General features: G+C 40.0%; 3 protein-coding genes across 13 annotated transcripts; 1 reads left to right on the forward strand and 2 right to left on the reverse strand.

The window, feature by feature from the left end:
* The first annotated feature begins 10,201 nt into the window (after nt 1-10,201).
* Nucleotides 10,202-83,837, forward strand: PPP3CB (protein phosphatase 3 catalytic subunit beta). 10 transcript variants are annotated; one of them, XM_087763935.1, is made up of 19 exons: nt 10,204-10,662; nt 22,486-22,686; nt 24,831-24,955; nt 28,214-28,325; nt 29,200-29,345; nt 34,706-34,845; nt 34,943-35,020; nt 35,110-35,204; nt 36,744-36,869; nt 39,431-39,508; nt 44,061-44,145; nt 45,038-45,135; nt 50,781-50,810; nt 52,492-53,055; nt 54,768-54,827; nt 55,402-55,473; nt 72,699-72,762; nt 78,132-78,274; nt 83,722-83,837. In XM_087763935.1, exons 1-14 carry the CDS (start codon nt 10,593-10,595, stop codon nt 52,668-52,670), a joined length of 1,563 nt encoding a protein of 520 aa, XP_087620061.1. In that variant the 5' UTR covers nt 10,204-10,592; the 3' UTR covers nt 52,671-53,055; nt 54,768-54,827; nt 55,402-55,473; nt 72,699-72,762; nt 78,132-78,274; nt 83,722-83,837. The 10 variants fall into 10 exon arrangements, with proteins under 10 accessions (XP_087620068.1, XP_087620065.1, XP_087620061.1 ...); XM_087763938.1 differs by lacking the exons at nt 72,699-72,762; nt 78,132-78,274; nt 83,722-83,837 and adding exons at nt 59,736-59,887; nt 60,766-61,166; XM_087763936.1 differs by lacking the exons at nt 72,699-72,762; nt 78,132-78,274; nt 83,722-83,837 and adding an exon at nt 60,766-61,164.
* Nucleotides 57,866-72,578, reverse strand: ANXA7 (annexin A7). 2 transcript variants are annotated; one of them, XM_087763946.1, is made up of 13 exons: nt 72,477-72,578; nt 69,022-69,079; nt 66,757-66,973; nt 66,343-66,450; nt 65,176-65,216; nt 64,684-64,786; nt 64,297-64,391; nt 63,480-63,593; nt 62,020-62,190; nt 60,241-60,411; nt 60,057-60,132; nt 58,726-58,838; nt 57,866-58,214 (listed from the first exon to the last, which is right to left on the reverse strand). In XM_087763946.1, exons 2-13 carry the CDS (start codon nt 69,076-69,078, stop codon nt 58,092-58,094), a joined length of 1,389 nt encoding a protein of 462 aa, XP_087620072.1. In that variant the 5' UTR covers nt 69,079; nt 72,477-72,578; the 3' UTR covers nt 57,866-58,091. The 2 variants fall into 2 exon arrangements, with proteins under 2 accessions (XP_087620072.1, XP_087620070.1); XM_087763944.1 differs by having other exon boundaries at nt 65,176-65,219.
* Nucleotides 78,708-84,839, reverse strand: EIF3F (eukaryotic translation initiation factor 3 subunit F). The gene is made up of 8 exons (XM_087763947.1): nt 84,535-84,839; nt 84,364-84,434; nt 84,012-84,091; nt 82,782-82,919; nt 81,575-81,666; nt 81,240-81,376; nt 80,987-81,100; nt 78,708-80,209 (listed from the first exon to the last, which is right to left on the reverse strand). Exons 1-8 carry the CDS (start codon nt 84,821-84,823, stop codon nt 80,132-80,134), a joined length of 999 nt encoding a protein of 332 aa, XP_087620073.1. The 5' UTR covers nt 84,824-84,839; the 3' UTR covers nt 78,708-80,131.
* Between the last annotated feature and the right edge of the window lie 59,340 nt (nt 84,840-144,179).

Raw genomic sequence — 144,179 nt, forward strand, 5'->3', positions numbered from 1 at the left:
CCATGCAAGATGGTAGCATATGCAGATAGGACTCTTAACACAAAAAAAAAAAAAGTCATTAGAAATTATTGGTGTGGCGAGAAGAGTCATTTTAATAAGAGTTGTACTCCTGCTCTCGCAAATGCTTTCAGGCGTGGTGGTGATGAGTTTTTCCAAAATGCGGAGGGCTCTGTTGTACGCCTGTACGGGGAGCGGGACTGCAGCTGCGCTGGCTCTAGCCCAGCCAGCCAGCGGAAGGTCTAGGCTGCCCTCTAGTGCATCGTACTCCTTGGTAACCTGCTCTCCCTCTTGATCTAGCTGAGGGTCTTCGTTTTAATTTCATGGTTTGCACCTTAGTGCTTGATGGAATTTCATCAGTTTTTGCTGTTTAGTCTGAGATTGAGTCTCATTCACTTTAATAAATGTCACTTCTCAGTTTCTTGTTTCTAAATAATTGCTGTTATGTCTGTTATTGTTACAATCTCACGGAACTACATCATGCTAAATTGTGTTTTACACTTGGGATTATGTTGCACACTTCTTTGTACTTAACTGCCCTCACTAGCTGTGGTTACCAGAACAAAGCACACTCTTCTTCCACCCCTCCATTCCAAAAAAGCCCTACCGACTTTCGACTGTTTCACATAATGGTTTTGCCAATTTTAATAACATGAAACTTTCAACAGTACTAGCTTTTTACTAATTTTCTAAATATAAAACAATGGAGTATTACTTAACTGAAACAACTATTTGATTAAGGTTTCCCAACAGATATGGTCTCTCTGGCTGTACACGGGCACACCGTAGCCAGCTGCTAAGTTTCTAGCTGTAGAAATTACGATTTTTAGGAAGTGACTGCAATGCAGAGGTGGATATGTGGACAGAAACATTCCTGTTGCGGTTCTCCCTCTCTCATTGGTAGAATGAGACTATTGGAGCAGAGGGAATCTGGGCAGAAGGAGCCCCTGTTTGTTTTCAGCGTTTTGTTACCTTCAGCAGTTGGAGAAAGTTACAGTAGCCCCAGGATGCAAATGAGGACATGGATAAGTATTTGACACTTCGCTTGACTACAGCTTTAAAAAATTCAGGCTGCAGGGTGAGGCTTCAGTAGTCTTGAACACAATTATCTAAAAAAAATAATCTGCCAAAATAAAGTGCAAAGTCACCTCTTCAAGAATCAATATGGAGTATGAAACATTTTCAAATAAAGAAATTTATTTTATTTTATTTATTTATTTATTTTAATCCTAGCTACTGGGAAGGGGGAAGTATACTTCCATAAAGCTCTGCAGAATAATCTGGAGTTGATGCAACTCATTTTGATCACTGGTGGTATCCAGCTTTTCTTTATAAAGGGAACTGTTGTTTTTATGCCATCATCATAGTTCTATCTACCAGGTTTCAAAACCAATTTGTAAATGTCCTGTGTACATTAATTACTATGAAATTAACTCAACCAGAGGCCTGAAAAGGAAAAGTTGGGACGTAACCTCTGAAATACCTCCATACCAACCAGTATGTTAGTATATCAGAATAGAAACAAACTGAAGTCGATTCAGCAATATATAACATGGGAATGGGAGAAAATGTGAAGCTGGAAAAATACCTTTACTTCATCTGTAGTTTGTACCTGCAAGTCTTAGTGAGGTTAGTAAGTTAATATTTACCTGGTAATTCATTTGACTAGCTGCTAACTTGTAAGTCCCTTCAGTGGTATTTACTGGCTATTTAAACCCTGGAAAAATAAATTTTGTATTAGTTTAATAGCTCATTAAAGTTCACTGTTGCCTGTGAGGAGGGAGCTTCCACAAGGAATTTAGCAGCTATTTTGGAACAGTCTTTCTTCTTAGAGTTTATGAAGTTTGTAAGCTTTGATGCAACATAACCAGGGCTTTCTTCATAGAATATCTGTCACCGGCTGCAGAGTAGGTTGATGGATGGAATTAACTGAAATGAAACCCCCACACACTCAAACTTTAAAATAATTTAATTTCAGTTCTCCTAAAAACAAAATTCTTATTCCCTATACTTGTATGATCTCTCGTTGTGTTTGTAATACACGTTTAGACCCGGCTGTGTAGGGGGCTCAAAAGAGCAATAATAAAACTAAGAGTAACTTGGTGTTCTAGCAGTAGCAAATTTGTGTAAATATAATCCTTCTGTGTATGGAAAAGGAACTACCTAGTACAGTTTCTTCTCTTGAAGGCAATAGAGTTTGTGCACACTGTTTATGGAAATCGTACTCAGACCTGCTGAGCAGCAGATTTGTTCAAATGGGAGTATGTGCTGGAGCGTACAGCACGAGTGAGGTAACCAAAATGCACTCTGCTTTAGAGAAGTAAGCTACAAAAGCGCAAGGTAAGTGCCTGGTCCTTCCTAAACAAAGGCTGCTGCACCCACGTTAAAACGCAGGGAATCTGGAAAGAGGGAACGAAGTGTTTTACTGATACTTTCCATGATTGCTAACATTGCTGAAATTGGCTTACCAGGGATGGCTGGGGTAGGATGTATAAAGTGTAGGCAGGGTTCCAGATAACGGGCAGTCATGCAGGTTTTGCATCTAATGTCATTGGGGAGAGGTCCAGGGTAGGGGTGTGGGAAGAAGAGAAGAAGGAAAGCAAAAGACAAGAGCGAGAGGGTGGGTTGGAATAGGAAGGAACGGACGGATAGGTGAAGAAGGCAAATGGAAAGAAAACGTGTGCGTTACATCTCTCCACTCAAAGAACAGGCAGCAGTTGGTCTGTCTGAATTTTCTTTCTTTTAATGGATAGATTCCTGCACAGAGAGGATCTTCAGCACCAGTCTGCTCCTGAAGCTTTTGAGAAGGGAAGATTGACTGGTGTAGAGAATAGGCAATGTTCTCTATGGGAGTCTTTAATGACATTCACGGCACGGTAAATGAAACTGTGCAGAAACACTTACATACCACTGCTATATGTATAAATAGACAGACATCGGGCAAACAGTGTAGGTTAAATTAGCGCTTATGCCAGCTGGGGCAAGGATAAAAATGTGCTTGGGTTTTACAAATACCTCACTTACGTTAGATGCGTTCTGGAGTCTCCTGCGGCTATGCTGTCTCCCGTTTAGCACTATGGGTGGCAAGAAGCACAAGTATGAGATTTTCATCCATCTGTGCTTGCTGCCTCTAGCATTTTATCATTGCATGGTCCAGAACCTTTTCAAGCCTAGTGAGATATCTGTAATGCTCCTTTTATGCTAGTTCTTCCACCATTGCCAACTATCACTGATGGAGTTACCTTTAAATCTTCAGAAAATGTTTTAGAAAAAGCATGTTAGAGTAATTATTTTTTTATTCTCTTGCACTACTGCTGAAATTATTTTCTATCTGCATCACTCTAGTTCATCGCAGGATTTTTTTATCCTTTAAAACCAAAAATATAACTTGGAAATGTTTTTAAGATTGCTATTTGATTAATGGAAAAATACCAACTAAGACCAGCTATACGGTCACTTCAGAACAGTGAATATGTTTGCTAGCATCTTTATGGAAGCAGATGTAAATGGATGAGTTCAGCTGAAGAAACCTAAACGTCCTTATTGGCATCAACAGAATTGTTTTAGTATTCATTCTTGAGTGAGTAAGCACTGAATATACTCATGAATAAGATCAAGTGTCTATTTGTAAACTAACTTCCATTAGATTTATTGAAGGAGGGTTATCTTGAGTTTGGGATGACCCAGTCCCAGATGATTCACCAGTGAATCATAGGCTTGAGAAGCTTTATGTGTATGTATCACTAATCAAAATAATTTTGAATATGAATACATGAGAAAAGTGAGTACGGTGAAGCTGCACTTTAGTAATAAATCAAATCTAAGAATCATTTCATGTTGTTAAATTTTAGCGTAACTTTTCTACTACTCGGGCAAAGTGATTTTGATGGCAATCTACGATTATCTATCATTCCAGGCTTTTTACTCAAAATTTATACCAGTTAATTGTTGTGTGACTGTCAACTGAGGGAGTTCCAAGCATAGAACTCTTACTAATTAAAAAAAAAAAATCAAACTATTCAAGATTGTCTTATGTAGCTTAAAGCACATTAAAGCATGAGCATGTTAACGTGCAATATCTATGTGAAGAGCAAACAGTAGCTGAACACAAGTAACTAGCTTTGATTTACAAATCTTGACTTACTAACCTTGAATTCCTTGGCTGGAATGCTGCACATAAGGCTAATTTAACTAATGAATGTGTATTTCTACTTCTCTTGTCTGGCAAGGTGTTGGTTTTTTACACACACACACGCGCGCTCGTGCGCGCGCTGCACTCTCTTTCTCTCTCATATATATAATTGTATAACCTACCGTCGTAGCTTATGTGCTATTTGAAAAATCTCTGGGTTCTGTTTGCTATGGAGCTACATGTTTTGTTGCTTGAAAATAATTTGTTTTCAAATTCCTGTAGTTCCAATACAGCATACTAAACTTAAGCTTTTTGTAAAGATTCAGACTGACTTTTTTTTTTATATCAATCAAATGCAAGTTAACATTATACCATTAAGTCAGCTACAAGTTTTTAGAAATCAGGCATGTATTTTTAAGTACATTTAAGAAGAAATAACTGGTTGTTCATGACCCTATGTATTAATTGTTCCTGATCGGATGAAATAATGCATAAATACATTTTCCATTTGCTTTGGTAGTTCAGGTGGTTTCTCCAGATAGATGAAAAAAAAAAACCAAAAACCTCAGTTGACATTAAAGAACCACTTTGGCACTGGTTTTGCCTTACTGCCCTTAGAGGCTTAAAAGAAGCTATTTAATGTAGCACATATAACGGTCAGGTGCTTATGACACCTTACTCATCTGAAGAGGGAGAGGAAGGTATGGGTGTGGGAGTCTCAACTGATTTTTCACAATAAACTACCGATTTGAACACAAGGATGTAATTCATATGAGGAACTGAGATGGTACAGACCAGAAAATAAATTTATAACGTCTCATAGTTTATGGGAGAGAGAAGCTCACATCTCTCCAATGGTTTTATAATTTTCTAGTTGCATATAAAGTTACTGGGACAAAATATGTAGTTGAAAAGCTTTTAAATACTAATGTGGGATTTTTCTTGGATATCCTTTTGTGCATTCATTTAACCATTATCATGACCTCAGGTTTGCCCAGTTATGAGGGTCATTTTTTGTTCAACTCTTTCTTAAGCTATCCAGTCCCAATGGAACAGTTAATTCTTATTAATACTTAATGGTGTTTGGTTTCAGTAGCTTGGGGAAAGGACGCAGAGGGGTAAGTTGAGGGCATAGTTGCACTTTTGCCATCTGGTAATGATGGCCAGATGTGTTTGTGAGGAAAGAGTGCGTGTACTTTTCAGCAACTGAGTCTTGATATCTCTGCCTTTTGTGGGTTTGTTCCCCCTGCCCAGTTTCCTTTAAAATTGCTTAATGGGATTTCTCTGATCTGTAGGACATAGTGTTCATGGATCAACATGCTTCATTGAAGCTTAAAAAAAAAATACCACCACACTGTTTTACATCATAGTTCCTGTTATAGAGCAACAAGATTGTTGTTTTTTTATAAGGTCCTATATGTAGACCTGCTTACCTTGAATACTTTGTCAGTTCAGTCTCTTGCTTGTGGAGGCTCTGAGAAAACTAGAGAGAACACAAAGGAGGGCAGCAAAAAGCAGAGTGAACTCAATTTTTAGAGTGAGTAGAGGTGACTGGATCATAGTCTATTAATATCATCAAGGTAGTAAGATAAATGAAGAGAGGGAATTGCTTGGTCTCAGATGGTAGGAGAAAGAGCAATCGCTTAAGGCTAAGGAAGGAAAAGTTTGAACTAGATAATAAGGGCGGGGGAAGGAATGCTTTAAGCAGAGCAAGTGAGCGATGTTTTGAGGAACCTAAGGAAGAGTTTGAGATACTATCACTCCAGAGGTGTGAGATTTAAATTAGGGATGTGGCTGATACGTTTTAGTATGAAAAAATCACCTAAAATTCTAGAGTCAGGCTTAGCGGCACAGGCTGGTTTGCCTTAGCCTATTTTTTACAGTTGTGATAGGATGCAAGGAATGACTGTGGCATTGACTAGCTTTTTAAATGTAGCCTGTTCGTAGAGGTTATCAGGGAATGAAGGAAATGTGTGCAGGAAGGGAGTGTAACAGGGTAGAACCGTAATAGTCAAGTAACTTGTAATTTATACCAGCAATTATCTGATAATTTGTTTGGGTTGTGGTTTTTTTTTTTTTTTCTTTTTAAGTCAGTGCAGCTTCTCAGTACTGGATGACATTGGCAACTAGACTATTGCAGTGATAATGATATCGTGATGCTGGAGAAAACGGCTTAAGGACTATGCTTTCCACCTTTCTGAACAATGCCCTCGTGTTATGGATAATAAGGTTTGCCAAAAAAACTGGCTTGGGGCAGCAGGGAAATCTTGTGTCCTCTTAAAAGAAAGCTTTCAAGTATTCATACTGAAACTCAGTACAGCAATATGTCAAAATGTATTTAAAAAAAACGTGGCTTGTTTGGAGGCAGTCTCACAGTTTATACCAACCGCAATACCATTTCTGGCAATTCAGAAAGGACAATTTCAAGCAGTCACCAGTCAGAGTCAATGAAATGGAACAACCTCTTAAAAGTTTTGTCTTCCTCATCTTATTCTCCTGCTTATAGCACGTCTTCCCCTCTCAGACCTGGTTTATCTCTGCAAGATTTGCTCTATGCATCTTTCTCTTGGGATCTGGAATATATCTCTCTCTCCTGTGATTCAATTTCCTTCTTAGAGTTTTCTAAAAGTCCTCGTTGGGTAATTAGATGATTCTGGGACATTGCATTGTGCTAGTTTTAAAGGTATGTCGCTGTTGGAGTCAGAAGGGACTGTTCTGATCATATGACCTCCTGCATGAGACGGTTACAGAATTTCACATAGTCTTTTTTACATCTAACTTCTGTCCGAACTTCAATAAATGGCACTTGTTGTCTAAGGCAACAATTTACTAAAATATAGTTGCTACTATGCCTTGCAGTACTCAGGGGAGGCATCAGAAAAGCCTAGGTTTTAACACGTCTTTTTGTTTAAACATCTTTTGCACGCAGCTTCAGCGTGTACCGCTTTGAGATGGAGCAGGAGGAAGATAGGGATCATCTGCATCCCAAATGGCTCCGTTCCCCATGGTACAGAACAAGATGGATTGGCTTGATCATTCCATGTGCTTCTCTTGCTGAATTGTTTCTCTGTTATGAAAGCAGTTGTTCAGAAAACAGTCCAGTGCTAGCTAATGGTTTGGAATATCCAGTCAGAATAGGAATTGGGCACCTTTTTTTTTTTTTTTTTTTTTTTTTTAATTTTAAGTTAGGTATTAAAATGTGTGGAATGGAATGGCCACTTGGTGGCAAAGCTAAACAGGAAGTAAAATGTGACTTTGCTTTTCTGAAATACTTTCATTTGTCTGGTATTTGTGGGAAACTGTCAGGATTATAAAGGTACACTGACTTCTACCTGCAAGGCCACGTTTCTGTTTCTGATTGTGTTCCTAAGTTCCTACAATCATAATGCGACTTGTGGTGGTAGTAGGAATTGCTTGATTCCTTGAACACAAGATGAACGGAATGAATTGGCTTTGCTTTCACCATGAGGTAAGTTGGGGCACTGTGAATGCCCCTTCCAGAGTCTCTAGCAGATTTAGAGACAATACTACATGAAAAAGCTTCACTGACAAGCTAAAGGGCTTAGGTAGAGTTCTGTAGTTCTCTTTCTCCCTAGTATAGGTTTTGGTATTGTCCTAATGATAAAGGCACATGCTGTGTATTTTAATGAGGTAAGACGGAATATGTTAGAAAAATGACAACAATAAAACCCCAAGCTAACTGTGCTAGCTAACTTCTCTTTCTAGCTGTTGTTATCCAAAAAAATGGCCAGTCAAATTATTATTTTTAATGTTTTAAGGAGATGTGATTTGTAGGGAGACACAACACCATTTATCACATCAACTTGATGTATTTTGCGGGGTGGGGGGTGTGTTAGAAACCAGCAAGATTTCATCTGTATGAGCCTTTTCTTCAGGTGATGCCTGGATACGGCTGGAAGTGTTTCAGCATGCAGGGCACTAGGTATGCTGCCTAGAAGCTGATTATGTCTCCTTCTGGCACAGCATCATAACAAAATAAAATCATGCTATGCTTTTTCCTCAACTAGAGTTCTGACTGTGTCAGCCCCTTTTACTTCATACCCCAGGAGACAAGACGCGTGTGGCTGCGGGCTCATGAGAGAAGCGAGCGATTGAAAGAAGAGGCATCTCTCTTGCAACTGCACTTGAGGTGAGGTGAAGAGGCGATTCCTGACAACACTCAGCAAGGTCTCGGGCTCCCTGTGTGTTTGGAAATGTACGGACAAATCAATTTCTTTATAATGTGAGAATGTCTCTGCTGTTTCACGCTGTCAAACATCCAAACTGCATTTATTACTGAGCTTCTCTTGATTCTAAATAAGAGACTGAATTCATTGCCCCTGCTCCTTGTTCCAGCAGATCTACTTTAAGCTAATGCTAAGTCAATAGGAGCAACATTTACTTACTGCCCTTCCTATCCCACGCTCTCAGTGCATATTCTGGATGGATACGTGTGCACACTATTGAAGCAAATGAGCTTTTGTTCTGTTTAAAAAACAGGTTCTTTAAATGGGTTAAAATTTTCAGTTGCATTCTTGAATGTCTTTACAGTGATATTTCATTCAAAGTTTCTTGCTTGGACTGTCTTGGCCACATAATAAAAAAGCAAGGTCAAACCAAGCTCTTGTGTAACCCATCAATTTTAATGTACTTTTCGCTTGAGCCAAAGGGCTTTTCATGCTCAAGATGGCAGGTACTCACCTCAGATGTCATCGTTCTCCCTTGGACCTCAATGAGGCAAGAACCAAGACCTTGCTGGAAACTATTACCTCCAAACAGCTTTTCTTTCTTAAATTCCTGATTTATTGTGTGAAATAGTTTGCACAGCGCAGTACAAATAATGCATAAGAGCTCTATTATTAGCTGAGATGCAAAGCAGGAACTCTTTAGATAGATACACTGCATTTGATTGAATATGGCTATATGTATATCTTTAGATGTTTCCTAGATCCTGACTGGGTTTGTTGGCAGATATTTAAGTGATGCCAAATTCAGAGATTTTGGGTTTGAATTTTTTGGGTGTGTTTTTGTTTGGTTTTTCTTTTTTTAAACCTAGCTAATTTCTGTGATTTCAACTACCTGCACTGGTACAACTGAGGATACACTAAACTGGAGAAGAGAGGATGAAATTAACAGCTGGTACAAAGGAGCGCAAGAACCTACTTAGCTTTTTTCATCAGTACAGTTAATTTAATATGGAATAGTCATAAAGAATGACGAGAATAGCTTAGAGTTAGTACAGCTGTACCAACTTTTTTGCCAAAGCAAAACTCTGTCTTATGCCCTGCAGATGGTTGGACCTATTGCTCTACACAAAATTTGCATGGTTTGTATAGAATGGAAGGGCTGTGGCCCAGTGCGTGTGCGAGGACCAAGCCAGCGCTGCAGTGCCGTTACCTCCCCGTGCAGCTTTGAGGGGTGCGGGGGCAGCTAGGGCTGCGGTGCCCAGGGCCGCCACTGCTCCCGGCTGCCTCCCTTGTCCACCGTTGCTCAGCTCCAAGGGTGGAGCGGAAAAGTTTGGCTGAATTATCTGGCGGTGGGAGCTTGTGGTGAGCCGTGCCCAGGTTCCTCCTTGGGGGGAACTTCTTTTTCCTCCTCCTCCATCTCCTGTCCTAGGCTGGCCCTGCACCTGACACGGCCTGAGAGGCGAGGCTGTGGGGCCCCTTCCGACGGTGTTGCAGGCAAGAGGCGCACCGGTGGGGGGAGGGACGCGGCCCCCCGCCCTGGGGGGGTGCCCGGGGGGGACCGAGGACCCCCGTTCAGCCCGGCCGGGGAAGGCAGCCCCTCCGCGCCCTCGGGCTTCGCCGCCTGACAAAATGGCTCCCCGAGCCGCGCTCGAGGAGCGGGGGGCGGCCCCGCGGAGCTCTCCATGGTGGCCGCCGGCCCTGGCCCGCTGAGGGGCCGCTGGAGGCCGGGCCGGCCGCCCGCCGCGCCGCCCCTCTCCCCGCCGCCGCGCGGCCCCGTTGCCGCCCCCCGGGCTCGGCCCGACGCCCGCCCGTCCCGGGGGGCGGGGGCGCGGCGGGGCGCTGCCGGCTCCTCGCCCGCCTCCCCCGGCCAGGGGGGAGAGCCCGGAGGCGCCGGGCCGCAGCCTCCGCCCCTGCCCGCGCCCCGCGGCGGAGGCGCCGCCCCGGGGAGAGCGGAGTTTCGCCACGCTCCCTAACGGCCGCGCTGGCGGGGCGGCGGAGCCAGGAGTTTCGCCACGCTCCCGTAGTCCCCTCGTGGGGTGGCGGCGCGGTGCATGCCGGGCCCGAGGCGGACTGTCCCTTCGCTGCGCGAGGAGCTGGGAGCCGCGCCTGCCGCCATGTTCCGCTGGGCCGCCGCCGCCCGGGGCCTCTAGCCGCCCCCGCCCCGCCTCGCCGCCGGCCGCCGAGCGCCCCTCTCCTCGCCAGCCCGCCGGCGGAGGAGGCGGACGAAGGCGCCGCCGCGCCCAGCAGCCGCCGCCGGAGCCCGGCAGCGCCCAGCGATGTCTGCCAAGGAGGGAAGCAAGGTGCTGCTGCTGCCGCCCCACGCCACCAGCGAGCGCGCCGTCAAGGGTGAGCGTCCCTCCGACCCGCGGCCTGGCGCCGCCCGGGCCCGGGCCCCGGCCCGGCGGGGGTGCGGGGAACATGGCTGCCCGGCGCGGCGGGGGGCGGGGGCCGCGACCCCCGGCGGGGCGGAGGCTGCCCGAGTGTCCGGGGCCGCCCGTGGGGAGAGGTGCCTTCGCCTGTGCTCGCCGGGCTGCCCGCAGGTGGGGACGGGAGCGGCGTGTCCGCGGGCGGGCTGCCCGGCCCCGAGCGGGGGCGTGGAAGCGCTCGGGGTCGGCTTTGCTTGTAGGCGGGGAGGCCGAGCTGGGCGCGGAGGGTGCCCGGGAAGGCAGCGGGGCTGGCCCTGCCTGCGGTGAAGCCCCGGGGCTGGCCCTGCCCGCGGCGAGCCCCGGCGCGGGCCGTCTCCTGGGGCCGCCCGTGGGGCGAGGGTCTGCGCGCCGCGGGTGGAAGCGGTGGCCGAGGCCTGCGGCCCTGGCGCGTCCCGCCCGGACGCGCTGCTCGGGCGCTGTTGGGACGAGCGTGCGTGTGCTCTGCTGGCCGGGGGCCACCGGCTTCCCCGGCGGGGTCTGGCCCCGTCACGCCTCGTCCGCTGCGGGGGTTCTCCTCTGTCTGCGCAGAGGAGATCCTTGTAATTGCAGGAGCTGACAGCGCCGAGGAAGAGGGAGTGGGAAGGTGCTGCCGCCCTTTCTATTGGCTGCTGGTCTCAGGTTCCCGGTTCTGAGGGAAAAAAAAAAATCACCCTGATCTATTTCTTCGTGGCCTTTCTTGGTAGCACGGTCTCGTGGGAAGGCTTTAAAAGGCGAAGGTTATACTTCTTAGAAGAAAAAATGAACCGTTTTAAAGTAGATACATCTGTGTAAAACTAAGATGGTCTAGCGACCAGAATGCTGTAAAACACCAAGATCCTTGCTCTGGAGCACATCAAGTGTGTCATTTTAGTATTTGTGGGGAGAATAATCCTTCGCAACTAAAGTGTCCTAAAATATATTCATTAGATCTAAATTGTCAGTTAAGAGGATAGCATAGGTAACGCTTCAAAGAATTTCTCGGTTTTGTTTACTCAAATTACAGATCATTTTATTTTGATCTCAAAGGTTTTGATATTGAACTGTATTTGACAACGGCAGTGTGGACATCTGTGGTGGCGGACCTGGGCTATTGGAGTTCATGGTTGTACACAAAGCAGTCTGCTTTTAAGATTGGCATTCCTAGGAACACAGGGTCTGACTGAGTTCAAAGAGGTGGAGATCTGTTCGTTTAACTTTTTATATAACAGGGGGTCTTGAGAAATGAAAAGGATGTCTTTGTCTTCAGCAGGTCTTAATTAAAGCCTTGGAATCCCATAGTATGTTTTGGAAATCAGCATGTTTTCCAGTAAGCTGGAAAGCTTTGCTCGCAGTAAGTTGTTACTCATTTTGGATTGCTTAACCTGTTGATTTGTGGGACAAATTGCAAGAGTAAAAGTAGAAAATGTTAAAACTAGTCTATTGGAAACTTGACCTCATTAGCGCCGCTTTAATGTACAGCATTTAGACTTGATGAATTTTTGTACCTTTACTGCAATTTGTTGTAACAAATTAAGTTCTTCAAACAATGCAAGAGAACTAATGGTAAGTGATTAGGTACTTCAGAGTGTGCTGGAAAACCTGCTGGTTTCCAATCACTTAATAATTCAGCTTGTTAAATGTGACCTATGCATCTGGTTGTTTAAAATCATAGTTAAGACTTGCTTCATTCTAACAGGATTGCAGCCTGGGGTTACAGAACTATTGTAAAGGTAATCAGGCTTTGATAGTTCCATCTGACATAATTACAACCAGTTAAATGTTCATATAGCAGCATTTTTCTGTTCCTTCTGTTGACCTGTCCTGTCCATACCTGTAATGCTGAATCACTGGCTTCTGGAGAAAGCCTGGACAGCTGTGCCAAGCTGTCTGCGTTCTTGATATGAAGGAGAGGGTGGTTTGGTTTTTCCCCCCTCATTAGATGCAGTGCAGTTGGAAATATTTTTTTTTTTAGACAGCAACCTCAGGGGTGCAAGATTGCAGGTTATGTCAGTGTTGAGTGGGAGTATCTATGCAACATAAATACATTTGTTGAAACCATGTTAAAATGTGACAGCTATGTCACATCCCTGTTCACAAACAGATGTCTTGCCACTTGCATACCAAGAAATGTTCACCATACTGTTACCTATTGTATGATGAATAGAGTGCAAATATGGTGATACTCTCCTAAGGTGGGCCCTCTGCTTTTGTCAAGAAAACACTGCATACCAGGGAACCTAAAAGTGTTAATTTTTTATACTGGAAATGTGTGGACCAGGCACGCTGGTGAAACTGTTAAGAAAAAGGTTCAAATAGTTGCATAACATCTTATACTTTTAACTTCTGTCATGCTTATGAATCGTTGCAGAAATTGCCTCTTTTTGCATTTTTCAACTTATTTATTGGTAATTATTAATGAATTTATTTACTGGAATAAGGTTTAGGGATTCTTTTTAAGGCAATAATTTTTCACGTTTATTTTGTTTAATGTGATCCATTATAGGAGGAACAAAAAAGTGTAAAAGTATTCTGAAAATGTTACTTTTTTGTGTGCCAGCTCTGTTCCCAAGTAAAAACATCCTTGGGGCACCCAGGCTTTCTGTCTCTTCTTGCTGAGACATTTCATTTATAATGTCTCAGGTCCTTGAGAACAGCCATAGAGAAAAATGTAGTAATATTGTCTGGCGTGTCTGCATCGGTCCATATTTCAGCTTTCATGCTCTCCATATACTAGGTCTTTATGGGAGGAAATGTGAATTCAGGACTTAATGCTTGCTGGTATTTGCATTGTTTCATCTCTAGCTTTTATTTTAGCTTTATTTTCTTCCTCTGTATTACTGGAAGAGGGGAAAAATAACAGAAACCATTAAATTTCAGAGGCCATGAGAAATTAAATCACTTGCCACTAATAATATATGTTGGCAGAAATGGGCAAGAGAGGCTCACCCAAGAAAAAATAGTTAAATTATTGTATCATCAGTAAATAATCTTTTCTAATGAGGTAGGATAATAATTAGGATGTGTCCCCCTTTATATTTTGACCTGTATATTTAGCAGTTAGTGTGAAGTACTTATATCTAAAAAAATATCTGAAAGGTTATCAGGTGTAATGTTCATATTAGACATATATATGATAAATATAATAATGGCTTTAAATATGCAGTCTGTACAGTGTAGCTGTGTTGGTCTGGCATACCTTCCCAAGTATGAACTGTATCATCAAAGATCACTGGTTGCTTTTAAAGTGTATAAAAAGCTCAAATTTTCTCTTTTCATGGCTTAGTTAAATCGTCCAAGTAATTTGTGCTTACAGAGTTTCCTATAAATTAACGGTTAGCTATGGAATTGAAATGTCTAAAGTCAGTTTTTGGCATTTGGTTCCCAAAAGGTGTCTTGTGGCGAGGCTTTTGTTACTGCTTTTTTTTTAATAGAGATGAGAAAATGTGCCTGTTGTCTTGATTCACTCTTTTCTCAGGCATCCTCTTCATCTTTGAAGAATGATACTTAGTATTTTACAGTCTTGTGGAAGATAGTGGTTTCCTCTATTACGTTCTGTCAAAATCGGGGTGGTGGTGGTGTGGAATCTTGAAACTGCTGTTGATACTTTTGGGTTTGGGTTTGCCTTTCTTTTTGGATGATAATTGACTGGCTTCAGGCCGCGCACTTGACCTTTCAGCGCAAGTGACTTTCATACTTTAAATTTGTCAACGTACTGTATCTTTTCTACTGAAACAACTGTTCCACTACCTTGTAGTAAAGTGTTTTTCACTGGTAGGGAGGAAGAAGTGCTTGTAAGCTCAGTTTGATAGAGTGGTCCTGGGCATGGCAGGGATGAGCCTTCATTGGCTTTCCTTTGAGGGAAAAGCACCAGGGTTTCTCTGACCCACCTGTGAGTAGCTGCACTGCAAAAGCGGTACTTGGAAGTATTCTGTCTTCCCTGGCATTGCGCTTTGCTCGCTACGGGTGTTACTAGGCTTTGGGAAGCAATCCATAGGACCTTGTCGTGCTGAGCTAATGGGTATTTTTTGCTAAATTTGGAGATGATATCTGTTCTTGTGGAAATGGGAGGCTTCAGTATTCCTTTGTTTTGGATAAAAGTCATGATACATTCTGTCTGATTGGTGAACAGTTATTTTGGATTTGAAATGGTAGCTCATGGAAACAACTCTTCAGAGAATCCCAAAGAGAACTAACTCATCGCCTTGAGCAGGGTCCTAAATTAAGACACTAATAGCTACTATTAAACAATGATTTCTATGCAGGACAAAAAGAAATCATTGCAGTATTTAACTTTAAAATTCAGAGTCTGGTAAAAAAAAAAAACAAACAAACAGCTAAAAGGGTAAATGCTTACAGGCAGCATGAAGGTTGTTTTAAAAATATTATAAAGCACTTGGAATGCCTTTATGCTGCTGGTCAGAAAGTATTCTAAAATGATCCAGAAAAGCAGCAGAGTAAAGAGAGTGTTAAAAGATCATACTTCAAAAAAAAAAAAATCACAGTTTTGTTTTGGGAGAGACAATGGAATGGAATTGAATTCTGATAAGTTAGTGTTTGACTGGTGTTATGCTTCTTGAGAGAGAGGATGGTTAGAGTGAATGAATCTTAAAAATTACAAGAACAAAAACCCCCAAAACCCACCCAGAAATGGAAACCTGCCTTAATTTCAGTAAGGCCAATTGGCAGTTGAGGCTTGGGAAGGTAAGGCCAGAGCAGAAAAATCTGGCAACTACTTACATGTGTGTTTATTGCATAAAGAACTAAGAACTCTTTCACACATGAGTCAATTCTTATGGCCGAATGGAGCCAAAGAATTGTCTCATTGAAATGTAAGTGGTTTCAGAACATATCAACAAAACAGATGTTAAAAAAAAAAAAACCCAGGACCAAAAGATATTCGTCTAGTGGATCTAAAGGAATTATTTGGGGTTTTTGGGTGCTAGATCACGGATTTATTTTCTGTAGCCTGTGGCATAACTCATCTTTTAAGTCTGAGAAATGGAGCATAGCAGCATTTTTTTAAAAGCTCTAGATTGAACTGGAGAGCTGTAGATCAGTAACTTTAATTTAAGCAGACTCATAGCACTTGTAGGAAAGAATGGACTAACTGTGTCCCTGGGGAAATACAGTATTAAAGAGGAGTTGGTACAGTTTTCATAGATGGAAGTCAAGAGAAATTGTTAGAATTTTTTGGAGGAGCCAGTGAGCTGGTTGATGCAGGCCAAACTATTCATCAGGTTCCTTCAGAGGAGCCTTTAAAGGAAGCAAAAGAGGAAATGTCCTCTTTTGGATCAAAATTAGTTAGGAAAGGATGTTAGGATGTAGGTAATAAACTTACATGTTGAGGGAGGTTAACATCTGTCATCTGTGTAATTAAAATTGTGGAATTCATAGCAATAAGGTGCAGTGGAGGCAAAAACTATAAAAACTTCTATTCAGGGTCTGGCCAAAACAGTGAAAAATAGTTCTGTCAGTGATCATAAACATGATGGTCTGGATGAAGCTCTAGAGGAAATCCTTAAACCACCCTGTTTGGAAAACAGAGAGTATGAGGAGGGAAAGACCTATGAATCCATCATTGCCAGAAGCCCATTTAAGCACTAAATAATCTTTTGGCATAATACCCAATGGCCATTTTAATGGGAGGAGCATCTTTAAATAAGTTTCAAACAAATAGTTATATTTTTCCTGAGAGAAACTTCCAAAAGCATCAACCAAGTTAACTGAAAATTACACAGACAGTATAAAAGATGAATGCACCGTGGTATACTAGGTATATCAATAGTTCATTTGAGATTTAAAATTCTGTGAAACTTTTAAGACTGCCAGTACATGGTAAGTAAGGATAAAATAAGTAGTGCTTGCAATGCTTTTGTAGGGTTTCAGGGTTTACAGGGTCATTTTTCCTTGTTCCTAGAAAGCTCGTTAATATAGCAGGCGGCATGCATTCAAAGAAGCTTAAGTAAAGGGATGTTTTTTGTGGCATGTAGGAAAAATACCGTAATTCGCAAGAAACTGACTTTGCTGAATCTGTGCTTTCTTGTTTGGGATGAATAGGGTAACTCATATCTTTTGACAACTATTGATTCTAGCTTTCTGATTCAAGTAGACGTTGCTACGTATTTGTGCTTAACTAATATTTTCAAGGTTGCTTGGTTGGTCCATAGACCATCTGTGATTTCTTTATGCTGTTTCTTTTCAAATCTGTTCTGCCAAATGCAGAAGGATAATTGGATATATTCTGTCCTCGTAGCAGTCATGGGTGCTACATCTCTTTCTTCTGTATAGATGTTGGCAGAGGCGTCAAAAAATCCAGGGGCAGAGTGAAAGATGTGCTAGGTGTTAGGCTTTGTGATTCTTCTGAGTGACAATACACAGACAGCAATGCATTTATAAAACCAAAAGCCCACAAAACTTGACCAAATGACAGAAAAACCGCAGACAACTATGCTATCGTGGTAATAAACCTGCTGACAAAATGAAGGATACTGGCCTATCTTTTCACAGAACACCATGGTTGTATTGATATATGATATCACTTAGTGGAGATAAACATTGTTTACTGTTTCATGTACACCTACCACCAAAGCAACAAATGCTTTACAAACACAATGTCTGTGTTTAGTAACCTTAGTAATGTGAGCTGAGACCTTATCTGTGAACTCAAAAACACTCTTAAAACAGAAAATGAAATCTGGGACGTTGAGCACACTTTTACAGCCAAAGCTGAGTTCATGGAACATGTCATGGGCTCCTGATTGTAGAGGAAAAATGGCTAATTTTCTTTCACTGTCAGAGAAAAAAAGAATTATATAAGTTTTAAGGTCTTAAGAGCAGAAATTACTTTGCTTGTAGAAGTAAAGTACCTTGTATGGTTGATCCCTGATACTTTGTCCTATCATTAGTCTAGAGGCTTAGATCTCATCTTGTTTCATGAGCCTGTTCCAACAGGGTGCCTCTGATACAAGCCAGATTAAGGTTATTAAAATGGGCATATATATCAGCGTGGTTTAAATTTACAGTATCTACATGTAAGATTTTATTAGCAGCTACTGTTGTACTCAGTTACTAGGCAATGTGAGATCTGCTTTGGGTCTGGAAGTAGCATGTTTGTGTTAGTTGCCATACTGCACCTCTCAGCAGGGATTATTATATTGGGTAAAGTGCCATGCTAACGTAGTTTTTCTACTTTTGAACCTCTTTACAAGGTACGGTGAATTTATCCATTCGGATTGGTGGTAACTTTTGGATCTCTGTGGCATGCTTTATTGTAAGGTATAAATGTACCCAGAGGCTTGTAGAAAGTCGCTGTAGAACTAGATTTAGAGGTTTTGCTTTGATATTTCTGTTTTAAGTAGTACTGCAGTATAAAGGAAAGGTGATTTTTTTTTCCTCTTTGTAAATGCATATACAAATAGTAATAAAAGCCGTCAAAACCTTTTTGTTAACAACCCCCCAAAACTACTCACTGTTTTTTTTTCCGCAGCATTAGTGTTTAAAATTTTGACTCGATATAGTTAAAATTATATCATCCATACATATTTTAAAAGTGAAATTGATTAATTTTGACTAGTAAGGAACAGTTTGTTTTAGAAAATCCTGTATGTTGTAAATCACAATGTGTTATTTTTGTTACTAAGATCTATACTTTTACTAATAGGATATAGTCTGCTATTTTGTACTGCAGTGTGTATTGCTTTAGAGATTCATCTCTAAATGCTTTTCTATTGCTTAGCTTTGCTGGGAATGGAAGAAGGGAATCCTTTAATGACCAACACCATATTATTTCCTTAGGGTAATTCCTCTTAATTACCACTCTATTACAGCCCTGAGAGCGCAGGTTGTGCACAAAGCCTTTGAAACATGGATTATATTTCTGTCTTGGAACACATCATGCTGCAATTCTTTTTCCTTAGGCTATAACATTCTATTACTACTTCATCAAAGGTTTAATTAAACCCATTAGTTTGCAGAAATTGTTTACATGCTTCAAAATTATCACCCTTAACCTATTAAAAGATGTTACTTGTAATATTTTTCGAAGGTATGAGCTCTAATATAGTGTTAACTATTGTTGAGACAAAAATTAAAGTATAAAATGGAAAGAAACAGTTTTTACAGTAAGTGTTACTGTTTTATTCAGCTGTGTGATGCAGATAAAATCGTTAGCCATGTTTTATTCTGCCTTCTCTGAAGATTATTCTAAAAAAAAATCCTTCTTGAGCAATAGGAAAATACATGTATTTTGTGAAAAGGATTTTGTTGAACTCTGAGGAACTAGTTTTAAGACGTCATTTTTTCATTAGGCAAATATAACTTTACAGATGCTTAACTACTTCTGATACTAACACTTGTGATTTTTGGACATTATGGATAACCCCTGGATATACAGAGTTTGTAATTTGAATCTTCATAGGTGTATTAATTCAAATTATTTGAGACAGTTCTTTCCAGACACTGGACAGAAACATCTGTTTTTATAGCCTCCCAGAAAATGTAACTTGCTAGACAAACTCAAAGCTGTAGTTTCTTAAAAGAGACAGAATTAATTTTTGTGCAAATCTGATCTGAAATGTATTACATGGACATAAGAACTTTATTAAGAGAAGAAAATGTCTTATGCCATACGCTTAGAACCCCTGAAATATTTCCAAACTGTTATAAGGAAGACGTCAACACTATCTCTCCGAATTCTGCAGCCAGTGGCAGTCATAATAAGTCAGTACTGATTTGCACATAAGAGAATGAGGAACAGCTGGTCACCGCAACAGACCATTCTCTACCACACCCTGCATCTACCCCAAAACCTCCAAAAAGAAAAAAGGGTCATCTTTCACTTAAGGAGATCGTTATCTAGGAATAATACTAGAACTAATGACGCACAGTTCCTACAAAACTGTGTCTTGGAGGTGATTGACTTTGGTTCTGGGAAGGTATGATCGCGAATGCTTTTGCAACAGTTAAAGCAGGAGAAATCTACTTCATGAATTGTCTGGTCTCTCATAAAAGGATGAGCTCAACTTTGTATTGCTGAAGGCAGTTGTGGGCCCGCACAAATAATGTGTTGAAAAAAGTGGGGGAAGAAATGGCCTAAAACTAATTCATGTACACGTGTACGGATTAATATAAACTTCTAAATCATGCAAAAATAACATTAAGAGAATATGAAGGTTGGAAAGTCAATTTTTAAAGAAACAGTGAATGATAGAGTTGATGATTGCATGGTCACAATTAAGTGCTTCTAAAAGTGAATTAAATTTGTCTTGTTGGAACAATGGATTTCTCTTTTCAGAGACAGATTTATGTTTTTAAACAATTGTTGTGCATGGAACAGAAGTGGTTGTCTTTTGATTTCTTAAATACGGTAAGTTTATTAACATTTGGACTACATGGAATTTTAACGCTTCCAAATGAAATTTGAATTGTTACTAGAGGAGACTGGAAGGAAAGGCATGCCATTGCTTTTCTGCTAATAAAATACTTTATGTCCAAAAATAAAGTGCCAGATTTGTTCTACACTGTGTAATGTCAAGGCACATTTTTCAGCGTCTTCCTACTTAGAAACTTTTACAAGAGGAAGAATAGACACTTCTCCAGTTTATTTTCTAGTGTAACTTAATTTCGGAGAATATGTGTGTGTGATTTATGCATCAGTTGTTTCATTGATAGATTTTTATTATTGCATAAAACAGAAGGGTAGCAATGTGTTGCTGGTAATTTAGAAGTCAATTTAAATGAAATCAGTGAATGTTTTAGTGTTTAAGTATTGATTTTTGGAATGTAAAGTTTAACTTTGGAGAATAAGAAAATAAAGTATGAATAATCTATCTACAAGTGTATTCATACTACTAGTTGTTCTTATCTTTGAATAGATGTGTTGCTCCAATTTTTCTTTTTTAACACATTGAAATAATGTTTAAATGGAAAGAAACGGAATGATTTTGCTCCTTTTCTCTTTTATTTAATTCTTTCAATAGTGGTATGGTTTTGGTTGTTTTTTTGGTTGTTGTTGTTGTTTGTTTTGGTTTTTTTCCCCCAGATTAGTTTTATTTCCTGTAATCCTGCATGAGTGCGATGATATTCTGATGCACGGCTTAGTGGCAGTTTTGATGTATCCTCTTGTCCCATGTCCCACATCCGTATTTCATTTGTGCAGTAACTGAACTGCCATTGTTTGAATTCATGTAAGCTGCCGGCCATCAAGTGTGCTGTCTGGGCAGTTGCTGGGCCTGGTTTGGTCCCCAGCCTCAGACCTCTCATCTGCTCCACTGCTTTGAGATGTGGATCACATATGGCTGCTTTTGACCCGTGAGCCAGGATCCAAGGACTTCCGATACTTGCAGTAGTTTCTAAAGTTGTGCCTAGTATATGGACAGCCTCTACGCTTAGTTTAATATTTTTAGAGACAGCGCAACAGGAAAATAAAGAAAACAAGCTCAAAGAAGGAATTTCAACCCACAATGGCAATGTTGTAGGCTCCCCAAATTACGTTGTTTTCTGATGGTATGAATGTGTTCTGCTGCTTAGTCAGTGGTTTGACAGAACTTCAAACTGGCAGAGTCCATCCTGCGCCTTTCTGCCCTTCAGGGGCCGAGAGCATGCGAGTGCTGTTCTCCCTTCACCACCTCCATTAATGCTGTTGTAGACCTCTGTTAGAGCCCCCCTTAGTTTTCATGGTTTTAGGCTGAAGAATCCTAGTCTACTTAGTTAATCCTGTAGCAGAAATCATTCTAACTTTTTGATTTCCATTATTGTTCCTTGAATCCTTTTTTAATTATTCTTTCTCCTTTATAAGGTGGGCAAACCAGAGTTGCATACTAGATTTATCAGTGGCGTAATTGCATCTTCTTTTGTTTTCTGTTGCTTTGCTAATAATTCTTAACGTTCAGTTTTCTGGGTTTCTTCGACTTTTCAGCATCGAGTATTTTCCTAGAACTATAGGAAAGACCTTGCTTCTGAATAGTAATAGTAATTTTATAATCTGTGATTTTTATATGTAAAGTTAGGATTTATTTCCTTCATTAATTTGCATTTATTAATATTTAATGTGTCATATTTTGCTGAGCCAGTCAGTAGCATGGATGGCTTCTGTAGCTCTTCATAGCCTGCCCTGTTCTTCATTGTCTGGAATACTTACTGTCACCTGAAGGCTGCATCACTCCATGAGTTACCTTCTTTTCAGAGTAATTTATGAATTTGTTAAATAGCACAGATTCTGGTGGGGCTCTTCTGGTGACTTTCTTCCTTTCCAGGTGCTGGCTATTACCTCCTTTTATTTATAGTCATTTAAACAGTACTGTATCCTTTTCTTGCTAACTTTGGGTTTGTTTGGGGGGAGGGGTGTTTGGGGGTTTTTTGTTTGATTAGTTTTTTAAGGCCTTGATGATGGGCTTATTTTAAAATGCCTTTTGCAAATCTGAGTGGATATTAAATGGATCTCCTGCATCCCCAATACTTGTTGAGTCCTTCAGAGAATGGCAGTATATTGGAGGGAGATGATGTCCCTTTGCAAAGGCAGTTTTGACTCTTCCAAATGTTGTAGGTATTATTATGCCTTCTAACGCTCTTTTGTAGTTTCTACAAACTTGCACATTATAGATGTTAATTTTTTAAATACATATACAGAAGCACTATTCCATCCAGTTTTTACTTATGTCATCAAGTTGATTGAAAGACAAATTTGCTACTTTGGTTAGCAGCTATTCCATGATAGATCCAATCGTAGATGGAGTATATTTTGAAAATAGCATTGTTGTGACTACTGTTTCTTCTTTTTAAATTTTAGCTGTCCCTTTTCCACCAACACATCGCTTGACATCTGAAGAAGTGTTTGACACAGATGGAAGGCCAAGGGTTGACATTTTGAAGAACCACTTGATAAAAGAAGGCCGAGTGGATGAAGAAATTGCACTTAGAATCATCAATGAGGGTGCTACAATATTACGAAGGGAAAAAACTATGATAGAAGTTGAAGCGCCAATTACAGGTAATTCTTCTACATAATTTCACTCATAATTAAATTTGAAAAAAAGCCAAATTTTTTCAGTAATAGAGTTTGTCTTAAAAAATGCTAAAATAAAATTTCTGTATAATCTTATTGAATTATCCCTCACAACTGTTTGCTTAACAGTACTCAAATGGTCTGAAAAAATACGCTGCACATTCTTTTACAAAAGGAAGGCATTAAACCTACTGGAAAAAAAATAGTATGATTGGTATGAAAATGACAAAATAGAAAGTAGTTAAATGCTGATGCCTGCAATGTTCTAAGTGAAAATAAAGACGTCTACCTGGAATAGAAAAATGAATTCAGAATTATCCTGAAATCTAAATATGTGAAGAGAAGCTAATTGCTGTGGTTTGAAGCAAATACTGTGAACTGGAATTCTGAGTGAGAAATATACCTTTCATAGTTCCTTTGTAGGTGAGACTGACGATTGCATATAAAACCGTGTTTTTGTGAGGGTAATAGTACTGGAAAGTGTTGAAAAATTGTTTTGGCATCTTTAATGCAGTAGGACCAGATCCACTGTGATGCAAAACTGACTCTTAGGGGTTTTTGGAGTATTTTCATGGTTTGACTAGTTCTATTTCTGTTTGACCTGGTGAAAAGTGGAATTGATGTCCTTTGGTACTTTTATTTATAAACAATCCAGAGTCATAAAAAATAGTTTACATTGCATATCTGTTATTTATGATAATGAAAGTAGATTTTATTTTTGTGTTCGGACCAGATTTTCTTTCATTTGAATGTGTTTTCTTCTGAATGGACCTATCTAAAATTAGTGTCTGAAAAGCTTCTTTTAGAGCATCAGCTTGCTTTAATTTGTTAGTATGGGGTAAATGAAAGCATTTAATCAGTACATCATTGTTATTGACTTTTTTTTAAAAAAGGATTGAAATGGTGGAAACCACTAAGTGACTGTTTGAACTCAGAGTCTTTTGAAGCTCCAGATACAGCTCAAAACTACAGTGTTATCCATATATTTAGAGTTTTTATATTTCCGTTTATTCAGGTAGTTACCCAGCACTTCTGGTATATTGGCAGCTGAGAAAGAAGGAAAGTTCTTGCAGTGTTTGAGTAGAAATCTTAAGAAAAGTGACATAAAAGAGGACACATTCTATTTAGTCTAATATTTTGTAGGTCACAATGACAAATGGTCTGCTCCAAGGGAATAACAACCTCTAAAGTGTGGTGTGCCATATCCAATATTTCTTTCCAAAATTAGAACTTTTTTTCCCCAAAAATATTTACTGATAAACTCTGAGAAGTTGGAAGATGCTATTCTTCAGTTGATCAGTGACATTTTGCATCAACGGAAGGCATAGTCTCTCAAATTCCTGTTAACTGTTACCAGCAATACCTCATGCAGAAGCGAGAAGGCAGCTAGCTCCTGACTCACGAGCTGGGAACTCCTGTGGGAATGAGGAGTTAGGAGCAGTTGTCTCTTCCATACTTTACTTTCTTTTTTTTTTTTATAAATTGTGAGATGACCTGGCTTTGCTGTATGCTCTTCAAAATCTTCCCATCTGCTATCTTTGGCACTTCTGCCTTAGGTTGCTGACCACTGGTCTTGTCCTGTCTCATATTATAAAAACACAAGAAAAATCCACTGTTGAAATAGTGAACATGGTTATTTGAAGGAGAAAAGTAACTGAGCAAAGAGAAGATAAGATGATATTAAAAGGTATGTTAGTCTGACTCAGAAACAAAAGCATACTCCCTGCTTTTTGCAATCCCACATGGACACAGCAAATTCTTGCAAAGCAGCAGGCATTTTCAAATATGCATACCAAGGAGAATTTGCAAAGATGCCTAAGGGGTTGGGGAGGACAGTAAAGAGCTGCTGACAACTTTCAAGACCTCAATGCTCAGTGCATTAACTGTGTTTGAAAAATATTCCACAATCTGCTAGACTCATAGGGCTATCATCAGTGTTGTCACAGGTAGCGAGGACAGCATCTTAATGAAAAGCAAAGGGGGAAGCTTCAAAAATTTCTGATATTCCTGCTTTATACCTGCCTTTCCTCTTAATTAGAAGTACTTTGTGGCTGTTTACTTAACTATAACTTAGGAACTTTCCTGTTAGATTTTTTTTTAATTAATTTGAACAAAATTTTTGCTTGCAGTGTGTGGTGATATTCATGGCCAGTTCTTTGATCTAATGAAGCTGTTTGAAGTGGGAGGATCACCTGCTAACACAAGATACCTCTTCCTCGGTGACTATGTAGACAGAGGTTATTTTAGTATAGAGGTAACTGAATATATTAATCTGTTTTGTCCTAAATTTTTCTATAAGCACACTTTCACGGAGGTTTTCAAATGAAATTTTAGGTCTGCTTTAACATGTGAATGTGTTCTTCCTTGCTGTGCTTTCTCCTATGACAAAGGCCTGTTTACAGGAGGATATTCACCAGCTGTTTGGACTGTCCTGTTGAAATCACCAGACTTACTCATTTTTCCTCTTCTTTCTTTAGTTAGTTTTTAAAAATTTGAATTCTATAGCAATATTTTACATAATCCTGCTTCTCTGGTAATATGCAGGAAGGTGTGTTGGTATGTTTTTGGAGAACAGGTAAGTCATGACTGCAACGTCTTTTAATTTATTATAACTGTTTATCTGTATAAAGTAGATTCATTTTACCTATGTAATCAAATGGTTTTTAATGATTATTAATATTTTTCTTCACTAAAATTCTGAGGGCTATTACAGACATTCCCTAAGGATGACCTGTGTTTCTGCCATTAATTTTTCAGGTATTTTGAATACAAATAATTTTTTTTTATTTTCAGCATGTTTATTAAGTATGCTACACTCCAGAAATACTCACTTATTCATATCTGTTAGTTTCAGAGCGATGATTTTTAAGTTAACTGTTCTTCTGGAGCCAGCTTGGGAAGTGCCTGAGCTTAGAATCTCTTCATAGATAGCAAATCTAAGAGAGTGGTGTACCATTTCAAATAGTAGTTTGCAAGTCATGGTGTATGATACTTCATTTCTGTATAACAATTATGCTGTTCTAGTAACATGTGTGGATATATACTAGAGCGGGCATGCAGAGTGCCTTTTGGGGTTGTTAGGGATGGTGGACAAACCGGAGATGCAGCAAGAGTGATTGCCTCAGTCATTTATAAGGAAAAATTCCAACAGACATTCCCTGTTTATTAATTTGATCTTCTTGGCCTGTTCTTGATGATAACAAATAATGTAATTGTTCTTGAAAAGGACATTTACATAGCAACAATATATGTTAATATATCAAAACATGGTGTGAAGGCTTTTCAACCGTTACACTTACCAAAACTTTTGAAGAATGGATGTTCTTGAATATATTAATAAGAACAGGCTTAATTTTTTCCTCATGTGATTTTAATTTAATTTTTAATACAATGTTTGGCATGTTAAATATACTTGCGGAATATGTAAAGAGATGCTAAACATACTCTTGAAAACCACTCCAGGGTTCTTAAAAGGCTTGTCTTTCTTCATTGAGATAATCTGCTCTCTTCTGCTCTGAGTGGCTGTTGGAACATCAGTGAAGTACATGGCAGATTATCTGAATGAAGTTGAATTGCTGCACGTGCATGAAGGTGGGGCTGTGCTTTGTAGTGCTGTTGAGAAAGAAATAAGTGGTACATGAAAATCAGCCGTTTGTTCTCCACTTTAATGTTAAAAACAATTTTCCTACTTAAGTTTTTGCCTTAATTAACATTTAGGAAGTCTAAGTTGACCTCCAGTAGTTTTCATATATGGTTACTCTAAAATCTTAGTGATTGGAAATGTAATATACTTTTGGTAAAATATTTGGCTTTTCACAGAAAAGTGAAGGTGAAATTTTCTAAAAATGTATGAACAGTGAAATTTGATTTTTCACTAATAAATTCTTAATCAGTCTGTCCTGAAACATCTTTAATTGCATTGATATTTTAGTAGTAACCCATTTCGAACTAAAAAATGTCGTCACTTCTAATAGGAAAGATAATTACATGGTACCGTGGTTGTATATAACAAACTGCTGGGCTCAAGATGGAGTCCTTCACATAAGTGTGTGCAAATTCTTCTTTCTGTACTGGAAGTAACAGGACATAGAGAACTCTGACATTAATCTGTCTGTATTTAATAATAAAAAATAAATATGCCAGTACAGGAAAGGTTAAAAAAAAAATCTTTTTGTACTTAATAGGTAACATGCTTGAAAACGTGTAAATCTCAGCAATTCAATCAAATGTAGTATCCATTCACTGAAAGGAAGGCACTATTTTGCCACTTTTCTATTAAATGTTTTCAAGGTTACCAGCTTGTATAAATTTTTCATAGAAACTGACTAAACTAAAACAGTTCACAATTGTAGAATTTGCCATATTAATTCATGTATTCATTTGATGATAAGCAGTTGTTTTGTAAGAAACTGATTATGCTATCTGCAGTTTTAAAGAGTCTGGGGACTTTGCAATATATCAGGATATTTTAGAGTTACTAAAAACATTGGAAAGCAAGTGGTATCATTAGAAAAATTACTATTTTGCATATTTTTACTAAGAAGATAAGAAAAATTCAGGAATTAGTTTAGCTAAACTTCACAATAGAAGACTGATGTATTTCTCCATGTTTGCTGTGTTTTTTAGAGTGTTCTTTTGTTTTCTTCCTTCATGTACTTACTATTCTATGCAAAATAACTTTGAAGAATGGTAGCTTCAGGGTACTCCTATTGATTAAGAACAATAATAATGACAACTTGCAGGTGACTTCAATGTAGTCCAAAACTTCTGGGGTTTTGAGATTTCTGTGCTCAGTTAAAAATACAAGAATCAGATTTGAAATTTAAGAAATACATTTCGGACATCCAAGACTGCTGGGTGGTAACAGACTCTAAACTGAAAAAAATGTGCATGTTTTGTAGCTCTGTCCTCAACTCTGTTCACTGCTGATATTGTAATAATAATGATATATGGGAACTTATTATAATTCTTTGAATTTGCTGCTTGAACACTGAATAAACAACCAGCTTTCCCAGTCTTGGGGGGAAAAAAGGTTTACTCTGTCCATTCTTAGCTTAAACATGATCTCCAAATGATATACCTGACTGTAATGTAAACAGTTCTGTGCATTTTTTAAATTTTAATTTCTATTAATAAATGTCTGCTTTCCTTCTTATGCCAGTGTTTAGAATCATATTATAAAATCAGATTTTAGGCATAAACACATACATTATTTGTCTAGATGAAAGTGTTCTGCAGTATAATTCTGCTGAGTTTATTTTATCATTGAGTGTCCAGTAAATATAAGTATTTTTCAGCATTCTGTGCGGCTGTTTTTAAGAAAAGTAATAAGCAATTTGCGTAACTCATGTCCAGAACTGGACTCGGGAAAGTAGTGCTGTATTTTAAAATGGCACATTAAGCTCTACTTGCTTTTGAAGCTGTTAACATTCTTACTCAATGTTTCTCAGTAATGATTTTTAAAGTTCTTATAAACTAGTGTATTTTACTGGATATCTTTGTTTTTCAACAGTGTGTGCTGTACTTATGGGTCCTGAAAATTCTCTACCCAAGCACGTTATTTCTTTTGAGAGGCAACCATGAATGCAGACATCTAACAGAGTATTTTACCTTTAAGCAAGAATGTAAGTACTGTCTAAGAATATAAAATTAGCTTACTTCCAACCTGCTGATCTACGGTCTGTCATTTTGCTTGAGAGGTGTTTGTCTCTTAGTTTAATTAAGGTCTTGCAAACATTTGGAAGCCCCATTGACTTCTGTAGAATTGCTTGCAGTGGAGTGCAAGTTATGTAGAAAACTGCTGTCTGTAAAGATATATTATGGAGTAAATTTTGATGTAGCAATCCTGATTTTAAAATCCTGGAGAGAGGAAGGTTATTTTGCTGTCTTGGCTATAATCGGGAGTAAAAAGTCGCTTGCTGAGCAGCATTGTGAAGCTAACAAGAAAACCCTACTGCCGAGTAGTTTTTCCTTCCAGGGAATTGATTTCAGCTATACTAGTAAGATAACTCTTCTGGTGATGTAAGCTGCTCCTCCATTTGAAGGCTCGTGTAAGTATTGATCCAGTGATAAATGGATCATTTGCCCTGGTAAAACCCTCTCTGATGTAGGTAAAAGTAATGTTAATCTATAAGCAGTTCTTAGCTTTTCACTGTAAATGAGATATCACAAACTTCTCAGTAGTATTTTACACTGAAGTATGCTGTATAATTGTATAATGCAGAATAATTCTGTGATTTTTTTGAAAACAAAAATAGTTTCTCCACACTTGAGATAACAGAAGAAATGAAAAAAGTTTATAGTTCTGGAAGAGAATATGTCTTAGAAATGTGCTTGCTGTTGTAGTGTTTGGAAATGCTCATATAAACCCAAAAATATTCATTGCTTTTTTTTTTTTTACATATTCACTTTGAGATTTGCTCTTAGAATTATGATCCACTAAATTACTTCATCTGTCTAATATGGATTTCTTAATGTTTTATATTTTCTTTCCTGCAGGTAAAATAAAGTACTCGGAGAGAGTCTACGATGCTTGTATGGAAGCTTTTGATTGTCTCCCTCTTGCTGCTCTTTTAAATCAACAGTTTCTTTGTGTTCATGGTGGACTTTCACCAGAAATTAATACACTAGATGACATTAGGAGAGTGAGTATTTTGTGTATTTGAAAATAAGTGGAAATACAGATATTTATATGATACTATACAAAGTCATGTTTGTGAAATTGTCAGTATATTGTTTTCTGTTCTTGGCTCTTTTGGAAGTGTAAATCAGGAACTGAAATGCAGGCAAAGCAGTATCATAATTAAAAACTCTTGGATTATCTAGTGCATTTTCCATTAGTAGATCTCATTGGGACAGCTGGGACTGTTACAAAATACACACAAAAAAACCCCTCAAAAACTCCGCGTAGTTTCCTGAGACAGGTAGTACATGTAAAGAGCTTCATATCCAATTAAAACAGTGCTTTGTAATTCTTTCTAGATAAGAGCTAGTGTTCTCATGGCTTTCAGGACAAAACTCGTAAAAGTTAATTGTAGTCTTAGAATTGTTTGGTATATCAAACATCATATTTCAGTTATTCTTACATTTCTTTGAAAACTTTTTTTTTTCACTCTCTTGATCATGTGGATTTTGGTTTTGAAAGAGTGTGTAATTGCAGTAGTTAATAGAAATTCAGATTGCTATTTAAAATGGCAAATTTGGTAGGCGTTTGAGTAACAGCTGTGGAGTGCTTCTCACTGTGGTAAATATGCTGAGTATATCGGTAAGAAGAATGAAAGCAAGTTTTAAAAATTATGCAATGGAAACACTAAATAGTGGTGTGCAATTTAAAGCAAAGAAGATTGTGATGACATGAGGTATCTCTTTCTAATAACTGGGTTTCAACTTGCATGGACTGCTGATGTCAGGTGAAGATTGTGTCAGATGGGAATTTTCAAACTCAATTGCTTTCCTGTTTGCATACTCTTTTTTGACTTATTGTAGTTAACTTTGCCGACATCTTGACTGCTGCATTTGGATATTCAAAACCATTCCTGTTATGATTAGTAACAGCTAAAGTGTAGTTGATTTTATCTTAAAATATAAATAGGTGGTTCTAAGAAAGCTTTGGGATTATCATAGAATCATAGAACACTTTGGGATGTAAGGGACCTTTAAAGGTCATCTAGTCCATCCCCCCTGCAATTGGCAGGTAAGGATGGAAGAAAAAAGGTGGTTTATCCACATATGGAAGAAGGTATGTGGGGGCCTATTTCAAAAAAGATCTAAATATCCGAGAGAAGGAAAAAGTATGTTCCTAATTTGGTTTTATAGTATATAAATATTGATGGCCCATTTTGTCTTTTATCTTCATTTATTATATTTCTCATTTTCTTAGCATTTTCTCCTTTACTTGTGCGCCTTTTTTTTACCTCTCCCTCTCCTCAGTTTTATAGGCTGCTGTCCAGCTGAACCTCATTTCTGAATTCAACAGATTTTTTTTTTTTGTACTGACTGGCCCATTTCAGAGGCTGGAGTGTCAGCTTATTTCACTTACAGATAATACACTGCCAAGCAGCATGATGTGAGAGGAGAAGAAAATGGTAGAAACAGAAAGGAAGCATATTTAAAAGCTCAGTGGTGTAAGGGGGAAAATGTACTGAGGCACATTCCATTTTCAGAGCAAATACTAATGCATACAGAAATCTGTATGCATTGTGCAGAGAAAGAGAAGTAAGAAAACAGAGCAAGTAAACGGTGCTATTCTGACAAGACCTTAACACTTCTCACATTACAGATGAAAAGAAACATGGTCAAAGCTTTTTGGAAAGTAGTATAACGGAAACATAGTCTGGAAAAACGCTTTGGAAAGCCACTGTCATAATAGGATTGTGATTCATTTTTAGTCTCAGTCTTGCAGCTAATCAGGTTTCCAAGTGTCAAGTAAATTTAATTAAAAGGTAATTCTGTCATCTTGGCCTGTACTTTCATATGTGCTTGTATAACACTCAAGGCTACATTAGGATGAAATATAAACTTGTATGTTTTTATATATGTGAAAATCTACATTGTGTGTTGCTTCTGATGAAAACCACATTTATAAATGTAAGGCAGTGTTATTACAGCTGTTCTTTGGGCCTTTTTTGTTTTTTAAAGAATCATCTGGTAACTTGGAAAAGGCACTATTCATGGGTTGGCAGCAGCTTCAATAGCTGCATTAGAGCTTGGCATGCACTGATATTGTAAATGTATTTAAATTAAATGGGTAATGTGAAATGCTCTTTTTATATCTAGGAAAATATCCTATACTTGTGGTACAAGTGTGGTGTGTGAAATGACTTTTGTAAACAGTCGAGACAATTGTATAATATTACAAGCCTTCTGGTTTATTAGCAAAACTTCTTATTAAGGAGAGGTCTTCTCTGCAAACATGTGTAGGCATAATCATCTGGCATAAGAAGGGAAATCACAGCTCTCTAAACAGTATTGGAATCACCTAAGAAAAAAAGGAAGATTCTGTGCAGATGCAATTTCTTCTGGGTGAAGTCTTTTATCAGTATTATTGACATTCAGGAAGGGGATTAAACGACACAAATTCAATTATTATTTTTGCTGGCATAAACTTATTTCCAGTAGAGGACAGCTATCATAGTAGCTATGACAGTAAAGCCTAACCAGAAAGATTGCTGTAAGTGCTTCTTATTTCTGGGAAAATGGAAGTTTGTGAAACTTGCAGTAATCTAATTTTTATTTTCTGAACTTCGTTTACACAAATGTTCTGATTGTGTTGGTAAAGAGTGTCTCTTTCAGACACGTGTCCATCAATTTAGAGATGCTATTTAGTTGATTTCATTTACACTGCCAAGACTTCTGCTGAAACAAAATTCCAGGAATTTTAAGCCTAGTGATTTGTAAGGAGGGAAGTGTCCAGATAAGGTTATGGGGACTCTTAATTTAAAAAAGAGAGACAGAGAATTTTCTTCCTCATTTACAACAGATGGTCATTCTTTTGTTTAGTTCTTGGTGATACTAAGGCTTGATCAGCAAAGCGCCTTGAAATATATGAGGGCACTGCTGGAAATCTGTCTTTATAATACCTTGCTTCCTTTCTGTGGTCTGCTGAAATTTCCTTTTCTTTAGTAAAATATAAGATGACTGCCACTCTTCACTGGCCTTCACATTGTTTTTAGGGCTTTACTATGTGATAGTTCTTAGGAAAATTAGGACAGATTAATTAAAACTGGTGTCTGTATCTTCAAGTATGTGAAACTTCTGTGAAGGTCTTTTGCCTCAGAAGTAAAGTGGTTTTAATGTGCTGTACCTTAATCTACCTCCAAGGTTTTGCTACTCCTGAATTTGAACATCCATGTGGAGGTATGATGCACTTAAGTTTAGTAGCCCTGACTGCATAATACCTAGAAATTAATTTAGATTTAAATATCTTATGGTATGTATTAAAAAAATACACTACCTATTTCCATTTTAACACCAGATGCAGTGATTCTTATTCTTGAATGAAATTGTCTTTCTCAGTTACCTTAGTCATATTTAGAAATATGTTAAGCTAATTTGTATTGAGATTCTGTTTTGTCATAGTTGCAACATACTCAGAAATAGTTAATCAGTAACAAGTGTTTTGAATTGAGTCATGTCCTTTGTTAACTTTCTTGCTGTGCTGATGTGTAGAGAAACCCTTAAGTTGATTGTTCTGATTTGATATATGCAATCTGGGTTGAGTAGCTTGCAGTGACATTTCCTTAAATTTTGAGATGTCTTGAGAACCATGCCAGGTGGTAGACTGTCTAGTGAAGGAGACACTGATTTGGTGTGTAAGTAAGTATATTTATTTTTTATGAACTGACCTCCTTACTTCAAGAAATGGCTAACTTATTGTTCCAGTGCTATGAGGAAGTAGTTTGGGAGAGAGGTGCATTGCTTGCAGCAACAAAACTTTTTATTTATAGTGTCTCTATCCATTTGGCCAAAGTCATAAGGAAAATCCTTGAAGAATAACTCAAGAAAATTTCTTAGAAATGCTTTCTAGACTTTCAGCCTTCTGTATTGCAGGAAACATCAATCGGCAAACAGTCGAATCTTCCTTGCGTGAATGCTTCTGTTAGCTTCTGGACCCAAATTTATTGCTGGAGGTTTAGAAACTTGATGGTTTAATCTACAGAAATTCAGGTACTTGCAGAAGTTGATGGACTGACTTCTTCAATCTGGAAGAACTATTCCATACCGGGTTTATCATCCAGTGTGGGAAATGTTAAACCACTGGATTTTTAATATTGAATAAATTCCAACAACAACTTCAGTTAATACCTGCCTTGCCATTATCTGGCAGGAATTTGTAAAGATCTGGACCTCTCCACTTATGTTACAGGTGGCAGCCTCGGGAGCTCTGATTTTCCAGGGCATGAGAGAGCTTGGCACTACTGCTGGTTCCATATTTGAATGGATTCCTATGGACCGTTAGACTCAAATTCACCAGGTGCTCACCAAACCTCCCTTCGAACCTGTCATGAAGAGTTAAGTGTTCTCTAGTACCATCAAAGTCATCTTCTTTGGTATGGGAGGTAAAGTGAGATAAATGCACTGTCCATCAAAGAACTGTTCCTACATTTCTTGGATAAAATCATCTTGTGAACAAACTCCAGCTACATAAAGATCAAAGAAACTTTACATTGAATCTGGGATATCTAATTTCATTTCTGGGACATCAGAGATTGATTGACTCTTACTTACTTAAGCAGGGTATTTTCCTTTTATGTTAACAAATGCACTGTCCTCCTTACCTTTGCCCCTTTTAACTGTGGTTACTAGGAAAGTTGCAGGCTGCTAAAGCAGGTGTTTCCAAGTGGAAATCTGTAAAGAAGCAGCTAGAAAAAAGAGAACAAGCAAGCAAAGGCATCTCCAAAATGCTTATGGCCCGTTACGCCAGGGCTATAGCTGAGAAATAAAGCCTGTATGAAAGAAGTCTAAGATGGCTAAGCTAGTCACCTCTTCATTGCATTGTTAAACGATTCGTTATGGAGACAGGTGTTTCAGGGGTTTTTTTGGTTGGGATTTTTTTGGTTTTGGATGATATATTTAATCTCTTCTAGTCAGTGCTAATTATTCATGCTTTTCTTTTATCATTCCTGTTTTCTGTACTGTTTCTCTTTGCTAATTCCTGGTAGTGTCTCCAGATTGGTAGATATGGCATGTGCATGAAAAAGGACCATTTTGTTCCTTGTCTGTAACTTGACCTTGTATCACACATATCCATCAGTCTGGAATTTATCTCCCTTCTTTTTACAACTAATAAATCTTATTGCTCTTAACAGGTTTGGTTCTTTTGGCATGCCTCTGCCTTATTTCATGAGGAGGAGAGGAAAAAATATGCAGAAACTACTTCTCTTTGATATGGTTGGGATTTATTCTAAAAACACTTAGTATTGATGGATATGTAGCTTAACAAATGTGTAAAACTTACTGGTGTAATATTCAAAGAGTCTTTGTGCTGTTGCCTTTTCTCAAACAGTTAGATAGATTCAAAGAGCCTCCAGCATTTGGACCAATGTGTGACTTATTGTGGTCAGATCCTTCAGAAGATTTTGGAAATGAAAATTCACAAGAGCATTTCAGTCACAATACAGTCAGAGGATGCTCATACTTTTATAGGTGAGAGCATGCTATGATCTATTTGATGTTTTAATGCTGACTCTTGCTGCATATTTTAAGATAATTTCTTTTACTCATAGTTGTTTTCCTTTCACAGCTATCCAGCAGTTTGTGAATTTTTGCAAAATAATAATTTATTGTCAATCATTAGAGCACATGAAGCACAAGATGCAGGGTAAGTCCTTCAAGAAATTATTCACAGTGTAAAATAAAAATTAATTGCTTGTTGCTGTAAGATGTAAAATAATCTGTTTGGTTTTGCAGTTATAGAATGTACAGGAAAAGTCAAACTACAGGGTTCCCATCATTAATAACAATTTTTTCAGCACCTAATTACCTGGATGTCTACAATAATAAAGGTAAGAACTTGTTATTAATAACTGTATGTAATACTAAAATAAAAATGTCTTACTAGGTAAGTCATCTAATATCAACAATTTTTTGCCAGGTAAGAAATCAAAGGACAAAAAAAATCCGTTAATAAAAGTTATATTATGAAGAAGAGCACATGACATAAATGGTGATCTCCTATAAGGGTACCTTGAAGCACAAGTGTTGGCGAATGTTTCCTTTGTAAAAACTGTTGCTATGTAGTACTTCTGAATGCATCACCTGGTGTTTTCCAGTCAGGCAAGGCTTTCCTGTGCTGTGAGTTTTCACTCCTTGGGTTGTCTTTAGTTTGTGAACTAAGTAAGGAAGGGAGGAAGCACTGATCAGCAGCCTATGCATAAGGTAGTTTGTGTTATCATGGCATCTGAGAGTCTAATTGTGATGGTGCAGGGCCATAATGGCCATGTATGGGAAACAAAGAAAGAGCACGTACAGATCTAAATACTGATCACCATTGGAAATGTTATTAGGGAGGTGTAAAATAGAAGGAATTAATTTTTGTCCCTCCTCTGCTTAAGATAAAGTTGCACAGGAAAAACATGCTTAATAGTGTGGAGGAAGATTTACAAGTCAGAATTACAGAGAAGAGCTTAGCTGTGAATTCATATTATTCATAGATGAGAACAAAGTTCAACAACAGAAATAATTAAAAATAAAGCCTGCTGAAATTCAAGTATGATGTTAAAGTATGGCATTTCAAGTATGTGATGAATGAACAACCTCCAGATGTTCAAATAGTGTTCCTTTGAAAGCAAGACCTCTTTTTTATGAAATACATTGCATTTTCTCCCACCCACCTCCAAAGAACCATGCCCCCAACCCATAACACTTATGTAAGGTGATTAACTGTGTAGAGGAAAAGACGAGCTGTTGTTACTTGCACTGATTGTAGAGTAAAGGAGAAACAAAAATAGCTTCAACTGGCTTTTTACATTTTTTCAACATCTCTGTGGATACTGTGTTTTAAGAATCCTTTTTCACATCACCTATTCCCAGTGTAATGCAAGCGTAAGTATGGAGAAATGCAGTCAATGCTTATTTAGCTTTAGAATGCTTCTGTTTTTCTGTTTTATTTCTCTGCTTCCCCTTCTCCCTGCTCTTCTAGATTTCGATGGTTTTACTCCAGGCTTACAATGTGGGAAGACACATATGAAGAATAAAACCTGAATCTGGATATACTGCTGTTCTGAGTTAGGATTTTGTTAAAGTTGCTGAAATTATACCTTTTCAGGACCTTTTAAAATCTTTGCTTGTTATAGACCTATAATAGGATGGTAAAGAACTATATTGACATGTAAGAGTGCCTTAAACTGCAACATGTGCAATAAAAATCCAAAGTTCTCCATTAGAAATCTGTCCTGTAAATCCTGTGAAAGAAAGAGAATGGAGTATCTCTGGGATTATTTTGTCTATAGTATAAAATAGAGCTAAAACAAACCTGTGACTTTACATTTGTGGTACTCGCAAGTTTTAAACATTTTTTTCAAAATGTCTGAATTTTATTTTAGCTGCTGTATTAAAGTATGAAAACAATGTGATGAATATTCGTCAGTTCAATTGTTCTCCTCATCCTTACTGGCTACCAAATTTTATGGATGTTTTCACATGGTCTTTGCCATTTGTTGGAGAAAAAGGTAGGCAAAAGTTACACATCGATGAATATCTTTCCTATTTCTCCCAGATTGGTGTTGGGAAGATTTTTTTTTTTTTTTTAAATATATTTACCAATTAAGATAATTGCATATTTTTTTTTAAAATGGGTATCTGTATTTGTCTTTATCAGGTAGAAGATTTGGTGAAGTTGTTAAACTGATTTGGAGGGGTTTTTTGGCATGTGAAAATGCCGTTTCTGAGAAAGGATAGACTGAAATACAACTTGTTCTACAGGTTTTGGTTGTTTTCTTCACCTGTTTCAGTCAAGATAGTTGAAACTGCATGTAGTAAAGCAGAGGTGTTAACAAAAATGATAATTTCCCTTGAAGATGTATACCTGCATTGTTGAGTAGTACCTTTGAACTGCATTTGAAGTCAATATGAAAATTGTTCATATTCTACAAAATGCTAGGTTACATACATTATTAATCTTGTATAGTTATAGGTATAAACTATGTTGAGATGTTCACGTAAAATTTTAACTTTTCTATATAGTTAGATTGACCTTCATTAAAGATAACTTCTTCAGTTATAATTTTTCTTGTAAAAAAGATAATTTAGCACAGATCCTCTTCCCCCCCCCCCCCCCCCCTTCCCCCTCTAGAGTTGATAACTCTGAATCTAGGACACTGGGGGCTCCAAGTAGTCTTCAGTTAAAAAGCAATGAGGTTAGATGCTATTTGGGTCTGTTTAAAATCCTTCCATGACAGGAACTGCTCTTTTTATAAGAGAGATCTGGGAAGCTCTTTAAATTTCTTTGAAAAGTATTCTTGAGATGATATATTTATGGTCATATAAACCTAGGATTCTAGATTTGTTTATATTGTCTTTAGTGAGCCGTTAAACATAAATAATTTGGACGCTTTTTAGTGTGTCTAACCCACTCAACAATTTTTTTTATTTTTAAATGGAGGGACCTGACATTTTAAAGGAGATTTTTTGTTTCTCTCTCTCTTACCTGATGATGCGGCAGATAACGTTTTCAACACCAAAGGGTTAATACTGTTTATTTTGCTTTTGTTATGATGCTGGTAATGAGACACTCAAGTACTGTTAAATAAGTTGCTCATTGACCCACTGTATGCTTAAGACTGCTGGAACCATGGCCCTTGTAGTTTGTCTTGCCTTTGGACAAATACATGCTTCCACTTTTGGTGAAGGATACAGTGTCAATATTGTCTAGTCTGTGTTGAACAGATTGAAATCAGAATAATTTCCCCAAAATTACCCCAAAACCTCTCTTTATTCCCCAAAGCCCCCCAGCTCTTCGTGAACCCCCAAACCAGGCACCGAACCCCAAATCCTGAGCCCTTTGTGAACCCCAAAACCAAGGGCTGAACCCCCAAACCCCCCCAGCCCCTCAGACACCCCAAAACCAGGCACTGAACCCCCAAAACCAGGCACTGAACCCCAAATCCTGAGCTCTGAGCACACCCCAAAACCAGGGGTTGAACCCCCAACCCCCCCCCAGCCCCTCAGATACCCCAAAACCAGGCACTGAACCCCCAAAACCAGGCACTGAACCCCAAAACCCTTCAGGAACCCCAAAACCTCTCTTTATTCCCCAAAGCCCCCCAGCTCTTCGTGAACCCCCAAACCAGGCACCGAACCCCAAATCCTGAGCCCTTTGTGAACCCCAAAACCAGGGGCTGAACCCCCAAGCCCCCCCCAGCCCCTCAGACACCCCAAAAACAGGGAATGAACCCCCAAAACCCTTCAGGAACCCCAAAACCTCTTTATTTTTTTTTTCATTAGAGAGTAACTCTTTCCCAAGAATGGAGAAGAATACCATAGCAGATAACACAGGGATTGTATGAATTAGTCATGAATAAATGTAGACAGGAATTTACAGGGTTTTTAACCATCTGACTGAACCTTCTGGAATAGGTTTCTGAACACTCTAGGGGGAGGAGAAGTTCGACTGTTTTAAGAAAGAGTCTGATATATGTGCGAAAGATTGAGTGGCAGAATAGGGAGATTCCTGGAGAAAGACAATACAAGCTTTTTGAGACAAGTTTGTGTATCCGCTATGTTGATATTTTTAAGAGGAGTTTGAAAAGACATGTAATTTGCACCATGTTTATATCATATTTTTCTGCTTCAGTTCTTCTGCTACATGCCTGCAGGTGCCAGAAATGGAATAGCTTTCTCATTTTAAACCTAAATTTGAGCAGTCAAAATGCTTTCATATTTAAGTAAATTTTGCATAAAATCTAGTTCAAATACTTATCCCAATGTAAAAATAGTAATACACGAGATTGTTATCTAAAAGAACTCCTTGTAAGATAGGAGAGAAAGCTCTGCTGTGTTCTTTGATTGTTAGGTGGTATAATTTTTAACTGCTTATTTTTCTGAGCTTTTTAAATTCTGTGACAGTGCACATCAAGAAAAACGCGTATTTTTGAAACCAGATTACTAAGCAATGGCTATGATGTGGGAAGTTCATTCACTATAGTTGCGGGTGACTAGTTACGTCTTGTGTGCACGGAAATATTTTAAATTCTACAAGGAATGAATTAAGATTTATTTTTTTCCTATACAGTAACAGAAATGTTGGTGAATGTTTTGAGCATTTGCTCTGATGATGAACTGATGACAGAGGGAGAAGATCAATTTGACGGTAGGGGTTACTTTAAGATACATAAATCTTTTTAATGGTAATACCTTGTGAAACACTAGTTAGCTTAAACTGGTGTAATATTACCTGGAATTTGAACAAAATTGCTTTCAAATTTTTCTTTAGATAATGACACTTTGGGGGGGCAGAGAAGAGAATTGTGGTTTTGTGTTTGTGATCAAGAAGCAGTAGTGGTATCCTTTGCAAATACTCATATCTGATTTCTGTTTAAAACTGCAACTTTTCATGGAAAATCCTGAGCGTTTCTTGGCACTTTAAATTTGAAACATACTAAACTTACTTTGCTAATATTTAGAATAAATTTATGATAAGATCTTAAATTTCTTAATGATTGCTCTTCAATAAAGAGTTGATATAAGTGAAAGTCAGATATAGTATTTCTTATGGCAAAGTACTATACAGAAAGTATGAAATACAAGTTTAAGTCTTGGTGTTTAAGTTTAAAGCATAAAAGTTAGGAGAACTTTTATATGTACGTTGCCTAATATGTATTTATGTAATGAATTATAACATCTTTCTATCTTGTAAACTATGATACAGTAGATTGTTAAGGAGATGTTTGTAGCATGATGATTAAGAAGCAACATTAACATGAAGACCTAGCATATTGCACTTTGTTGTTTTTTTACAGTAGTGCTTAATGTCACACCTAAAAGTTTCTCAGACTTGCTTCATTTTATCCATTAACAGAACTGATTTGGTGGATTGTTTGATGATGGGGGAGGAGGAAGGAAAGTTTCAGCAGCCTTTGAGGAACACTGAAGATCATTTATAAAGATATTAGAGACATGACCCCATTCTTAGTGTTTGAGAACTAGTGTGTTCAAATTCAGTAGCAGAGTAGTGTTGTATCAAGCAGCTGTGTGTTTTAGGTTGGAATGCACTGGTTATGAGCCACTTGAACTTTGCTGCCTTTTAGATTGTTGCCAGAAACGTGAAAACTTAGAAGTAGTCTCAAATGTGATCCTGCAAACAGTTGATTTATGTTTTTCATTCAAGTAATCCACTAAATTGAGCATAAAGCAATTACACCAAGCATTTGCAGGGGAGGGTTTGGTGGTATTCTGAGATGTTAGGATTTAGGTTGTCCAGCATAAGTGCAGTCATCAGTAGATTGCATATGCCCTGTCTTCAGTACGATAGTTGCAGTTCCTAATTTGAATTATTTTATTCTTATGTCTCCTTTAACAATTTCTTTGCTTGATGCATCTCTTAATGCCACCTAGGTACTGTCTACGCTTGATCTTTCTATGTGAATGGATTTTTTTTTTTAACTGTTGACTTTCAAGCTTTCACTTGTTTATCATCAAATTTTAAAATACGCTCGACAATTCCACTTCTTGTTCGATGAATGCATTTTTAAGTGTTGCAATTTTCCATTTTATTTTTTCACATTTCTTCTCCATTCCTTCTTTATTACCACTGCCAAGTTAAATATCTTTATTTTATTTGTCTCACTCACCTTTTTCTCCATCGTTCATTTCCTTTTTTTCTGGACTCTCCATCTGAAGAGCGACTCATATATGGCAATAAAAAAGGTACAGACCAGACAGAGTAGGAATGTTTTGAAATATGACTTCATAGAACCTGGCAGTACAAGTATTAATGCAGAAAATACCTTTCTTTTGAGAGACATATGTAGCATTTTATTATTATTGCCCGTTTTAATGGGATGTTTATAAAGGCTTAGGTATTTTGTTATCAGAAGTCATATTCCAAGACATCTGTCTTTCTGTGCATGAATTTTTTTCCTCCTTTCCTCCATTCCTTTTTTTTTTGTAGAATTTCATTCTTTTACCTATTTCTAAAATTTTATCTTTGGTCCTGCATGTGTAGGGAGCGTTCAGTTGTCTGTCTTGCTCTTTAATGATTTTATTGTGAGCTTTTTTTTAAGATTGTGCATGGAATGTGTTTATACAATGTTCCAAAACCTGGTTTGTATAGTACTTTTAGTTCCCTTCAACTGAGATGTCAAAAAGGTACTTTTTGATTGTATGTGCAATTTTGAAGATGGCTGGATACCAAAATGTACAAAGAAGTCTATGAACTTAAATTCATGGTCTATCACCTGTTTTTTGGAAATTCCAGGGTAGATAATTCTGTGCAGAAAAATTCTTCTGACCGTTACTTACCTAATAATCAGTTTGCTCTCTGTATAAATTTGTCACTTCCAGAGAATATTTCTAATACTTGATAATGCATTAGATTATATAGATGTTTCCAAAGGTTATGTGAATTCTTTGGAACATAATAGCATGAGCATTTCAGAATTTGTTTCTTGTGCAGGCATTGGGAATGGAGAATGGGAGAGTTCTTTGTCATATGTCCTCTAATTTAGGGTGTAATCAAGACACTCTTCTGCAAGCAGCTGCCACCTTACTGTCTCTTCTCTGAACTAACCAGGATTCACTGGCCACGTTAGCGCAGTGCTGCAGCCTGGAGTAATATGTTTGGCCTTTTGGCTTGGCTGTGTTGCTTCTGGAGGGCTGGGACAATGAAAGATCATGTTAAAACAAAAAACAAACAAACACCAAAACTACCCAAAACCAGTCTTTCTCCTTTTAAGGCACAGGGAGCTTCCAGAGTTGAGATATGGGCACTAGCACTGCCTGAAATCTTTTCAGCCTGCATGTTACAGTTCTGCAGCAGTGTAGCCCTCAAATAGGTGTAGGTAGGAGGAGAATTGAGGGAGTTGTAGGGAAAGATTGATGGTCCCTCATTTAGCCCTAGCCTTTTCAAAAACTCTGAGAGAGTCCCCTTCTCATTCTAGATCCTCAAGCTGTTATTTAAGAGTGTTCAAAGAGAGAAAGTAAAAACTTCCAGAACTTTAAAAATTAAAACTTAAAATTTTAAATAAATTATTTTCAGTAAAAATTGCATGTTTCAGCCTATCCTATTAAAAGTTTTTCCTGAGCTTTCTGGTTTTTTTTTGTTTTGTTTTGTTTTGTTTTTAAATTTGGAATCTGCAGTTCATTAAGGTTGTTCCTTTATCTAAAAAAGCTTTACTTAGTAGTTCCTTGCTTTTTCATTTCGTTTAAATGGATTGGCAGGTATTTGTCATACCCTGAGATTCTTTCATTGTGTTCATACAAAAGTTGTCTCTTGCTCCCTTTTTTCTTTGTCACTACTGTACATTTTCCTTCTTGTGTGATTTTGTTGTTGTTGTTTTCCCCTATATGCCTTATCTTATGTATTTTATTCGGTTTGGTGTTCAGGGTGGGAAGTCTACCCAGTCTTGTGCAACAGAAGGCCTTGCGTTCTTGCGGCTGTGATCTGAAAAGGGTGACTGTTGCGCGAGAGTGTATGTACTCTCATGTGGAAGCTAAATACGAGTGAGCAGGGATGAAAAAAAGCTTCTTCCACAGCTGCCTTTTTTGAATGCAAGTAGACAAATTTGTGGATATGCAGCTTTCCTCTGCCCACTTCTGTGATCATCTCTTCTGCATTCTTGCAAATGAGTTTGGCAACTTTTTAATGAGTACCTTTCTCCCAGGGTTGAAGAACAATGATATATGGAAGATCTGGAATACCAAACAGAGCTGAGTTTGTTCACTTTTGGTCCCCTGTGGTTGAATTCAAAGTATGACTCAGTTACTCTTATCTTGGTGTGATTAATACTCTCCTTCCCCAATGGCTGAGGAGAAGTAAGGATTTTAGTTTTGGTATCTCCTCATCTACCCGTACTGTTTTAGTGGAATTGAGGAGTCAGCAAAAGGAAAGGAGGAGGGGAAGGATGACTTTTATGTGTTGAAAAAAACCGGCAATACCTAGTGTTGGAGAAAGGAGCTTCCATTTTTATAATGTCAAGGCAGGCAAAGGTGGCTCTCCTTCCCAATCACAAGCCTCCTTTGAGTTTTGTCTTCACTTTTGTCTGTCACAAATGGTATCTCTGCTCTGTAGAATACGCAGTATTTACTCCAGATCGTTGGTATTTGTAATTTCTGCATATGATGCAAACCTAAGATGATATGGAGCATAGACTTAAGTCGTCAGGGAGGTAACACTGCAATTCTTTGGCTTTTTATTTTGTGGGGTTTTGTGTGGGGCTCTGTTTTGGGGAGATGACATAAAACCAAGCAAACAAACTACTGTTTTCTCTCCGACAGCTGTGTAAGAATTAGCAACAAATCTTTATTTTTTGTGGCTTTAACATGTCTTTGGCTTCTATATTGGGCTGCATGCCTACATCTTGATACACACAGATGTCAGTGAAGAATTTCAAGTGTAAAATTTAGGCAAATGAGTTATGATAGTTACTACACTGTAGTGGCGGCAATTTAGATGCTTGCTAGCTTTAGGAAATCACTGTGAGCATCCTAAACTTGTTTGTGTGTGTTTTGTGGACACAGAGGTGATGGTGGTTTTGATGGCATTCTGAAGCCATAATTTTATAACTTTGTGCCCTTAAGTGTTTGGGTACTGGCCTCCTGTGAAGAGTACTGAACTTAAACAGTTGTGTTGAATTTGATGCGCTTTGTGATAGTGACCCTGTAAATACTCATGAGCTTGAGACTCTCTCTTATTCCATTGAAAGTAGGTACAGCTGCCGCACGGAAAGAAATAATCAGAAACAAAATTCGTGCAATTGGCAAGATGGCAAGAGTCTTCTCTGTTCTCAGGTACTTGCATGACTTCTGCATTCCTAAAACCCCTCTTATTATGTATATTAGGAAAACATCTCTGTTCCAGGATAAGGAATGGCAGACATTTTTCAGGGAGATAATTATGCATCAGAATCTTATTTGGCATATTGATGCACCCCATTGGGGTTGGTATGTTCGGTTAAAAAATATTTTTAAGTTATTTTTGAGGCATATTTCAAGAAATTAGAGAACACGATCTTTAGTTTACAAGTTATTTGCCCAGCCATTAATTATGAGTGTTGGAAAGACAATACCAAAATAGAGAGATTGAAATCAAGGATGTAATGGAGGAGGTCAGGACTGGCTCAGAAAATTTCTGGCATACCAGAAAGTTGAGGACTAGGGGGTTTTGTTTCAGATTTTTGTTTGTTTGTTTTCAGCCTTTAAAAAATACTATTTTCTTGTACCTGTCTAGATCTAGAGATTCCATGATCACATTTACCCAAAATTTATAGTTTTCCTCAGACCGTAATTGTTCAAATAGGGATAATATTTTAAACTTGTTATTTCCTGAAGCATAGACACTTTGAACAAAGTTGTGGATTGTTTCATGGCACTGAGATATGTTCAGTACCTCATGAGGCATTCAGTGCTAATTTCAAAGCTAATGAGCCTGCATGTGAGTAATTGCTCAGAATTTCGTTTGGAAGTAATCAGTATTTCTAACTCCTTAGGCAGAGAAAAGACTGGTATGGAATAGAAATATTTTCCCATTTCTAGTTGCTTGAATTTGAATTTACATTCAGTCTTGACATACATAAAGCACAGCAAAACTAGGCTCTCCCTCTCCCCATCCCTTATTTTACTTTAATGCAAGTTTTCATGAGTGGATATTTAAGGTTTTGTTACTGGTTTTTTCTCACGCCAGGGAGGAGAGTGAAAGTGTGCTGACACTCAAGGGTTTGACTCCCACTGGAATGTTACCTAGTGGAGTGTTGGCTGGAGGACGACAGACCCTGCAAAGTGGTAATGATGTTATGCAACTTGCTGTGCCTCAGATGGACTGGGGCACATCTCACTCTTTTGCTAACACTACACATAATGCATGCAGGGAATTTCTTATGCTTTTCAGTTCTTGTCTTAGCGGCTGATACAAGCATAGTGTTATGTGTTAATCAGGCAATGTGAAATGGATACTTAACCAGGGTATAAAACTAAAAGCAAATGAGTTCAGCGGTGTCAGGCCACATTTTTCAGACTTTGAGCTTCCTTAGTTTACAATTTTTCAGGTGGCACAGATGCCTGAAGTGGGGTCACCTTATAGATCTGGTATTGAGGCGTTTGATCATTACAGATACAAAAATGGCAATGTAATTTTGCATCATTACTTGTCTGCTTTCCATTAAAATGGTTTTATTATAGATGTGTTAGTATTTTCATTGACAACGTCAAGTACTTGTTGATATTAACAAACAGCTACAGGCTGCAGAGTTCCATATTACACTCCACTGATAGATTGCAACGTGCTACGTTTTGTACCCTGGTAATTAATGCCAAAGTTTGTTCTCTATGTTGTTTGTCAAATGTTCTATGTATAATTGATCTCCCTGAATTGTCCTTGTAACATGCTGTTTCCTTCCTCTGCAGATGTAGCTGCTTTCTTAGATCTGTCTGTCTCTCTCTAGGTATAGATGTATGTCTGTATAAGTGTTAAAATTAAACCACTATCCCAGACACTTGTCTGTCTCTTGATGTAGAAGCAATGTTGTAGCACCTTGTTTTTGAGGTTTGCTGCATTTGCTGCTGCACATTGTCTGTGCATTTTGAACAATAATGTACTTGAAAAATATTCAGTAATTGTTATAAAACCAGTTGAGAATAAAGGGATTGAATTTAAAACTTGTAAATAAATCAAAATAAAAGGGTGTTATTAAGTGTGCATATATTTTTTTTTTTTTGCATGAAAATAAAAAGAACTCTATACAAAATATACCTGTAATCTGGCTCATTGAATATTTTGTAAAAGGTTTTTCTTCTTTTTTTTTAGTTTGCTGAATCATTGGATCATATTTTTCTCAAGGCCCATAAATGATTAACTAGGCTTAGGGAGAATGCTACGAGATTGTACCAAATGTATTAAAAGAATGAAGTCCAGGTTTCTGTTCACAGTGGTGGATAACTAAAATATACCAGTCTGGAACTGGACTTCCTATCAGCAGCACTCTTAACGTAAATTATTCAAAGACTTTTTATTGGCCATCTTCAGGCTTTAACAGAAAGTATAAAACTGTTGTGTGGGACCACTGAATTTTATAACTATTGAAAGATTGTGATATATGAATACCACTTTTTACACAGTCTGTTTTCCAAGAGTAGCTGCTTTTCTAATTTTGTGATTTAGGCTGCTTATTTGAATTTTTTAAATTTTCTATGTAGTTTTTTTTTTAAAAGCCTTTCAGTACATTTTCTATTAAACTATCAAAGCTGTTTTTTAATAGCTTTGAAACATGAATGTCACATTTTAAGTAATTTTTCAGTGGACATATAATGTCTACAAGTAAGTTTATATGTCCAGTGTATGTATGTGATTGTTTTGTGAATGTCTATAACAAGAAATGGTGTATGTTTCCTAATCCATCCAATTATTCCAAAAGCATATGTTCTAGTTTTAATTTTCATTGTTTAATAAGATACTTTATTATGCTTAAAAAAATGAGTCTGCATTCCTCTCGCTCATTTAACAGATTTTTATCCATGTTGCATTACAAATACCAGAGAGGATCAAACTGACTAGAAAATTTTTTTAACATAAAACATATGACTTCCTACCATTACTGAAAATGTGGGACATTTGGAAAGTATGCAAAATGCATTTTGGATTTTTGTGGGTGTGTTTTTTCCTTCACTAGAACTTCTGATGGCAATATTCCTTGATGGACTACATTAGTATACCTCATTTGTTTTAGTCATGTTGATTGTTCAAAATAACTCATGCCAACTGTTAGTTCTCCTGAAATTGCAGTAACTTCTTCTTACTGATAAGAATTTTGTTGATTCAGTCTTGAAAAACTAGAGGTTTTCAAATTATTGTGCTTAATTGCAAAGCTAGAAGTAAACCAAAAATAAAATAAAACTTCACTAATTGACACTTTTCTAAACCATCATAATATGAGTGAATTCATATTCTTGGCAAAAATATGGTCACTGGTAGTATAGTAGGATTTCTTACTACAAATATTTAATTACTTGTTGAAGTATATTGCACTATGTTGATCAATATACTATCAATAATTTAAACTAGTCTAGATTTGAGAAAAGAAAAGAACATAATATTAATTGTAGGGGGTTTTTTTTATTCTATTCTTTTGTTTGCTTGAAAGTTCACAAAATTGTCCAGTATGTCATGGGTTTTCCAGGTTTTCGTCGTACGAGTGCTCGTTTTTCAATGGCACATTGAGAAAAGGTCTAGTTGTGCTGGTTGCTATTAAATCTATAAGAAGCTTTGAGAGCTATAAGAAATTGCAGTGTATATCTACATTTCTCTAGAGAGCTGGGCTGAAATTTTTTTATCAGGGCAAGTATATATATAGAGACATATATGTAAGTCACTATTAATGCAATGCATATGCGATTTTTGCATATATGCCAATTATAATTCTTAATGTCAGTAACATATTCAGTACTAGATCTTAGCAAATACCACTACTGTTTGGGGAATTTGTTCAGCTACACATGCTGTCTTTTGTGAGATACTGGCCATTCTCAGGGGAGAGAAGCTTGTTGGCATTGACATAATGCGGAGCAGGGGACCGAACACGTTAGTCAGTCTAATACAACTGCTTTATGGGCAACGCTTGAACAGGTTCTTACTGCAAAAAAGCAGTCTGAGGGTGAAATACAAATTCTAACTGTACTGAAAGGGTTAAACAAAGACAAGTCAGTTAAAAAAGATAATTTTGGAAACAGGTGCAAAACTACATCCTATGGAAGAAGTCAATATATTTTTTTTTTCCCAGAAATATATGGGTATCTTTTTGAAAAACAAATTATAGGTTATTTTTTAGGTAGCTTCAATGTACTAGGATATAAACAGGCTTTGGGAAATCATGGCCTTTGTGTGTTTCTACATTTTTTTTTTAATGTAGATTTATGGTTTTTATTATTTACGTTGCTTGCATTATAGTGGCTGAAATATTAAAGACCCTATTAAGTACTGTTCTTTAAAGCAGCATGTCCTAATGACTTCTGTGAACTGAATATTCTGTGAACTGAATCCAACAAATTTATTTTCCAAATTGAGTCAACATCTGTTAAAAAAAACCCTAAACGCCTAAAAGCTTATTCAGCAATATACTAAACACAAGCCTAAATTAAAAATTGTAAGTACTTCCATGGAAATCAGTTGAACTAGCCAAATACTTCTTATCTGTCATTGCTGCCCTTGCTATTAGTCAGAGGGGCAGTAAGATAGTTTTTTGGTTTTGTGTTGAAAGTTGGCAAGGATTCTGTATCAGATCTGTCCCCTAAGGGAGGGACAGAGAGGGGGAGAGCTGGAACTGAGGATGGAAATGCCATTGAACCCTGTTGCTTAAAATTTGCTCTCAAGTTGAGAATTTTCTGAGCAAAGACTTCAGGATTACCTGTTACGTTAGTATAATACAGTATTTATTTGAGGTTTATCAGGGTTTACAAAGCATATAGTTTTAATTTAGATGTACCTGCAAAAGAGAATCCAACAAAATTATTTTCCAAATTGAGTCTTTACGGTGTGTTTTTTTAAGTGCTTATATTTTCCAGTCAGTTTGTTCTTTTATGTCAAGTTGAAAATTATCTTTTTCTTAACTGTGATGTATATTCCAAGATCTTTTTGGAATAATAGTACTACAAGTAGAATGAACTAGGAGTAAATTTTGAAATTTGTGTTTATGACCAAGCTACATAATTTACAGAGATAAATCAGTATTCGTGATCTTTTCAGGAAAAGATTGAAAACAAAGACTTCACAGGTAACAGGAAATGGTGGAAAGAGGTGGTTTTTTTACATAGTTTTGTATTTGTATGGCAAATTGATTATAGTATGAAAGTATGTATTTGGTGGCTTTCTAAAATAATTCTTAAACTAGTTTATTTTTACAATTTGAGAAAGTTTCTTTCCCTTAACATAAACGTAAATAACCATCCATTCAGGTGGCTTTTTGATTTAATTCTGGGACTGCCCTTGTCTCTGTAGATTTAAGTGCAGGAAATTTTTTTTGTTTTTGGTACCGTGGAATGTGCAGTATGTAAAAGTTGAAATGCTGCATTACGCTTAAGTATTCCACATTATTTTAGTAGCAATTAATGCAAGTATCTAATTTTTTTTTTTTAATTACCTCAGTGGAAATTAGAATTTTATGCAACCGTGAGGTTAAGGCATAGTGTAGGCAATTGATACTTAACAACATAGTGTAGGCATAGTGTAGGCAATTGAAATGTTGTGTCTTGTTTTTGTTGGATAGGAAATGAGAAGCATTAAACTTAATTGGCTTTAAAGAATTCTATTCTGATCTAATGCCATATTTTCTTATATAGCTAGTTTCCCCAGCATTCGCTTGAATACTCATATGATTTTTGTTGTTAACAATATGTATCAAGCACTACACAAGTAGGTTTACCACTATGTGTGCTATTTGTCGTTAATATTTCTGAAATTATGGTGTTACAAGCGTGGCACATAGTAGGAGAGGTAAAAAGTTGTTACCGTTATTGACACTTAGCTACAGATTAGGTCGTAGTTACAAAGTGGTTTCTTTAGCAAGTCTGCCCTTTTGATACCCTTTTTGATTTTGATATCCTAATAACCTTATGTTAAAGCTTTGACTTCTAGAGCTAAAACAACTGGGAAAGATCTTACACCTAAGAAGTTACAGCAGATGTCATGGTTATTTAGGTCAAAAAGCAGCTAGTAAGCTAGATTTTTTTCATATGCACATTAATTTACCCACCAAGACTATGTTAAATCCAGAACTCTTCCTGCTGTAGGCTTTGTTGTTGATTCAACTAAACAATTTACGAGACTTTCTAAATATAACTTGCTAGATTTGTCTTTTATGATTTAAATTTTACAGTTCAGTTCTCAGAGATACCCATCTTAGCTTAAAATACGGTGAGAAATTGAAGTACTAGTTAAACTTCAGGGAGCTAAACATAAAGAGAAAAAAAATTTCTTATTAGAACGCTGCTAGTGTTATTTTTATAGTGTCCTTCCTGGTAATTTAATGAAGCTCACTAATGCCTTTTAATTTTCAGAAATAGTAGTTTCAAATAGATTCTTAGTATTTTTTTTGAAACCATACCACAACTTTAACATCAGTTGAAATTTTCTGTTGCTGTCTTAAAAAAAAAAAAAACCCAAACCCAAAAAACTTATAGAAATGTGCCGTTAATAACATCAGTTAATTAGTGTTGCTTTGATATACTTTTAGTTGATAAATTGTATTAGGTAAAATTTAGGAGAAGTTTCACTTAAACTTAAAAACAACCCCTCAGAACCTTAATTATCATTTTAACTAATTGTAATCTAATCTGGCGTAGCATACTATATTAAATTGATCATTGCCTTTTCTGCTATGCGATATTACACTCTTCATCTTTCTCATTCATTTTGCATGCATCTGCTCACTTCTGTACAGCCACTGTAGAGGCAATTGAGGCTGAAAAAGGTATGATCAGAGTCTTTGCCATTGGCAGAGATCTGTGGTGTCTGGGAGGGAATTCAAAAGTACTCTGTGTGGGTGTGTTTTACTTTCGACTTGCACAAGCAGAGATGAATCAACCGCATTGATTCATCCCTTTTACATGTAACATTCATTTCTGGCTTTAGGATGATGATTATCTTTAATATTTTAGGGAAATTCTTGGGGTTTTTTGGTCTTTTTTTCTTTGTTTTTACAAAATATGCAGTAGGTTTTTGTATAATAGCATGTTGTGATAACGTGGTGTTGTCTTGAAGTCCTTAAAAATGGTAGTGTTCAGTGGTTTTTTTTCTGCATTCAACTGCAGGGTTTTGTTTGATTGCGGGGGGGTTATATGTGGAAGGAGGGTTGTTTATGCATGCCTTTTCTCATAAGATCTATTTTAATGGCTTTGAACATATTTTTTTAAATTTCCCATAACACATCTGGTAGTGCAAGACATATAAATGTAATGTTTCTTTTTATAGATTTTGAACGTAATTCGTTGACCAAATTTATTTCCAGTATATACACCGTCCTGCCAGTATCAGGCATATTAAATTCCATGGATTATCAGTGCTTCTGTGCTAAATAAGTTGTATATACGTCTTTTGCTAGTGGTATTGAGCAAAATGCCATCAAATTATTTGGTGTTCAGAGTATTCAACGTCAGATTGTTGTCTTTTCAGAGATACTTTAATTTCCTCTTGCTCAATATTCAATGAAGTGGATGATAAACAGCATAGCAGCTGAGAGCGCTACCTTCGGGGGTTTTCAGAGTTGGTCGCAAAGCACCATTTAATGACTGTATTCTTTGTTTTTTAATTAAGGAAGTCAGATCTCCAAAAATATAAACAAGTGCCATATTCTGTTCTCACACACACGTGCAAGAGGTCCCGTTGTTGTGAGTGGAAAGCTGTACTTAAATCTCCAAAGAATTATTTCATCCCAAAGACTTCAGTCTTATTATGTGGTCAACCATTTTCAGGTCTAAATTCAACTGCAGACCTCATTCATTAAAATAATCAGTAGCAAAATAATACCTGTTTTCTATACTTACCGTAAATACATTTGTAGTTAAACGATACCATTATTTAACCACAGCGCTAACTCGGTGGTTGTGGTTGCGTCCATTTCCATCATCCACATGGTTAGCGCAGAGCGTGAACCACATCCCGCAGTTTTGCCTGCATGAAAACTGCAGGATCGGGCCATCGATGCGTGCGCAGGATGTAAATCTACTGTTGCTTTTGTAACCCTTTGCTGCTTTGCCTCCACTGCACTTGCTGTGCTGCTTAGATCTTACTGGCATTCCACCGAAGAGAAGGGGGATGTTAAGATAAGCCTGACGCACCGGGCAGCAAAAGCAGTTGGTGTTGATAGCTGGCCATGCCAGGGACACGCAGAAGCAATCAAGTGGGCTTAAACCCCTTGATTCCTACTTGCAGAATATTTGCCATACTTTGTTCTTTTCGTTACAAACTGAAATCATGATTGCCATTGAACATTTCAGGGAAGTAGGTTAGAGAAGCTTTTACTAATACAGATGCAGAGCCATAAGTTTCTTTGGCTGATTTCTTACCTGTTTTTAAACATCATTTGTTAGAAAAAGTATATGCTTTCAACTTATTTTTCCATTACTGACATATCAAATTTGCATTTTGTTAAGCAATACGAGGATTCTCTCCGCAACATAAAATCTGCAGTTTTGAAGAAGCAAAAGGTTTGGATAGGATCAATGAGAGAATGCCACCAAGAAAAGATGCTCTTCAGCAAGATGGTATTAATACTATAAACACAACAAATGCCAATGGAAACAATGGGACTGGCAACAACAATGCACAGTGACCACGTCAGCTTCTGGTTTACTCACTCGTGTCTTGCCTGAGAATTCCTAGATTACTGCTTTTTGATGTGACGACAGATGAAATAGCCAGGGGGATCGCTTGAAGTGACTACTTAACATGAGGTGGAAAACCATCTGACTTGATCCTGCTGAAGACAGACCATCATGCTTTTGAGACAACAGCCCCTCTCTTCACGTGGGGACCCGACCTCCTGGGAGCGTGCCTCGCCTACCTACACAGCATCCCTCACCGGCTGCTGAAGCTTCAGAAGAGCTCTGGGGAAAGAATCGGGCTGTTATCACTAAAGCACATCTAGACTGGCATCTTATGCTTATCGTTGTCAACACTTTTAAGTTTACAAATGGGATTTTTTTCTTTCAGTAGAGGTAGTTTGTTTGTTTGTTTGTTTTTTAAATCAGACTTTCAAATACAACCCGAAGAGCTAACTATTTATTAATGGACATCGGTTTCATGAAATGTCTTTAAAACGATAGATTAGAATGGTCTTAAAATATCTGAGGCTGCAAAAACTGTGTTTTAAATAGACAGAAAAAATGCCAAAAAAAAAAAAATCTCAGTTGGTCATTCTGTAAAATGCTGACCTCAGGTTTACTCCTTAGACGTTGCTAATTCTATATTGTATTCACTGTATTTTTTAGTTACAGCTTATCAGAAGATTTCTATGTAGGAATGTTTATTACTTGAACACAGATTTAAAAAAAAAATATTTAATTTAGAAACTTTTTTGCCCAGCTTTTTCAAGACTCTTCCCCACCTTGAATTTTAAAAAGATTATTATATATACTAATTTTAAAGTAAGAAAAATATGGAAGTGTTAATTTTAAGGTACTTTTAATTGAACTTTGTACATTGTTTAAGTAAATTTTGATTCATATCAAGTCTGTAAAGCTTGGCATTGTATTTTGTGTATGCATGTTTTCATTTGGCAAATATTTAATATATAGACCTATGATGTACATCTATAGGTTACCTAGATGTTATGGGTACTTTTAGTTTATTGTGAGTATTACGGTTGCATAAATAGCTAATAATCACTGGGCTGAATAGCTGCAAGCTTTTTATTGTTTTTAAATCTGTAAAGGAAACTGAAACTGTATCGGCCATACTTTTTGTTTAGGCAAAGCAGCGCGTAAGCAATTGCTCTGTTCAACTGCTAAGGCATTAGTGAAAGTGTAAACTCGAGACTGCATGTATTTTGGTATCTACAGGACTGCTTGGTTAAAATAAAAATTGAAGCCCTGTGCTAATTTGTTCACAAATAATGGACTGTACTGATTGCCACTGTACTTTGTTATATATTTTGACATTTGCTACATGTCCTTCTCATCCCCTGGAACACAACTTGAAACTTATGTCACTAGAGTTCATCTCCCCTTTTTTTTTGTTTGCCATAAAGTACAATCTGTACATACCCCTAAGTTGGAAATTTTATGCATGTTCTGAACTATTCAAGTATTTTATAAACAGTAGCACACAATAAATTTTGTGCATGGGCTGCGGCTCCTATCATTGTGTATTGGTTTTATTTGGCATACACAGGTCTAATCTGACCTTGAAAATTCTTTAGAGATAACTCTCTGAAATTTAAGCTATTGAAAAAAATAGCCTAAAAGGTCAGATTTCACTTGCAGAGAACTAGCTTAACATAAATGCTATTTCATTTAACTGTTATTGCTGCTTCTTTTTTTGCTTTTGCGTTCTCTCTCATAAATAAAATACCTAGATATTTTCTGTCCGCTAAGCTGGACATCCATTGCTGGCTTGTACAAGCTTGTCAGAGCAGCGTTAGTTGATTCTAGAAAGGCTGTTCAGTATAGCTGCGTTTTGTGTGATGGTTTGAACTAAACGTTCGAGACACGAGTGTGTATTGGGGCTGCTTTTTGGGCCGAGGGGGAGGACTGACTGGTTTGCCAGTCAATACAGATACCTGATTTAGTCCTTCTGGTATATTCTTTTTAAAGTAAGGACAAGCTGCTGAACAGGATGAGAATTAAGATAAAAGATAAGAAGCACACTAAAAATAACAAACATGCTATTGCTAATGGAGTTTTAATGTTTGATTTTTACTTTATTGCAGATGCGTTCTAATTGGAAACTCTTCCCAAAGTTTGAGTGCAGAAGATCCAGTTAAAAAATGGTAAGTTTGGTTTGTTGTTTTTCGGTTTTTTAAATCAAGCACCCCCATACTAGCGAGCTGTACAGTCTATGTATGATGTCGTATTAGAACAGAACAAACACGTGATGAACCTTGTGGTGGTCCCTTCCTCCTTGTAAGTGCTAGTGGAAAATTTCTCAGCCTCGCAAGACAGCATTTGTCATGATTTGATACTCCGGTGGTAGTTGTGATTAGCATCGTGACTAGCTGGAGTTGTGTATGTGGAGAAAATACAGATTCAGTCTTTGTCTGGGAAGACCTCGCTGTCCTTGGAGAGACCTGGTTCTGACACTTGTAAGTGCCCAGCTGCAGTCGGGCTTGCGTCCCTGAGGCTTCCCTTGCAGTAGCCGTTATTTGTAGTAGTTTTTGCCAGCTATGAAGGCAGATCTGCAATAAAGGAGAATTCCTTGGGCAGTTGTTGTTGGCCTGATTTCTGTTCTCATGCTGTGTGTCTCCTGTCCCCCTTGAAGCAAGTGGTCGGGTGACAGGATTATGTCTGTGGGTTTTCTTTGTTTGGAAAGCAGGTACTCATTTTATGCTGCTGTGTTTCTGACAGGTGGAGTCTGGAGCTGTCTCTCATTCTTGCATTGTTGGGGAGAAGAAATTACGTCCTCCCTCCCAGAAAACTGTAAGTAGCATTGCTCGTTTTCCACGTTCAGTGTTTTAAGGAGGAAAAAACCCAAAAGTCTGTGTGTCCTTAGTTTGTTCTTGGGTAGGGAGGGGAGAAGGCTTGGAAACAGCTCTGTCAGCCAAAGGACACGGGTGGCGAAAGCCGTGAGAGGCGTGGTTGGTTCCTGGTCCGAGCTGGAGCTTTCCTGCCCTGCCCTGGGCTCAGGGGACACGGCGTGGCGCGCAGGGCAGAGGCCGCTGCTCCCCTCAGCTGCTGGGTCAGACCATCACCTGCGGTGCTCCAGTCTGCAGGGCGCCGCAGGGAGGAGCAGCATTTGCGGGTGGGCTGGGGCCTCGGACTGTGCTGAGAAGCGCAAACGCGTTTGAGTCAAACCGAGGAGCAGACGTCCGGAACGCGCCCCAGCGAGGCGCTGGGGGCTTGTTTCAAAGCAGGGGCTTGCGCTGTTGGAGAGGCTTGGTGCCGCCGGGTGAGCAGGCCCGGGCAGCCCAGCCTGGGTCCCGCAGCCTCCCTCTGTTTAGTTTAGCGGCACACGCACAACTCCACCACCCGAAATTACTTCTAGTGTTAAAGAACAGCTTTGCTTTCAAAGCTTATTAAATTCCAATTGTGAAATGGAAAATTGCCCCAGTCACATCTATTGAGTTGTGAAGACCGGCCTCTCTAGCAAAAAGACAGATGGTTGTGATTGGGGCTCTTTTTCTTTTAGAAAGAGGCAGGTCCCGTCTGGTTTGAGGCTGAAAACTTTTTGAGAGGAATGGTCTCATAAAGAGCTTTTTTTTTTCCCTAACATTTAATCTTGCAACGCCATGTTGTTAGTTACATAGAAAAATAAGGCTTCTTCAGGGGCAGGACAGACAGTATCTGTTCATTCTTTCCTTGCCTTTTTTTTTTGCTACAATTTTGTTATCCATCCTTCAGTTCTTGTTACCCATTGAACAATTCTTTGTTGCTAGCATGTAATGAAAATAACTTTTTGCCATAAAATGGGTGAATGTCATTAGGACGTAGAACCCCACTCATCTGTTCCTTTTCTTGTAGCAGCAGTGGTATGCATGAGCCAGACTTAATCGATGCTCTGCTTGGAATGACAACTGAAATGGTGGGGATTTTTTTAGGCACATAAAAAGATACAGATGCACGAATAGGCTTTAATTATTAAATGCTAAGCTTCACTTGTAAGGAAGTTTGCTCAAGAGCAAAGAAACAAGAACCAAAGGTTATGAGAATCTTGGCCAAGCTTGGAGAGCGGCTGAGCGGTGTAGATACAGATCTCCCGGGGGATACTCGCACCAAGGATGACCAAAGTACTGCAGAGTGCAATGTCTTTCAGCCTCCCCAAATCAACTTCCATCTGTTGTTCGTATTGGAAATAATTCATTTTAATCTGACCCAGGAATTTTAAACTGAACTGTATTTCTGTTTAATGTCAGAAGTTTATAGTCTAAAGACTTTATAGTCTAAAGTCAGGTTTAGGTTGCAGAACATTGATGTAAGTAAGTGAAACACTTAAGCTTTTCTGGTATGGTAAACTTGCTGTCTATTATTGTTTTGCAAAACCCTTTAGGTACGTGCTCTGTACGGGTGAAAGGTTTGCCGTGTTAGAATCGCCTCTACCAGCCCTAGCTCTTTTTGTTTGCGGGATAACAGCAATAGGGTTTGCTCTTTGTGCGAGGGTGTCCTGTAAGACGACGGTTATTTGTGGAAGCGTTGCTTAGAAGTGTTAGGAAGCACACTGCTAGCTGCTGGACTTGGAGCTTCTGTTAAGTTCAGGGCTGGGGACGGATTGACTGTGGCGTTCTAAAAAAACCGAAGGTGCTATTCAAAGCTGTTCTTTTCAAATCCTTTGAAAACATCCAGAGTCATCTGTATTGCCCAGGTCAGAGTCGCTTTCAGTTTGGATTTACACGTGTTCTGTAGTGTTCGCACTGAGGTGCTGCCTTTTGTCACTGCTCAGTCACTTGCTCCTTGACCCACTCCTTTACAAGGAGATCATTCAAAATCAGATCCAAGATGATTTCTCCTTTGCCTTGCTGCCTTACGCATAATGGCAACGGACCACTGATGGTAACTCGTTTAAGAAATTAAATGGGGGAGGTACAGTCAGATTCTGCCCAGGCTCCTAAACTGTCAGGGTAATGTGACTTAAACTGAGCACTTGCATGTTTTTCAACATTACTTTGGATGGAAGGATGTTAAAGGAGGGGGGTGTAAAATGCTTTACATCACAGCCTCAAGCTTTTTTTGTCATCCACAGTTAGCTCAGCAGTTAAGTTTAGGTATTTCAAGAAACTTGTTGAGTGCTGGAGATTTGGCTGAGACAAAGAGTTTAATCTTGCAGGAGTCTGACAGAGGGGAGGTGGTTTTGTCTGGGTCAAAAGGACTTAGGGGCTAATAGACAAGATATATCTTTTATTATACAATAAAGAATATTACGTGCTGTAAATTAAGGCAATTTTAAGTGCAACAAGCTTATTGAATCATCAAGAAGGCATATTTGATTATACAAAGTTTAAAATTATTCTTTTACACACAAGGATAGTTAGTGTCTGCATAAGGATGTTACATGTCCTTCAGTTTGTTTTAAAAAAGAAAACAAAAAAGCAGGTAATCCTCTTCTATTGACCAACAATTGCCAGCAGCAAACGCCTGTAATCGCCGCTTGTATCGCTTGCTATCATCGTAGCCAAAGTCTTCTGATACATTTGTGTGAACATCTGTTTAATTTCCACAAGGTCAATCTATGCAAAGAAGGGAAAAAAAAAAAAAAAGGCACAAAACTTAAACACAGCGTATGATTTTAACTCCTAGACAGTCACCCTGCACCTCCTCCCTCGCGGACCGCAGAACCCACGCCAAGGGGGAAAGGTGCGCTTGATGACCTCTGCATGTCCCGCAAGCCCGCTGGTCCCTCCCAGAGCAGAGAGCCCGGCCGTCGTTCCTCGCTTGGTTGGGCTGCGGTACCCTAACTCAGCTGAGCCTTTGAACTTGACGTGCTTACCTGCTACATGGGCAGGCACCCACAGTTCAGACAGAAGACAAGCAGTGTTACTATCTAGCCAGATATAATTAAATTACTATATAAAAGCTGGCTTTAAAACAAATGAACACGTTCATCTAAATCTGAACCCCATAAAAGCTTCATTGCAATACGTGATTTCTACAGCTGTGAAAGAAGGACGAAGTGAAAAGCTGGTTAGGGTAGATAGCTTCCCGCTACCTGCCACACTTACAGAGGAAAAAGTTTCTTACCTCACTGCGAGTGACTATAATTCTGATGAGGGTGGAATCATCTGTGCCAGCTCCTTTCATGGAATAATAAAGTCTTTCTGCAAAAAAGGCTGGGCGATTTAAAGCACATTGCACTGCAATAAAGTATATTTTTAGGATTAGTTCCAGTATTCTACGCTGTATAGCAATACCTGACAGGGTCAGTTCAGGATTTTTGCTGTAGACAGCTACAGGTAGCTGTTGATGAAGACCCGGTTACTGTGGATTAACTGTTTTATAGAGCTAAGCTTATTTTCGAGCTGACCAAATGAGTTATTCCTTCACACAAAAGCTTACGGTTATGAGCAGTTAACTTCTCTGGAAGTGGTTTTCAAACCTGGCTGAAACCTTAATTCTCTAATAGGTAATTTAAAAACAGGTCTTCCCCTTGGATAGCTGGTATTAGGACACAAGGTATTTTACTCATGTTCCAGCGCTAGAATCTCACTAAGAAAAGAACAGCTGTAAAAAGTTCTCACTCTAGTAGTTACAGAATGGATCTTGTTTCAGTTAGATTGTCCACTCTCAGAGACGAGCCTTTATTCTTCTGTGTGATTCTCAGAGCTGAATTTTTCCCATAAAACTCTTGAGCAGAATATAATCTGGGAAGTTTTTGCTTATCCGTTATGGCTACAGAAATGCTGTCGTTTTGGTACGCGTTGGTAGGACTGGTGCCTGCAGGTTTACTAGTAAACCGCACAGATTCTCACTGTCGGCAAATTGTGCTGAATTTGAACTGCTTTCCTGTAACAAGTCAGCAGGAAAAAATGAATTCAAAACAGGTCTTGTATTTTGCTGAAGTGTTCCTTAGCAAATGCTGAGCTTTTTGGGGGTAGGTGGTGGTGGGGAAGAGGGGTGGAAGGGGAACTGTGCCTGAAGTAGGTTCATGTTGGTTCTGAGCTCCTGTGTGCGGGTGGTTCAGCTGTCTCTGCTGAGGGGCCACACAAGCAGAGTCACGGCTCGGTTACCCTGCTACTCGCATCATTTTGCAGAGCTCTGAAAAATGCAACTACAAGCACCAGCCAGTGACCCTTGTTTCTGTGTGGTTGCCTGCCTTCCCAGAGAAGTGACAAGTAGTTCCTATGTAGCCTTTTCTTGTTTCAAACCGACTTCTTCATGGTGGATGCGTATTTTCTCCAATTAAGTAAGTGTAAAGTGAACAATTTGAATAATTGAGGATACTTTTGGGCTAGGAGAGTCTCAGATTGTGTGTTCATTTGCCATATGGCCAGTGTCGAACTGGATTCTTCTTCAATTACGTTTAAAAGGTTTAATTCCTAAGGGATAGGGGGAGGGAAGAACATGTCACTTACAAATAGTCTTCAAACCACGTTCCACGTTTCCAGAAAATTCTCGGTCAATGCTGCTTAATAAATCACGATTAGCAATCTACAAATAAATGAGATCAATATGTGGATAATGAAATGCAGTAACAAATGCAACCTTAATTTAAAATAGACTGACCAAGCTCATTTGAAATCAGTGAAGAACTCCTACCCTGGAGTATGCCTCAACTGTTGCTTTCAGTTGGGGAAAACTTCTGCTTGCCAGAACCATATTAAAGCAAGATTCATCAGTCCCGAGTTTTCCTTCACCTGCTTGGTACAGACGCTGAGCATCTTCTTGAGCTTTTCGATAATCCACGGTTGGATTCTCATCCCGATTACCCTAAAAGCAAAGACAACAGACGTCAAATGAAATTACAGAGAGAAAGCTATGCTTCAGCTGCTTGCAGTGTAGACCCCATGCATGCATCTTCAAAGCTTGAAGCAGAAAGAGTAACACCACTTTGAAATACATGACATCATTGCTTTAAAACTACTCTTTGGTTTAATATTTCTTATAGGCAACAAATACAAAAGTGGCCCAGCACCCTACCTGTGGGGCATGCTTTAAAGTGTAGCTATACTGACTCAGATAATTTCATCCCTACATCCCATCGCATAGTTCTAACTAAGTACCGTACTTAATTCTCTCTTTTACTTAATAACGTAAGCTTTCTCTTGGTTTGTTTGTTTCTAGGCTTCAAGTTGCAGAGAATCTTCCCAAATGAACTAATGAATTATCTTACTGAATATGCACACCTGAAATATCTCAGGTCTTCAGTTTTATTTAGAATTTGCTAATTTCAAGTAAGAATGTCTCCAGAAAGCACTTACTATAGTTGTAATATGTCAGTAGGGCTTACATGACATTTTATGTGCTTTGGTGGTTTTTGTGGGTTTTTTTTTGTTTTGTTTTGGTTTGGTTTGGTTTTTTGCCCAGCGCATGGATGGATACTGCTAAATATATTGGCTGAGTAGGCTGAATACATGCTCTCAAATACTGTTGTATCTGTAGTGGTTAATATAATATTTAAACGATGTGGTTGTCAGTTTACTGTGAACTACTGGATTGATCAAAATAAAAATTAGCAGCATAAGCTTCTCAAGGTTTGCTTTCTTGTGGATTTTGACTTTTTAATCCAAATACCTAGTGCATAGCTGAACTCTCCCAGAAGGTAGAGGGAAACGAGATAGAGAAGTGTCGTAGAAATTCTAACAGCAAATATAGGCAGATTGATCAGAGAAATGTGGGCAGTTGCGTTAGTACATATTTCTTCCTAAACACGGATAACTGCAAGTTACTATTCTCCAACACAAAAAGATAGTAATGTAGTAATTGTAGTAAGATAGTAATGTAGTAAAAAGATAGTAAATGATATGGGATAAGCAAGCTCCAGTGTTCACCTGAGTTCAGCAGCAGCACCTCCCTAATTCTGGTGATGGGAAGGGAAGGGAAGGAAGGCTATGGTGTAACTTGGGAGGTAGGTTTTGCCCTATGGTACCTCTTAGCTTGTTCACAGGGACTCCCACAGGTATTCCACATACTGTAAAGGTTATCCTGTCAGATTCACCCAAACTATTTTGTTAACGTTTGCAAAAAATAAAAAGCATCTTGCTTTAACAGCAGTGTGGAGCACTGCTTTATAGTGCCACTTGATTGCATCTGCACAATAAAGTATTTACACATATGTTCTCTGAGATGAATATAGGGTGCTAAATTAGGTCACACAATTCATCATAGATTTGTAGATAGGAAGTATCTCTTCCTTGAGGAGAGACTGAAGTGTCATATCTTGTCATCAGGGAATAAATTAATGGCCCAGGGCTAATTTCTTAAAAACTTGGCTCTTGCTAAGCAGACACAGGCTATTTATGGAGCCATTATGATTACATACATCGAAGTCAGACTGTACACCGTTATCTTACCAAAAAAAATAAAATTAAAGCTCACTTGGCACATAGATATAAGTAATCGTTCAAAGTGTCCTGAAGTGTCTGCTCTGATGTCATCTTCGATGTCTCTTCCAAATTCTGATTTATAGCAGTTCACTATTTCTCGTATTTCCTGGTTTGTCCTTGTGCAAAGGATCTCAATCAGCACTTTCTCCTGAGTGCCTGCTCCCTGTAGGCAGAGGAAAAGAGGGCATAACTACAAAGCACTACCTATTCAGTTTTCTTCAACTGTGAAATTAAGCAGTCATCGGTTATTTCAAAACTTAATACAATCTGCACTGTAAGGACAGTATGCTTGCAGTGTGAAAGCACCAAGTCTTCTGTGTACTGAAAATGGAACGAAGATTCCGCAAACATTCAATTCTGCACCAGTTCAAAAAAATACCCCAAAACTATACATCCGCAACAGTGACATCAGCCAAAGTTAACTGGAAAATGGTTTAGGAAGGAAATTCTCTGGCAGCCTTAATCTGGAAACATACTGGAAGAAGGCAGAGCCTTATGATAATCATTAAAGCCTAAGATACACACGTAAATTCTGTTTTGGTCAGCATACAAGTGTGTTCCTTATTCCAAATGTGGCTGCTTCCTCGACACCGGCAGGAACTTTTCATAGGTGCTTCCCTCTCCCCAGCATAAAAATTAACTGTGAGTTTGGTGTGTAATGAGATCTTACTGGCACGGTCAGCTCTATTCAGGCAAGGATTAGATAGGAGTGGATCTATGTGAGGCTTCTAGGTAATGTTCTATTACCAGTTTTTTAAAATGGTCAAGAGTAGCTATTGCCTCCACTAAAGCCAGGCCTTCATTTAAGCTCCACGCTCTTTAGAAGGCCTGCATTCATACATGGGTTAAGTTACTTATTTCCAGTACCAGACACCTGCTCGCTGCTGCAGCTCAGACAAGAAGGAAATTCTGGTAAACTGGAAGTACCAGTCTACCTTTGTTAAAAGTTTAAACCAACTAGCTCACATCATAATCTCTAATGCAGTCTTAATACTTGAACAGATACATGCATCATCTGACCTTGAGAAAATAGTTTTTCATTGTTGTCCTTTTGGAAAAAAACTGGGATAATCCAAAAGTATCTTTCAGTAACAATGGTTTGTTCCTAGTAAGGAGAGGTACATGCCTTCAGTGTAAACAGTGGTTACAATTTTAACGGCACCCTCGCCCCTTCTACGTTCTAGCAAAAAATTATGACCAAGTGGCAAGAGAATAAAGTTCTGTCCTGCAGCGTTTCATCCTCTGCTGGATGGAGAGCTGCTCTGAATTGGCTAATCCTGCAGAAATTGGCTGGAAGCGGGGGACGCAGCAGAAAAGAATTTTAGGCCCCACAGTCCCAAAATTTGTTTGTGACTACAGGATTTTTCAACAACGCAGGGATCGGGTATTCTCTTTTCTTAGATGAGCATTTTAAGACGGTTTTAAACTACTTAATTCACAGGAAAACCATACCTTCATTGCATGACGTAAACTCCAGGCATCATAGTAGGTGCTAGGCATGAAGAGCGCTAGAATCAATTCTTCCACATTGCCACTCAACTCAGACTTCAGATCTTTAATTAAATCCTGTTCAATTATAAACACAAAAAGGGCTTTGGAGAGTGTTAGCCATGTAGATTATATACTGAAAAAAGATCAAACTAGAACTTACTTTAGTGACTGATTTCTACCTTTGTGCTGTTTTTCCTGTCAAGCTTTGTTTTATTTCTTATAAAGAACTTCCCTCTGTCCAAAACTTTGACAGCTCAGCTCTTCTCCATTATCTCCTAATTAGGGCCTAGTCAGGTCCTGAAAAATGCCACAACTATACAATTTCACTCTAAGTTGCAAAAATGACAGAGGGAAGAAATTAAATTATCTTGGCCTTCTATTGACTAACCAATCCTCAACCAGTTTCTCACTTTGTTTCTTATGAAAAAAAAGGTTTCAGTGCTGGTTTGTGTGCATAAAAAACTCCATAGTTTCAGACACTAACATAAGGACAGTTTAAGATGATTTCTATCTATCAAGCATTACAAAAGCAGAGAAGCTTCTTGTTTGGTCAGGGACAGAGCCAGCCCCCAACCTTCCCCCACCCCTGCTTCTGCCAGGTATCAGGACAACACCGTGGCAAGCACCAGATGTCCCCTGCTACACAAGGAATATAATCAAAAGAAATGCATTTAAAAAATGCCCAAGCCACTCCCCAGGACTAAAATGCAATCAGGCAGTTAGAGCAGCAGCTAAAAGTTTGGTTTTGTGTACTGAGTCAAAGAACTAGTGAACATACCTTGCCATACATAGTCTTGAAAGCTGCCTTGATTTTTTGCCTTTGATCATTGGAGCGGTTAGCAACAACATTGATGATAGCCTGCTCATCAGTTCCTTGGAAACAGAAGGGCAATTTCATGTAAGAGCTCATAATAATCCCTCCGAGACTATGTGTTTTATAATCTTTCGTTTGGGCATAGTTACATAATAAATGACTACCATTTAAGTCTACCAAATTTTCTATGTAGCTTCCTCTACTAAATTGCCCAACTCATTTTGAAAGTGTGACTTTTGAAAAGCTTGGGGAGGGAGAAAAAATGTATGGTTAAATAAAAATCGAAGAAAAGGACAAAATGGCATTAAGAAGTTAGCTCAATAGAAATTTAAGCTTCTGTTGCTTACTTACCAAGCCCCTTCATAGCTTTGCGTAGAATTTCTGCGTCCCTTCCAGCATCAAAGTTTGGAGCAGCTTGAATTGTGCCCTGGGTATACTGAACCATTGCTGCAGGCTGAAAATAGAGAGTCACGTATAACTAGCTATCCTGCACAATATAAATTCAAATTAAAATCCTAACTTTGGAATCAGTACTTCAGAAGGAGTTGTCCACTAGTTCCCCATTTTTTCCCTGACGCAGAATCAGGGCGACATTTAGTTGTGTTGAACAGCTTTGGCCCACCAATACCAAAGCAATGCTTTTACCCAATTGTACGCATGAAGATCTACTTGATGAGTGAGTATACACAGATACAGGGTTATGAATTTGTTCAGGTTGTGCTCTGAGGGTAGCTGGGAACTCTCGATGCAGAACACGTTGTAAATTGTTAGAAACCAGTTGTAAAAACATTACAACTACAGAAGCCACATAAGATGGATTATAGAAGGGGATGCAGCACATACCGGACCAGGCATTGGTGATGGTGCTTGTCCACCAGGATATCCTACTGAAAATAAATTAAAGAACAAGATAAAAGGAATTAATTAGGTCTCCTCTTTATTATGTAAATGCTATTAATCTGGAAATAAAGCCATTTACAGACCTACAACTGCACAAAACCTGTTTCCTAAGTAATGATCCCTATCGTGATCAGTAACTGAACTTCTTCCCTTGGGAATGATGGGAAGAAGCAATCACAGACACATTCTGGTACATACATGAGCAACGCAATTCTAAAAATACTAAATTTACTGATGCTGCGGGAACTGAAGGCTCTCTCCTTATTAAATATTGCTATCTTTGACAAAAGCCAAGATAGCCTATGCAAATGAAGAATGCGTGTCCCATGGTCTTTTTTAAAGTCGTATTATACACTTTAAAATGTCTAGTATATAAATGATAAAACATTAAGAATTCATCAGTGCAAAAAGAATTGAAGGAATCTCATTTTGTGATCAAAAGCACTATGAATACAAAAGCTACAACTGCATTTTTTCGTACCGGAATTTTATTTTTATCCGTAATACATAGGTACAATTGTTATCATTTTAACAGCAGCTTAGTTATTACTAGAGTTAACAAAGCAATCATTAAAAAAAAAAAGGGTCTGCTGCTCTAAATTTCTTGCAAACACAACTGACACTTTCCAGGACAAAAATCGTCTTGATGGTAACTGACCACTCAAAGCATTAAAAACGCTGCACCGTTTTTAAGCAATGGTGTGCATTCTCCTTTCCACTTCCCCCACTATCCCAGGGATCACCATGAACACACAGATCTGAAAAATGCATCCATTTCTTTGAGATTAACAGAACAGCTAGATACTCATGGAACGTGGACTCTGGATTTCACAGTTCTCATCAGATACTTGCCATTTGAAGAAGGGTAAGCAGCTAACTGACTACATCATGACCATTAATCAGTCACAGCCATCCCTTTTGGATCTAACACCTATAGAGATGGTTCTCATCAGCCCTCCAGTGGTCTTGTCAAGAAAGGTGGTAGGAGGTGTACAGCATACAAACCTCAACAGCTAAAAGTAACAAAGGTAAGGGCCTAACTTGTTACTACCTATTCTGGGATCTCTTGGTTTAACCTTGGATGCTTGAAGTTTCTTATAGATGACATACCTGGAATTTGTGCTGGTCCACCTCCAGCATAGCTTTGGGCAGGAGGCTGCGGATAGCCACCAAAGCCAGGGCCGGCGGGAGGCACACCAAACCCAGGGCCTGTAGGAGCTAGAAGAAAGATATTGGCACGCTTAATGTTTTGTACTTGACTTCTGACACAACATGAGCCAGGTTATTGAGCAGAGCTATGCAAGAGACTAATTTCTCTGTGTCTGTGCAGTGGCCCAAAACCATCAAGGCCCTGCCATCAGCATGCAGGTATTTACTGCTAGATAGCAATCTGGCTGGCTGCCTACACGCTGCTGCCCAAATTGATTGCTGAACAAAGCTGCTTTTCTTTACTACTTCTACCAAGCACAGGGAATGGTTGCACCAGAAATCACTCCCGAGGGGTACTCTATCAAAGTATCTTACCTCCAGGATAAGGTGGCATTCCTCCAGCCTGGGGAGCGCCTGGGTAGCCCCCAGGGGCAGGGTAGCCCCCTGGGGCAGGGTATCCTGCTGCCCCTGGATACCCAGCACTCGGTGGTGCTGCAGGATAGGTCCCTCCTCCTGCCGGAGGGTATCCTCCAGGAACAGTGGGATAGGAGTACTGACCGGCTGGCGGATAGACAGACTCTTGTCCTGTCGGCTGAAACACAAAAATGGGATGTCTCTACACCTGCTAACAGGACATTAGTGTAAAAACTCTCAAGCTACCAAAATGTCTATGTGTATAATAATGTGAATTATTATATAATTAGATTCAGCACTTGAAGCAGCAGCAGCAGAATTCCTGAAGCCTGGATGGGGGCCTCCTGGTTGGGTTTTCTGATGGGTCTCCCATGTTGGCACAGAACCAGAGAGTGCTGCAGGTGGAAGGCACCTCTGGACGGCTTCTGATCCCATCCACCTTCAAAGCAGGGCCAGCTTCGGAGTTAGATGAGGTCACACAAGGCCTTGTCAAGTTTCCAGCATCTCCAAGGAACAGCGAATCCACAGTCTCTCTGGGCTGCTGTTCCAGAGTTTGACTACTCTCATGGGGAAAAACGTTTTCCTCAAATCAAACTACAATTACAACCTGTGGTTGTTGCCAGCTGCCCTTTCACTGTGTACCTCTGAGAAGAGTCTGGCTCCAATGTCTCTATCGCTCCTTCTTATGTACTCCTCCTTCTTTACTGACTAGCTTTAGAAATACGGGTCACACATTGCATACAGTACACACTCATTCTTGAGCCCAGAAAACAGAAATAAACTACAAAGCAGTAAGTCTAGCTCAAGCATTGTCCTCGGGTTTGGTTGTCCCACGATTTCTACCCCCAGATTACTGTGCCCAGACTATGTAATATTCTCTTCCCCAGCAGTACAGTCTAACCTTTCTCTGCCAGACTCAACAAAAAGATTTTAATGGAATTCAGATTCACAAATCCAAAATTAGGATCCTCAAAAGCCCTGTTCAGATAACTATCACTACTGCAGAAGGAAGTAATTTCACATTTTTTTTTCACTGGTTATCGCTCTGGGCGTCATCAATGAGACTAGGAAACCTAGAATCATTGATATCGAATCTAAAGGGTCTTTTATATTAATCCATTGAAGTTGGCTATATTTTAGATGCTAGCTAAGAAAAAAAGTATTTTCAGATGTACTTAAAAATAAATTACAGCTACAATCATGAGGGTTCAGCAGAACCTTGAGGGGGGGGAAAAGAAATCCTGGAGTTAAGAAAGTCTGGTTTCTAACATGTTTGTCTTTAGTTTGACTGAATTCAGTGTTTCAGATGGAGTGAGGGTAAATTGTAAAGCAAAATAATTGGAGAATTTATTGCACGTATTTATAGCTTTTCAGTATCTTAGTGGGATCCAGGCTGAGCTCCATGCTTAAGTCTAGTTCTGTACTACATAAAACACAGACCATATAAAACTCCCACAATTACAGTATGATCAGTGCCATACTAATAAAAGCACACAGTTGCACCTAGCTTTGAAAAATGATGCAGGCATATCAAAGAGACTGCAGTTTAGCCACACCTGATACATTCCAGCCTTCCATTAAGTTTCATTGGAATTTTTAGTCCATTCAGTCATGAGCTGAAGGTGGAACAAAGTCCTGTGGCTGAAGAAGAGGGGGTCAAAGTCAAGATACGGTGTCCTTTATCCTCAGAAAAATATTTACTTGGTGTCATATGAAAGCTAGGCTGCTTGAGTAAAGCATTTCAAGCTCTTCCTGAGGGTAATGGCCACTGAAGTTTGTTCAGCATCTCTGTAAATCCTGTGATATGGGTACATGGAATATTTGGTAGAGACTGTCACAGAGATTGGTTCAGAGATTACCTCTGACCCTGTATGTAAAGACCCTCATATTTATGTAAGAACTACGGATACTTTAAAAAAATTATTTGCCGAGATAGCTATATTAACAAAAAACAAACAAGACTAAAACAAGACCAAACAAAAATCTTTCTGGAACAACAGGCAACGTTTAAAAAAAAAATAATCTTAGACTTCCTTCTTGGAATTCTTATAAGACAACTCTAAAGTCATCCTCAGGGATATACAGACAAAACTAAAGACCATAATCTCTAGAGAATACTGTATGTGAACTGACAGCTACTATTTACACACACACAGAGCATGGTAAGAAGGGGTATTCACAGAATGTAAACACGAGGAATGCAACACATTCAAGAGCCATACTTACAGGATAACCAGGGAAAGCAGGGTAGCCGCCAGAAGGGGGATAACCTGGGTATGACATTCTGGGAAAAAAAAAAAGATATTTTCACTGTCAAGGCACTACATACGAGTTTGTAGTAGTTATTTGCTTGCTAATTACCTGTTAAATCACTTGAACAATATGTTTAGTAGGTTTAGAATTGCTCAGGAGTCCTTGTCAGCTATTAAACCCACAAAACTTTTCCCTTTTCAAACATGACCATAGCAAGCAAGATTCAGAAGGAAAGCATCTTCAACCTTGTAATTAACTACCACTCTTACTTAGGGTCAGACAGACATTGAAGCATGGCAAGAGGCTTGAACCTCCAAAAAGAACTTTGAAATACAGGAATACGCTTTGAGGTGCCAGCAGGAGGGGGCTGAGCCGTTTGCTAGAACAGAAACGGAAGGGTCAGGCTAGAGCAGGGCCCCAGTCCTGCACCGCACCAAGCACCTGCCTCCCATCACCCCGCACTCCTCCGCTCACAGGGGTAGTTCCTGTGAGAAGAGCAGTACCCTATCTATCCCATGTAAAATGATAATTTGATAGAAACATGTGTAATCCCCCAGCATTACTTCTTTTGCGTAGAAGATTTCTGTTTCCTGCCAGTAACTGTTTATTTTAGTCCCATTTTTAATAGAGAGGCTTGGGGACTAGGAACAGAATGGGACAGATATCATCCCCCATGCTGCCAACCAGTTGGGCAGGGAGTTTCGAGGCCATTAGCCAGGTTACAAAACATTTAATGGCAGGAAAAAAAATCATGTTAATACTAACCAGCCAGATTCCCTGATCAGGGCCTGAGAGTTACTGACAGCGTGTTTCTAAGACAGCATGCACCTTAGCTGCACAAATCAAAGGACACAGGAAATACATGCAACACCACGAATGGCTATTCACATTTCTAGCTATTCACTGGCCAAACCAAGTGGATTTGAAAGCAGAATTCTTACTGCGTTGGACCATTAAGGCAATAGATGGTCATAGGATGAAACACCTGAGGCTTAATGTGGAAAACATTAAAACTTTACATAGGTTAGTTCAAATAAGAGCCAAAAACAACTTGCAAAGGAGCACAGCTATGCAGTCTCACACTGATAAACTCATATCATCACTTCCAAATAAATAAAGGGGGGAGAAGAACATGAGGTGTATTTGTAAATCTATGCTTTAATCATAAACACTGCTAATGGCTATTTATTTCCCTAAGAAGAAACACCTTAAACCAGTACCTGTACAGTATTTCTTACTGACAGCTGCTTGAATGGACTTTAAATTTGGCTTTCAACAGCACATTTATTTTAGTATTTCTGACTCTAACACTTATTGTAACTCCTTTCAGGAACGAGATGACGGGCAACACTTCCTTCTGATTTCAGTTTCACTCTTTCCACTTACAGGAAAATATTGTGTCAGCAAAACTGAATATTAAAAAACAAACAAACAAAATTTTCCTGAACTTTTCAGCTTCATGTAATTCAACTAAAGTTACACCATTAAGAAGATGGGATTGTAAAGCCTGCAAAACTTGTTGAGGTGCACTGCATCGTTTCCACTGTACAACTTACTGTGTTTTTCATGATGCAAAATAAACAGCTGGTGATGGCAACTCAGCTGTTTCAACAGCTGTAGAAAGTTTAATTTGTACAATAAATGGAACCCAACAATCTTTTAACCATATTAAAATATACCAGATTTTAGACTTATTAGTAAGATACTTAATTTAGAATGAATTTAAGTTTTCAGCTATGCCTCTGATTTACTAGAAAACACATTCTGGCAAAAAGCTTTTTAAGGCATGAGTTTCCAATGTATCATTTTCAAGCAAACAAGCTATGAAGGCTATGTCATATTTTTGATTAGCAAAATAACCACCCGTGTAAACCTGTGCACTGGTAAATTGTTTAGCACTTTCCTTACTTTTGTTGTATTGTTTCCTTTTCTAGGATTCAATTTGTGATGCGAGTTCTTTTGGGCCAGGTACTGGGAATCGCGGTATTTCACTTAATCATCACCCTCTTAACAAGACCTTGATTTCTATTTGTCATTCTTCTGAATTACAAACACAAAATGTTTTCTTTGCATTTGCTTTATCTAGCTGAATTTTTTTAATCATTTGAAAAAAAAAAAAAAATAGAGTAATGAAAGGGTCAAATAAGGACCGCTGCTTCAATTACTTCAGGCCTTTTATAACTAGATGGACACGATGCTGAAGTCGGATTTCAGACTTGCCTCTGACACCAGTTACAAGAGTCCCTTCAAAACTTACTATGACCACACAGCACTATTTACTGAAACAGCCTTCCGTACGTTGTTTTCCAGGAAATAAATTGTCACTTACTTACACAACATTAAGTACTTAGTAAACACTGGCCTGCCACTGCCGTAGCGCGTGGCCTCATTTATCTCAAGCACAAGCATCCTCAAGCAGAAGAGAGGCTCTGATATTACTACTTTTACAACCAGAATAACAACAGATCTGCCCATCAAGTTTTAATTTCCACCCCGTTCTCCCCGGCCGGGGCACAAGGCGAGGCCCGGCCGCTGCCGGGTTAAGCCGCGGGCCGGGCGCTGTCACCGCCCGCCCGGGGGTGAGTCAGCGGCGGCGGCACCACCCGCCAGCACCCGCCGCTTCTCCTCTGCGGGCTGACCTCGAGATCTGGGGGGGTTCTCTGTTTTTGAGGGGGCAGATGTAGCATCAGGGGACGCGCAGAGCTCGGCGTGTCGGGCAGCAGCTCAGCAGGTACAAGCGGAGCAGCCTCCCCGCTGCCGCAGCCCGGCCGCCGCGGGGACGCCCCAGCTCGGAGGAGGCCCCGCCCGGGCCCGGCCCGGCCCCGCCCCGCGCACACCTGCGCCCGCAGCCGAGGACGCCCCCGCCAGCACCGCACCCGCCCCCGCAGCCTTTAAAGGACCCCGGTGGAGCCGCCACCGTCCCCCGCCCCGCACGGGGCCGGCCCTGCCCGCCGGGCGAGCCACCGCCCCCCTCTGTTTCGGGGCGGGAAGGGCGGTCACGTACCGCCCGGGTCTCTCCCCGCTCCGCCAGCCCCGGGCCGACGCGGCGAGCCGTCCGGCGAAGCGCGGCTGCGGGCGGAGGTAGGTGTTGCTTCTCCTGAGGCGACCGGAATCTCGTCCCCGCTCCGCACCGGGAGGGCAGGCCCCCGGCCAGAGGGGTGCGGCGCTCTGGGGCGGGCCGGCGCCTCCCTCGGCCCGACACCTGCCGAGCCCCGACCCGGCGGGCGGCCGCGGCTCCGGGAACCCTGCCCCGGGCTACCGCTCGGGTCGCCCCGGGCCCCAGCACGCCCGTGCCGCAGGGCGCAGCGGGGCTGGGGCCGAGCCCGCCCGCAGGCGGTGTGAGGAGAGCCGCCGGGGCCGGGGCCTGAGGCGAGGGGCGCGCGAGTCGCGGCCGGCCGACTCCTCCCTCCCCCCGCCAGCCGCCTCACCTGAGGGAAGCCCGCGGAGCCGCCGGCCTCTCTCCCGCAGCTGCACCGCAAAATGGAGGCTGTGGGGCCGGGCGGCACCCGCCCCGCCCCCGGCACCGAGCCCGCCCCGGCCCGGCCCACGGGCCCCGCTCCCCGCGGGCAGGGGCGCCGCGCCCGAGTCCCGGCAGCGGCTCCCGGTGGTGATCGCCCTGCTAACCCCGGACCTCTCTCCTGTCTGTGCAGGTTTGCCCCATCTTGGTGAAGGAAGGCTGCAGTACGCCCAGTTCTCCTTCAAAGCGGCTGAGAGGTAAGTTGAACGGCGCAAGTGCCACGGAACCGCCGAGCGCCTTGCCAGTGGAGCCGTGTCGGGGGAAGCATCCGACGCGGGAAGCGCCAGGCGGTGCCATCCCGCGGGAGTCCTCAGCCACCCGCCGAGACAAGGACGGGAGAAGCCCACACCGCAGTTTCCCTACAGCACCGCTGCAGTGGAGTTCAGCCCTAATGCACGTAGCTCTAAATCGAGTCTGTTATCCAGTAACACATGAGTCTTTAGGTCGTGATCCAGTAGCTGGCAGGTAGTTAGCCAAGTCACCTAGGCCACCAGAACAGTGTGTAACAGGCAAAGCGTATAAAAGACGTAAGTAGAGCTGGAGGAGTTGCTCCTTTTTATGTAGTTACTCAGCATCAGGATCTAGGTCCCAAGAGGGCACAAAGGTAAGATTGTCCTGACTGCTACATACCTTTCTCTGAAAGAAATGTTAATTATAGTTATTTGTATGCAATTGTGGGAAGTGCACTTAGTGTTTTGTTTCTATTGTAATGTTTATTCATATTATAATTAGAACAGACGCTACATACTCATGGTCCTTCCTTTACCTGGTGGTTAATTATTTGTAAGAGATTCTGACCAGCAAGATACAATTTATGAAGGATCCACCTATGATATTATGCACCAGTTACTTGAGATTATTCAAAATAACTTTCTACTTTTTTTATGATAAACATGTTAGCAATGCAGAGACTATTAAAATGCAAACAATGTTTTTCCTGTAACCTGGTGCACCGCTTGAGCTCTAGATGAAACAACAGCCACTGTTTGTCTGTCAAACAGCATTAAGTGCAGGCAGCAGAAAATAGGTGGGTAATAATTTACCACGCTTGCCCGCTTCAAATGAAAAGCACCTAAAGCCACATAAAGAATCTAGTAAATGACCTGTCTTCAGCAAAACTGGGCTTGTTCTCTCTTGTTTGTCCAGAACACATCAGGAGCAGCTTTAAGAATTTAATCCTCACAGCATTCTTCAGCTGATACTCCCAGTGTATGTCTACTTTATTTCACCTGTGTTAAGCACATTTCTTTCAGGACAGGTATATATTTAAATCCCTGTTTCCATGGGAACCAAGTACATTTATAAAATACACAATTCTTTACCTCTTCCATTTAGTGGACTGTTTGGATTTGAGCTATTCAGGAAAGGAACAATCTGTTTTCACAAACAAGTGGGAAAAGAACGAGAGAAAACATTTTAACAAAACGGCATATGTCTGAAGAATTTATTAAATGCGTTGCATGTTTATATGTTAACAAGAATATCTGGAATGACTTTTAAAGCATGGAATGGAACCATTGTGGTCATCTAATTTCACTCCCTATTTCTAAGGAAATCCCTTGGCTTGTTACTATAGCTAGAGTCAGCACATTTAGAAAAGCTTCTAAAACCCCACTCAGGGTCAAGGCAACTTCTGACTATTAGAAAATGAAACTTCAGTGAAGTTGGGAGACAAACTCTTGTTCCTCTCTTTTGTAATATCCTTACATCTTCTTCTAAGACATGGTACGGGACAGAATTCTGGTCTGGAGGGACTTGGCTCTCAACTACGTAGTCATGTTGAGTGCTATCAGTAGAGCTGAAACCATCCCCCCGCCCCCCCCCAGTAATTTATCGTTGGTGACATAGGTCACTAAAGCATTGCTGCTTCTCTGTGCTGTGTATCCTGGTTGGAACGTTATTCTCCACTTTAATATGAAGCATTACTTTTGATGTTCTATTTCAGCCAAGACAGTTAAATTAAAAAAAAAAACAACACAACTTTCCCACAGTTTGTTGTAAGCAACAAGATCTGGTCAGCTTTGAACCACAGGGCAAAGTATAACAAACCAACAGGATACTGCAGTGATCCAAGTCTAAATTATGTACTAAAAATACTTTTCCTGTTACACTACCTTGTGACTGCAGTAATTAAAATGCAGATAGTCAAAGTTAGCTGTTGAGTTAACCTTCCCTGTGCACAGAGAGCAGAGCAAGTTCGGCTCACTTTAGGAAGAGCCATGTGTTTGGTTAGCTGCTCAAGGAGAGTCGCTACCCAGTGAGTCATGCTAGGGCTCCGCCCGCTGTAGTCCAAACATCAAGATTTCACACAAACCTTACACCCGAGTTAGCACCAGGGTCTCTAGTTCTGCTGTGTGGAACTGCACTAAAAATAGAAGCTTCACCCTTCCTCAAAGCACAGAAGGAGAACAGCAGGTGGTTCTGCTAGACTGCTTAAAAGAGCAGCATGTCCGATGTTTTTCACCATCAATTTTTTAATCCTTAAAATCCTTAGGATTAAAACCATGCCTTAGGATTAAACCCTAGGATAAAACTATGCTTTAGGATTAAAACCATGCCTTTTAGATATAGATGGCATATGTCCACAGGTTCACAAAATCACACACCAAAACACTACTTCCTCTTTGTAGCAGACTTAAGTATTCTGCTGAGAAACTTAAATGACTCAGCTAACAAGGCAAACTTAGTGACCTTCATCCCAGTATAGGGAAATAATCACTGAGTGAAATTGTTATTCTGGCAGCAAGGATTTTTCTTTTAAGTATCAAATTGCAGATAGCAAAATAAAAAAATTGTTATTCTCAACAATGTAGAACAATTAGTCTTATCTCCACTTTCCAAGGCTCACGACCAAACACATGGTTTATCAAAGGTCAATCACTGGACATACTGGGTCAGTTTGACACAATGTACATTCCAAATGAGGAATCCAGTATAAACAACTTGGATGTCCACAGAAGACTTGACAAGAACCCATAATTAGTTAAACTACAGAAGAGGAGAATTAGCGTGAGCAAGGATAAAGAACTTGTAAGAAAGAACAAAGGCTGTGTTGAAAAGGGAATTTGTAGAATTCTGTTAAGTTGGTCTGGGATCAATTCCAAGTCTTTTCTTAACTGAGTAGAGCACAAAAGTTAGGAGTAAGCTAATGATACCTGCTGACAAAACTCTGAGGTGCCACCAATACTGAGAATAATCCAAACCAGGAGAAATATGTGAATCTAGAATTTTTTCATTAAAAACTGTCATAATGCATTTAAATTAATAATATTCTTGGCAAATTGGAGTTCAGCTGCAAATAACAGCAGGGGCAAGAGATTAGGGTGCTCCATCACACTGCATGACAGACACCAAGAGGCAAACAAGGACTTTATAACAGGGAAGTATTAATGTATTTTTATATTCATTGATTTATATGCTGATATGGGTATGCTCTTTACCAACTCAAGTTCAAGAAAGGCTAAAATTAAGTTTTAAGTGGGCATCTAAGTGATCAGAGCATAGACAGTGCATCAGAAGAAAGGAGATAAAGCTTAATGCTAAGTAAAATGAAGGCTACAGTATGATGGCTACCTATAACAGATTATGTATAAATACTGGAAAGAGCATGAAATAAGAACTTTAGTAAGGAGAAAGGAGTTTATATTTAAAATAGAATTTAAGATATGGTTGGTCAAGATGGGAAAGAACTGAATTTGCAATTGAGGAAGCCCCTTCTAAAGTAAAATTGGTGGACACAGAGAACCAGAGAAGATGGCAACAATGAAGTGTCTGTTAAAAACACCAAATGAGCAGCACAAACTTCTTTCCCTACCGAGCAAAACACATAGTATTAACCCTTTTCTTCAGTCACATGAATTTAGAATGTCACATTTCAATTGCTTTTTAACTGAACCAGCAAACTAACAGTAACACAATACAGTCTGTGAGGACTTGCTCCCTTTAGATCTTACTCTAATCCTAGTCCCCATCACCACCAGAACTGTTCTGTGCAACATTGATCCTAAGTACCTGATAGCAGTCACAGAAAACCTGACTGTTGTGTACTGCCTCTCCACTGATACCTCTTGAAGGATCATCTAAATGTCACCTGCAAGCCTTGCAGCACAACAGAGCACAGGGAAGCTCATTATCATCAGGTACCTGCAATTTCCATTGTGGTACACCACCACCTTTCTACTGCTGAGACTGATCAGTTAAGAAATACTGGAGCATTACCAGCAATTTTAAGAAGGCATTTCTGTTAAAGATAATTCATCCTGCAAGTATTGATTTTGATAAGTAGCACAGAGTATTTTCATGTGCTTGTGGTTTTCACGGGCACTTCCTCAAAGATACGAACAAGCAGTGTCTTACTACGCTAGGAAGATGTCAGAACAAAACATAATGTTTAAATGCTAGTTAAACTGCAGGTTGTCAGAGGTCACCATGCTCACTGAAAAAACACAAGGTTTCATTGCCTCTCTGTGCTGCCAAGAGATGCTTTGCCGAAACTCCATTCCTTTGTTGAGGCTGACTGAGATTACATGTCTGAGAAGGGCTCAAGGCAGCAAGGTGGACTGATTTTATACATTCCTCCAACTTTTCTAAGTCCACAATATACCCAAAGGGAACAATAGAATTGGTTGTAACGGTAAACTCTGTTCTGAATATTGTTGTGTATATTGAGGAAAAGATGTTTTCAAGGAGAACTTCATGCTGAGGTAAAAACCCAAGATCATCTCAACTGAGCCAGGATACAAAAAAAAGATCTTACCATTTGAGCAATTAAATACTCGCGTGCTAGGAGCTGGTAACAGAGCCATTTAAGCAAGGTATTTTAAAGCCTAATACTTACCAGGAAAACATGCACATATTGTCAGAAATAAACATGTAACACAGTAATGTCCAGTGAAGTTGTACTCATTCAGAGAAGCCATCTAAGAAAAGAAAAAGGCTGAATATGTCACAAAGGATAGAAAAGTTCTTTATTATATTAGTGAGGGAACTAATATGACTAAATATAATATATAGTGTATATAGAAGCATACCCAGAGAACTATTTATCTTGACTATTTAAAGCTAGACTTTGTCAAAGTTATTTGGAGCAATGCATCCTAAACAAACAAACAAACAAAAAGAAAAAAGTCCCCTAATAAATCCAAGAAGTCTGTGGTTTACAAATCAATAGCAAGTTAAAGCTTGAAGTCCTTGATGATGTTTTTTGACTCCTAAGCTTTTCCCACCAGATTTTCTATTGAACTTCATGTTTTTAGATTTCCATAAAGTGGAACAATTCAAATAAAATACCTTTAGGAATTCCTGCCTAGATTTTCAAACTCCAGGGAAGGAATGCCTCGAATGTAATAATACAGCCCAGGCTTTACAATTAAGCAAAATGATGCATTACATTTGTGTTTGCAGTATTGTCCTGCATAAGAGTGGCCACTGAAATTTGAAATCAGGCATTCAAATTCCAGAGTCAAAGTAAGGTTCACAATGTGCTGTTCACTCAGTAAAAAGGGACAGAATGGATGGCATCAGATACAGAGTTCTCAAAAGGGCAACTGCTTTTTTCCTACTCCAGTTCCAAGCATTTGTCACTGTGCTGTCTGGCATACAATGGAATCTATGGATCGTGGGCTCTTCTGACACCTCTACTCTGCAGTGAATTTCTGCCTAGGAAGATGTAACCTCAGTCCCTTACGACATATCCTCATTAGTCTTCAGGTACTTCTAAGAACTGGCAAATTCCACAATACCTTTTCTATATCAATGATCACAAATTTATCTTTCTTCTCAGAACTTTGCGTTTTGTGCATAGCAGCTTATTAAATAGCATAGCTATTCAACTTGTAGAGCATTTCAAATCTTTCCTCTTACATTTCATCAGTTTTACTAACAGGGAATGGCAAGAGTTTACTGTAGAGGAGAGATCAGAGAGAGAATATTATGCTTTTCCCCCCTGCAACTTTTTTGCAGCAATTGAGACTTATCCAGCTTTGCTGCTTGCTCTTTTCCTCCACCTATTTCAAGGCTTACTTTAAAAAACACCTTGACCTGAAAATTTCTGAAATAGTTAAATGGCCAGTTATGAGTATCAAGTTTAAAGAAGAGAAGGGAAAACAAAACATTTTTATTCAGACTAATAAAAAACAAGAGCCAAGTTTTAACACTTATTTAATGCTCACAAATAATATTTTCAAAGAGACTAGAATCTTTGCTATACCTTCAGTTTTCATGTACCTTGTCCTTGCAATTAGAACTTATTTAGCATTGAGTCCCTGTGGGAATTCTCTAGATTGGAACAACCAGTACAGGATCTACAGATTTGTAACCCAAATCCCATTCTTGGATTTATCTGGCAAATTAGCACAAAAATTATTTTGGGGAACACTGGCTTTCCAGGCTTCTCTAAGATTTCAGATTCATTTACCAAAACAGATGTGAGGCATCAGAAATAGTCATTAGTAATTAGCTGGGAACAGTTACGTTGTAGAAGAGGGACACTTTTACTCTATTAGGCAAAACCTCCTCAGTACAGCCTAACAGATTTCTAAAGGTAATGCTACTAGCTGAGACTGTAAAAAGTTACAGCTCAGATTGGTATTGGCTTTCTTTCAGCTAGAACTCATTTAACGTGAAATAGGTTTGGGAGAGAAAAGGGGAAGTCTCTGTTCACATATTTTTAGCAGCAGTACAGGGTCACAAACCAGAAAATTGCTGTTTGATGACACCCGAATTTTAACCTCAGAACTTCATGAAGTGTACTTTTGCTGTGCTTTTCTTGTTTTGCACAGATGGCAACTCCAGTAGCCACACTTGTTCAGCCACAAATGTTTTTCAAGCCTTTTTAACCATGAACTCAGTTGCTAGTTTAATTCTCTGAAGCCTCACCTGGAGGGCCTAATGCTGTTGACCGCATTGTCCTTTCCCAAAGGATCAGATATGCATAGAAATACCATAATGTAAACTGAATTCAGTCTCATACTCTGTCAGTACCCTGCTGAAGAAGGGCATATACACCGCTAATAAACCAGTGACCATTCTGTAGTCCTCCATGGAAAAGCATATTATGTGCAATACAAAAAGCCACGCTTTCAGTGTGCTTTAACAGTTGGCAAAAAAACCCCGCAAAGAAGCCTGCAGAATTGGAGTTGACTTGCATCCACTCTAGTTTTCTTTTCCTGATGTGATGTTATCCCCCCTTTCTTTCAAACGGGGATTCGTTATACAATAAATAAGAACAGTTTTTTTCTGGACAGAAGCCATTCTTGCCATTGCAATGAAATTTTTATTTCAAATACATTCTTACAATAAAGCTGCATTTTGTTATACAAGTAGGTAAACCCAGGGGACAAAAGATTCACCTATTCCATTTTAAAATACTGGGCTCAACTAAACTGCAGCTGTTCCCATTCATTTCCTAAACCACGTTAGGGATTTTTCAGGGCAATGGAAATAAAGATGTAAACCAAGCCATCTAGGTAATTAAATTACGGTCCAAGGAAATTTGTAACACCACCATAGAAAAGTGTATCTGCTCATTCTTCAGACTCTTTGAAGTGTAGGGTGGCAGGAGTTTCTTTATAAACTCAGAAGTTTTTCGTTGAGAGCAATCTGTGACTGTGTGAGGTTTGCCAAGTAGGTTACCATCAGTAGGTCCTGAGAGGGGAAAAAAAAAAACCAGTGATCAGAAATATTAACAAAGATGGTAGCCCATTAGGGAGTTGAATTTTTAACACCTATAAAGCAGTTTACAATCAGCTATCAGAAATATTGTTAGTCCTGAAAGTCCTACCCTGAGGAATGCTTCCCTCACAGGAAGAAGGTTTTGGTATTCCCAGAATATGAAACACTGCTTGTGAAATTTTAACTCTGAGTTCACCCATGTTAACCAGGCAAGTCAAAGGGTATAAGCAAAATTAAAAATTAGTGCTGGTCTTGCAGACTGTGGGTGAACAACACATCCAGAAACGTAGCTTTCGCTTTCTAAAAATCTGTTACAGAAATAAGGTAGCACACTAAAACCTTGTTCATGTCCTAAGTGTTACGCAAGGAGACAGAACTTCAGCTCAGGCAAAGGAAGCTGGCAAGTCACCAGTTATCCTTGAAATCCCTACTGCTTTAAGCTTGGTAATTCATATTGTCCAATCATTCTAAAAGAAGAATTGGTGCTGGCTTTCAGATTGCTTGCATAATTCCTAAGTACTTTAAAACTTACTCTCTCATTTGCAGTTGCTTGCAAGATTATTATGGTGAGCTCCTTTATCCACCTTTAGCTCTTAAAACATCAAATTACCGACAAGAAAGGGCTGTATTTTCTATTAACGTGTTTGTATGAAAAGATAGATTGTTTTGATCACAGACAAATTTGCGTCTGTATAACAAATTTTCAAAATTGCTGGCAATACACTGAAAAAAATCAGATGATGAACTTACATTGATATTGCTGTTCAACATTGTCTCAAAGTCCTCTGGTGAAATCTTTGGCACCTGGTTAATAAGATCCATCAGGAATCGCCCGACAGTGTTGTCAGCAGCCACTTTGCCAGACTAAGCATAAGAAACATACACGTTGATGTGAGTAAAACTCAGTAAGTTTATGGCCCAGAAAGAGAATATATAAAAAGAAGAACAAGATGCACAAGCCTACATCAGACTTATCTGCTGACTCAGAAAAAGCTGGCCTTACCAATACATCCTCTGCATACTGGAGCACCATGGTCAGGGTATCCTGAATCCTGGCTGATGCTGACCCCACCTGCTGTAAGTCACTGGATAAGCCAATCACTCGATTAGGGCTAAAACAAGTCTTCATGATAAGGTCCACTGAAAGCAAAAGCAGGATTAGTGAAAAAACTGACTGCCACAGAAAACAGCTTAAATCCTTAACTTTTTTAAGACTTTTATGACAGCTTCAGCAAGACAGTCTAATTCCCAGTAGAATGGCCATTTTACCAGGGTAAAACAAGCATTTAAACAGTGTCACAACAATGGTTATAACCAAAATAGGAAGAAAACATTCACCTCCTATCCGCTCTGTATCATAATAAACATATTTCACTGTTAGAGGTGTGAACATCACGCCCATAGTTTTACCAGGGACTCCCATTGGGGCACTAGAAAAAAACAAAAACAAAACAACAAACCATTTTCAGCATGGACGTATTTAAGGGAGGAAGTAATAGATTTCCATCTCAATGAACTCTGTTAGCACTGAAGTGTGAACACGAGTAGGTTACTCATTCTCACCAAAATCAGCAATATTAAGACCATGGATAACTGAGGACAGGAAATGAGTGCTGGCATACTATTAATTGCTCATTTTCATCCAAGAATATTCCTAGCTGGTCTGAAGTTTGTCAGCATGAAAGCGTGAAGGGCTAAGTACTATCTTCTTAGCCACAGTTCCTTCTTGCTTATAGACCAGGTATTCTTCTATCCTAAAATACTCCATGCTCTTTGAGAAATCACTTCAGGAACAAACATAAGTATGACAAAAATTGAAGTACAAAGCACTCTCAACACCTTTATTATTCCTATTATTCAAAGTATTTGAACTTCATTTTATGCTTTAAGTAAGTAAGGTGTCACGGAACAGCTTCCTTTTTGAAGAGGCACAGTCAAGAAGCAGTAGACTTCCGCTACAAAGAAAGGCTGGGGTTTTATCCTTAAAAAGGAGAGCTCTTCAGCCAGTACTGGGAAGAACAGTGAGGTGGAATAGTTTCATTTCTCCATATTTAATCTCCATTATCAATTGATAAAAATGGAAGGGGCTTAGGGGAAGAAAGACTGATCAAGAAGATGCTGTTTCAATTATGTTTTAACTGCACTAATCCTCCAACTTGTATAAATAAAAACTGCCAAGTAACAAAGGCCAGTGACTACAGGCTAGCATTCAGACAGCGTGATGGAAGTTAGTGACATTAATGCTAGCTACATGAATCCTGTGAAATGCCACGAAGATGTTCAGAACGCTGTTAATTAAAGTCACGATTCCCCAGCCCAACAAGCTACCAGCTTATGAAAGGTTAGGTCTTTCAACTTACATATGATGGTCAAGACATTCTGATGGGAGGTAAGCCATGATCCCTGGCTCACTGCTGTGTTTTAGCTACTGCACAATATTTCCAAAATGAGACACTGCAGCCCACTACATTCCTTGTTACCCTGACATGGTCTCTCTCAGTAATTCGGATCGCTCCCCTCCCAGAAATGCAGCCTCCCAGAGTACCTGACATAGGCTTTAATGCTCATGCGTGAATTCTGGAGACTTGTGTCCACAGTGAGGTGGACTGGATTGTGCGCTTCCCGGCTGTAATATTCGTGGATCAGGACAGAGTGTTCCGTGATGTCATGACCTGTTGCATACCTTCAAAAGAGCACATGTTGAGGAGGCATTCTTCCAACATTCAAGTGCCCAATGTTTGGTATTGTTGGTATTTAGCAGGTTTGTATCCCAAAACACTGATTTCCAAACATTGGGCTGCAGAAGCATACTAAATACAAGTGGTTTAACTAGGGAATTTGTAGTTTTATGACCAGCTGTCCTAGAATTGTAGGAATCACAGGCTGAGCACACACATGCCCGAAACATGCACAGGGCCAGTGCTGCAGTACCAGCCTTAAAGAGTTGATACAGCTGACATCAGATGCCCAAGATTCAGTTATCTGTCACTATGCTCTGGACCAACTCTTTATTTCTGTGTAAGCCAAAGCATGCCAACTAAATCTGGACCAACCAAGCAGATCTTCCACAAATCAATCCTCTCTGCAGGAGGTAGAGCTTGTTAATCTAGCTCCTTTAGCTGCTCTGCAATTAGCTTCTCGCATATACAGGAAAACTCCTGTCATTAGAACTGCAGTTTGCTGGGCCATTAAAAGGTTGTTGAGGAAGTTTGCTCCACAAGAACAGAACTAAGCTATTTCATAGAATGAGAGAAGCATGAAAAGACTAATAAAGCTGCCTATCCACACACTCAGACACAGCCTCTCTTCCCATAACACCCTACTGATCTTGCTTGGCATCCCCACACAAGTGCTTCCACCTTCGCTCAGCAGAGAACTTCTGGACGCTCAAGCTGATATCACTGATTCCTCCCGAGGCCTTCGGTACTTTGAACTACTCTTTTGTGTTCTCCCTTCTTTCTAACCAGTTATCTTCTGTGGTGCAGGTTGTATTACAGGTGGATACGTTCTTCTAACAAATCCGTGCAAGTATTCTCTAACTCATCACTCCTCTGCGATACCTTGTCTAGATATAAATAAAAATAAACCCTGTAAGTCTCCAGTACCGTCTCCTCCTATTATGAATTGCAGCAGCTTTACAACTGACTCTATAACAAGAGTTGCAACGTTACTGTCACAAGCACTAGTGCTTCTGCTTCCCAACCTGTGACAAGGTTTCAAGTAGTTGACGGGACCGACACAGCTACTTGCATGTTCTTGCAGAAGGAGGACTTACCAGCCCAAGATGATCTCGCTAGGAGACACCTTCTTGTGCAACTCATACATGTTTTTGGCAAACTCCATATCGACTGCCACCTGAGAAACGGGACAGGACCAAGTCAGCTGGGTGCAGGGATGCTTAGCCCTTGGCAGAGGACAACACGGGCCCGAGCCCGAACGCCGCCATCAGAGGGAGCGCAGGGAAGCACCCGGGCCGCACCCCTCGGCAGTCACCGCCCCGCCGACCGCTCTGCGGCACGGCCCGGGCGGCCTGGGCCGGGGCCGGTGCGGAGCCCCCGGCGAGGCGGGCCCGCCACGCCGGCCCCGGGCCGCCTCCGGAGGGCGGCGGGCGGTCCCGCGCTCCGTACCTCATCCTCGGACTCGTTGTGAGGGACGGAGAAGCAGTTGGTGACTTCCACCGAGTGCTTGTCCACGGTCCCTGCGGGGGGGCAGCGCGGTTAGGGGGGCGCCGCGGGGGCGGGGGGCTGCTCGCCCCCAGGCCGGCGGCGGGCGGGGCGGGGCGGGGCGGCGGCTCTTACCCAGCAGCGTCCCGATGACCCGCGCCGCGCCCTCGTTGCGCCGCTCGAAGCTGTCCACGATGGAGGCCAGCACGACCGGGTGCAGCCGCACCACGCGGCCGCCGGGGAAGGGGCCCGAGAGCGCGGCCGACAGCGGCGCGGCCGGCGGCGGGGGCGCCGGGGCGGCGGGCGGGGCCGGCGCGGCGGCGGGGGGAGCGTTTCCCGCCGGGGCGGCGGGCGCCGCCGCCGGGCTCTGCGCCGGAGCGGCCGCGGGAGCAGCTGGAGCCGGAGCGGGAGCTGTCGCCGCCATTTTGCAAGAGAGGGGTAGGGGGCGTCCGCGCTGGCAATAATTGGCTGATCTGAACGCCTGTCACGCAGCGCTACCTTCCTATTGGGGAAAGGCGTGTGCTAAGGCCCTCCTGCCATGTGTTAGCCAATCTGGGGAGAGCGATGAGGGAAGACGCTCTGATTGGAGGAAGAGCACACCGTCTGTGACTGAAGCTTACTCTTGTTCCCACCCTCTCGGGGCCGAAGAGTTTTTCGATTGGGTTCTCGCGTCTCCCGCCTGCGTGCCTATCTGCTCTCTCATTGGCTGCCACCGCCCTTACCGTCTGTCTGTCAGGGTGGGAAGGCCTATTTATTGGCTGTGGCGGGACGGCTTCCCTTACTGGTTGTTAGGGGAAGACAGAGTGTGCGCTTGCCTGCGCAGCGCCGAGCGCTCGCCCGGCCGGTCTGGCAGCGGGGAGCCCTGGCGGTGCCTGGGTCCCAGGGCCCTGCTGGAGGTAGGCTGAGCAGGGCAGCGTGTCCCAGACCTCCCCGTGGCCTTCCGGGCCCCGCCACCTCAGTGGCCTCAGGGGTGTTGCCGGACCCCTGGGCTGCCTCCGCTGGCTGCGTTTCCCTGGTGCGTTCCCGGTCGCGCTTCAGGCCCGTGCTGCCGTTAGCTGCGGGCGGCCGCTGAGGCGTTGGGGCGGTGGCAGTAGCAGTGCGGGCCTGGTCATGGTGGCAGGGCCGCTGCTGCTGCCTCGTCCTGCCTGCAGTGAGGGTAGAAGCAGTAGCGCTTCTGCTGCTGCCTTACAGCTGTATGGGGATGTGGAAAACACAGCAGCCTGCAGGCACAGCACCAAGCTGCCCCCACAGTGAAGAAGGTTATCCGGTAGTGCTGTATTTGAGGGCTATATAGCCCTTAGGAGATTGGCCCTGTTTTCCAGGTATTTGTTGCCAATGAGGCACAGAAGAGTAAGTGGTTGGCAAGTATCAGGTAGAGAGCAAATGCTGGTTACCTCTGTCCAAGGTTTAATAGTTACCCAACAAATTGACTTACTGCATATAATTAGCCTGTTCCTTGTGGTGCCTCACATGTTTGCTCTCAAGCAACAAACCTGTATGGTTGGGGCAGGTATGGTTGTAAAATGAAGCAGGTATGCTGTTGGTAACTGGTGAGGAAAATGGATTCTTTCACAGCTTCCTTTTCCCTTTCTTGGCCATACGCTTGCAGCTGTTACGTTAACAGTTGTAGCAACATAGTAACAGATTTACCTCTAAGTCTCTTAGTTCAAAACCTTTTATCATAGTTTTTAATATTAGTTTGACAAACTTTAAGGGATAACTTCAAGTATCATTGAAATGTTTGGGTTTTTTGGTCTCAAGCTGTCTTTTCCACAAGTAAACTGTATGTCTGTGTATACACATATATAAACACTGAAAGATCAGAAGTCTTGCCTCCTGATAAAATGCTTAGTCCAGTGGAACTATGCCTGTCAAAAACTGCATCAGTTCTCTGGCACCACTTTGTCTATCGGGTGGCTGTTTGAATAATTGAGAACATTTCCAGGTAGCTGTTTCCCAGGTGTAGCAGAGAGAAAAGTGCAGTGGTGGTTACTACCTCAGGTGCAATCATCTTTACTCTTTTATAGATCTGCTTTGGGCTCCTGACACTCTTTTCCATATTTGGGTTACCAGTAATTTTAACATAAAAATAATTTTATCATGACTGGTGGCTGTTGGAGTTTTCTCTCCTTCATTAGCTGAGGGTGAGCATCATCAGTTGATGAGCAGTTTCAACTCTGTCATTGAAGGCAGGCTCCTGAGTATAAAAGGAGCAGCTCAATAAAAAGGTAACACATTCTGCCCATGTGCTAGCAATTTGGTTCTCTTACATAAATGGGGAACACCTGTCAAAGCTACAAAGGAGAGCTAATGCATGGGAACATGAACAGATTTTCTCTCTTCATAAAAGCACTTCCTCGTCCGTGTACCAGTAAAAACTGGATCTCCTATTCTTAGGAGCAGCCTTCATTTCTTATAGGTGTGCCTGGGTCAAATTGCATAAAGCTTTAAAATGTTTCTGTTCCTGGAGCTTTGATGTGTCATTGACAACTCTAATGTGTGAAGCGTTCTTGTTAGAGAGCAGCTGTTTGATCTCATTCTTGTTTGCATCAAACTACCCTTGGTGCTTAATTTCACTTAGCTGCAGATTCAGGTGAAGCAAGCAAGGCTCTTTAAGATGTGCCCATTATACTTCTATGTTGCCACCTTAAAAATCAGGCAGCTTAATATGGAGCTGCAGTTGTGTAAAAAACTGGGAACTGTGATAACCTTCTTTTAATATGTTGACGTCAAGCTGCTGGACAGAATGCCAGAGAGTGTATGTAGCGAGTAAAGATGGACAGCCTATATCTCAAAAGTCAAAGATCAGTGGTTGGCTCACACAAAGCCCACTTAATACAAAGACTGTATAAATCTAATGATAAGAAAAATCAATCATGTGATAGTGCTTGGAGCAGATGTGTCCAAGCTACAAAACTGTTGTTCATTGCTGAATGACTACTGAAAAGCAGAGACCTTCACAATTAATATTGTTTCACAAAGTATCAGTTTACTTTTAGAGGAGGGTAGTTACCAGTGACATATATTAATGGCGCCTGTTGTTGAAAACTTAGCGTCCATCTAGTGAGATGATTACAGTAAAATTTTTCTGCCTAGAGGAGAAACAGAAGACGCATTTGCACATGAATGTGGATCAGCGTGGTAACTCAGGGCCTTCTGATTTTACATTTTTCCTTGCTAGGTTTCCCTGCATCTGACTTTGGTGGTGAATATAATGAACCTCCTAGCTCTGCTCTTGTATGAGTTCTCTTTATAGTCCTTATGTGTGACTGAGCCATTATTATTGCATTTGCTGTCATGTCAGCTGCATTTTCACAGATGATGTATAATTTCTTTATCAGTAGCTATCTTCTCATTTTGCTTGTATTACTGGAAGTAACATGATCTCTTGCTCTAAGGAAAAATATTTCTTACGTTGCATTACAGGTAAAATAAAATATTTACAATTTATTTGATTCATCATCTCAGGATGTAGTTTTATCTGGTTGGTTTCATGGGACTGAATACGACATTTTTATTCCACTATTATAAGAATAATTTTCTATTGTGCATTCTGCTTAAGAAGTTAGTAGAGTCTTTCAGTGATTTCTGCCAAGAGAAAAATCCGTTACTGAACTTAACTTTTACATAATCATGCTTATTTAGGAAAAAATTAGTATCAGGTCTCATTTTCCAAATAACTTTGAGATCAAAGGACAGAAGTCCATTTCCCTGCCTGGAATTTCACGTGTGTGTCTCCAGCCTTCATTGTGCTCACAGAGCTCCCTCTTCACCTTCTCTCACAGTTGAGTTACCAGCACTTTTGTTGCCTACTGGTTATCTGTGTTTTTCAGGATCCATGTGTTCTGCCTTCTCTCCAGGACTTTTATATGATGTAGTCATCGGCAATGATTTCAGGTTTTGGTTTGTTTTTTGTTTCTTTTTTTTTTCCTATTAAAAAAAGTAATAGTTCCTTTATTTAGTCTTAATGGGGTGTCTTGGATACTCATCCGATTCGTATGCATTTGGGAATGCCAGCAGATGACGGAGTTGTTGGTAGCAGCCATTTCCCAGTGTAATGTGTCAGCTGATTCAGCTTCATATTAGCAAGAGGGATTCAAGCCCTTCCCTGCTTTTGTGTAATGTTTTATGGGGTTACCTTAATTATCAGAGAAATAACACTGACGCATGGGACTACTGAGGTAATGCCTAGAGTGAAAATCCAAATACTACCTACAAATAATGAGGCGTAGTGTTAATTGCATACCACACTGATACAAGAATATACCTTCTCTAAAGTTAGAGTGGCCAGGGAAGTTATCATCAGGTGTTCAAAAACCAGCACATTGGGGACTGCCATGTGCTTTTTAGTCACTATGTGGAAATATAGGAATCCAAGCTAAAGTAAAAGTAATTTCACAGAATTGCTTGTAGTGAGAAGTAGCAGAAAGAAATGTACACAGGCTGGCATACTTAGGGCAACAGATCTTTTCATGGTCAGAGTATTACACTCATTGAAGAAGGGAAAATAGAGACACATACTGAACAAAGGATGGCTGTGGAAATAAAAAAATACCCCCAAACCTTAGCCAACCCCAAACGGTACAAACTAATTGGCTCAGACAAGTGTTGAAAATTTCAAATTGTCAAAATATGTCCCAAGACAATTTATTTAGCTGTTCATGATTCTTGTATGTACCAGTTCCGTTGCTTCTGATGACCAGTGAGAGATCTGTCAAAGAAGAGAGAAGGTGAACTACATTTAAAAGCCACGGTAAAAGGCATTTTGATCTAAAAGGCAGATTTCTGTTATTGCAGTACTGTAGTCCCTCAGCCTTCAGTGGGAATGTATCAGTAATAACTTGGAACAGGCTTCTCCTGAAGAGACGGTGGGTTTTGGTGCCTTTTTTTTTAATTTAGTCCATACTGTTGGGATCAATGGCTAACTGCTTTTATTCCAAATGCTGATAGGATGTTCCGAAAGTGTCTTCTGTTGTCTCATACCGTGCCTCTCCCCAGGTGTGTACAATCATCTGTTCACCCTGTTTTCCCAGATGAGTTTGACTGGAAATGCTAGCCCTAATATTTTATATAAAAGCATTTTATCATGAAGATGCGTATGACATTTGTATATAGAAAACAGTGAGTAAACTTATAAAAGCCCTTATGAAATTTATCCTGTGAGCATACACCCTTGGCTGGATTATTTTTGGAAAAGTTTGTTTCAGCTGTTCTCAGGGCCAGGTCAAGATCATATAATTCTTTGATTATTAAATGAAGGTGTGTATAAAGGTAGTCCTGCATCCACTGTTACCCCTTTCTCTGTACTAGCCACAGGATATTCAAACACCCACGGGAGGACTAAGGCTGTTCAAACGATAATGGAAAAGCTTACGAGGCGTAATCCCTGTGCAGGCATTGCTGCATCGTACAACTGCCATGCCGCAATTTGGTGGGGAAAATCAGAAATATGGAATAGTGACGCTCCAGCTTACGTGTGCATATTGCAAACATTTGTATAAAGAGAGATGTTGCTAGATGTTACTAGAGCAGGCCAATTTTTTTGGCAGATCATCAGGAATGCTTCAGATGCACGGATAGAGACATGAGAAAAAGAATCTTACCTGAAGCGTACTATTGCCTCGGTTTTGGTTTTGAAAATCTAAGAAAAACGCAAGGAAATAAAAGGATGAAATGAGAATAATGTATGATGTGGGACATGGAGAAAAAGAAACCGGCTAACTAGAAATAGGCACGTTTGGGCAATGTGAAACTCCTTGACATGTGAGATTTATGGGCAATGAATGATCGGAGATCTTGTGGCGGCTCCCAGAAGGCAGACCTGCAGTAAGTGCCTGAGAGACGGTCTGCTTTTCTTTCCAGCAAGACCGATTGATCTAATAAAAGCGGCCCTGCCTCTCCTGCCGGACGGCAGAAAGGTAATTCGTCCAGGCGTTTTGCGAAAGGCCCTGTGCTGGCCCTGGATGCGGCAGTCTCTGGCTGGCTCCGCGTTTGCAGCCCGAGAACCCGCCGTGCTGGGGTTTCCAGGCCTCCCTGACATAAGGCCGCGGCCCTCGGGCTGCCGGGGCCCGGGCTGCCGCCGTGCGGCCGGGCCGGGCCGGGCCGCGGGGCCTCCCCGGCAGATGGCGGCAGGCGCACGCGGTCCGGCGCGCGCAGCGGCGCTGCCTCGTGCCGGGCCGTTGCGGCCCGCCCCCTCCCCGTGGCCGGGAACCGTTGCCCTGAGACGAGTCCCGTCCCTCATTGGATTTACTGATTATTGCCGAGAGATGCAGTTTTCTTTTCCTCTGATACTAAAGCAATTAGATAGTCATGAATGCCAACCACATCCTTTGTAATCACTTGGTGCTAATTAATTAGTGACTTAACTCTGCCTGGTTTGAAGTGGGAATTTGTGCATAGTACTTTTTCCACCAATATTTATTGTACGTATTTGATTTGCCAGTTCCTTTCTTCAGTTAATAGAATTACGGTAGACTCAATGAGGTGGAATTCATTAATTTTACCTTAATTCTACCTTAATTCTTCTGTGCCATTTCACATAAGAATGTCACAGAGAGATTTACTTATGGACATTTTGGTGGTGCAATCAACCCCATATGATGTGCTGTACAACCCCAAATTTTACTGAAATATATGGTAATGAAAGGTATTTTGGGTATTTGATGAAAGGACAAACTCTCTAACCTCTCAGGACATTCCTGCTTCTTGATGATCTATGACTGTGATTATTTTCTGCTTTTGACTCAAATCATGTTCAAGAGTCAGCTTTCAAGTGAGAGGCATTTATATCTACTACTCGTACTTAAAACTAAGGTAGAATGTGCTTGCCCTGACCTAGCAAAGCAGTTAGGTGCACTACCTTGCCAGATCAAACCCTGTGTCATTGTATTACATTACATTCTGCCTGCCTACCCCATGCAGTGAGAACTGAAGAAAACCTAGCTGTGACTCCTGGCTTTTCTTTTTTTTTTTTCCCGGAGAGTATGGGGCAGAAGTGTGGCAGCGCTGCTGTCCTTTCCATGTAATCAACTTGAATAAGTAATCTCTGGCAGGCAGCCTTTAACACATTGTCCCTTTGTCTGGTAACTTGCTGCTACTATGCTTGACTTAAAAGCATTTGTAACGCAGCAGTGCTGTGTCCTTGAATAGCTACTGACATCCAAATAAAATGAAGTGTAATGTCACTGATAGCAGATAAGTATGAAAGTTCTTGTTCAGGCAGATCTCAAATATTAAAAATTTCTAACACTTGTTACAGCTAATGTATCAGTGTGCTATTTGTTGGGAAAATAATCTCTTCTCCCAGTCCTTTGTTCTTATAAAATCACCTTACTGCTTTACTTCTCTTAGGAGTAAGCATGTCCTTTCCTTGGTGTCCTTTACAGCATGGGTCAAAGTCACTATTTTGCATACATTTGAGCCCAGACCAAAATTGCGTAGGTCCCCAGGAGCACTGAGCTAGACCTTCGGGACTGGCACTGTTCACTGTGCCACTCAGCACAAACATTTGCTTTGGTGTCTTGAGGTGGAATCTGCAGGCAGAGGTGAATTAACTGGACTGGAAAATACATATTTCATTTGTTGGTGTAGGAAAGCCTGCTGAGAGATAAAATGGCAAATGTTATTTTGTGAACTCCAAGGATTATATGATTTTTACATCACCAGAGTCTGACAGTGTTGTCTGTCCTTCACAGCTCTGTGCTTTTTTTTCCAGTATGAGGCAGCTGCATCATGATGTGTTGGATGAATAAGGGGGTAATGAGGGAGAAGTTAAGAAGATAATAATTACATACAGAAATGGGAGCTGAAAAGGAACAGCGGTAATAAAATCTAGGGGACAGTTTCTGTGTAGGAGCCTGGGAGACCGGAGGGCCCATTGCATTTCTGTTACTGGCATCTTGGGCGATGTTAAGGCAAGTCATCCATGTAACTGAAGTAATGACAGAGGCATACTTTGGGTAGTGTTTTAGCTCTTCCAATGTGAAGTGTTTGATAACAACTAGATAGTATTATTCTCCTCCTATCTCTGCCACTGACTTCGGGGAAGTCATTTAACATTTAGATTTCAGTTTTCTACTTCTGCAAAATATGACTAATGATATTGTAGTGGCTAGGTTTGTATACAGGACATGCACAGACAGCCGACTCAGGAAAGGCAGGAAAGACCTTACCCTTTGAGGAAACAGCTTTGAGAGGAAGCTGAAGAGTGCATTTCCTGACCCAGAGGCTGTGCACTTTGGAGAGGGAGGAAGTGTTCAAGTAGCCTAAGCAGGAGGAGAACAGTAACTGTCTCTGTACTGTTTTCCAATAATAAATGGAAATAATTCTTTAGCTGAGGTGAGTTCATGCTGCTGAGACCTCAGGTGTAGCAGGAAAATTTGATTGCATTTTATATCAAACCTGTTCATCATGAAAGTTTGGACTATACTATAGTGTTTGCAAGGGCTGCTTCTGCTAAATGCTGTCCTAACCAATCTGTCTGTAGATTTGAAATACCCCAAGTGCTGACATAGAAATTCACCTTCAATATTCTGTTTGCCAGTTTGTTTTTCTGCATGAGAAAGCATGCTACAGCATTGGCTGAGTGAACTGGATAGGGCTGGTTGGACTGGTCCAGACAAATAGGGAATTGATTCCAAGCTGCCCAGTACTCCAGCTGAATCACAAGCCTTTACAGCTCTGCTCAACTTGAGTTATTGTGGCAGATAGGGGAGTACACAAACACAATTAACTAGGCTGTTCAGGTGAGATTTTCAGCCCCCTTCTGAAAAGTCAAATTTCTGTTTGCAGCTACAACTTCACAGCGAATTTCTTTCACCCAGTATTATTTGATCGGAAAAGTTCAGAATTTCCAAAGTTGTTTTTAGATGTGCTAGGGATTTTCTCTTGTAATTCTCTCAAACGTTTGGGATTTGTCACTTACTATTCTGAGTGACATCCCTTTGCATCTCTTTTTTTGCACTGGAATAAATAACAAGAGCTGATCCATCACTGAAATATCACCTCAGTCGTTTGTTTCCATGGCTGCCAGCAAGGCTGCTTTCTGCCAATGGCAAAATTTATGGGAGTTATCCGTCACCATGCCCAGTCATCTTCCCTTAGCTAGCTCTGTCTAGAAATCTTTCGTTTTTGTTCTCTGCCCTCTGAAGTCTACAGTGGATTCTGTCTCTCTCCGAAAATACTGTAAAACTTCTCTCCCGGATCCTTTTGTTGTTAGGCATTTTCCTCACCAAATATTAATAAATTGCCTCATTTTTAAATGTGCCAGTATCTTACATTTCATCTGTATACACCTTGGGATATTCTGTAGAGTCCATTAACAGAACGGTCAGGTTCAGTAAGTACATCTTATTTTAAAGACAGTGGAAGTAGCAACCTTTTGCATTTTTATGTCTTGTCCCAGTTTAGCAAATATGAGAAGCAAATCCATTCCTCATTTCTGAAAGAAAAAGATTTTTGAATGGTAAGAGAAACCTAACCAGAAAAAGACATTGCTTTGACTTCCTAGTAAGAAGTCTCCCAATGGCTTTAAAGATAAGAACGCGTAGGTGTTGCAGCCTGACTATTTAGTTATAATTTCTCTTATACCTCATTTGATGTTTTAAAAACTAGGTAGCCAAAAAGTTACTGGGTGATACTTTTCGAATAACTCCTGGCCAAGGGACAGAAGCATGGGTAGTATTTCCATAGTCAATCTTCTGTCTTAGATGATTGCTCATGTTTGGAGCCTGGACTCTGTATGTTCTCTCTGTGGTCAATGGTAAGAGAAGTACCTTCAGAAGGCAATTCGGTCACCTTGCTAAAGTCTAGTATAGATGCTCGTAGTTGCCCTCTTAAGGCAATTGTCACTCTGAGTATTGATTTTATGGAGAGTCTACAGAGTCTAGATGTCTAACATAAGCATCTAATTTACCCGCTTAATGCAAACCATCTGAACACAGCCCTAACCTGTGAAAACAGGATGACAACATGAAACAAAGAACTGAGGTGGCATCAGCTTGTGATAGTGCTAGCCAGCAGTGGGGCAGCTGAATTCTGAGTATTTGGGAATGAAAGGGAGGCTGGGCTAGCAGCTTGCTTTTCTGTTCTTGCTTCTGCACTCTAATCACTGTACTCTAGTTCATTAATGCCTTCTATCTCATTCTGAGCGTGCCTGCCCCTATGGCTTCAAATATCTCTTGTCTGTAGAGCTCAAAAAAAAAAAAAAAGTTTTATCTCTATCACGGACCTAATTTTTGGGGAAGGGCTTTGTTTGTTTCTGTATTTTTTTACTTTAAAAAAATATTTTTTTATTTTTAGGAATTGAAGAAGTGATTAGAAACAGAAGAACAGAAGCTAAAGACTCATTTTGGGGGTAGCACAGCATCTCTCCAGCAAAATGAAAGTCTAGAGCATTGGACTCAGAAACACATGCTCTCAGACTGGTAGAGGTTAGACATACAGTGATGCCCAGTGGAACTGAGATTTTACCTCAGTCCCTGCACTGGGTCCTGTATTGACTGATGTGGCCTTGAAAGAAATCTAGCCTGTAGGAAACAATAAACTTAGGGGCATGGATGAAATATTGGTCATCTGAATATAGCCTAGAGTCTTTCTGCATCAGAGTAAGATATGGATAATAACACCACCTTGTGTTACAGGAGAATTATGGAGAATTAGTTTGTTAGAAGCTTGGATATTCTGTCCTGGGAGAGGTATGAGTACTGTAGATAGAGGGAGTGAAAAAAGCTTCTCCATATTTCTTCTGTAAAACGTTTCTGAGACTGGCAGTCTGCAACCTTTCAGCAGTGTTTAAATTCACTCTCTTGAAAAGAGAAACATCTCACTCTCTGTGGTACTGTTTGCTGTTTCTCAGTTTGAAATCACCTACTAGAACCCCAGAGGGTTTCTCAAACAGCTGACCATTAAACACAGTCAGGAACAAAGATCAATTGAAAACACATTTAGATTTCAGCTTCCAGGCCTGCTTTTAATTTCTTCGAATCAGCATTGGGAGTTATTACTGTGGTCAGACTGGCCTTTTATTTGTTCTATGGCTGATTCATATAAACAATCAACTTCAGGGATGCCCAACTGCTTTCTGCGTTTTTTGAATTATTTTTTTTTTAATATCTTCCAAATATTCCCAAAGTTATCAAAAGATTATGGTTTTAAATGCAGAAAACATATTAAATAGAAACATATTATTGGAAACAGAACTATATTTATGAGTCTAGAGGGAGTTCACAAGAAGCTCACTTTGCAAGCAGAATTTGGGTCATGGCACCTTAAAGCTTCAGTAGCTTTTTTGAGTCTGGGATCTGGATTTGTAGCAGCCTGGATTATTATTTCTGTTCAGATGGAGCTATACAGGCACAAAAGGATATATAGCTCCAAAGAGTTTGCAGTTCAGGTAGAAATCAGGAATAGTCAGTGGTTTGGCTGAGCTTACTTATGCCTTTAGGGGACAGGAGGGGAATCCTAAGTGTAGTTTGTAGCAACCTCTGGGCATTAAAATGACTGAAGCACCTGCAGTTCTGTCCATGGCTGTTCTGAGCTCTGACCTCTTTCTCTTGTGTAAGGTGCCATGCTACTGTATTGCCACCAGAAGTGTGATGCCAAACACATAATTCTGTTGCAAGTCTTGCAATAATTGCTGGGTTTGCCTTTTAGTTTTTTTTTTTTCCTTTTTTTTAAGACAAGCTACTGTCATCCTAAAGTAAGTGATAATACCAGCTTTTAGAGTTTTGTATTATGTTTTTAATTCTCAATGTTACAAAAGAAAATTATGACTATAGGAATGCTGTATCAAGCAAATATTGTTTTGTCAATATGCAAAAACTTTCACCCACTTTCACAATTTTGGGGATCGTCAGATAGGATATTTGAATGTTGAAAGCTGATGGCAATATAGCATCACTGTCAAAGAAGAAAATAAAAGTTAAAACACAAGCATACATATGTTTGTGTTATATATGTTAGACCAATACATGGCAAATACATTGCAATGCAGACACACTCAAAATAGTTTAGGTACGAGAAGCCCTAAGGCCATGTTAGTACAGCAGCCTCCCTGGACTAATACACCCTTCACAGCGGGGCCACTTAATTTCTGTGCTCAGTCAGCTATATTATTTCCCATAACCAAGCTAACTTGCTCAGGTACCACAGCTATCACTGTATGGTGATACTTGTAATGCAGACATATAACTTCACAGAAGGACAAGCACACGGGAACAAACAACATTCCCAGCAGAGATCCCAGGCTCTGAGTCAGTATTATAAATCTTAAGGGAAAAGCATTAGTGATAGCTTCAATATACAACAGGGTATTCATTATGAATAATGGTAGCCTAGAGCCAGCTAATTATATTTGCAGGGTGGTTTCTCTAAAAAGCATTTGTTGGACAGATGGTAGTCAAATGATCAGTCACGCCACCATCTACAGCAAGTCCGAGGGCTGTGGGGAAAAATGTAGTGTGTGGAGCATAGTTCTCATTTCTGTGGGAGCCTTGTACTTTTTTACAGGTATACAAAGGCTCACAGAAATATGTAAGTTGTTGGTTAAGAATTGTAGAGCTCCTGATGGTTGGCTACAGCAAGTTAGACAAAGCTTCACCTTGATGTGCTTGTTACTCTTGGGTGACTGTGAATCCTATAATAGAACTTTCCAAAGGTGGTGAGACTGCATGCTAGCCAGAGCTTTGCAGAAGCCTTTTTTAGGCTGGAACACTTCTTGCTTCTCTTTTTATTCCTTTCCCTTGAAAACTTTTATTTTTGTGTGCTTTTTTTTTCAGTCTGCTTTCTCATGGAAGCTCTCTAAGCTGTTACGTTTCATGTCAATAGCATTGGAAGAGTACCCCTTCAACTGAAAACTGTTGTTCAATATTCTGTTGCAACTGAGGTACTCAAAGCAAATACAACTGCCTGCGTAGACAGTGACTTGTAGCATAGTCCAGTATTTAACAGGGCTTACATAAGGTAGTGTTCAGTCTTCATCATCTTTGTTCAGCATGGGAACAAGAATTGTATTTCCTGTGTGATAGCAAGCCTTTCCTAAGACATAATTCTGACCATGGGTTCATAACAGTACTGATTTTAGTGTATCTTAATTGTTGCTAAATGCATTTGTTTTGTCAGCTGAAGTCAATTACAGGACACATGCTAGGCAAATAGAACATGGTACTTAATTGTTTCAAGTGGTGTGTCCAGTTTGTGTCACCACAGGAGAAGTTCTGCTGGGTTTTGGGTAGAACTTTTGCAAAGGCTCAAGACTGCTCCATTAAAATGAAATCTTTGGTTTCCATTGCCTTTTAATCAAATGCAAACCAGAGCTTCCAGGGATTATAAGGGATTGCAATAATGTCTCAAGTCGAATTTGGCTCTTTTGCAGCCCATCAAAAGAAGTTGTCCTTGACAAAACCAATATTTTAAATATCTGCTCACAAGCACTGGAGCCAAAAGGTTGCTATTTCATTTGGCAAAATACCTTCCCAAGAACAAGACTGAGATGTGAAGCTGAGCCAAAATAAGCTCTAACAGATGCTTAGCCTAGAAAGCACTAGACTGAACGGCTAAAATTGTTGAAAGAGTATATAGGAAAAGGAAAGGGCAGCTAGCTAGTTCTGCTTCTGACTTGCTGGGTAGGCAAGCTGCATCCCTTCTGTCCTAGTGCTCTGCCAACTAGAGGACCTATCTTGTCTGTCTGCCACCTCACTTCAGCTTCTGGGGATTAATCCATTTCTTGCTGTGAGTACTGTGGTAGTCAACAATAGACCTTCTTCTGTTCATAATAGCTGAGGAGTCTAATCTTGTCCTTTCCTAATGGACTCTGTTTAGCTTGAATAGCGAATACTTTTTGGATCAAGAGGCTCTGCTGTGGCCTTCCATTCACACTTTCCATAATGCCAGTCCTTGAGCTTGCAAAAGAAAAAAAAAAAAAAGTTTCAGATGCAAGTGAGATTTGAGAATTGCAAAAGCTGTGCTCCTGTGATGACTGAGGTTGATCTAACTGGCCACACAGTCCTCCTTTCCTTCCAGGCTTGTTCTGGCCTTTATCTGTCCTCATATAATGCTGTCTTTGCTCTCAGATCTGGTGAGAAAGTTAATAACTTTCTTTGTGTCTTTTCTGTTAATGTGAAGAAGGGGCATGGGACTCTGAGGCATGGACAGAGCAGGGCTCTGGTGGGCAGCAGTTGGATTGGTTCAGGTTGTTGTAAAAGTACAGCCTGATGATGCTGTTCTATGACAGTTTCTGTGAAACTGCAGCTTAAGTAAGTACTTGGTCGTTCTCCAGATCCTGGCAGTGAGAGGAGATGAGGACAAACAAGCTAAACAGCTTTCCTGGGGTACAGAGATGCCTAGTCCATAACCAGAACTGAAGTCCTGGGTTCTTAAGTCAGACTGTAATCACAGATATCACCAGGATATAAGCAGCTAATTGCTGCTCTTCTGGAAACAGTCAGTCAGTCTAGACAGCTTTCTTCAAGTTAAGAAATACCAAGCATCCGTGGTCAAGAAAAAAGCTAAATAAATGCTGGTTGTGTTGCAGTAGAGGTTGGGACAGATTCTTATCTCATGGGCTTTGATGCATGCCTGGAGTAGGCCTTCTATCTGGTGTAATTGAAACCAGCATGTCTTGTGAAATCAAAATTTTCTAGAGCTTGAGGCGGAGAGGAGAGCAAGTGGCAAGGATACCAACCCTGTTCATAAATCCCTAAATTCAAAGAAGCAGGTGTGTGTTTGTGTATGTGTCTTTATATATTTAGGCTGGCTTTGACACTGGGTTTCTTCCCTAGGCAAAATTCAGAAGGAGCTTTGTCTTAACTGCTCCTGTGAAGCCTGTGCCCATGGAAATAACACAATATGACTGATGCTCCTTTGCATAAACTCCAGCACGGCTGAATCCAAGGAACTGGTAATCTCATTCTATAACTGTAACTCCTAACATTTGAAATCCAGGATCACAGTTAGAATAGTGGTGGGAGAAAGATAGATTGCTTAAAAGAAAAAAAAAAAAAGAGTAATTTGCACTTAAAAATAGCCAGCATATGCTTTCTCGGAAGCATGCTGTGCTGTGCTATATAACAAACTAAGATAACATTAGTGGCCAAAAAGTACTCATAATGAACAGGAGAAATCCTTTGGAAGGTGTTGGCTCACATTGATTTCAATATCTTTTATTGGACAAAAGGGGTTCCCAAAGCACAGACTTGGGCTTGTCACAATCCTGGTAAATTATTATCCTGATATTACTCTAATGAGATGGTATGAGCATGGTGATAGCAGGCAAAGGTCTTGGGAAGTTAGGATTCAGGGGAATCCATTGAAAATCTCAACTTGACTAAGAGCATCTGACTCTCCCTAGAAGTCTGACTTTGTATTAAATATGTGGCAGCACTGTTACCGAGAGTGCACCTTGGGAAAGAACACTCCCAGAAAAATCTCTTTCCCAGTATTTCCTAGGAGTCAGTTTGGGCATTCTTGAACAAGGTCACTGCACTGCAAACTGCTTGGTTTGTATGGCTTGGCTAGAGCAGCTTTTGGGGGACATTTGAGCTTTGATTTGCTTACTGGTCCAGACCTTGTGAGGTCTGGTAGAAGAGGCTTTCTCCATCCTATATTTAAAGAAGCCTTAGTGGGTTGCTCTAAAGAACTGGGGTATTGGCTTCAGCTTCAAGTTAATGAAACCATAGCAACCTGCTGTGGGATGCAGCAGTTGACAGGCTATATATCAAGAATTGTTCAGTCTCTGTGAAAGTGGGAATAAGCCTCCAATACCTGATGTTAAAGAACTCCTACAAGTTTGGCTAAGACTCTGCATTTAACAGTGAGGGGTCTAGGACATAAATAAGCCATTCAGGTTCCATCTAGCAGAAGCTAGATGTGTCTGCTTTAATGTAAGTGTAAGAAACTATCTTCACGGAGGGACTGAGCATAATCTGAAACCAGCTGTCTCTCTATAAGCATAGACAAAGTCACACAAGAAAGCCATGCTGATCATTGGGCAGAGAATGCCCTGAAAAAATTTGCTGGCTCAAGGAGCAGGCATGTTATTCTCTGTAATGGGAGAATTTTTTTTTTTTTTCAGTCTGGTTTGACCTCAGATTGTATTGCTCATTCTGTTATCAGAATTGGTGATCTGTAAGCCCAGGACACTGTCTTTTAAATGATGCCTGTATCATTTATCACAGTGTTTTCTCTCCAGTTCATCTCTGACATTGTGAAACACTTCAATTCAACAAAACCTAAATTCCTGAGGTTAACTTGTTTAGTGTGTTTGTGGAGTTTTTGAGTGCTACCCTTAAGAAGGCATTTGCAATGCTCCAAATGCTTACTGATGCTCTACAAAACCAAATTACAAGCAGTGTTTATTCTTGAGCATTATTAACTTGCAGTATTTCTGGCTCACAGGAAATCTTAGCTCAAGTTTATCCCAATTCAGAATAAAAACAATGGTTGCAGTAATCTGCAAATCAGAAATTTTTACATACACCCTTGGAAATGGCAGCTGCCAATTGAAATCACCTGTTTGCTTATTACACAATGAAGTGTTGAGCAAGGCATAACAGCTGATTAGAATCTTGAAGCTTTGAGGTTTCCAGCCCAGAGCTTCTGCTTTGGGAGAAGGAGTGCTGGAAGCCCAGAAAGCCTGTGCTTTGCCTTGAGTTCTTTAGGTTCTAGGTTACCTTGGAAAAGAAGCCTAAAAGCCCTTACTGTCTGTAGTCCTGGTTAGTGTACTAGATTGCTAGACTAGTCAGACTAGACTAGAAATCAGAGGAGACAGGGCCTGAGCGAATTTGATTTCTTTTTAATTTTTGACCAGATCTACCAGTGAGGTCCTACCTGCTGTGTGGTCCTCTAGCAACTGGCAAAACAGAAGTACTGTGTGTACATAGAACTATAACAGGGTGTGTTGTGCTGTCCAAAAAGGTAACAAAAATCTGCTGGTTTTTTTTTTCCCTGCCAAATTCAGAGATTTCAGCCATTTGAAGCTCCTTTTTAAAATCAGATCTGTACTCCAGCTCTACTGGTGCTTTCTATGTCCTGTATGTGTTTTTACTTGAAGAGGTGCTTGGGTTTCTCAGTCCTGAGATTGGGTTGAAATTTAGCACAGACAAGCACACTGGCAACTAGAGAAGAATTAAATACAGCAATGCCCCTGACTTGGGATGCATGCTTGCACTGGGGGTCTGCGATCCTGTTCTACTCTCTGTTTTTGGTGTGTGGGTCAGGAGTGGAGAGGATGAGGACATTGATGCATAAGCAAATATAAGGGTTGCTTTGCTATTGCAGCTCACAGCAAGGTAGTGTGTGCTTGTAAAGTCCAGTACGATACAAATTAAACCAATTTGTTTCTCAGTTAGAGAGAAGCTAATAACAAATGTGCCTATAAGCATTTTTTCTGATTATCTTCATGCAATTTATGCCTGTAAGTGGAAGATACCTACATAAGGTTAGCTATTGTGTTGTGAATAGGACAATGTGTTTTAGGGTAGTGAAGTCCTTGGTTGCACTTGGTCCAACCAATAACAGAGTGTCAACTGCTTTTTGTTGATCTAAGACTTGCCCATTGTATGAAAACTAGTTGTGCTTGGAAGTCTCCAGAACGTTACTTCTGAAGTATCCTGTTCCAATATAAGCATTTTTGAAGGCCTGGGCTTACTCATCTGAATCTTCTAAACCATTGGTCAGACACTTCAGCATGTTCCTGGAGCACTAACTTAGTCAAAAGTGTACAATTGCAAGTGTGTTTCCATGAAAAGCTATCATACCTCCACCTGGCTATGTGAATACAGGGTAAGGGTAAGTCAGCTGGTGGCACTATGTTGAATAAAAAAGCTGTTTCTTACTTAGGAGGAACTTATGTTGAGGTTTTTGTCACTTTTTTTTTTTTTTAATGGCATTGTTTGTGTTGCATCCTCTGTTTTAGCTGACATTTCCTGTTTTCAGTTTTGCTGATGGACTTCAGTGGTATTTCTGTCCTACAGGGATCAATTAAGGAGTTCACCTTCCTTTATGTAGTAAGGAAATAGCCTCATGTGGTGGGACTTGAAGTCACTATTAGTTGTAGCAAGAAAATAATGAGGGTTATATATCAGCTCTCTAGCTGTCTGTCCATATGACTGAATTAGATGAAAGTTGATGACTTTGTATTATAGTAATTTTGAGAACTTTATTTGGGCAAGTGACCTTCTTTGCTGGGATTCTTTGCATCTGACAACTGTATGAAGAGCAAGTAAGTGAATAGGAACTACCATGTTTGGTTGGTTTGGGTTTACAGGCCAGCGCTCTTGTCTCCAGTAATACATACTTGCAATTCCTTCTTGGCCATTGCAAGGGATGGGAAGATACTCCGCACCATGAAGGTGTCTTCCCAAAGGAATAAAAAAAATGTTTTCTAAAGCACCAAAACTAACAAGTTCCTCTGTATGTCATCTGTTGCCTTTTCAAACTAAGGGATGCAGCTTGAGGACTGGCTCCATGAACATCTGAATAATTGATAGATCCACCCTCAATCCAAACATCTCTGGGTGGTTCTCCTGTGCTCAGAGGGAGGGAACCAATTCCAGGAGCACATTCCCCAGTCTGTTATGCAACCCGAGCATGCAGGCATTCAAAGCATTTCCCATAGGTGATCTTGATGTTTTCAACTCCCTAGACTAAACTTTTTGCCTCCACTTTGATGAACTCTGGCTGCCTTCTCTACATGTCAGGGAGGGCAATGGGAGTGGCTTTTAATCTCTTCTGCAAAGCACTGTGGAGCACCATACTGTGTGGCACTACTGAGGTCCCACAAAAAGGGATACTTGCAGCAGACAGTGGCAAGGCAGAGCTGGCAGATGTAATAATGTGCCAGAGGCGCTGAGAGGTTCGATCTGCAGCATATGAAGAACCTTATAAGCTGTGCTTTATGCGTGTAAGGCTAAGCTGTTTATCCACATTTTGTGGGGCTTTTTAGCTATAGCAGGCACTGTTAGAAATATTTAGACAGATCTTCAAAGCATCACCAGATGTTTGAGACCAACAGTCAGCTCAGTGGGCCTCAGTTTTGTTGAGATGGTATTTGATACTAATAAAAATCAATGCATGAGAGCATTTACAGCACAGGACACAGCTATGACAGTAGAAAGGCAGGATGTTGCAGTCTGTCAACTTTGTATGTACAATGCCATTGGTTTGAAGATGTATACTGTAATTTTGCTTCTTAGTAGGCCATTTCTCTTCTTAGGATGGAGAAGGGACAAAAGGGTTTCCTGGAGAGCTGGGGGCTAGGAGAAAGCTGGGAATTGGAGGAAGTGTGGATAATGGATAACTGAGGTAGCAGTGGTGGTGCTAGTGTTAAGACATCAAAACGAAGCATTCTGGGGATTTGTCTGTGAAAGGTCTGTATATCTGGTGAGAAAGCTTTCTTCTTGGTTTCAGTGGAGACCCAGGTGCTGAGGAAAAAGCAAATGAGTAAGAAAAGAGATGAGAAAACTTGCAAGCAAGACTGCTTGTATGAGATTCTGGATGAACAGCAAGATCCAGTTTCCGTTGCTGTTGGAAATCTTTTAACAGCAAGAAGATGGATCTGTGAAGAAGGAAACATATGAAGCTACAGGATGGAGGTATGCAAGAATCTTTGACATAGCTAAGGAATGTGAAGTTGGTCTTAGTGTATCTATTTGCTAAATCCTCTATTAAAAGTCTTGCTGCTTCTCAGAAAATTCTGCCTCTGTCAAACTGGTTCTGTATGCAGGAAAGCATTGTGTTCACAGCTCTGTGAAGAATTATCTTGGGTTTCCTGCAGGCTTGTAAACCAGCTGTTTATTTCTTTCAGTCTTAATCTTATGCTTATAAGAAAAAGTGTTTGGAAGCTTGAAGCTAGGCTGAATTGTCTTTCCATTCCTTCAAATCATGGTCACAGAAGCTGGTTCTGATGCTTATTACTAGTTAACCATGGTATCCTATCTGCTGAGTTTGTCTTGTTATCTCTATAGACAGGCTGCTCTGCTAGCAGGTACTGTTAGACTGGAGAAGGGAAGGGTCTGGCAAAATAATTTGAACAATTGTGTTGGTTTAAATATTCAGATCTAACCACCAACTTCTTGCGATTGTGTTGTAACCGTGTGGTTTTATTTCCTGTCTATAAAATGTGACAAATACTTTCTTCTTCCCATTGTATATAAAATTCGAAGCTCTCTAGGATAGTGACTTTTCAGTTCATAAGGCTCAGAGGACCCCCTCATGACCCTTAAGCACACCACTGCTGTCACCAGTAAAATTATCTTAAGTCTTCGGCCACTGGCTCATTATCCAAGCCAAGCAGCAGGGTCAGAGTTGACACTTGCAGGGACCATATCCTAAATGAGCTCTTGGTGTAAAGCAAAGCACTACTTCACGCTGTTCTTTACATCAGGTAAATACTATTGTGGTGTTTCGGGGCGAGGGGGGGTTGCAGCCAATTTTATTTTGAAGGGTGGGAAGAAGGATGTTTTCTCTATTGTGTGCTTCTTCGTTGAGTACTCTGTTGCGTTAGCAAAAAAAAATAAAAAAAAGAAGAGCCTGTCTGATCTGGCTCAAGTGTACTGTTCTGGAAATGCAATTTCTACTGGCATGACTTAATAGACTTCCAAAAAATAACTGAGTATTACATGGAATATACAGTTCTGTTTGACATTGCATATATCTAGCATTATATATTTATCTAAAAGATAACTGATGAAATTAAAGTAGCTCAATACCATCTCCAGCTGAAAAAACACAGCTTTTATACAGCGTAGCCCTTGGGAAGCTTGGATTTGTGTCTTTTGGATCAAATTACTTTTCAAAGTTGGAGACCACTTTGGAATTTTGGATCTTCTTTGTTGAGTTTAACATATGGTCAAAAGGGCAAATTCGGCATGTAGGTTCCCCGTGTCTACTGGTTCAGAATTTATTGGTAGGAGTTCTAAGAATCAGTTCAGTATAATTTTTGGAAAATAATCTGATGTTAATAGAATATTACACAATGAGAATATACATAGGTGATTCTGTACTAGACCCCCATGTATCCCCAGAGATGAATTAATTTCCAGGCAATTGTCTGTGTGATAAAGCAACTGCCTGGAGAGGAAATTGGGCAAGTGTTTTCTGTCACGATACCTGTCTGAAGGAAATCCCAGTCAGTTTTGGTGGGATCTGGAATATGTTCAGTATAAATACCAGTAATCATTGCAAAGCTGGTTGGGCATGCTGACAGGAGCTGCACAGTTAGGTGTGTACTGCTGAGCACAAAATTCTTCAGAAAATCAAAGCAACAGCCATAGAATGGAAAACTACTAAATAAGCGCACTGTAGAAGACACAAGGGTATAAACTTAGTATCTAGTCCTTCCCTTCATTCCTCATTTAATCTTCCTGTAGGGTGAATACCAGTAAAGTTCAGTTTAAGTCATGAGTCCTAAATTTGTCAAAACTACTTGAAAATTTGATCAATAAATATAGGTCACCTGGAAGATAGAGAAGATGGTTTGTGATGGGCAAGTGAGAGATCATCTTGTGGAATACTGTAATGCAGTTTGTGGTATTTGAGGTTGACCTTTCTCTTTTGGCAGTGCAGAATATTTTCCAAAATAGGCACAAGCCAGTAAGTTCCAACTCGAGAGCTCTCTGAGCAGTGAATCCATTTCTAGCAAGGGTTCAGATTTAAAGCATCCAGCTTTAAGTTGTCTTGAGATGCCACTCCTTGTTCTTTCCACATAAGGAGTAGTGTTATTCTCTTGTAGTGAATTAAAATAACGTGGAAAGAATGCTTTTAAAAATACTTTTATTTTTTAGAGTTCTGAAGTTTATTGTGAAGTTGATAAATTGTCTTTTTCATTCCTCCCCAATCACCATCTCATTTCTCCCCTCTCCCCCCAGATGTTTAGGTTTTGTTTTAATCACTATTTGCCTAAAACCTATCTAGCTATGACCCTGGAAATACCAAACATAACTGATTACTTTAGACTGCCAAACTCTGTAGTAATTCTTTCTCCCGCCCCAGTTAACATTAAAACATGCAATGCAGTGGCAATGGGGAACATCTTGCATGTTTGAGAATTACAGAATGGCATTTTGGTACAGTGGCTTACAGCAGGACCCGGAGTGAATTTTGTTGGAATAACTGACAACCAGTGAGGCCAGAGATCCACTTGGTGGCAATCTTTCTGTTTCTGATGAAGGTTATAAGGTTTTGCATGCTGCATTTACAGAAGAGGTAACAATGTGCCCAGATAGGCAGTAGTTTGGTGCTTCCTACCACATGGAAGACCTGTGCACAGACTACTTCCGTGAGATAACATACAAGCAGAACAAAGATGGTTTTCATTTTTTATTCACCTTTTAAAAGCATCCGCTACTTTTTAGCTCAAGGGAGTTGTATGTGATGACTTTCAGAAAACAAGGAAAGCTTTGTTGTCAGTAGAAGAAATCAGAGGACAAAAAAGAACTCTCCTCTGTTAGCTGAGTTCAGTCTATTTCTGACTATTCCCTGCATGTATTTAGTCCTTGTCCCTGTCTTTTTTGCTCCACAGTTGCAGGGGACAGCATGACATAAATGCCAGTCTGAATACATAGGTCACAGCCTAATGTTCTTGTAAATCTGGTGTCCATTAACCACTGCATAATGGGAGTTTTGATCCAGGGCTGGAGACTGGCTGATAAAAAAAAAAATCCCATCTCTTGATGGCTGGTAGTATTAAATGATGGCAAGGGTACTCGCCTGCTTTTCAAAAAAATTTAATCTGTGCTGTGGACTCCTACCAGGTGTAAATGAAGAATGTCTAGCTTGGTTCATATGATCCATGTTTGCTGTATAATCTTTGAAGACTTCTTACTGTTAGAGCAGTGATGGGTGTAGCAATTACCCTCAAACAGGCTCTGTTAATTAAACAACAGAGTTTTCTCCTAAAAAGGCACTTAATGAGCAAATAAAAATGAGCAAGTTTGAAGTTACAGGACTGCTTTACCATTTACAGCAAATATTTCTTAGTACCAGAAGGAAGCTTCTACAGTGGTATCAAATTTTGTTGCCGCTGTCAGGAATGATGTGAGTAAACTGGCCGTAACAAGCAAAACTCAGTAGGCAACATGCTCTGTGAGCTTGTGCTTGTATCGGTATCACTCTGTCATTCATGTCATGCAATGAACAGTGTAGAAAACTGCCCAGGGGCAGCAGAACCTGAAGACTTGGGTTCCTCATGTGGTCCCATCTCTGCTATTTGCTTCTCTTTGTTGCTAACTGGTTTGTTCTGGTAGCACAGTGCATTACAGGGCACAAAACCAGAAGGTTCTCTGCTGCTTCCTGGAAACCTGATAGCCTATACTATTAACTTTTTAGTGTTTGATTCCTTCTTTTCTACACAGGCTTTTCTAAACTGTTAGTTCCTTTGCATTCTGCCAGAAGAAGATATGTTCTTCCTGGCAGCTGAGAGAATGATCTGGAAGTATTGTGGTTTTGGCTAGTGTACCAGGAATGCTGGCTCATGCCAGGCTGTTCATATGGGCATTCTTGGGACTGCAGAGCAGTCCCAAGGGCATATTAAGAGCAGTTGTTATAACAAAAGGCAAAGGGCAGTAGCTAGAGATCTAGAAATGTCTCCCCTCCATGGATTTTTAAGGTAGGGTCAATGTAGATAACAGAATCCGGTTTCTCGTGAGCTGATTTTTGTTTTGGAGAAGTAGTGTGTGTATGTTGGAGGGAACTTTCTTTATGGAAATGGATAGAGAAAGGCTTTTACAGAAGACTTCAGGATGCATCACAGCAAACCCTGAGTAGCACGTTGAGTAAGTCATCACCAAATTTTTTTTAAGGTCTTCCTGGAAGACTGCTTCAGTGATCTGCACGTACGGCCCAAAAGGAGCTGGAAACCAGTCTGGCAGCAGTACATATCTGCACTGCCCTTCTGCAGGCCCAATGTGAAGCAGAAGGTTATCTAGGGTATCATGGTAGCGGCATGAGTTAAGAAGGATCTTGAGTTGCCCAAATTCAAAGTGTGAGTGAAAGACGTATTACAGAAGTAGCTTAAGTGGTAATTTGTTCTTGCTTTTCCTTCTGATTTCTTTTACCTTTAAGCTTCCCCTCATCAACCTTATCCCAAGAGGACAGCTGGAAAGGAATGAGAAGGAGACATAGAAATAAAGGCTAAGCATTGAATGCTGAATAGCATTGCCTTAGTGATATTTATGCTTGCTTAGCATAGTCTGGAATTTGGGAGGGTGCTGTGTTCTTGTAGGTTGTTTTTTTTTTTTTAATATCACACCTTACATAACACTGTACATAATACATAATATTATTCATGTACTGCAGATTAAGGAAACTCTGGTAGAGTGATGACTCTACTTATGAGCTACAGGGATCCTACAAGTTTGTTTTGTTCCTATTTAATGTTTTCCAGAAATCTGTTGAATTCTATTAGAAAAACTCATACCACTTGTGGATTTTTTATCCCCCCCTTTCCCTTTTCAGAGGGAAAAAGTAGCTGGGACTATTGAGAACACTTACTATAGCTAGTTACTGATATTCAAAATCTCCTTCCATTCTCAGAAATGATACTTCCAAACTCATCATGCAGCATGAATTCCAACTTGCTGGTGAGCATAAAATTGCCTGGTTCCCCTATAACAGAGAAGACCACCTGTTTAGTGATTTCTACTGGTACTAGGCTCTCATGTATTTTTCACAGTTTAAGGAGCCTTAAACCGCCAGTTTTCTATTTCATTCAAGGATCAAACACTTGTCCTCAATGGGTAGTTGTTTGTGGAGAAGGAAATTGAGGGGGAGAAGAGGAGGAATATCAGCTGAAGATATTTGCTGTGAATTAAATGTCCAAAATTATACCAAGACGAAGTAATCTACTGTCCATTTTAAATTATAAATGCCATTATTTTTCTAATGCTGTTGATCAGGTGGTGAAGCATTGTCTTGCTAAGTTTGCTGGCAACTGCAGAATAATATCACAGTATAAAAGCACAGATTAGTGGTTGGCACAACAAAATTGATTTGCAAATTGTACAGCTCTATTGAAAAGCTGTATGAGGAATCTTCCCCCCCCCCCCCCCCAGTTCTGCAGAACATTTTTTTCCATTTTTGCAGTGTGACTGAAATTCTTAGGTTTTGGTATTTAAAGAACTGATGCTGCGTGCAAAAATCTGAGCACAGAAATGTTGCTTTTGGAAGGATATCGTAGTTGAAATTGGAGAGGCGCTAAACTAAAAGAGCTATGGCAGACTAGGAAGGAACAAAAGTACTGAACCTTGGATTTGTTAATGTAGTTTCCACTCCCTGAAAATAGAGCTGTCCCAGAAACTTAACTACTGTTCTGAACAGACTTCACAATGGATCCCCACAGCTTTAAGCTGGACTGCTTGAAAAGCCTTGTATTTTAAGGGATATCTCTTATTCATATGCTAAATGAATGACTTAGCTGTTCAGTAGCTTGAACTCTGCAGAAAACCACTAAGAAATATAGCTACTGAACACACTCTCTTCTAGTGTGGATTTCCACCTGAAAAAGCCTTATGTTTGATCTTAACAAAACTAACTATACTAGGTTCAAGTATTCCTCTTATGTTGTCTGAACACTACACTTAAAATAGTAGAAATTCTGTGGGGGTAATAAATCATGGATTTATTTGAGTCTTTGCCATTGAAATTACAGGTCAGGGTAATATTGTGTTTTGTACTTTTGACCCAGACAAAGAAATGGCATACCGTGTACAAACTTCTGCAAAAGCTCTTTAATGAGTATGTAAACAGCAGGTAGACACTGATATGTCTTAAATCTTTCAGCTGATAGTATGTCCAGGATAGGGCTTGTTGGAGGCATGGTTTTGCAATAACTCATCTGACTGGGCCAGAGTTTCTAGGTAGAGGTCTTCTGGAAATCCTTGTCTGGGTCCAGAGGCTATGACAGTGGAAAACTTTGCTTCTGGGGGACTTACTGGTACAATGCTGATAATAAGTGGCCTGAGGAAAAGGTTCAGGGTTAAGTGATAGAATTGGAAAATGAAATTGCTTCCTCCAAAGTTGGGCTGAGCTGAGAGTCAGACTTGGAGGACATTCAGAGAAGCAGGCTGTATAGAAGTTTTGGAAAGATGGAAGTACCGAATGCTTAATATCCCAAATAACTTCTGAATGACGGAGCCTCTCTGAAGGCACTTGGCTGTGATCTCAAATTATACTTCATTTTGCAGGCTTTGAATATCTGGCAATGATGTGTGCGTGTTGTCTTCATCCCCTCATTTCCCCCCTCACCCATGGGGATCTCTTAAAGTCTGTAGCTGAAGGGATTTTGAGTGTTTTCCACTGGTTAGAGATATTCTTGTACATTGGATAAGGACTCTATTTGCAGCTAAGCTCTTTAAGGATTACTAAAATGATAGGCAAACTATAATTATGCTACAAATACTAATTATTGGAAAAATGTGACAAGTTCTAATTTTAAGACTGCTAAATATTCAACTGTTAAATATTGTTTTTTCAAGACAGCTTCAAATTAACTTCACTTTTAATTTAAGCAGTCTTATGAAATTGATTACTATATTTTGGGATGTTATAACTGGTGAGCTTTAATATTTTAAAATAATTCATAGTTGGAAGCCGGTAAACGCATTTGAATGGGGAGAAATAACCATAATTCCTTAAAGGGAGTACACTTGCTATAAAATATCCCTTAAAAGAGATGTGGCACCTTTTATTTTTAAACACGCTCATACTAGAACAGCTGCTAGTGACTGACCTTGATATCGAGCAAGGCCTTGTGAGCTCTGTGCATCCTTTGCTGTTCCATTCTCTGTCCCACGCTACCGTAACCCGTGCCATTGCTAGCAGTTAGCTGGGGCTTCAGAAGGTTGTTGTGAGGTGCAGACAAGTCCTGCCCACTGATGCTTATGCAATACGAAATGAGTGGGGAAAGTAACAACAGGGACACTCTAGGCACTCAATATCACAAATATTGAACCTGTTTGCATCTTCTAAATTATAGTGTAATGCATTACTCAAATTCTGTTTAAAATATTCGGGTTTTCATCTTTGTAATTAAAAGCAGCAGTGTGTGAGAATACAAAAACCATGTAATCCCTGCAACCCAGCAAATGGCACTTTATATCCCTAAACAAGGAACCAATTAGACATGAATTGATAGCTTATGAGGTTTGTCAAACGTGATCTGTAGCATGAATTGGAATATAAACCACGTGGATTAACAATTCAGTTGCCATAGAAACTTCTTCTGAAATTGGAACTGAAACTTGCTGAAGAATGTAGCCCATGACATTGTTAGCTGTAAGCCTTTATATGTAATATTAGCTGTAACAATAGCTATGTGATGTTATTTCTTTTTTTTTGTCCTCCTGACTTCTATTAACACTGGAAATGGGTTGTTTATGGTTAACTCTGCAGTTGCTCTGGTTGTTCTAGTTGCCAGGGATCACTCCACACAAATGATCACTCCAAGTCCTGATGTTGCAGGTATTATGTAGGGAATAATAGGCTGCAATTATATATTTAGTATTTGCATCTAAATGGCTTTGGCACTCACAGGCCATCTTCAAGAATGTGCATGTACCTAGCAGTTATACTCCTATATATACTCTTCACTCTTTAAAAGCTATATATAGCTGACCCAACTCAACTCCTAAACTGGATCTAGAGTGACCCTCTATGCAATAACAATTAGCTGGTTCAAATGGTGGATGGCAGCATGTGGACCTTCCATTTCTAGGACAGTTTTAAATCTTGGTGTCTTCTCATTGCTCTCACCCCTGGGTTTGTTCAGCTCAGTGCATCTGCAAATTAGACATCTATAGCTTTTGAGAGAGACTACCGTTATAGTATGCAGAGAGACATGTTGCTGAACTTGAAGTCAACATTTATATCAAGTCCACATTTATATCCACCAGCTGGATCATGGTTAGGGGGATGAAAGGCTGCTCTGCTACTTTCCTGTGGTGTGTGCTGTCTGTAGCCAGGTCTTTTGTCTTCAGAGCTGTTAGCCCAATACTTCTTGTGCTTAAGTCACTTGAAATAGAGATCTCATTGAGCTGCTAGGATATAAAACTAAAATAACTTTGAAGTGACTTACTGCAAGAGAGAATGTCAAATCCTTGTTCAACTGAAAGTGAAGCAATATAAGACAGGAGTTTTGATCCAGGCTTTAAGTGGGCTTGAAGTCAAGCAACAAACATCCTTATCCATAACTTTGTTCAAAGTTGCTATTTTCAGCAGTTTTGTCCTGAAGAAATCTGAGACTTGGCATGAAAAGAGACAGCAAAATCTTTAAATGATGGCTAGACAGCCAGGCCTGGCTTATCCAGATAGCTTTTAAAGCCCCTATTAGATTAATAGAAAAGCAAACCAATAGGTCAACAATGTTGCCTTACACTTTAAGCCTTTGGATAGCTAGACATCTGGATGAGGCATCCATGGATTAACAAGGTCTCTGTGTAGTAATAGCTAACTGAATCCCTCTTTAACCTTTAGCCTGCTGTTTAACACATATTTACAAGTGCTCAGTGCTTTATCCTTGACCAAAATATAATACATAGCTGAACTCATTGCTATTAATCAATGCAGAACCATATTTGAAACTGTCCTGTCTTGTGCACCCTGATTCCTCAGTCAAACTAAGTTTGATTCTTTCATTTTCAGCATTTTTACAAGTTGTAAGATCTAGCCTCTTGCTGCCATATTCAATCTGTTCTCCTTTTAGGACTGTTGTTTCGATTTTAACTATTTATAAGGGCCCTGTGGTGTGCATTTTGGCTGTTCTTACCTCTTACTGGAAACTAAGACTGGAGTATTATAAAAACATAACTGGTGCATGCAGTCTTGAGCTGTGTGCCAAAATAAAGAAGGGACTGGGGGGCAGGAGGAGGTAGGAATAACTGGAATGAAAAAGGTCATGTTCTCAGAATAAGTAGCTGCAACTTGGCATAAGTTTGGAAATTGCATCTGTTTATGCTAGTGATGAATTTGGCATAAAGCAGTTGCCAGTTCTCTTCAGTCTAGAATTTAGTTCTGTAGCCCTTCTGAATATCACATGGAATTCTAATCTTGACCCTGTGAGTCTTGTTTCCTTTATTTCTCTGTAAGTTGATGGATTAAAAAGGTTGGCTGGCTAGGTCAGAAGATTTGGAAAATTATTTGCGCATTTAAAGGGGCTGAAATCCTAAAGACTCCTGAAGTGAATGCAGTTATAGCAAGAGCCTTTAATAAAGACTTTGTAAAATAATAATAATAATTTTTAAAAAATCACTAAAGCTGTAGTCAATGGATATGATGGACAGAGATAACAGTCTCTTTTGAGGCCAGAGTTCCACCTAGGACATGAATCCAGAAAAAAAATGGGCTCTGCTATATAAACACTTGATGCAGTTGAGTCTTTGATTCCTTATGGAGCCTTGCAGAAGACGTGCAGTTTGCAGGAGTGGGACATTGACTTCTTAGTGTATGAAACTGTTGTGGTAAATATCCTTTTAGCATATCGCACCTTACTGTTTTCATGGATCTGATAATCTGCATAGCAATAACAGTGAGCACTTATGCTACTGTAGTTCGCAAGTCTGGACTAGTTTCTGTTGTGGCATAGTGCTGCTGTATCAACAGGAGAAGTTTAAAAACCCTTTATTTTTATGTGTTTTTTTTAACTGTTCAATTGACAGCCCAGCTGGTTACCATGCAATAGAAGTGAATATAATTCCTTAGTGCCTAAAAGCTAGAGAATTGTGTCTAGAGTTTATTTATACTTGAATCTTTAGCAGTAGTGGAGTCAGGGGTGGGGGAGGGTGTGGGGAATTATATAACTGTAAAAACAAATATAATTGGAGTGACATTTCATAAAATTATGATCTAGATCAATGGAAAACTACAGGTAAAGAATGTGAGGAAATGTACACAAAACCTGATTCTGTGGGAATCACTTTCCACAGCCCTCCCCTTTTGACAGCAGGTAAGGGGCTGGGTCCTTAGTTGGTGTTAGTTATCCCTCAGCTGAGTCAAAAGAGCTGCAATGATTACCAGTGTAGGCTCTGACACAGCCCAGCTGACTTCAGCTTGCACTTGTGCATCTGGTAATACTTTTGTTGGTGTAGGATATAAACACATACATGGCAGAAATAGGAAAATGCCACACCTTTTTTTCTGCAAGAATGAAGGCTGGCAAACATCTGCAAACCCCGCCCCCCAAAAAAACCCAACCAAACAAACAGCCCTCCCAGAAAACCCTTGAATCTTACTTTACTGGTTTTCTATTAGTATTTATCCATGCAAACTTTCACTTACAAGAACATTCCTAGAAAGAAAAGATTAAAATCTTTGCAAAAAGTGCTTGTGTGAGTACTTGTGCATGATTTTGTGTAGTCACGGTGATTTGAGTCATGCAGGGAGCCACAAATCAATACCATATAGGATAGGGGAATGAACATGAATGGTGGGTGATTGATGTAAAACAGCCTCGAGTTGGCTGGCATAAAACTGTCGATTTGCTCATGCTATTAGGAGTTCAAACAATGAATAAGGAGCCCACTTCTAAATTCAAAGTCTGGTCAAATGTTTTTCTATCAAAAAATATAGTAAATGTTTGTTGAGCAAAAATGTTGTCATGAGCCATTATTTACATCAGTTTTCATGCATGTTTTGCAAAATTTATTAGAACCAGGACTTTGTAGAAGAGCACACTGAAAAATCTGCATCAAAACAACTTTTGCAAATAGATTTATACTCTATTATCTTTCCCAGTGCCGTTGACCACTTTTCAGGAATCATTCCACCGAATTCAACAGGATCATTTATGCAACAATGAAACTATAGTCTAATGCTGAAACTTTGGTAAGAACATGTTTCAAATGCTATAGCTAAACACGGGTGTGCAACATCAAGTTGAGACAAGGGTTGCAGACATAAGAGGGTGTGGATCTGCTGTGATCATTGCATCCTCTATACTTATTACAATTTATAATAAACTCTTTTGGTCCTGTCCATGCTTTTCACATAAAGCACCTTGTACCAGTAACATTACAGACTTGCTGCTACTTTGTCATAGGATGTTGCTTCCCAACTTCAAGAACTGAGCTTACATTCTCTGCAGCTGAATCTTAAGGAGCACAGGTGTTTGTCTTTACCTGGTCATAAAATATCTGTGCCCAGCAGTGATGCAAAAGTTCTGGGAAAAATCTTTCTTACCTTCTTCATTGAGATTCCCTGAATCTAATTTGCTAGAACCTTTTTGCAGCTATGAATAGGAAGCCTAAAAAGAGGGTCATGTTGTTCTCAACTGCAGAGGCAAAAATGATTTCACAAGAGACAGCCTGTGAAAAATCAGTCTTTTTTGTACAAGTAGGTGTAAATTTCCCAGGAGAAAGGATGTGGGAGACTAAAAAGTCCATAGGCTTCCTATAGTACTGCCTGATGCACACAAACTGGCAGTCACATAACACTTTCACAGTCATGTTGCTGCATTGCTCTAGCGTCTTCAAAGTGTCTGGATCCAGCTCTGCCTACGGTTTTGCAATGTCGTCCTTCTTTGCGTGATCTTGCACAAGTATGGCCAACTGCGTAAGATGATATGAATGTTGCCTAGTAACATCGATGCACAAAATAACTATCAGAACATTCTCTACAGGGATTACTTGCTTAAGGCTTACTATACTCAGGGAACACTTAAAATGCATATTTTAAAGATACGTGACTACATTAATATGCTTACTCATTCCTTCTAATGTGAGGTAACACTGAGATGCTGGTTGAGGTTGGCCTCATTATCTACAATGCGCCACTCGGACTGGCTCAGCGCTAATAGTCACTATATTATTATCTGTGATAAGGGTAAAATGATGGCCATTTTTAATTTTACCTTTTATTTGCAAAAGATGTTTAGTCAGTGCTATTGACGTGAATGTTCCGCTGCTGTCTTGTAGAATTTGCACAATGCAATAGATGAAAACTTTTTTCTTGTCTTTTGTAATGTTCCAAGTGGCAATTCCTTTGCATGTTAAATGTGTTTCTGAGCATTTGAAACATTGAAAAACGATTCAAGAGTAAAATCCTAAATACAAAACACCTTAGATCATCATGTTCCTTTTGTCTAGTAAACCATGATAACCACCGTGTACCCCAGGATTATCTCTCAAGAAGAAAATAGTCTTAAACATTTTGCCTTCACTGAGTTATTAAGACCTGGCAAGTCACATGTAATTGTGTTAAACTACACTTTGGGTAAAGCTTCTAAGCTCACCATGGTGACTAGTTTAATTTTAAAAAAAGTGCGAACCAGCTGAAAACCTCTTACCGGTCTGATGAAGACACAACTGAGGATTCAAAAGCTTGAGGAGAAAGTTTGAAAGGCAAGTGATGACTAGACAAGGTCACTGTATTAAAAAAAAAAAGCACAACTGTAACACTACTCTTTGCATGGGGATATGCAGTCAGTAACGTTTTCTAATCTAATGCTGTTGTCAGGCACTGAATTTGTCCTCTTTGTAGCCATTCCATATCCTACAGAGGGAATTATGGAGGTGGAGTCTCTGAAATAAGCCAGAACTTAGTTTCTGTCTTGCTCAAGCAGCTGAGTTTACCTCCTGATAAAAACAACAGTTGCTTTTCAGCTATCTGTCGGGGTTCCTAGTAACTGCTGTTAAAAAAGACAATGAACTGAATGTGGCTTTCTCAGTAAGGCTCTGAAATTTTCTACATTAGGTACAAATCTGATGCAATTTGAATAATGAAATATGCTTGGGGTTCATGGTTTTAGCTGAAGTTGGCAGAGTGAAATATTTCACAAAGGAAAACCAATATAGGTAGCTCAGACTAAAGCACAGATAGATAGTTGTGGTATGTGGAAGTCAGCAAATTTAAGCTAGAAATGATAGGTAAACTGTTAATACTGTGGATAAACGAACAATTGCAAAATGTGCCTGGAACGCAGCGGACTTTACGTATTTTGACATCCTTTTGTCAAGACTGGCTCCCACTCTAAAGTTTTCAAATAGTTGAGTTATTGTCTTCCTCCTCCTTAACAGGTAGCGCATGGTATACCTGTGTTGCAGTCACGGAACACCGACCCCCTGGAAAACAGTGTCACTATCGGCATTAAGGGGGTGGGGGAAGGTGAATCCCTGAAAGACTGAATATTGGATCGTGGTATACCACAGCAGCGTTGTGACTTGGCTCTGGTAATTTTTGTTTGCGTAAGTTGACACTAGCTGTGGGAAACTATGCATTAGTCTTCTCATTCAGCTTGGTGGTTTGTCCCTAGCTACCTAGCCTGTGGCCTCCTACAGATACAGATGTTCTGCAGTTTGAAGTATAGGAACTTAGCACACCTTTTGGAGACTGCTTAGTGTTTTTGTGTGACTTACGTGCACACCGGGAGTCTTGGCTGCCAGCTGTCAATAGTGGTTTGTAATCAAAACACAGACCAGAGGGGTCGAGAGTCCTAAAATGAGGAATGTCGTGGGCTGATGTGAATCCTCCCACAGGGAGGGGAGCTGTCTAGGCAAGGCAAACTCCATGCCTACCTCAGGCTGCATTGTAGTTGGGTTTAGACACACATTATGGAGAGGATGCGGTATGTTATAGTGATAGGTTTCCTTTTTCTGGTTCCAGTGGGAGCCGGCTGAACCCTCTGATAAGGATGCTGAGCTGACTTTTAGCCCTCTCAGGCAATGGATTCTGACTGTCACCCTCACTCTGACCCTTTGGACAAGTTCAGCCTGTTAGAACAGAAGATTACGTTTAAGCTACTGGAAATAAGGACTTTGCTTGCTGTCACTACGTTTTGCCCGCAGTGAATAGCAGTCCTGCACAGAGCACAAATCCATTTTTGTCTTGCCTTCTCTGAAACAAGATTACCTTTGTTTCACCCTAAAGTGAAGAACCTGGCCCTTTTAAATACCTGGTGGTAATATGGGCTGTTTCCCTTACCAGTACTTTCAGCATCTTTAGCACTGTGTGCCATTTTCCAAATGCCATGCACATGGATTTTTTTCATGTACCAAAGATGATAAATTTACTTGGGGAACTATTTTCAGCCCAGATCACAGTGCTGCTTTTATTTGCCGATGGGCCTCTGTATTTCTTTGCCAACATTCCTGCATGTTTCTGGTTCTTACTAATTTATTTTTCTAATGCTAGTTTCCTCTCATTAATCACCCTAAACCTATACAAAAGTGATTTTCTCATATTACAAGAAATCTCTTACAGGGCATGGACCTTATGTTACTTCCTGAATATATTATAATATCTTAATTAGGCTACATATTAAATAGCAAAATACTTGATTAGATCACTTACTAGTTTGCCATAGACAGAAATAGTATCTGCAAGCTTAACCCTAGAGACTGATGCTGGCATAAGTCGTGAGTGGTCTCAATGTAAGCAGCTTTGTAATACCTCAGTCTCTCAGCCCTGATAGGACTCTTCCCTAGAGCGCGATTCAACGCCTGGTTATTAAGTATGAAAAGGCAGAAGTATGTAAGGTAGATACATTTGTCTCCTTCTTACCAAGCATAAAATGAGCTGGCTGGCTCTGATTTTTGGGAACCTGGCCTGGGACTAAAATAAGATTGGGCATTTTTAGCATTAGGTGACTGAAATACATAAAGAAATCCCTGCAGCAGAAATATGTGTCAGTTATAATTAAGCATCATCTATAGGTGTGGGGGGAAGAGGACCGAAATGGGTGATTTAAGAGCAAGTTCCTCCCACACTGCATCACCTAGTAAGAATGGGGGTGAGCCTTGCTGCACTGCAGAAGTTTTTACATCTTTTCTGTTTCTGAGGACCCAAAAAGTGGTCAGGAAACAAGGGAGCACCTAAAGGAGGGAGATTATAGGGAAAGAATCTAAGGCGTACTTATCCCACTCAGTAAATCTGTGTCAGTCTGTAAGGTTTGGGACAACTGTGTGTTGGGAGGATGGTCACTGGAATTTCAGGAACCAGCCCTTGTTGAAGAGGAAAGCGATTTCTTATGCCAAATTGCATTTTCTGGTTATTACGCATTCATCCCTGTTTGAGGTTCGTGCAAGCAATTTTGGGGAGTAAAACTACATGACTTTTAAAATGCATCTTCTTATACTGGAAGAGCAGGTATTTTGGAAGGGGGAAAGAGGAATATTGAGGGAAGTATCAATCTCATTCCTTGCACAAAGCCTTCAGCACTGCTTTGGCTTGTACCTGCTGAGCTCTGTGCACAGCTATTGAGTATGCTCAGTACAGCTTTCAGGAGCAGAAAATAAACACTTCCAGCAAATTTACTCAGGAGGAGCCTGTCTGCCAAGTGGAGCCACCTCCCTCCTTGGTTGTGTTTATGAAAACGTCGTTTAAATGGGGAAAACAAGAGAAGAGCAACCAGATTCCTTGACCCACCCAGCACTTCTCTCAGCAGCACAGCCACTCCTGCTGTATGGGATCCATCACATGACAGGGAGATGCTTCTGGGAGCTGTTATTTTAAAATATTGGCAGCACATCATCGGGTGGGACTGCTCTATCTTGTATCTTCTTACATTCTCCTACTAGCTACTTTTCCTGTTTTATACATCTTCGTGCTCTGGCTGTAATAGCTATAGCAACATAATTCTTGTTTGTCCTCTGTGTGACTTTTGTCATACGCTTTGAATGAGGGTTGTTCTGTGGATGATGTGCTAAAGACCAGTCACCAAATCTGACACTTGTGAGTCTCTGGAACCCCAGTGAGGAAACAGTTAATCATGTCCAAATGGCATGGATGGCTTTTGACACTATTAATGCACCTGCATGGGCCAGAGGCTGTCGGTGCCCAGATGCATAAAGAGGCAGTGTTATTCCAAATGCAAATCATCTGTGGGAGGCATGATAAATGTCATTGTGTGTCCTTGCTCCCTGGTACAGCAGTGTAGCCAGAACTTCAGTCTGACTGCACGTTCCTGCTGTGCATTTTACAGCAGCTTGCACTTAACTCTGAGCCTGGCTCCAGGAGGTCCTGCCTTACAATATCCTGTTCCATTCACTAGACAGCAACCTCCTTCCCTTTTATTGTTTGGGACAGTGGTTGTGCGTAGGGAGAGGGGATGGCAGAGAAGTGATAAAGCATATGTAAGCCCTTGTATTGTGGTTTTTCACTGTCTTGCTGTTTTGAATAGTAGCTAATGATATTTGCAAGGCTTCTTGCTGTTACACAGGGTTGTTCCATTCCAGTGAAGGAGACCCTTTGCTTCTTGCTGGGTGTTCCGAAACAATGGACCAGTCACAAAAGGATTTTGCTTTAGCAGTTGTTTCTGTTGGCTGGCCTGCTCCTGATAACATCTCCTCCTGCTGTGTACAAAGAGCGCTTGAGCAAAGGGCTTTAATATCTTGCATGGTCAAGGTTTTGTTTTAAAGGGTGTAGTAGTTTATTTTTGGAAGGAACTGAGGAGCGGCCACATAGCATTGAACTCTCCTATCCTGTTTATCACCTCCAAGCCCAGCCCTTCTCCCAAAATGGGTTTTCAAGATGCAGCACTGTGCTTAACTACAAGATAAGATTTGGCAGTCAGTTTTCTGCTTTTGGCAAAGTATTAGTTGGCACAGGCGTTTGAAAATGGAAATTGCTTGGGGATAAACTACTTAGGCTAATTCACACCTAGAATAATATCAGACACTAATGGAGTTCCTGTACAAGTGAATTCGTTCTCTTTTCCCCATGTGTTGTCTTAAGTCTGCTGAAGTGTGACTGCCATAGCCACCATGGGAAGGCTGATTAAGTCAAAGAAGGGCTAATCCACACCTTAGCTGAAAACACTTTTCAAGAAGTCAAATTCTTGAATTGTCTTATGTATCTTGTCCTGTCTAGTGTTTTGCTTGTGCTCTTGGCAGAATCCTGCACAGGGCTTTTTCTGCATTGCAGGCAGTGTAAGAAAAGAAAGTAGAGGGGAAATTACTACTTAAGAGAGCTGTCTAAGCTAGATGGATGGATACCAGCAACCCTAATTTGCAGAGTCTTGGAGTTCGAAATAATCTCTTTTAGCTGTCTGAGAAGTATAGTTTCGCTAGACTTCCAGTTGTGTGCTCCAGGAGCATGACTAGAATGCTGCATCAGGAACTTTGGAGTGCTGAAGTGCATCACTTGCATAGTTTCTTGAATGAATGCTGATAAGCAAAGCTGCAACAGCCCAGGTGCTTAGATCTGTTGACTTTAATGAGACTTAAGCCCCTTCTTCTCAAGTGCCCTTCTTGAATTGGTGTCTGACTACTCCAGTACTTCCTAAGCAGTTGGATCCAAGTAAGAAAACTAAGAGAACTCAAATTGAGTAAAGCCCCACAACCTGCCTTGGTTAAGGGCAGGTGTTGAATATTCATATTGGAGTGATGGGCAGGAGATAAGGAGTACAGAAGACTGTAGTGTGTTCCCTATTGCTGTAAATGCATCTTTAAAAACATTACTAAAATCCCCTGCCTATCACTTTGACTAATTAATAGAAATAGGGCAAGCCTTTTTGTTTTGAGTGTCATCCAGCCTAAGGTAACAGGGCTCCTCATTGTACAGGCATATCTACAAATGCTTATCTACAGGGTTTAAAATGGGTATTCCAATTTTAGAAAAAAATCATTAGAATTTTAATCATGTTCTGCTTCCCTTCTGCAGAAGATCTTGGCATATGCATTTGAAATGGTAGTCCAGCATAGAGCTCTGTGCCAGCCACTGTAACAGTGAACAGATGTTATCTAGTGAGGTTTTGAATTAATTGGAAACACCAGCTCCCTGAAAGACTTGCATCCTATAGGACTGTTTTCTCAAATGTAATTACGTGCTGAATGCAGATGGGAATAGGGTTGGGGACAAGGTTAGGGGTGCAGAGAACACAGTAGTTTCTCAGTTTTTTTGGCAAACTGTGCTAAGCTTGTCCCAGCAAAATCTGTCAGTTTGTACCTTGCTCTAAAAGTTACACGAATGGTTGCTGACCTGTTGTCCCAGAACCTGGGAACAGAGGAATTGTTGCTGTCCAGGTCTTGCTAACTTTCCCAGCTGCACTTCCTATAGCAGGAGCTGAGGAAGGAACAGCTGCAATTGTCTTGTGCTACAAAAGGATTCCCTCTCACAGGAGAAATCCCCTGCTGAGTGGATTCACTAGGTTTTAAGCCTGCTTAGTGCAGAGTGTCAGACCTAGGGCAGCTGTAACAGCTACACAGTTGGGTCTTTCAAAGATAACACTAGATATAGAATAGCTAATTTCTGAGAAGTGGTATTAGGATACCTTTTTTGATGTTCCCCTCTCATGGATTTCAGTGCATAGTTCTTGTGGGTACTGTTAGGCACTATGTATGTGGCTTGCAGTTGTGTCTAGTTAGCACAGTTAATACATAACCATGAGTTTTCTGGGAGTAGTACCATCTCCAACAGTAATGCTCTGCTGTCCCCCGGAAAGGATTTATCTTCCCGAGTACTGTATGAAACTATAACCTCTTCCTGAAACTGTTCATCTAACTGCAAACAATCTCTTTCAATAACTTAATGTGTTGTCTTTGCCTTCTCTAGATCCTGTGTGACCGTCTTACTCCTAACAGTGCCATAAGTAGCTATCCAAGTGTACTACATAGGTATTTCACCTTAGTCTCTCCTTCCATCAATCCCAGTGATCTCTTCTTTATTAAAAGTAAATAATATTGACTGGGTCTGTTTCACAAAGAATTGGAGAGATTAGTGACAGAAACTAAATGCAGAAGCAGTTGCTGTTTCTTCAAGAGGTCAATTTGGCTTGATAGAAGTAAGAAGCCTCTAGCAGTACCCCTGCATCCTTGCTCTTTGGGTACAGATCTTTGGGCTTAGAAATGTTTAGCGGAGGCTTGATACTAGGTTAACAACAGCTGTAATGAAAATAGAATATTTATGCATATTGGAAAACATTTTAAGTCCGCAGATTCCAGAAGACTGGTCAGAGCAACTAAAATGGGTTGTGCTAAGTGTTGCAATTTTATTGTGTGTTTTGAACAACCAGCATTTTAGCAAGTGTGTGAATACAGATCACGTGGATAAAAATTATCACTAAATTTCCAGTTCTTTTAATAAAATAAAATACTGTGGCATCTGTCCCAGCCAATACTGCAGTAGTTCCTTTTCCTGCTGGAGGTTGTTTTGTTCCTTGAACAGTATTTACTTAAGCATAGAAAATTCTTTCATGTTTCCTGATAGTTTGCTTGGAAAGCAGTAGTAAAACTTGAGTGCAAGCCACATAATTATTGTGGTAGTAAACTGCAATATGATGCCCACATATTTTCTGGTATTTAATTCCTATAAGCTTTTGTTATGAAACACTTTGTAATGCAGATCAACACATGGTAGATGAGAGGTTTCCAAACAGACTTTTGCTGTGACAGCACATGTGGCTACAAAAAGTGCACAGTGGATGGAGTCCTGACGACAGCACTAGTAGTTACTTGAAACCATGCTGGCCTTGCACAGTGTTTCTGGTGTCTTCATGTGAGAGATGCTGTGCCAGGCCTGGTCCAACTTGAAGGTTTTTAGGACAGTAATTTTCATCCCGTCTTTTGTCCTGTGAACTATGGAAGAGAAATGAGCCTGGGGCAAAGGGACTTGCCTAAAACCGGACTGCAAGCCAGTGACAACAGGGAAATACAATACATGATGTTGGGAGGACTGCAGTGAATCACCTCTACTGGTGGCTTATCTGTAAGATCCTTCATGACCGGGAGGGAGCAGACGGGATTGCTACAAAAACACTGACTGCCCCATTACCCAAGCCAGACAGCTTAAACAGAATGAGGCAATGTTTGGCTAACACTGCTGCAGAAGCACATAGGAACAGTATCAGCAAGCTCCCAGTACACCCATTTGAAAGAAAGGCAGGTAATGTTGCTGAAGGCTTTATTTGGGCTGTATCTGTGCTAGCAAAATAGAAAGCCATGTTTCTCTTTTAAAAGAGCCCAGCCAGGACTCCAGGTGTTCTTATCACTATAGTATCTAACATTATTTTGATATCAGTGTTGCTGAAGGCAACACAGGAAAGATTGCCCATGGTTTGAACTCTTATCGTTGTTGAGCAGACGCAGGGTCATCTTTGCTGGGGAAAGCCATTCTCCACAGCCTCCTGGGACACACTGCAATAGGGAGAGATTTGGTCTCTGGAATTCCCATAGAAGTGACTTGGCTGACACTTCTTTGTCAATGCTAGCAGTCTCCCAGTGCAGTGACTTACTGGTTTGAAAGCCTCAGGTGATTTTAAGCTGAGATTGGATATGCTCATTGGCAAAATTATATAAAATGTAGTGGCAAAGTTCATGCCATCTATGCTATGAACTGCATTACTGCTGAAGTTGCTTATGTGCGGACAGATTCCTAGAGGATCTGTAAATAGGACAGCTTTCAATGGGATAGAGCTGGTTTACACTCCCTAAGGATTTGGTTCTTTTTGTTTGGAAGACACCGGGCTACAATGTTTCTGTCCGAGGTCTCTGTCTGCGGCAGCTGTGTTGGCTGGAGCACTAGAAGGTAAGCTGTCACATAAGAGGCCCTTGAGTAGCTATGAGAAGTAAGAGGAAAACCCTGGATTTGCCAGACCAGTACTTGTCCGCTTAGATGCACTCTGACCTTCAGTGTGCAGCCTCCCCTCCAGAACTGAGGCTGCAGCATCAGCATCACGCCAGTGATGCACTGACTTGGGAGACAAGTTTCTTTGCTGGTTCTGAAACGGATTGCTAGAGTTCATTCAAGCACTACTGCTCTCATTCAGGTTGTGAAATTCACAGAAACTTGTAACAAATGCAAGTTTGCAAAATGCATTTTTTTACCTCCATAACCAGCAGCTGGAGAACAAGTTTTCTTGTTAGGTGCTTTACTAAGTGTGGATCAGCACAAAGCAAACAGATTGGTGCTTGATCTGCTCTTCATTGCAATTACTTTTAAAGGAAGTTTGTGCTTATTGTGAGAAGCCCTGTGTGAGGTATGACAGCTAAAAACAATTACTTGTTCATCTGTACAGTCCAGTCTTTAAGTGGTGTTTGGTATATAAAAGCATGTGCATAATAACCCCATTCCCCTGAAACAAGCGGTTATTTTAAATATTTATCTTTCCTACTCCTATTGTATTTGAGATACTTACAGTCTTTATGTAGCAATTATGTGAGTGAAAACAAGGTGTGCATCTGGGAGATAGGGGTGTGCAGTAATAGGTTACTGGATGACTTTGCCTTTGATATATAACTCTGACATTAATTTTAAACATGAGTAGATGAAAACAGGTTAGCACTGGAGCTTTCTAGCTTTTTCTCAGCACTCACCATAAATCAAGAGATGGTTTTGTGAGACATACGCTCTGCTGTGTGATCAAATGGCATTTCTGGGGAAACTTCAATATTATCCTTATGCTATAGCTTTGATGTGTGTGATGTGACATGAAGGCTGTGACAAGGAGGCTGCACTCTGGCACCACCAGCCAGGGCTCTTGATGCTGCCTTCAGCAAAAACGTTAACAGAAATTATTTCCTGAGGTACGTTTTAGCAGCTGCCTTGAAACAGAAAAATCTGTGAACAGAATACTGTGTGAGATTGAGCTCTATCCGTAGAGGGGTGAGAGGAAGAAAAAAAAAAAGTGTCTGCCCAAGCATTACAAAGGAGGAATAAATCTCAACCAGCGCTATGCAGAGGCAGAAGTTGAGTCAGGGAAGGGCCTTTTCTATTGTCACACAAAAGGCAGTGGCTGATCAGCTTCATTTCCCCGTTCCATGTTAGCTGTGCTGAACCCATCCTTGGTTTGTTTTAGGTCTATTTAGTTAGATAATCAGGGAGACCAAAATATTGTTGAGCTCCAACTAAGTGATTCCTCTTTGTCAGAGAAACTAAGTAAATAAATGACAGAAATTGTTGAAGACAGCTCTGCTGATGTTAGAGTTGGAAAAAAAAAAAGGCCAACATTTGAATGAATCCTCACCCCGATATATTTACATTTAAATCCATGTAACTTAGAAGCTGTTTTAAAAAATGCTGCATAGTGCAGACACTCAGCACTTGGAAGGATAAAAGTACAGGCCCAAGAAAAATCAAATTGGGTACCCACAATCAGCAATCACTTTAAACATTTTTTAGTCTATGTGCTGCTATCCTGTCTAGTCTTGTTGCTTTTCTTTACATAGTACAGCTCCGTTCTTAACTTCCATGCTACTGCATTCCTAATGTCATGTAAAAAACGCTACAGGACATAATTTAATTTATTTGACATTTATGTCACTGAGATACTTGATTTGTGCATTCAGAGTGTCAGCTTTAAATAAACATCTCTCATTTAAATACTTTGTAGAAAGCTGTGGGTGTTATTAAAGACGTCACTCACCAACACTGATTTTTGGAAACTACAGCCATTGAATTATCCCGAAATGCAGTTGTTGAAAAAGAGAGCCCACTATGCGTAATGCTTTTTGCAAAATAAAACTATAATCACATTTGGTTACAGTTTACACTTTGCTTGCGTATGCTGACCTGCAGCTCAGACTAACCAGAGCCTGTGCGTTTTGAGGTTCACGATCAGAGGTCAGGAGATACTTGTTGCAGCTCTGCTACTTACTGACTGGCTTTGAACAAGTTTCACCTGTCTCTTCAAGGGCTTCCTCATTAGTCAATAAGAATAATTAACAGAATCTTACCTTATCTGTGATTACAAGAAAACATTTGAAAGTTGAAATGCTGTGGAGGCTCTAAGTTTCAAGGTGCAGAACTAAGTAGCCCTGCATTTATATTTTGGTAACAAGGATCTACAGCATTGGCAACTTCTGAAAGATAGATCTGATAACAGAACATAAAAGGAAGCCTACATGTGATAGATCACTCGCTGCGTGTGCACTTGACCCTGCACTGTGTGAAACTTATTACCTTCTCCCTCTAAAGCAAAAAGACCTCTCTATATCTCAATCTAAAAAAGAAAAACCTCTTGGCAAGTGGCAAAGCCATCCCTCTCTGCCGAGTGCTTCACAGATGCCTTGATGCAATTGCAAGAGTACGTAGAAATGTTTGTCAGAAATGCGAATGCAACTATACTGCATAGATCTCATTTTTACAGAAATAATAATCACACAGAGCAGAGAGCAAGACTATTTTATTTAGGAGAGTTTGCAGGCAGATACAAAATTGTTTCTGTCAGAGTAAAAGAAGTGTTGTTATGTAGAGAAGCACCTTGAAAAAGCCAATCTAAGGAGACCAGGCAGTGGAGGAAAGCAAACATGCCTTTTGATATAGAAGGAAACAGGAAAAAAGAAAGATGAAAGAAAAGAGTCAGAACATGTCATTTATATAAAAGCAATTAAGGTGCTATCCATTATTTGGCAATGATATGGCTGTTTCCACTATAGGGAAGAAAAAGCTAGCACTCACTGCTTGAACTCTTCTCTTGGGATTCTTGAGGTCATTATTACTTAGGTTCATGAAAATTATGAGTACTGACAAACAGGGGCAGGGAAGATAGATGGACTTACACTTTCAGACCCCAAGGACCTACAGGATCTTCGCTCACTGGAGCAGGAGGGAGCAAATAGTGTACGTGCCCCCAGGCTCCCAAAATCTTGCGGTTATTCTGATTACTGCACAAGTGCTGACTACACAGGGTCCCAACAGAACCTCAGTATTCCCTTATTTCCACCCCAATAAAGTCCTTTAATCAATGTCTCCCTTGAAGCAGCAGTTCAAGTAGTAAGGAAAAAAAGGTAACATGACAGAGGAAAACAAGACATTCTGTCAAACAGAAATGGCAACAGCTTCTTGTGAACAAGTAAAACAAGATTGTGGCTTGCAGGGCTTTGAAGGAAAACATCCATTCCACCTGGCTTCTAGTCTCTTAAAGATTTTCCTTAACAGTGCTCCAGTGCTACACTAAACATGGTTATTTCTGTACTGGGCCATTGGTTCGCACTGTGAAGTTTGACATAGAAGATGAGGCCAAGGCACATGTTGCAGACTTTGATAAGAAAATGCTGATGCTGGGAGACTTCAGTTGTACCATGGCATGTTCACAAACACTGTCAAATAGCAGAGCGTTCAGCTGACAGCACTTTTGGGTACATCAAACTTAATGAGTTAACAAAAAGGAGAATACACACCAGAACTCCAATCAGTGTTGTCAAAGTTGACCAAAACCACATTAACCGTCCCAGCATGTTTGCACACTCCTGCAAGATAATTTACATGTCTTTACAGAAATAGCATAATTCATGGAAAAGAGGAGACTGAATAATTTTGGTTTGCTTTTGGGCCACTGATATATCATTTGGGATACTAATTTGGATGCAGAGAAATACAAACTTACTGAGCCAGAAAGTAGAGTACATTTAGCATTCAAATTCAAGAGAGTTACAAATTATCTTCATATGCTATTATTTTATTAGTGGACAATTCCATTTTATTTAAATTTCCATTGGATAATAACTGTAGTGTATAAATATGGTGATGTACAGAGAATTTGGTTTAAAAATATACATTTTAGGAAATAAAGCAGCAATACTTTCAAAATAAATCATAATTTTCTGTTTTACTGATGAGCATTAACAGACTAGGAGAGAGCAGAAATATGAATTATTAGTGTAGTCTTGTTATTAGAAACATTAAACAGGACATAAATGATACTGTCATCATGCTGCATAACACCTCCCACTAAATGTAGTTCTGCTGGTGATAGCCCCACCTTTTCGTGGCCTAGCAGCTTTGGATGAACACACGCTCCACAGCTATGTCCTGACTTTTTAATGAAGTTACAGAACTGGTTTGCCAAGACTCTTCATGTTGGTTTAGATGGCTTTAGTTTCCTCTCCTCTGTCAGGGATAGACCAAGAAAGTGGCATTTGAATTTTGTAAGCTTTCGGCAAGATTTGGATCAGGATTTTGTAGAGCTTATGAACTGTGACTTTAGCTGCTTTGTGGTCCCAGTAAGAGAAACTTGCTCACAAATGATTCCTGGATTTTGTAGTCTACAGTTGGAAAAAGTATTATCCATGTCCAAACTCCTGTCTGACACAAACTCAAAACAGCTGAGGGAGAGGAAATAGTAGCTAATGTTTAGATTTACTCCATGGATACATGGATTGCATTAGAAGTTTTGACCTTCTTGGAGCTTGCCTATGAATCTTGCACAGCATTTGTGAAGTGCTCAGCATCAGTTTGGACACACGAAGTGGAACAGGGACGTCCTGCGTTCCCCCATGTTCCTGCTCTGCCCCCTGAACGCATGAGAGCAGCCTGTGGTTCGGTACCCTCCTGGGGAGCTCCTGCTTCCTCCCACTTGCAACAGACCAATACAACGATCTATAACTCATCTCATGCATTAAAAGTGCTGAAGTTGGGGTTGGTCATTAAGTAACAACACCAGATACCTGCTAGTGGAAGAGTCCTTCTTACCAAGTCACTAATGGTTAGGCACTCTTTCTCTTCTTTTTGTTGTTTGTGTTGGATTTTTTTTTAGGTAACGCTGTAGAGTGTATATATTTCAAGCACAGTGAGCTTGTTTGAAGTTTCTCTTTTAAATGTATCACTCAGTCTCTAAACAGTCACTTTCTGAAGTCAGCTACATGTCCAGAAGCAGAATCTTTGTCTGGTAAAGACAGAGCTGGTTCTGTAGATTAGCGTAATACTGAGACAAGTCAATGAGCCAGTGAGTGGCTCCTAAAACTGTAATGTTTTTTGCTTGGATGCTTGCCCTCAATACATGGCACTAAGGAAGGTGTGAAATTTCTCTTTGCCTTCCTAGAAATCTAAGGAAATCAATGAATAGGGTTTTTTTTCCCCTTCTCTTTCTCTGCTGATACCCAGAGAAATTAAGTAATGGTTTGCAAGATCTTCAATAATACTTGAATAGTCTTTGCAAGTGCTCCCTCCTCTTGCTCACTTCCAGATGCAAATGAAATGCATGGTCTCTGTCAGGACCTAAATAGGCTGGGATCCAGGCTTGCAAATTTGTCCTAGAATGATGCTTATTGGGAACATCAGATTTAGGCTCCTCAGACAGTAGGTCCTTGGGAACAAACTTTTTCAGTGAACAGCTCCTGGCAAGAACAAATTTGATACAGAAGTAAAGTAAGTAGTCTGAACATGTCCAAGTCTCACCCAAGACTGTATTATTCTCTATAGTTGTATTACTAGTAAGTTAAATGGCATATTCAAAGGTTTGTGTCAGAGGGTCAGAGAAGGTAAATCCACTGGGAGTGATGGAGTGTTTCTGTCAAAGACTTAGGAAGCAGACATCACCAGAAGCTTGTCTGTTTTTTCTCAACTGTATCAGTTAATTTAGGAAGAGAGATTACCTTTGCCTACAAAACTTGCCCCAAATTATTTTACTAGTAACCTAACTGCTAGCTTGGATTCAGTAAGAACTACCCAAACATGGTATTAGTGAAAGATACTATCAGTTTAAGCAGGGATACAAAGTATTGCATTCTGTTGTATCAGATTGATTTCCCATGCACCTTGTTTCTTAACAGTATACTAATATACTCGGCCTTTCACCACACTTCCAGTGAAAGTTCTTGCTATTTTCAGAATGTGGGTGTTCATTATTTCTCCAAGTGGAAAAAAACCAACAAACTTGTTAAGGTAGTATGAGCTGGACACTTAAAACCAAACCAAAAATCATGTTTCATTAGAAAAAAATACCAGCTTTGGTACTTACAACAAGGCCAAAGGAGCAGTTTCTTTTTCATTGCTAAGACTTCATCCACTATTTAATGCAATACCTGTGTGATTTCCTGTGCCTCTGCTTTATTCCACCAATATTTATCTTCTTACTTGTCTGCATTTTTCCACTCAGGCACCTTCTCTTGTAAATGGGAGGAACTCCTCTGCCAAACTTCAACTACCCCCTAACTGTCCTCCAAAAGCCTCTTCAAGCCCTGTCTTTGCTGCACTGCCTACAAATCACTGTCACCTGGCAGTGGTGAAGCTGGAGGCCATCTGTGACCATGGTGACTTGTGATTTATGTGAGCACACCCATCTTCATTGTTATTCATGCCACCTTCTTTCACACATTTTTCCCTTAGTCACTCAATTTCTTGTCTTGGGAACATGGAGTGCAAAGAGTCCAGGGTGGGAACTGCCTAAAATAATGGATATAAGGTGCAAAATAGATGTAGAGCTTTGTGGAAAATATGTTGAGAAATAATAATATGTTTGGAGTGCATATTTGTCAAAACAAGATTGTATCAAATATAATTACAGAGGAGGACATATCTACCAAAACATGTAGGCCAGAATCACTGATCCAGCCAAAGACTGGAAGGACTTTGGTGACTTAAATCACTCACAAACTTCAAAGCTAGACAAGCCTCCATCTAACTCAGGGTAACCTTGAAGCTTTTCTGAATTTTCTTGTCTTTCACAGCTCTCAGGGTGCACCACAGCTTTGACATTTTTGGGACATGTCCTCTTTCATATGGCTAAACCCCCAGCACTGGTGGCTGAGAATGGGGCATGGTGTGACAGAGATTTTTCTGGTAGATCTGTCCCAGGTGGGACTCCTCTGTCCCACAGACTTCTCAAGGGACACATTAGGAAAGCTTTATGACTGCCATGTGTCTCTGGAAAGGGGCCAAACTTTTACCCTTTTATAAAACTATATTAGGACAAGCTAGGAAAATATATAAGTGGGAAGCACATAAATCTGTGTAAAGAAAACTTGTTATATAAATCAGAAAGTACATTGTTTGAGGAAACCTGTGTTCTAGTAAGCATAAAATTAATTTAGTGGTAGTTCAAACATTTTAGAGGAATATGCAATATTCAACAACAGGGGCCCAAACCTGCCATCACTGAAGCAATAGCGGTGCTGATGTACTTAGGACAGAATTCCCAAGCTGTTAAGTGAAGATTATTTCTTTTTCATAGCCATAGATGACACGTAATCTCTATATTGCCCCTATCCTGCCTTTCTATGTTTTCACATACCATAGCAGCAATCCGAGGTGACTTTGGAGAAAGCTGGCTTATTTATGCACAGAGCTGTGCTGCAGAATCAGCCTAGCCTTTTTGATTTATTTTCCAAAGCTCTTCTGCATGGTTTCTGTCTTGATTTCCTTGTCAACATGATTTAGTGCAAATCTCTGGGGTTGCCTTGTGCATTATATGAAACTGGTGTTATTGTTGTCGGAGCAGACTAAAGCAAAGAGCTTCTGTTTGTGGAACTGTTTTATGTTACATGCATTAATAATGTCAGACTTCTAAAGGAAAATCTCCTGGAACAATCTAAAGCTGCCTTTGCAGAACAATCTGTTCACTCTTCCCTGTAGTCTTAATTTTTCTCCATTCCTTGCTTCCCCTGATGAACTGTTTTTGGTTTGAGCCTTGCCTGATTAATAGCTTCGTGTCAGTGCTCTAATTTGAGCCTGATTTTCTAGCAAGGTGCTGAGCACATTCGGTGAGTCAGTGGAAGTGGCTGGTATTCAGCACTTTTGCAAACCAGGACGCTTACTTCAATGCTTCAGTATGGGTTCAGGAGCCTGATTTAGGCTCCTATTTTTATAAACCAGAGTCATGACATCCAAATGTATTAACTGATGTGTTCTTTGAATAATTACAGCTAGTATTTTTAAAGAAGATGAAGTCACTTAGCCAATTTTTAATGGGTTTTTGGTGTCCAGTGCCCTGAGCTTCTCTGAAAATCTTGTCCTGTCCCTTTTGTTCAGCGTAACTCTGGGCCAGGAGGAATTTCTTTCTTCTATGTATCAGCTTTGCTGAATATGTGTTTGGTTCTTCTGCTTGCTTGAAACTGCCATGCCAGTGTAACTGGGACATGGTGAATGCCTTAAAATGTGGGGACAGTCAAGATGCATAGATTACTGTAACTCTGATTTCAGTACATGAGTGTAGTGAATGTGTTTGGGGCTGTAAAGGGCGAACAAGGAGGTAACAATAAGAGTCTCCATGTTAAGCATTTCTCCAAAAGATCCTGTGAATCTTTGGTCCTACTGAATCTTTCTTGTTGCATAAATTGACCCAATGAACATGTCAGATCCTGAAACTTAGCAAGCTTTTGCAGGTGGCATCTGAAGTGAGCTGCAAAACAAGACAGCCTTTGATAGGTGTATGAATTTGTATAAGCGTATGAGGAATTGTTCACATAAATCCCTGTGCTGCCATGGTGATTTATTACATGTGCAAACCTCAGAACATCAAAATGGAACTGTAGCTGTGCTGGCTAACAGCTGGACCTGGAATGAATTAATACAATATCATAATTCACTAAAGGAGCTCTGCTCTTGTCACAGAACCAGAGAGCAGTGTATGAGTGTTTTATTCACCCTAGGAGTGACCTGAGAGTATATAAACAAGTATGTAGTATATACTGCTGTTCTATCCATTGTCCTATGCATTAAGACAATATTTTTGTGGCATCATAATCAGATTTAACTAATAAATGCAATCCAGGTGATACTTGGATGAGAGATATCTGGTAGTACTAACTCATGCTTTAACGGGATAATTCTTTCAAAAATAATGTATATGAGTTTTTAAAATTACCACTCCAGAGCTCTGCACAATGGACAAGTCAGTAAGTAAGTACAACTATTTCCACTGGGCTTCAGCTTCTGACAGTGCTTTTTGCCCTGTCACCCAGAGTTTCCCACTTTATTCCTCTGTCACTCAGACCATTCCCTTGTCAAATTAGACCAAACCTGCACTATGCCCCAGAAGCCAATGTGCGTCTCTTCTGCCGATAACTAGGGAGACTGATGGGTCTCAGCCTGGGGAGTCTCTTTTCTAAGAATAACCTGTCCCACATTTATATCTGGGCACTGCGCTCCTGAGCCATTTCAGTCAGTATAAAAGCAATGTTGGCACACAGAGAAAGAGGTAGTACCCAAACTAAGGAAAATATGACCCCCATGCAGCACTGTTCTCCATTAGTTACAATTTCAGAGCGGTCTTTCACTAGAGTGTATTTCACTAGAGTGATTGCAGTCTATCCTGGCTGAGAGGCAATGAATAATCATAGAATCATAGAATTGTTTAGGTTGGAAAAGACCTTTAAGATCAAGTCCACCACTGAACTATGTCCCTAAGCACTACATCTACACGTCTTTGTAGACTGAGGGATGGTGGCTCAACGACTTCCCTGGGCAGCCTGTTCCAGTGCTTGACAACCCTTTCGTGAAGAGATTTTTCCTAATATCCAACCTAAACCTGCCCTGGTGCAACTTGAGGCCATTTCCTCTTGTCCTATTGCTTGTTACTTGGGAGAAGAGGCCTGTAGTTCCCTGGATCCTCCTTTCAGCCCTTCTTGTAGATGGGCGTCACGTTTGCTAACCTCCAGTCAACTGGGACCTCCCCAATTAGCCAGGACTCCTAATAGATGATGGAAAGTGACTTGGTGTGAACACTTCCACCAGCTCCCTCAGTACCCTTGGGTGGACCTCACCTGGCCCCATAGACTTGTGTGTGTCTAAGTGGTGTAGCAGGTCGCTAACCATTTCCCCTTGGATTATGGGGGCTTCATTCTGCTCCCTGTCCCTGTCTTCCAGCTTGGGGTGCTGGGTAGCTGGAGAACAACTGGTCTTACTATTAAAGACTGAGGCAAAGAAGGCATTAAGTACCTCAGCCTTTTTCCTCATCCTTTTTCACTGTGTTTCCCCCCATGTCCAGTAAAGGATGGAGATTCTCCTTAGCCCTCCTTTTGTTGCTAATGTATTTATAGAAACATTTTTTATTGTCTTTTACAGCAGTAGCCAGATTAAGTTCTAGTTGGGCTTTGGCCCTTCTAATTTTCTCCCTGCATAACCTCATGACATCCTTGTAATCCTCTAATGTCTAATTGGAAAAGGAAAAGCTTTTGCCTCTTACCTCAAAAACTGGTAAATGAAATACCATTGGCTACCACAACTGTTTGAATATGTTGAAGAAGCCAAAGAGCTAAAAACATACAGGTAATTGCAAATGTTAGTAGAAAAAAAAAATTAGAAAGCAGGTATCAATTCTGTCGTTTCCTTTGACTGTTTTTTTATAATATCCTATCATCTTCCCTATCTGAACTGACCAATGCGCATGGCCAGTTGAATCAAAGCCTCTTTCTCAGCTAAGGATTAGGAAAGCTGCACAAGGTGGATGAAATACACTCAAACTCTGGAACTGAATGCCTCAAACTCTGGGACTGGATAGCCTCATCCTTCTTATCACAGCCACTAGCAGAGACAGTAAAGTGGTGTAGGCTGTGATGTATTGAGAAGCTTACCTGTAACATATATTACTCATACACGTTCCTGTGATCTATAGAGATCTTCAGGCAGAAAGAAAGTGGAAACCCAAGTTGTGTGAAAGCTAGCTTGCTTGCTTGTTTCAGGTTAGTTGTAGTTTTGCTCCTTAAGAAGGCAGCCTGCTTCAGAAAGGTTTATGATTCCATCTCTCCTGAGACCCATCTGTGTGTTGGACAAGATCAGTGACCAAATGGTGCCTTGTGTCGCCATCCCAGAGGAAATCGTGGAATCAACAGGAAATTACCCAGTGTTTTGTACTTGGTCTGATCAGGCATAAGAAAGGAGAGATATTTCAAGAACATTTCCTTCTGTTTTGAGGGAGCCCAGAGACTGGTCAGCAGCACTTAATGGTCCCTGGAGTAAAGGCCGTAGGGCTGATTGCTGCTTTCCAGTTGCCATGTTTTTTCTGCAGGCTGAGGCGGCTGGGTGGGATGGCAGTGCCGTAGGGCTGTGCTGCACTGCACTGCTCTGCTCTGCACTGCTAGCGGCATGGCAAGCAAACTCAGCACGTGTGAAAACTCATCTTTTCCCCCATCCATACACACAGATAAACATAACACTTGCCAATAAATGGAAAAGGGGCGTGGCAGGAGGAAAAAGGCCATGGTCAAGACAACTTGAAGACTGCTCATCCCCAGCCTTTTGGCCTACGCTAATGTATTCTTTTGTCCTATATTTTCACCATAAGGCTGCTGGCATCTTGAGCAACTTCAGACCCCTCCAGTCTAACTCTGGAGAAAGGGCCAGTTCTCAAGTATTAACACAAAAGTAAGCCTGAATCCTACTTGTCAGCTATGACGTTCATATCACCGTGCATATTTCTGTGCACAGCTCTGTGTTCTTGTACATATATCTCACATAAAATTTTAGATATTTGTAGGTGAAAGATGCAATCTGCAAAGTAACATCATAGAGCTCTATAGGTTAACATAAGGGATACTATTTTTCTTACTCTCCCCTTGTTTCTTTATCAACTGCTGTTTGAAGCTCTCTTTAATAGTCTAGTAGCCCTGCTGCCAGTTTGAGAACTGCTGGGAAGCTGATGCTTTTATTATGATCTTTCCAGATATGATATTCTTCATTTTTATTGCGTTATAAATCCTGGTCATAATGTGTTTGTCTAATCTGTTTTCTCTTGCTTCTAAGAGTAGGCACTATCTCTTCATTTACAGTTAGTTGTGAATGAATTTTCAAACTCAAGGGATGCTTTGTTCTCCTCCATTCTGTGCCCCTTTCAAAGCTCCCTCCACAACTTGGGCAGTTCATTTACTTTTCAGCCCCCATTAATCATTGCCATGTGTGCCTCATTTTGCAGCCGATACTCTGGGCCACTCATGGCTGTTGAGCAAATGTGGCAGACACACGTGAGTTGCTGGTCATACTTCACAGAGTGAACAGACCACACACGGACACAACCTTCGAAGGCTGAGAAGTCAAAGGGGTCCACTAATTTAATACGGAGCAGCTTTTTTTTGGGGGGGGGAACACTGACTTTTGTTTTTGCACAGAAACTGATTACATGGTGATTTATTTTAAAGGGAGATCAGATCAGATCTCTGTTGATAATACATCCCTAGGAATCTATTTTAATATGTATCCAGCTTGAGGTTAACCTCATCAGTTTAACTGGAGTTTCACAAGACAGGGATTTGGTCTATTGTTCTTTAAATAAAATATGCTTCACATAGGTGATATAAATCTCTTTGCAGGTTCCAGGATGTGTATAAATAATATGTAGCTGCTTTGAGCTGTTCAGTCAGTTCCAACATCCAAGTTGCTTAATTGTATGGTTCTTCTAGGTTTGTAATGTGTCTGGCCGCTGCAGCAAAGATGGAACAACAACAAAACACAAAGAAATGTGATGTAGTAATAAAGGAAATATTTTTTCACACAGCATGTAATTAAGGAGTGGAACTTACTGTTGATGAATGTCATTGAGGCCAAGAGTTTAGCAAGATTTAAAGTGATACTGGATTTTTATAGGCCCCTCCTATAATTACTCTGTCTAAGCACAATAAAGAAAAACCCCAGAACTTATGAAAAGTTCTGGGTTACACGATGAAGCCTGAAGTTTGTGACAGTTTTAGGATGTCAGCTAGTAAAGACATTAAAATCTGAAGTTTCTGCTAGACTTTTCCATGGTGCCAGTGGTGGCTTGCCTAAAATCTGAGTCCTGGTGTTTTCCCAATACTATTTATCCTGTTAACACATCCCAGTTACTTTTTATTTTCATATGCTTATATTCCTGTCTAAGGGTTCCTAAAAGCTAAAGTAATGAATTGTAGTGGATTAAGTTTGTGTAAAAATACTAGAATTAACATGTTGTGTGGCATGTCACCAGTGCAATTTTGCTATACAATGGTAAGTCTTTCCTAATAGTAGTAACCCAGATTGGTGTATATGTAAGAAGACATTGTTGTGTTTCAGGAATATACACAGATTTATAAACATTTAGAAATGCTAGAAAAATAACTTTACAGAAGTGTGCAGCATAAAATGAATAAGGAAACAATAAAGTCTTTCCCAATCTTCAGTGCATGCTTTGCATACCCCATTGAGGCCCCTGGGAAAGTGCAATTCAGTGTTGCCAAACACTTTTGGAGAGGCCTTTCTCAGTGTGCTCTCAATCCATGCATGTTCTGAGGGTGAAGGAAACTCAGGTGCCAATATCATGTGCATAAACCCATCAGGGTCCTGTTCAGCACATAGCTCATGTAATGTTTTGGGCCAGAGCTGTTGCTAGCTTGGTGCTAGAGGTTTGGAAAACCTTTTGAATCCCTCTCCTTTTCTGCTTCTAGTCTCAGCCTTGAGACTTTTGGCAGCACAGACAGCTCAGCCTACAATCCTGCTGCTGTGACTCAAAGGTATGACAAAACATTTCAGAGCAGAACCATTAAGTGTGTTGCTAGCATCAGGTTCCAACATGTTCACAAATATTGCTCCATCAAAAATACTGACATCAAGGGCAGGAGTTGTACCTCGAGGTTGAAAGTTACTCTGCAGAGTAGCCATCAGATCACCATTCCTTTTGCCAAGGTGATCCTTTTGCAGTGCATTTTCTTCCATGAACCTTTGAAGGTTAATCTCATAAAACCCGATGTAGCAGGGTTTGTCATTGACAATAGTCCTTTTAAAGTGTCTTTCTCTAGATCATTACCATCTAGTCTAGTAATTTCTAATAACATGAAAAGTGCATTCAAATTAAGTTAACATCTGACATTTTCTGCAAACCATATACAAGATGTCCTCTTTCTGATTCTACTGCAGTAGTCTCTATTGGACTGTTGTCCTTCTGCCAAAGACTGTATTTGCCTAGTCAGTGAAGGCATGGGATGACTCTGTTGATGTACCCAACTCATGAAGGGATGTGTGTCTTTTTATTTTTTTTGAAGCACTAGGATGCTAGTGATAGTCTTTCTTTACTATATGCAGTTAATTTTCCAAGACGACATTCATTACAATCTGTTTATCATAACAGCTTATATTCAGGCAAATTAAATGCTCAGTGGAAGGCAGAGCAATTTCTTCAATCTGCGTAGCTTCAAGCATCACCAGAAGATGATGTTCACAAAGTAGAACGATTTTCACATAATGTGTTGTGTGGCATGAGAACAAGAATATACATACATACATACATACGTGGGTTTTCAAACAAGAATGTACCTGGCAGGCTTGTATTTGTCCATACCTTGGGCTGTGAGTGTGTCCGACTATCAAAATTGCTAGTGAATGTGTCCTTATATCAATCACAGTAAAGTTCTTGTTGAAGAAAAAAATCAGAGTTTTATTTTGCAATCCCTTGTACACAGTGAGATAAAATGGCACATGGCAATGTTCTGAAAATGGTTGCTACAGCCAGTAAAGCAAGAGTGATACTGATGCCATATCTGAATATATTTATTAAGTCAAGGTGTATGGCTGATGGTTTTAATGGTTGTTACATTTGCATATATTCCCTTAGTTAATATGCAGAAGACAAAAATCTGTCCCCAAGCTTCTGGGTAATAATGGCAATCAGATTGACTTGACACAGGAGATTGATCATTGTAGTCCAGCATCTAAATCAGTACCCCCAGGCTTTGCCCAGTAGTCCTTGATGTTATCCTCTCATCACTTCTGGAGTTTGTGTGCCGAATGATACTCAGTCTCTTTTCCTTTGTCCATCCCATCAGGGTCAGTCAAGCAAGGTGCCAGCTAAATAAGGAAGCTGCTTATTTGTTAGGGATGGTCTCGAAACAGTCTGAGTACAAAGACAATATTCCAAACACACCACTGAAATACCCCAGCAGTAGCAATCTATGTCACTATTTAACGCAATGGGGTTTCATATTCATAATCGTTAGCTGGAAACTCTATCTCCCTCCTTTAGCTGCACCATATTACCTGTTTTAAACGTTTATTGATTTATTTGTCATAGATCTGGTTTCTATTGATAAACATTCTCAGACAAAGGCTTTTGTACAGATAGGTTTCCTAAAATACTGTGCAATTCCAAAGGAAAGCACTAGTTTAGCAACTAATGGAAGTGCTGGGATTGCAAAATAAAACTCTGATTATTTTAATGGCTTGGAGATAATGAAGGTAGTTTGCAGGGTAATTCATAGGTATGACAGGACAGATTTCTATTCCGGAATACAAAACATGTCTTCATTTGTGTTAAGAGAAATGATTACACCTTGCAGTCTGTCCCGTGGTGGAGTGCTTGGTGCACAGGACCTCAGACTGGGAGTCAGAACAGCGGGATTTCTGTCCCAGATCCATGGCCTGGTGTTAGATTGTGTGCCAGTCATTTAATTTTCTGAGTCTCAGAAATAATGAGCTTTGCTTTCCCCCTGAAACTGCTTTGAAAGCTACAGAGGAAAGCTGACTCCCAGCTTGGTCATTAAGGGTATCCCAAATTAAATGGCAGAAGTATTTCTATATGCTTATAAGGTATATGTCATAAAGATGGGGCTCTTTGATCCTTTGTGTTTGCAACACAAAGCACTGACACTCCCAGAGTGGAGCAGTTTATTCAGTGAACAAATAACAGTGAAAGCCCAGTGACTCAGGATATGTCTTTCAGTAATTCTCTGTAATTTGTATATGTTTATTTCAAACAAATGCTAGCACAATGCCTTGATATTATCTAAACATTTCAGAACATTAAGGATTCCACACACACAGCTTTCTTCTCACTCATCAGTTTTAAGCCTCAGACTGAGACAGACAGACTGTGTAGCAGAACACAAATGTGAGGACTCAAGAGTTTTGGTTGACTACTTGTGATAACTTTTAGAACAGTACTGCCCCCCGTTTTCCTTTTTGCCCCTTAATTGGAAATAAACATCCTGTCAAAGGGGCAGCAGAGCAGGATGTATGCTCTGTCCTCGGACTTTAATACTGGTGTCTTTGCTTAAGCCACTTGGTAGATCAGCTGTTGGGAAGCAAGTCCATGTCTAAGGTTTATGAACAGCACTTAATTTAGCTCAGTGGGATGGTGGCTACTGAGGAGACTAGAAAATCCTGATTTTCAGAGTGTGAAATACATTAATAGTTTTGGGAACTGAAAGAGAAAGGGGATGAGTCAACAAGGCATTACACTTAAATCTGGCGTGAAGAATACAAAGGCCTGTAACTAAACTGGGTGCTGAAAGCAGGCTACCCATGACAGGCTGGGACTCAGCATTCCCAGCTTCAAGTAGATTGGTCAAAGGACAAATACCTGGAGTTACTACTTTACTCAGTCCCTGGCATTATACAGGTTTTGTGTTAAATGTCCACCCATTAGGATAAGAGGCTGCCCTGGTGGGAAATAGAGTATTGTGGGAGCTTGGGAATGGAGAAGGACTCTGCAGCTCTAAACAAGTCCTCTAGAGGATGTTTGGAGTTGGGCTTTTGAGTAAAGCTTTCCAGGTTAGTTTAGCTTAAATTTTAAGGCAGAGAGGGGGAGTACTCACACCATACTACTTTATTCTTTGATGAAAAAGAAATTTGAAAAAAAAAAATCTGTCTGTGTAATAGCTGGGCTGTGAAAATTAGTTCAGTGATGCTCCCAAAATGCCTTTAGAGTCTTTAATGGAAAGCAAGATGATGATGATGATGACTATTATTATTTCAAAATTTGAGTGTTAAGTTATACCACTCTTTATTATGATTCTTTATGCAAGATAGATCTGAACTTGGGTCTAATGTTCTGTATAAGCTTAAATCTCCATGATGAAGGAGAGATGAAGGAATCTGATTTTCCTAATGCTGTTTTTTTCTCAACTTTAGCTTTGTTTCTGGTGTTGGTTCCATCTCTTTGTTTCTGTTTAATGTTGCTGTGCTCAGTTCCTTCACACTGCAAATGTTTTAGGCTTGCTGGGGATAGATAAAGATTCCTTCGTGGTTGACAGAAATACAGACAGAAAGCCAATTAAATCCCAGCAGAGAATAAGTGCTTTGTTACTCTTCCAGATTGCTCTCAAGACTTCAGTTTTACAAGTGAAAATACAGAGAAATAAACCTGTCTGCCAATGGTGCTGAGTAAAAATCCACAGGTCAGAGATTTGGTGATGAGCCTTGGTCTAAAGTGTTACAACCTTAGGTTCTCTTGCTTTATTAATTTCCAAAGATGTTTAGATTCAGCACATCTCTCGTGTTGTTTCTTTACCTATCTTTTGGTTAGAAACAGGTATAAAAAATTGCAAAGAAGGCAGAAACCCTAAAAGAAATATCAGAACTTTTCCAGATCTGTTCAGTTCAATTTGCATTTAAAATTAAAAATTAGGCTACAGAAGCTGGATTGGTATTTCATTCAGAGCAATCACCCTTAAATAGTTCTGAATGAAGGAAAATAATCTATAATCGCCTGTACTTTTGCTCTTCCATTTGTCCATGTAAACAGTTAAATCTGTCTCTAAACCTACATTCTTTCAGCAATTTCACTTTTAAAATCTGCCCCCGACAACACAGCTCACCCTTCTCCTACAGGTTTTTAAAGTTTTTTCATTTCTTCACTCTCTTTTCCCAGGGTGGATGGGGCAAGAATGGGCAGAAAAGCCCTCTCAATTCTTCCGTGAGTGGAAGGGAAGAAATTGTCCTGAGCCACAGGCTATTTCTGCTCTTTTAAGGTAGGAATAATATTAAATCTTGGAAAGAGGGATCACAGGAAAGGCAGCCAATCTGAGGAGGATATTTTTACAGCTAGTCATGGACATTGCATAGTTTTATTGATTGCTTAGCCTTTTCCTCACTATTTACTTTTGAGATCTGGCACACTTCATGCATTGTGCCGGCTTAAGTTCCCAGCTAGATAAAGGTGTTTTGCTACCTGTAGAGATAGACGGGAAAAGTCTCCCTACTGATGAAGCGTGTTGTTCCCTAGGTCAGATCTGATCCCTCTTTAGGATGGGAGGTCCCTATGAATTCTGATTAGAGATGAGAACATATCAGTGAAAGAAAAAGTAGATTTAGAATTGCTCAAACCAAAACCTGAAATGCACTTGGAGTCTGTTCGTATCCCTTTAATGTTGTTGTTGTTGTTGTTGTTGTTATTGTTTGTTCATAAACATTCTAGTCTGTTCTCAGAACTATTCTTCACAACAAAAAGTTGAGGTAGTCATTATAATGCATTTATGGAAAGCATTTCATGTTCATAAATTATTACTATTTCTATGGAAAAAATGCTTATTCTAAGCATTATTTATATCTTACCAGGGAATACAACATTACCTGTTAGAATGATGAGCTGTGTTTAACTAACAAAGATGGCTTTATGTTCTCTGTGTGTACATGTGTATATGTGTGTGTATATATTAATAGATACGAATGACCCTGCATAGCCTGCCAAAGAAGAATTGGTTGTTGAAATGTTTCGTGATTAATTAGGCCAGGCAGAAACGTATGCCCACACACCCTGTCGCAACTGCACAGCAAGACACTCCCTTTGAGGTAGCATGGGTTTCTTGCACATATGGTCTGTAATAGACTCAGACAAATAAAAACTTTATTGACTTTCTGCACTAGGGACGGCGAACATGTCTGTGGACACTGATATGTGTGGCAGCCCCTTCTTGAATTGAAGCGGCTGGAAATACGGGCAATGTGATAGCGTGGACAAGTGTTTTGTACAGGGCTGCATGCAGTAGTGGCAAAGCTGGAAACAGAGCCAGGTCTCTGAATGATTATGTCTATACATCCTCCTCCATACCACCCTGTCTACCAGCCAGAGAGAAGGAATAAGGCTGTGGTGGTGGAAGAGAGAGAAGGAAAAGTCAAACTTTATCTCTTCTCAGAAGAAAACTGCCTTGGTTTGCAGAGCCTGCTTGTTCCCTTTACATAGTTCCCAGCAAGAGAAGTGTTAAACCAACATTCAGAGCCCTCATTCCTCCTGGGATTTGGAATATAACAACAGATGCCAAGGTTATCTTTGTCCTGTCTCTCCAGTGAGGCTCTAGAGCAAGCACAAACAGAATGCTGCTTTCTTCCCTTTTTACTATCAATACCAAGAAGAATCATAGTTCTTTACAGTGATTACATTTATATTATGAAGAATAAAGGAAGTGGGACTCTCTACAGACTCTAAAATGGTTTACAAGTAACTCAGAGTCTTTTGAGGACAAATAAAGGCTGCTCATTGAACGAGTGTA

The sequence above is a fragment of the Nipponia nippon genome, unplaced genomic scaffold, assembly GCF_047370975.1.
Source record: "Nipponia nippon isolate SJK-2023a ecotype South Korea unplaced genomic scaffold, ASM4737097v1 scaffold_3, whole genome shotgun sequence".
Classification (NCBI taxonomy): domain Eukaryota; kingdom Metazoa; phylum Chordata; class Aves; order Pelecaniformes; family Threskiornithidae; genus Nipponia; species Nipponia nippon.

Bases quoted from the DNA above. Each gene is read 5' to 3' on its own strand.
- ANXA7 (XM_087763944.1), bottom strand. From the start codon at position 69,078: ATGTCATACCCAGGTTATCCCCCTTCTGGCGGCTACCCTGCTTTCCCT. The intron at 64,787-65,175 runs GTATGTGCTGCA...CTCTATTTTCAG, and splicing joins CATCACCAATGCCTGGTCCG to CCTGCAGCAATGGTTCAGTA. The intron at 58,839-60,056 runs GTAAGTGACATG...ACTTTATTGCAG, and splicing joins ACGTGGTTTGAAGACTATTT to TGCAATGTGCTTTAAATCGC.
- EIF3F (XM_087763947.1), bottom strand. From the start codon at position 84,823: ATGGCGGCGACAGCTCCCGCTCCGGCTCCAGCTGCTCCCGCGGCCGCT. The intron at 84,092-84,363 runs GTACGGAGCGCG...CCCGTTTCTCAG, and splicing joins ACAACGAGTCCGAGGATGAG to GTGGCAGTCGATATGGAGTT. The intron at 82,920-84,011 runs GTAAGTCCTCCT...GCTCTTTTGAAG, and splicing joins AGCGAGATCATCTTGGGCTG to GTATGCAACAGGTCATGACA.
- PPP3CB (XM_087763935.1), top strand. From the start codon at position 10,593: ATGTCTGCCAAGGAGGGAAGCAAGGTGCTGCTGCTGCCGCCCCACGCC. The intron at 29,346-34,705 runs GTGAGTATTTTG...TTTCTCAAACAG, and splicing joins CACTAGATGACATTAGGAGA to TTAGATAGATTCAAAGAGCC. The intron at 44,146-45,037 runs GTACTTGCATGA...TTCTCACGCCAG, and splicing joins AGAGTCTTCTCTGTTCTCAG to GGAGGAGAGTGAAAGTGTGC.